This window comes from Orbicella franksi, chromosome 8 (genome assembly GCF_964199315.1).
Source record: "Orbicella franksi chromosome 8, jaOrbFran1.1, whole genome shotgun sequence".
In the NCBI taxonomy this organism is placed as follows: Eukaryota; Metazoa; Cnidaria; class Anthozoa; order Scleractinia; family Merulinidae; genus Orbicella; species Orbicella franksi.
The window spans coordinates 28,654,637-28,795,397 of record NC_138152.1 but is presented as its reverse complement, the minus strand read 5'-3'; the positions used below and the strand labels follow the sequence as shown (position 1 = coordinate 28,795,397).

The following is a 140,761-nucleotide window of genomic DNA, read 5'->3' as shown; positions in this document are numbered from 1 at the left end:
TGTTTTCTCGGCGGTTGTAGGAAGAAAAACTTCTTCACCAGAAAGTTTTGAGGACTTCTGAGGCCACCAAAGCAGTAATTTATCCGTGTTAGGAATGAAAACAAGACCTTGGAAGTGTTTTAGATTTGGACCGCAACGTGCCATGTTACCTGCTGCACTTTTCGAGTGCGCGATTTTAAGAAGAAAAACCGCCTTTCTAGGACCCCTAAAGTCCTCTGAAAATATGCTCAGAAAGTCCATTCTGATTGGTTTATTTGTCCTCAAGAACAATAGAACAATAGGGGAACCAAAGAATCTTCAGCGACGGTAGGAAAGGCAATTGTCCCCATGTGCTTTTTTTCGGGCGGTTACGGGCGGCACAGGCGTCAATGGGTTAAGCCAAAGTGAGTAGTATTAGGTTTGGGTACTGGAAGCTTGTTAGGCCTTCTCAGGTTTTTGATGTTTCTCTTAAAGGTATTGACCTTTGGCCGTGGTGATCCTGAGGACTTCAGTCTCAAGGGATACGACATTGCTGCTAAAGCAATAGCTGAACTCAAAAAGGGTTCTTACAGGCTTATTAACCGCGCGGCCATGGGCCGAGCGCGGTTCTAGGTTTACCCGTGGTTTATTTATTTTTTTTTTGTCGGTGACCAGACGCAGACCTCCGCTCGGCCAAACTTTGAGTCACGGAACGTGTGATGTTTTTCCGCCAGAAGCTGTTAAAACATAAATACACGGACAATTTTACGGATATTGTTTTCTTTTTTGTGGGTAAAATATATTTTCTTTTTTTTTTTATCAAAGCGTTGGATTTAAAGGGAATAATAAATACGCTGAAAAAAGGTATTACGTCAGCCATGGAATGCGCTGACGTTGCAGCTTTCACTTTCGCTACGTGACAAATAAGATCGTGTTTACTTTGCAAGTTTATTTCGGCGGAAGCGACGGTCATTAATTTATTTGTAATTTTGCCAGTATTTCTTGCGGTTTTAGGCAAATGAAGTAAATCCTTCGACTGTTTCATCGCAGCGAGTTCATAGATCGGAAGCAAAATTAAATATTTGCAAGCCAAGCAAAGAACGTGTCAGAACGTGCAAAGATTACGTCATTGATAGGGAAATAACCACCGTACTAAAGATAGCCGTAGATAACGCAATTCTTGAATTATGTAACTCGTGTGACTTCTTTGCTAACCCTTAACTCAAGGGAAAAAAACAGTTTAATTTAATCGTGACTTTAAAGAAAGAAAGCGGTTTGTAATAGTGTTCGTATCTTCATGCCCATACATATCCCGAAGAAAGTTCCAGATTAAGACTATTACGTCATCGGAGATGTCACAACGGCTACGACTGATGGTGCGATAATAGAGTTTGTGTTGATCAAGTGCTGTGATGTCTACAGTAATCAATGAATCATCAAAGATTGCTTTGGAATATGCACTGCGTTGCGACTGTAGTATTAAGAAAACAGTTAAATTTTAAAAGCGCGGTTATAAGATCTAACAGATCTTCTTGTTTTTTTTTAGTTTTTTTTTGTCGGAGACCAGACGCAGATCTCCACTCGGCCAACTTTGAATTACGCAATCGGTAATGTTTACTCGCCAAACCTTGTTTCTTCAGGGTCAACAGAAATCTCAGATTACAAAATCACGCCGAACCTACACGTTGCAAAAAAATCTCTTCAAAACCCTGACATCGAAGCGATATATCACTTTAGCGTTAATAGCTACCTCATATCGGCAGTATTAAAATCTATTCGTTAACAATCCAGCTTCATCATATTAAAATTTCAACGAAATCGAACAAAACCAGAACTAAATATTATTAGATTTTTTTTGTAACCTAGCTTCATTGCGTGAGTCGACAAAGGAAGCGACGGTCGCCCATAGCCACCGAAACACATTAACATAACCAGTGAACCTACGTTTCGGTCAAAAAAATCCAGGATTATTGCCTGAAAGCTGAAAATTCAAGAGGAACATCTTTTTCGAACTTTTCTCAAGTCATTTAGACGAAAAAATGACCTCGGCGGACTCCAAAAGAGAACGAAACAAAAAACAGAACGAGACAGTGAGAAGAGCCAATAATTTATTCACCGCGCGGCCTTCGTTACGTTCACGTTAAAAAAACCTTACTTCTGGATAATTTCAGCCTTACAAGTCAGCAACTGGTCCCAAATTACTTTCTGTATCCTTACAAATGTCCTGACTTCCATCTCCGAAAGATTTGGCCGCAATTTTTTAGCAAATAAACATTTCGCCGACAGCAATCACCATTACGGTGGCTTGCAACTAATTCGCTAACTTTACAAAACCCTCCCGAGGGGGGGATATGACGAAAAGAGCTGAAAAATGATGACCGGAAATAGAGTAATTTTCTCAGCTTCCAGTGTGCCAAATTTGCTGGAAATAGGTTCAAAACCGATATTTTTTTTTTCGTTTTTTTTTCTTCGGGTCACTCATGCTACCAAAACAGTTAACTTTTAAAAGCGCGGTTGTAAGATCTTAAAGATCTTCTTGTTTTTGTTGGTGCACCTGATGGAAAGCAGGAAGAAGTTGCAGAGAACCTCCTGAAGAGCGGTATTTCTAAATGTCAGCTGACCGTAAGAAAGTTTTTACAAAGCAAGGAAAGTTTGAAAGAGTTGTTTTGTGAAGTTGACCTTGCCATCATGCCGTCCAGGACTGAGGGATTCGGATTAACTGCACTGGAAGCATTGTCTGCTGGTCTTCCCATTCTTGTAAGTAGAAACTCAGGATTGGGAGATACACTGCACACTTTACCATCTGGCAAATCATTTGTGGTAGACTCTGAGGATCCTAAAGATTGGGCAAAGGCAATTGCTCGTGTCCGTCGTAAAGACAGAGCAAAGCGACTTCAAAAGGTTCAAAGACTGCGGACATCCTATGAAGAGACGTTCAGCTGGGAGAAACAGTCTGAAGCCCTTATTGAGAAGATGTGGAGTTTGGTTCATGGTGAGGCTTTTGCTCAATTAATTGTTTTGGTCAATACATTTTTAGAGTTTTAAGTGTTGTGCATCTTCACATTATCTGTTTTGCGGCATATCCACAGAATGGACCATCCCTAGTTTTGTGTAAGCTGTTATAAAACAAATTGTTCTTTCTTATCCTGTTGATCCAAACATGTTCAAAAGAGTTGGGGGTGATGGGGGTTGTAGCAAAGATATAATGTCTTTTCACTCTACAAAAAAGGGCCCTTCTAAAAAGCTGAGAGGCTGATTTAAAGTGTCTTTTTTTTACTCTCCCTTTAGTTTTTAGCTCTTTATGAAGTGTTTTGATGAAAGAAATTGTACTTTCCAGTCTGGTGGATCCAGATGTACTCAAAAATTGGGGTGGGGCTATTGGGGGGGGGGGGGGGGTCAAAGTGAAGTTGCCTTGTCTTGCTATTAAAGGGGAGCATGCAGAAAAGCTAGTGGGATGTTGGGACAGATGGATTAATCTGATTAATTCTTTTTCATAACTTCAGAAAAACCTGTAAGACATACATGTAAAGCATATTCCACAAGTCAGAGTAGTGATTCAGCAGAGTCTGCAGGGGGACAAATCTCGAGTGAATCTCCACTTCCCCCAGGTAAGCATCTAGCAACAACACTAGGATGTAGCAATATTTTCTGCAGTAACATTGTCAACATTGAAGGGAACAGGGGAAGGTGTTACTCTGAGAAATGAGCGATATGGGTGTGTGGGGGCCAAAGGGTTTGATTTTTGCGCAGTTTTGGTTTGAAAGTTGGTCAGATTTTGCCATGTTGCTCTATAGTAAATATTTTATCAGTAATTGACTTCAGGTTGAAATTAGGTGTAGTTCTTTTATATGTAAATCTTAAAAGCTTATTTACAACAATTTAATGTAGTTGAGTGAAATTTAACATAGGTAATGACTAGGAGCTAGTCTGGTCAGTAGCGTTTTTAGTGCAGAGTGCACTATTGGGATGGTTTAGGGGGCTGCTGTTCGTTAAGACACTAAGCACTAATGCCATAAGGTGTAAACTTTAATGTTTGTTTAATTAATTAATTAATTTCAATTAATCAATTAGCCTTGCGGGAAGGGGCAATCTCGTTCCCAAAGCCCATGTGTCTTTTGATCAGCGCTGACCAAAAGACACGTGGGCTCTGGGAACAAGATTGCCATGTTGTAAAACACGGCACACATGTGCTGTGAAACCGGAACTCCTAAAATCTTGGAGTCTGGAAATTGATTATTCCAGAGCTCCATGTCATGGCGCGGACCAAAAGACACATGGGCTCTGGGAAGGAGATTGCATCAAAGTTGTCTATATGTTGGGTGAAAGATAAATTTCATAACATATAAGAGGCATGCGTTCTAGCATTGCTAGTGTGATAAACTCCGTTCTCGAGTTCAGATGCACGTTTTTTTATTTTTTGTAATGAGTGATATCGCACTCTCCTTTTGGCTGGGGATAGCAGTTATATTTCAGGTAATGTCAGTTCTCCTTTTTAGTGCAGAGTGCACTAATGGGATGGTTTAGGGGACTGATGCACTAATCCAATAACGCCATATGGTGTAAACTTTAATGTTTGTTCAACTAATTAATTTCAATTAATCAATTAGCCTTGCGGAAAGGGGAGTTAGGTAGGTACCCAGGTGCATTACGCAAAACCTGTCATATTTACGTTGCTTTCTTTAGCAACATGACAAAAATATAGATGTGGTTTTGCAAATCTCATGCTATCCTTGTGGTGCCATTCTCTTAAGAACAAAAGCAATTTGCTGCAAACGCATGCGCAGATTTGTTAGTGTGAAAGTCGTCTATATGCTAGGTGAAAGATACATTTAATACGGGACTACCCACGAACGTTGAGTGCTTTCCCTTGTGGTAGAACATAACATGTAAGATGCATGCGTTCTAGCATTGCTATTGTGATAAACTCCGTTCTCGAGTTCAGATGCACGCTTTTTAAAATTTTTTGTAAATGAGTGATATCACACTCGTTTTGGCTGGGGATAGCAGTTATATTTCAGGTAACGTCAGTCCTCCCTTTTTAGTGCAAAGAACGCTACTGTGATTGTGTATCTTCTGTATCTTAGCTGGATTCAAGAAATGTCATCTGCTGTTTCATAAGTATTGTGTGTTTGCCAGGGTTTAAATAGAGAATGGGAACATATTGCTTCTCCTTAGCAGCTTGTTTGTTTCCCCTCCTATGAAAGAGAGCCAAAAGTTCATATTCAACCAAAACTTTTGTAAAATTTGTGACAAAAGAAACTTCATTGTTATTGTCGCAGGGCTTAGGGTTCTTTGCGAAACGAAACGAAACGAAACGGTACTTTGCGAAATGGTACTTCGCGAAACAGTACTTTGCGAAATGGTACTTTGGGAAACGAAAATATTGTAAAAATATTGAATGGGGCAAATAAACATTGATTGCAAAACAGGTATAAGTCGACCCAGGTTTGCGTGTGCCTGACAGGAAATGAAGAGTCTTTTCTAATTTGACCATGAAGTTATCCATAGAATAGAACAGTCGGTGCGGCATTTTAGTTGCGTAAATGGTAAGCAGCTCTTTTAATTAGCAAAACACAGATCTCTCAAACAGACACCTGGAAAATGAAACGCAGACCACTCGAAAATGTGTATAATCTTTGCAAAGAATTTCAAATTTCTTATAAACACTACCAGAAATACGCTTTAGTGACGTGATAGCAAAAATTTATATTAGCGTCACAATATAGAATGCAAGTAAGCAACATGTTCACAGTAAATTTCATATTTTGTCTCTCAAAAGCAAATTCATGGAGACTTAAAAGCATATCTTGCTATAGAAATGAGGCTAAACAATGCATAAACACATGGCAAATTACAGAGGTGTCAAACTCAACGAGTCGACATGCAGATAACAACGGAAACCACGCAGACCTATGACCTATAAAAAAATTTGCAATAGCACGATCTAACGGCCCAACTCCACTTAAAATTCCTCCTTATTACACAACATGAAGTGCCCTTGGAGCCCTAGGAGCCCTGGGGTTGACATTGTCCAGTGGTATTCTTGGTTAGTATGTGTGTTGTCGTCCCATGTGCTTGCAGTGTGTTTGTTGCTCTGTTAGTGTGGCGTTGTGGGTCGAATTATAGTAGTTTAGTTGTTCTCGGCGTTCCCTCCCTATTCCCCCCTTTTTTCAGCAGTTTTTTTTCTTTCCACTGAGCTATCTGGCTTGAGTGTGACAGGTGCCTGAGGGGGTCCTGGCGCGGGGTGCTCGTGGCTTGGTTGCGGGTTGGGCAGGCCTTGGGAATGTGACTGCGGTTGCAGACCCCGGGCTTTGTAGGCACCTTCCCTCCACTAGCGACTTGGGCCTTAATTAATCTTTTTCCATGGGGCTGTGCTTGTAATACTACACACTGTCATTTTCCAACTCAATTAATGGCAACTAAGAGTTTTAAAAATGAAATATTTTGGTCTCAAATAGGATTTGAAGAAACAGATGTCACTCTCCCTTCCCTCCAAAGGTTCCAGTGAGTAACCCCTGTACAATAACCTTAATTTCTATGTTTCTTTTTAGATCTGCCTGGGCAAATGATCGTGAATCTTGTGCAAATGCAACACCATGTAAGCAAGGTCAACAGTAATACTGACCTATCAACAGAGTTGGAGAGGATTGCATCAGACAAAGGCTTTGTAATTTCTGACAATGAAGGGTCAGGGAACTGCATGTTTCATGCGCTGTCTGAACAACTTAACCTTGTTAAAGGAATCAAGATCTCGCATAGAGAATTAAGACAATCCATAGTTCAGTACCTCAGGAAGAACCCAAAACTGGTAAGTATAGTCACGCATGTTCTCGTTAGAATAATCTTCACATGTGGCTCAGGAAAATGTGTTCCACGTGATCAGACTCCTGCAATTAGACTTGGAATCCAATAAGATGGCAGAAAATTTCACATTGCCATATACTGGGATTGTGTGGTACCAGAAAATATCCATTTCTCCTTCAAGGATGGTTATTTGGTTTGTACCCCCCCACCCCTTCCCCCCTGGAATTTCCGGTTTAGCTTCATACTTTACCTTTAAATGTTTGGCTATTGAGACCCCCCACCTCGGAATTTCTGATGACCTTTGTTGGTGTGGGTATCCTGGACCCGCATATTAGCAGGGATCAAAAAAAGTGCTGTCTGGTCGTCTGGGACAACCTTGATAAAAGTTAGTTTTTTTATTCACCCTTCTTACAGCCAGATGGAACAGATCTGTTTAACTTCATTGATGGATATCAATCATGGGCTGATTATCTTACAAACATGGAGCAAGATGGCACATGGGGTGATCACGTGATCCTCTATGCCACTGCAAATTGCTATAAAACGTACATTGACGTGATTAGTAGTCAGTCAAATCACCGTGACCTTATTATCAGGCCTGATGGTCACGTGATCAACACCAACCCACTTGTGCTGGGCCATGTTCACGAAGTCCACTACGTCAGCCTGCAACCCATACAAGGTAAAGCTTACTACATCACACTGCGTTGTAAGACAGTTTGTTGGTGATGTATCTCCTTTCAACTCATACAACTCATACTTAAAACGTGAACGAGTTATTCACAAAAACAGAAATTTTTTAAATGAGTCAATGAACCGCAAACTGTGATAAGCCAATTAAAATGTGTCAACCCTTGAGTTGGGCAGTAACAATTTTCACGGCAACTGATCTCATCCCCAGAGACATACTTCACTTTTGTTTATCCCTTGCATCTTGCAATTTCTCCCATGGAAATCTTTGCTTTTGTTGATTGTTTTCGTCTCTTTAGTGATAGAGTAATCAATCTGCACAGTCTTCGCATTCCAAGATTTGAGAGCAAGCACATATCGCAAGCAAATGTTTCATTGATGCCTTGCTCCAGCTTCTTCTTGCACAGAAGTTGATTGCTGCAGAATTACGGGCGAATTTAATCGCTGAAATCTGACAAGGCAGCTTATCTGATCGCTTCTTTCCTCTCCTTGGAAGAGTGTTTTGCCATTTTCTAGTTAGACAAACAGGCCAATGAATTACGCGTTGAGCTTTTTTAAAAAAGTTGTGTAAATATCCGCAGTCGGCTTGGCTCTTGCTATTATTCCTCATCTTTCCCTTTTCCTTCTTTACCATTTGTCTGCTGATTCGGTTTATAAATATTGCACATTCATTCCTGGAAAGTGTTACTGTAGCCTGCTGAGGAGTTCAAAGCTGCGTTTCATTGGTTGGCAGCATGGCCACGTTGACAACTGCTTCAGTGAGGTGCAAAACTTGTGAATTTCTTTTGAGGCGGAAAACTTAAGGTTTATTTTTGCGTGGATTACCTCTATTCAAATGAATTACTAGGGCATGTAGGTTTATTGAATTTTAACAAAGCTTGGCCAAAATCTCCATCAGATATTAGCACACCAAAGTGTGTGAGGCTTTTGAGAAAATCGAAATATTTTTCTTGTGGCGTTCCATTGAGTAACAACAGTCAGAAAATTTTATTTTACCCAACTTTAAAAGGGATTTCCTAAGAAACCAATAGAAATAGCGAAAAAGCCTCACACACTTTGTTAGCCCATCATCTCCTGATTGATAATGTCTGGTCAGTTTGGATGTGCGCGGTAACACAAAGGCTGGTAATTGAAGGGGTGAGTGCAAAACCATGCTAAGTGACGATTTGGGTGAAAAAAAAATTTTCGCGAAAGGGCTTGAATTTTTGCATGTGGTCTTCAATGTAATAGAAAAACGTGGTCCTATATTTTTCCTGCTGGTTTTTGCTTCGTTTATGAAGACGCTGCTAGGAAAACCGAGTGGTTTTTTTGCATGCACAATATCTCGAAAATGAAGCGAAGCTTAGCGGAAAAACTATGGGACATTGCTAAACATACCTAAACAAAACTGCATGCGAAATTTGGAGCGTTCTCGACAAAGTTCACTTTTGATTAAAATACCTAACGTCCTTTTCCCGCCGAGGCCTTCAAATAAACGAAGCCGGGCCTTTGTTATGATAAACAGAACCGATCCTTTGTTATAATAGCCAAGCCAAGCCTTTGTTATAAGTCAAAGTCTCGCCTCGGTTTATCATAACAAAGGATCGGCCCACTGCGACCGCAAGGACTTTGATTTCACTTAGAAAGCAGTAAAATGTCAATTTCACGCAACGTATAAGCTCAAAAATGTTGATTTTAGGTCAAAAAAGGTTTAAATGTTGATTTCACGTTAACGCGTGATGGCAAGGATGTTGGTTCTCACGTAGAAACCAGCAAAATGTCAATTTCACGAAGCGCATAAGCTCAATGATGTTGATTTCAGGTCTAAATAGATTAAAATGTTGATTTCACGTTAATGTGTGACGGCAAGGATGTTGGTTTCACCTAGAAACCAACAAAATGTTGATTTCACGAAGCACATAAGCTCAATGATGTTGATTTCAGGTCTAAATAGGTTAAAATGTTGATTTCACGTTAACTTGTGACGGCAAGGATGTTGGTTTCACTTAGAAACCAGCAAAATGTCAATTTCATGCAGCATGTAAGCTCAATGATGTTGATTTCAGGTCTAAATAGGTTAAAATGTTGATTTCACGTTAACATGTGACGGCAAGGATGTTGGTTTCACCTAGAAACCAACAAAATGTCGATTTCACGCAACGTATAAGCACAATGATGTTGATTTCACGTGAAAACGCTCTATAGATAGGGCTGACAGATTAACAGATTAACCCTTCTGCGCAACATACGGGTCTCCATACATCTGCATGTCCGCTGATCCCAGAAGCTCAAAACACTACAAATCATGCCGATTTGGAATAAAATCGACGCAACCTGGATCACAGATCTATGTTACAATCGATCGCTACTTGTTGGCCATTATTATGTTTAAACAGTTTAGTTACCAGTTCAAGAAACGTCCACAGAACGTGATCGCAATGCATGCCGGGAAGGGTCTTTACACCTCGTGCGCGGGGAAACATGGCGGTCGATAGAAGACAAATTTTATAAGTCTAAAACCAGTTCTCGCTTCCAAACTTTGATGCGAGCAACGCTTGGCAATTGGGCCACGACTCACCAGAGGGTATTTTTCTTGGGCAATAACTGCTCTTGGACTTTGCTGCCTGGTTCGATCTGACTTCGAACGCCGATAGCACGATTACGGTATATCAGCTGCCTTCGAAGTTTCAGAACACATTTTGATTCTTTAAAACGTGCTGATGACTTACGGGTTTATCGAGGCTTTATGATGCCTCTCAACCACCAGGCAGGCATACAAGGTACTTTAAAACAATGCTTAAGATATTAGTTGACAGAGGTCTAATGTGGTACATCTCTTTTTTGTTTGATGTATTTCGTTTGACGTTCGATCGATTCACGTGTTGTGTCCACGTCACAATAACCGATGTAAACAATCTTTTCCCAGATTTCTGCTCTATATATGCTGTGAGATTTGATTTTGACCTCATACACTATAAACAGTCTGCCTGTTTGCTATTCAACAAATAAACTCCTACAGACATGGCTAGGAAAAGCCAAGTATTTTTGCATATGTTGTAACTCGAAAACGAAGCAAAAACCAGCCACAAAAATACAGGGCCGCTTTTTTCTATTACATTGAAGACCACATGCAAGAATTCAAGCCCTTTTGCGAAAAATTTTTTTTTCACCCAAATCGTCACTTAGCATGGTTTTGCACTCACCCCTTCAATTAATTCAGGTTAACAAGTACGGTCATTTTTTGCGTTTAAAGGCTTGCCGTGACTATCAAAACAAAAATAGCAAAATATATCGTTATTTTCGGATTCTACAGTTTATTAGCTTTACAATGATATATAGTTACCATGGTTTTCTTTTGAGCAGCACACAAAGAAAGCATTTTCTGGAAGGCACCCCTGAAGGTCTACAGTAACCTTAAGGTGGCTCAAAACAGTTTCCAACACTTAGATTTTGATGGGTCGTTATAACCACTCTTTATCACTTGATGCTACATATCATGGTATTAAAAAAACTGCCCAATCATTGGTGAATATGTTGTTATCATTTTCGTGACACAATAGGTTACCATAGTAACAGTATGACCTAAAAACACCATTAATTACAGCTTTAGGGGCTTATAATTCAAAAATGGCACAGTCAAATGTTTTTATATCAACTTTTGATAAGCATGATAAGACGCAACTTTTGGCAGAGTTAAAAAAAACTCTGTAGGTAGGATTCAGAGCCACCTTAAATTTGCGAAAATTTAAGGTTTCATGCTGTTGCTAACTGTGTTGGAAACTGTTTTGAGCCACCTGAAAGTGCAACTAACCCCAATTTTTTTCCTTTAATGAAATTTTCTAGTTTTCACAATTACTTCAGCAAAAAAATTATCTCAATAAATCCCCACGTTTCTACAAGGGTTTAAAGTTGAAATTTCTGCAGTCATGACTGAGCATAGTGGGATCTGAGTTGGGCTTCTAGTGACGTCATGAATTGCGAGCGTAGTGAAAACATATTTGGGGGATTTGTGTTTCATATTTTATCAAAAATGGACGACTTTTTAATGAAGGAACTGCATCATCTAGCAGTACAATTCGGAGCCTAGCTTACGATTAGGATGGCTACCATGTATATGCTTTTTTTCGATTTCTAAGTGTGGGTTGCCAGTCAAGCCCGCCACACTGCAAGTCGCAATTGACAATTCACCATTTCATTTGGCTAATCTACTAATCTACATACAACACTTCTTTTTAGTACTCTGACTGATATCAGTAATTCATAACAAAAAGAGCATATTTTTCTGCTAATCATTCAAAATCGTGGAAACATTTGTCTTTTCATTTTGTTATTGCCGACTGACCATATGTATACAAAGTCAGTTAGTGTGTACGAACATGAACATTGCAAGTTACACAAATTTGCATTTTTCGTTCTAGTAATTAAAAATCCTTTGACATGATCTTGGCAAAAGGTTCAGTATGGTATCACTTAAATGAATATGTTTCTCCTTCACTGTTCTTTTGTTTTAATAGTCTTTTTTTATATATGCTAAAAACCTGAGTGTTGTGTTTCGGTTGAAAACAAGCTCATTCTCCTTTCAGCGTCACAATCTCCGTTAGTAAAGAAGAATCAAAATGGTTTGTTTTACTTTCCTCATGTACTTATCAATGTTTGATTCATTTGAAGTTTGTAACTGAGATATATTTTGTTGGTCAATGGACAAAGCAATAGTTGTTTTTGTTCAGGCAGAAAGGCCTTTAAGAAACTCAGCTGCCTTTTGTCGACCTCGTTTGTGTGGTTGTATATAAAATCCACAAATATGTAGCTAGTTCTGCAGTTTGAAGCCTCACTAATCTTAATCGCCTCATTTTAGGATGTACAGTGTACCGTAAATCCTTGAATTGGTGTTCGGGGCACTTATTTCAAATTTAGGAGAAGACGGGAGACGCTCTTTCAAGGCGCTTAATTGATGGGGGGAGGATGCTTATTTAAATTTTTTCCAAATCATGGCCTGATAAGATCATTTTTTAAATACATTATCTGCGTGTAAACAACAGCATATGCTGTTTATTTTTGTGTTTATCAACATAAAAAGCCGAACCTTAAGTTTAAATCGCGACACCGTTAGTTCTTGTAATTTTTTTCCAAACTTAACTTGTTCACAAACTGAAACAGTGCACAAATCTAAAACTACACGACAAAATGGGGGGAGGGGAGGGGGGCGCTTATTTTAAATTTTGACCGAAAGGAGGGGCACTTATTCGAGGGGGGACACTTTATGTAATTCAAGGGTTTACGGTACATGTCATTGACTATTCGTTTAGAAAACTCTCAATGTTGAGGGCAAAAAACTCAATGCATATATTTTGCTGTATAATTATCTCACCTACAATCTTGGACAAAATAAATGGAACATCTGGACCACCCCTCCCCCCATTTCAATGATGCCAAAATGGCACGTTTTTACTCCTTCGTGCCTTCATCATTGCTTTGGGGGGATGGGGGATAATTGTTCCATTTTATTCTGTCCAAGATTGTCTGAGCACCACACTGGCATTACAAGAAGCTGTACTGTATTTGCTATGCAGATCACATCTGATCTGTTGTCGCACATTCGATAACCAAGGGAAAAGAACGTTAGCCGAAATAAAATCTCATCATTTCTGTGAGCGATTCAAGCAGAATTGAAATAAAATCACCACATGGTTTATTTTTGGTGTGTCATGTACTTTATTAATATGAAAATTGAATATGCATAAGTGCGTGTTGAAGTGTTGGCCAAAAGCAAAGTTGTTTCTTTAACCAAGCCGAATATATTTTTTATTGTTGGTGTTGCGTGCAGGGGAAATAAAAATATTAAACGCTGCACATCTCTGATTAAGCTTGCTTTCTTAGTTTTTCAGAATTTAATTTTGAAGTGCGTCTTTTTAAAAGTACCTTATTGATACCTTCACAAGTTGATTTTTTTTTTTTTGCACCTCTGACGTGGTGGCAATATGTGGTGTACGTGGAGGGAGGGTTCATTGATGTGAGGGAGACAGAGTGAACGGATAGCATTGCACTGGCATTGTTTGCCAGCAAATTTTACGACATAAAAAAGAACATTTCAACTTACCCACAGGAAAAACAAAATAGCAGAAGAAGAGAATGGTCTTGAACCCGGGAGAGTTCTCACACTTCACCTTGACCTGCAACTTATGCGCTACTCCAATGCACCACTTAAGCCCTCATGCTTTCATTCGATTATTTTTAAAGCCTTAACTTTTCAGGCAGTTATTGGATATTTGTCCATTGAAGTATTTTCTTTCTGTAGAATAGTCTTCTCGTAAGAAAAGAGTCTTGCACAATTTTTATCTACGTTGAAATCAAATTCAACGATTTACAAGTTTTTATGGACGATTTTGTACGGTTTAGCATGGTTTTGTAGCAGGGCAGTGAAATAATATTCTTAGTTCAGTTTTTATTTTGTTGATGGCCAAAATCGTCAAAAACTGTTTTAAACTGTCCAAAAACCAACCTAAATCGTTGGAAATATGTCGTAAACTGTCACTTAAACATGTAAGCATCATTTTAACATAGTGCAAGTACCTATAGAGAACGGTTGTTTTATTGACTTCAGTCTTTCATCATTACTTCTTATTATGGCAGTGATGTGACTATTCATAGACTCCATAGTTTTATTGATCAGCTCTTGAGAAATACGATAGATTGTTCGGTATTAAACATCTCGCTTAATGTGAAATTTGAAGTTGTCTTCAGGAATTTGTACTGAAGCTCAGTGCTTCATTTGGTATTCTATTTTTTCAATGGCATGTTTGTACTGAGCTTTTCGAGCACTAATATGATTCGTTATTAATCCCAATACTACTCTGGAAAGTTGGGGTTAGAATAACGTTCTTATTTATTCATTGTTATCAAAATACACTCTACTCGTAGTACCTAAACTTAGGTTGTCAGCGTTACCATTGAGCTCTGACGCACGTGACTGCGACAGACACCACTTCCTTGTACTGCCGATAAATGTGTTGACATATTAGTTCCTAATTACTGGCTCCCTTTGTCTTGTCATGTTGAAACCTTAAATACAATCTTGGACAAAATAAATGGAACATCTGGACCACCCCTCCCCCCTTTCAATGATGCCAAAATGGCACGTATTTGCTCCTTCGCGCCTTCATCATTGCTTTGGGGGGGGGGGGATGGGGGATAATTGTTCCATTTTATTCTGTTCAAGACTGTAGTTTCCATTATTTTGGTCTGGGACTCCAGGGCTCATTTGAATTGAACAGTCAGATGGCTCCCAGCTTATCGTGTCTTATCTACCTTGACAATGTCAAGCTTTGCACTAGAAGCTAGAGAAGAATATACAAGCCAAGAAATTCCTAGGTTTTTACAGTAGTGGCGAAAACCCGAGATTGAAGAACTCCTCGATGGCTCACTCTTTCGGTCCAACTTTGTGTGAGTCAGCACGCTTCTATTGTCTTTTTCTCACTACTGGAAGTTACCTGCTCTCTCTTCATTATTGAGTGATAAAATACCTCCCATGAAGTGGACTTAATAGTTGATACAAATATGAGGTTATTATTATTTTTATTATTATTATTAATTTTTTGCAGGTTGCAACTTGCCAGGACAAGTCTGATTAGAATGAAAAGAAACTTGTGACTGAGCCTCAAACTTCAATTTAGAAAGCATCAAAGAATTGCAAGACAGTAGAACTACAAAGATTGGTAGTAAATAGATTTCATAGTAATAAGCCAAAGGAAAGATTGTTCAATGAATTGCTGGTGAACACGAGTGTCCTGTTTAGTGGCAACATCACAAGGTAACACAAGAACTTCATACTTGCAAGCATTGGTGCTAACAAAATGTAAGTTGTTTTATGATTAGGTTTATTTTATGACATGCAAGACCTAAATGAACATTGAAGAAAAAAAAAAATCAGTATTTTGAGCGAGTTATAGAAACACAAGTGTTAGATTGGGAGAATGCTTTTTGGAGTTCTTTCAATCTTTCACAAGTTTTTTATAGCTTGATAGAAATACAGATAATTTTTTTTCGATTTCCTGTTGAAAACACAGCCATAAAAAAGAAAGGATAGTCCCTGGTTTATTTTGTTAATCTAAATGTGAATTCTCTTTTCTTGTGCCACTGTTTTCGTGTGAGGTCTGGGGAGGAGTGAGACTCCCATATAAAAAAGACAGGGATGCTCGTCAGAAATTTTGAAAAGAATCCCTAAGAGGTACAGGTCTACATACATACTGTTTTGTGCCAGGCCTGGCTTCAAATCTTCTTCTGTATTTTCACAACCCTTTTTCATTTTTTCCAGTGCTACAGGATTTCCAGTTACAAGCAGCATTTCCAGCTCCTTCAGTTCACCAATATTGTCAGGCAATGTAGTCAACTGGTTATAACTCAACAACAGTACCCAGAGTTTATTGAGATGTTTTATGTGTGATGATAAAACTGTCAGCATGATTTTACCCACATCCAATACTATGGGCTCATTCAATTTGCCAGTCTCAACTGGTTATTACTTAAGTCCAGTCTCGAGTAGTCCATTCTCACATTCAGCCTTTCCAGCTCCTTCAGTTCACCAATCTCATCAGGCAATTAATTTTAGTCAACTGGTTATTACTCAAGTCCAGTCTCCAGTCTCCATTCTCAAATCCAGCCATTCCAGCTCCTTCAGTTCACCAATCTCATCAGGCAGTGTAGTCAACTGGTTACTACTCAAGTCCGATATTCAGGACTATTTGAGATTTACTGAGATGTTTTATGTGTGGTGATAAAACTGTCAGCTTCTTTTTACTCACATTATGTAACACTACATACCAGCTCCTTCAGTTCACTAACATCATCAGGCAACATAGTCAACTGGTTACTACTCAAGTACAGTCCCCTCAGTTCCTTGAAGGTAGAACAGACAACTGGTTGTTACTCACACTAAGCATGGTCAGGTTACTCAACTCAGCAATGGCTTGAGGAAGTTCTCTCAACTGGTTCACCTCTGATGTCAGCATTTTCAGATTTTTCAGCTTGTTAATACTTGTTGGTAATTCTTCCAGATAATGAATTATCTGGCAAGTCAAGTTCCTCCAATTCAGTCAGGTCAGACACAGCTTCAGGAACTTTTGACAACCCTTGGGTACTAAGATCTAAAACGCCATCTCCAATAATAATTGTAACTTCAGTTCGTTAATCTCATCAGGCAATGTAGTCAACTGGTTATCACCCCACAACAGTACCTGGAGTTTATTGAGATGTTTTATGTGTGATGATAAAACTGTCAGCTCATTGTTACTCACATTCAGCCATACCAGCTCCTTCAGTTCACCAATCTCATCAGGCGATGTAGTCATTTGGTTATTACTCAAGTCCAGTCTCCAGTCTCCATTCTCACATCCAGCCACACCAGCTCCTTCAGTTCACCAATCTCATCAGGCAATGTAGTCAACTGGTTACTACTCAAGCACATCCCCCTCAGTTCCTTGAAGGTAGAACAGACAACCGCGTGTTACTGACACTAGGCACGGTCAGGTTACTCAGCTCAGCAATGGCTTGAAGTTCTCTCAACTGGTTCTCGTCTGATCTCAACGTTTTGAGATTCTTCAGCTCGTTAATACTTGTTGGTAATTCGTCCAGATAATTATCTGGCAAGTCAAGTTCCTCCAATTCAGTCAGGTCAGAAACAGCTTCAGGAACATTTGACAACCCTCTGTTACTAAGATGTAAAACCCTGTCTCGGATAACATTTTTCACTTCACTTCAGCAGTCTCATCAGGCAATGTAGTCAAGTGGTTATCACCCAACAACAGTACCCGGAGGTCATTGAGATGTTTATGTGTGATGATGAAACTGACAGCTCATAATTTGTTACTCACATTTAGCCATACCAGCTCCTTCAGTTCACCAATCTCTTCAGGCAGTGTGAAAGTCAAGTGGTTATTACTCAAGTCCAGTCTCCAGTCTCCAGTCTCCATTCTCACATCCAGCCATTCCAGCTCCTTCAGTTCACCAACAGCGTCAGGCAACATAGTCAACTTGTTACTACTCAAGTACAGTCCCCTCAGTTCCTTGAAGGTAGAACAGACAACTGGTTGTTACTCACACTAAGCACGGTCAGGTTACTCAACTCAGCGATGGCTTGAGGAAGTTCTCTCAACTGGTTCTTGTCTATAAATCCCAGTGTTTTCAGATTTTTCAGCTTGTTAATACTTGTTGGTAATTCGTCCAGATAATCATCTGGCTAGTCAATTTCCTCCAATTCAGTCAGGTCAGTAATAACTTCAGGAACTTTTGACAACCCTCTGCTACTAAAATCTTGAATTTTTTTTAAAATAAATTTGTAGAAATGCACTTTCTGAGCTCCTCTGCTGAAATGTTCTCTGTCCTCTACTATATTGCAACTGTTTGAATGCGACATGGAAATCTAAAATCTTAAGCACTTCCCGAAGTTAATAGTGATTTTACACATCAGAGGAATCTGGTAGAAATCACATGACATTAGGCTGACCAATTTTTTGCCATTGACCAAAACTATATAGAATTGGAAGGAATTCCCAGATATTAATATTCTGAATTCATATAGCCTACAACAAGCTTTAATTAAACACAGTAATTAGATCAAGAAGACATTTTTAATACAAACGCCTGAGGTTATTGTCAGTTTCCATGGAACTATTGATCTGAGTTCATTTAAACCCGTTCAAAATCTTGATTGCTTCAACTCAAACAAACGACGTCAACTTAAATTATCTAAATTTCACTTGACTGTGCTTTATACTGTAAGTATCACTCACTGTTTGACAGTTTCACTCTTTATGCTATAAATAAGATGACAAACTTAATTCTGGTGGAAGAAATTCTGCATGGTTTGTGTTGCTATCGAGTTATAGAATTGCAACTTGTAGCAGGCACTCTCTTACCTGACTCATCCCCAGTCATCTTCAGACAACTTCATACAGTGCGTGGTACAGGGCGAGGTGGGAGCGCAAGGTGAGATGGGTACACACGTGCCACGTTGTATGAAGAAGACTGAAGATGAGTCAGCTTTCTTACAGGGTCCTTTCCCTGGTGCAGCATTTACATAGAAATCTTTTGAGTTTTTGTCATCTTACCTGGCGATTCTGGATTTACTCTTCTAATGGAGACCAATTAATTGAAGACTTACACAGCAAAATTGTATTTTCATTTCAGCAAATAAATGTTGGAAGTCCAGCGGCCTGGGTAATTACACCTTCTTCAATTCAAGAGCTCCAGCTAGCCTCCAGTCTCTCTCATAAGTCTCTGCATTGGTTTTCATGCTCAGGAAAGAGAGACCCGCTGAGCAGGTTCACCTTTGAGTCCCACGTGTGAGCGACAAAGTGTGAGTTAAGAGTCTTGTGTAGAAAGGAAGTCAGCCTACCGTGATCTCTGATCTCTGTTGTTCCCAGGGTCTCTCTGTCCTCTTCCCAAGAGTGAGAGAGGGGGGCGGTGGGAACGAGGTTAAACTTTGCTGCTTGCACGTGTGTTCCTCAAACGTGAGCCTGTTCGCAGGCGAGGAAAGAGAATTCCTTGTTTTATTCAAATTTCTTTTTGAGGGATCATTTCACCTACCCTCACGACTTTGCTAATGAGTTTTGCTTTCAATTATATATATTATGAAGGAATACTCAATATTAGATTTAGAAGAGCAAATAATAAACGGATAGTTAATGTTAGATTTGGATTAGAAGATTGTACATAAAGACATTTATTTTAACCAAACTTGCTGAATGTCCGGTTCCATCTACAGGTATTTATTATTTGTTATTATGCAAACTAGGTATAATTAATTTTACCAATACGGTACCATATATTTACTGAGATGTCACATTGCTGAGATACCTTTTGTAGATAGTTAATAGGCGTATCCTTGGAGCAAAACAGATCTGTGTAAAAGGCAATAGATCGTTATTTCTCAACCAGTTTTTGTTTTTTTTGAGTGTAGAAAAAAGTCTCTGTGACTAAGAGGACTATACTTTTCATTGTTATATTGTAATTAATGAATTTTTGAAGATACACCTCTTATCTATTCGTTTAAACTGATGGTTATTTTTTCACGTATATGTTTTCCAAGTGTTAATGAGATTACCAATAATCAGAGTTAACTAGGAGATTTACTGTTGGCCAGCGGATGATCGCTGTGGGCATGCGTAGTTGTGCCATTGCTGTGCAGTTTTGCCCTCAGTATTGCTTATCGACAAGTTAAATAGGAAACTAAGATCCAACTTAGTTACTTTATTTGTCGCAAAGGAGCCCCGGGGGGGAGGGGGGACTCCCGTATGAAAAGGTCGGGGATTCTCGACTTCTTGCTCAGGGTTGTAAATAAAGGATGTTGGTCTCACTCAGGACGACAAAATGCCACAATTTTTAGCTGTCAAAGTATCTTTAACAGAGCATTCAAAGAGATACATTGAAAAACGCTCTCGTTTTCCGTTTTTGGGCTTAATTCCTGCCTCCCTCTTGAGTCTGGTCTACTAACCCAGGCTCCTATCCTGGGGCTGGTAATCAAGCCTATTCAGTTATAAGTGGTCTCTTTTAGGGTCATGCCAGGACAGATTGATCTCGGCTTTAGGGGTTTAATTCAAATTTTCCGACCTTGACATATGGATGTCCCCCCCCCCCCTCCCCGGGCAGTTTCTCATTTTCCCTAGTAATAGATTGGTGGTCAATTTTATGTCAAAAGCCAAAGCTGGCCTTCAGACAAGGCAGATTAGCGCTTCAGCCCCGCCAATCTGTTCGGAAGGCTAAGCCAAAGAACCACTTAAGGGATCACAAAGGACAGACCAACCAGTGAACCAATCAAAACTCAATGTAATTACGTGTAGCAGACGTAATTTTTAATTCAACCATGTAGCGTAGAAGTGTAAAGCCAAGTACTTTTCGACACTCGAATGAAAACCACTATGAATGTAAAATAAATACAGGTTATTAGAGTTCACCAAATTGACACTAAGAAATTGTCTGGAGATTTAAAGGAATTCTCCTAACTAGCACAATAGACAATATAAGACTAGTAAAGAGAATTTGTTATTTGATGATAATGTATGTTAACCTCTGTTGGAGTTGGTCGATTGTACCGTAACAGTTCTCAGGGGCTGGTCTAATGCTCGACTCTTCCGGGATGCTCGTCATACCTTTTAGGGGTTAAAAAAGCGGTGTTGGTAAATCTTAATGTGTTCGGCCTTAAAGGGTTGGCAGCGAGAGCCTTTTAGGGTATTGAGCAGTATTGAGCCGAAAATGAAATATGACAGGAGATAACGTGTTTTGTTAGAATTGGTACCTCTTAGGGAAGAACAGCAAGTCAAGCCACGCCCACAAGACAGGATCTTGGTACCTCTTGGGGAGGGTTTCTTTTCAAAATTTACGATGAGCATCCCGTCGGTGCTTTTCATATCGGAGCCCCCATCCCCGGTGACTCAACCGCCGCACAAACTAACAACCTTAACGACTAGGTAGCTTTTCTCATCATATTGGATCGCCTTTTTCTGCCCTATTTTCAGGGTCCCTCTTGTGTTCTTGCTTCAGAGAGAGACCCTGGGTGAGTCGTAACCGACGGTGCTACTTGCGTAGTGCCTAGGCCTCGATATTTCACCTCTGTCAACCATATCAGATCTTAAAAAAGTGATTTGTGACTCCAGGTGGGTCGCCTTCGTCCGGCAACTCGGTCTCGCCAGGTAGCACAATAGTTGCGTTATTCTGAAAACAATATTTTCCTCATGAAATTTAACCTTGGCCAAAGCAACTGTAGCATTCATTGTCTTCACTTTTGTTAGCAACGAAGAAAACGACTATTTCGACTGCTGTTCGTACCCGAAAGGGCTACCTTAAGCTTCAGGTATTTCACAAGTTGAGGTATATGGGAGGGTTTGAAAATCTCATTTAGTCATTTAAAGGGCCTTTACTTAAAATATTTGGAACGGTCGCACTGTATGGCTGTATCATTTAACATATTTAGATAAGCACGACATGAAAATGACAAGAAGATTTCTTGTTTTGGCGAGTTATTCATAATACGGGCCGGTTATGAAAGCCTGTGAGAGGGGTACCGGTACCTTTTTCAGTTAGAGGTTTAGGGGGGGTACCGTATACGGAAGGGGTACCCTTTTTGTCACTGCCCTGTAAATGGTATACAAAAAGGGTAAGCGGTTGGACCAAGGGAGGGAGCCTGTTAAACTTTTTTTTTTATTAAACATTTGCGTGGTTTGAGAGCCATTGAGTCTAAACATTATGCATACGGCTTTGAGTAGGGGCGAAACGGAGCTCAAGGGTCCGTTTCTCGAAAGCCCCAGAAACTTTTCGGACCCGCAAAGCCATTTTTAGTTTATTTGTATCTAAAAATAGAGAGGTGTATGCGCCTGAAACTTCTTGTATGAAGAAAACCTCTGTTCATATTAAGGTATCATGGTAGGTGGATTGACAGTATTTGGAAATCGCGCTCTCACGCTGGCGCTTTGAAAAAAAACCCATCAACCTATACATTTTCTGAAAGCTTAATAGTTATAGAATACAATCATATCTTTGAAATTTTCTAAAAAGTTATTGTAGCAGTGATATTAAAAGAAATACCCAGAAACACTGCTTCGCTTAAACTGGTTCGCTTCCGCGCGTGAATTATCGGAGCGGCGCGATTTACATCGGAAATGTTTTCTCACATATCACCCTCAACAATCGTGTCTGCGATTTTCCAGATGTGGTTTGTTTTTTTTTCTACACCCTCCTAAACTTTGATATTTTTAATGCGGACGTTTCCTTCTACAAAAGAGGCCATAACTTTGAAACGGAAGCGAAATTAAACAAAGCCCGACACGGTTTTTCGAAGGAGGTATCCTGGAACATACCATCGGAAGACGCGTTTCTTGTGACAACTGGCGGTGAATTTAAATTGGAGGTGTCAACGCGCTGTAAGGGGTTAATAATATTCAAAAATAGTTTTTTTGCTTTAACTTAAAAAGTAAAAAAGCCCTTTCCCCCATTCTTTTTGCAAAATATTTATCTCAGTCTTCTCAATTTGAATAGCCAAAAAAAGGTTTTTCGCATTTTTCGTGAAAATCCACCTACCATGATACCTTAAGAATATGTGAATAAAACAGCTCTGTAAACATAAGGTTTGAGAGTTTGCTACGGCTCTCCGAGTGCGAAAACTTTCCGGGCGTAGCGACCTGTTACGTTGTAGAGTACCCTACCTCCCCCTGGCTCATTTTCTGCGCCCACTCATGAGAGACATCAACAGCACTCAAAGGTAACATTCATATCCCAGTGTGTTCGTGTAATATCGGAGGGAGCAGATGTACAGCCTAATGATACATTCTTCCTTTGTCCTGATATTCCGTAGAGAGCTGGCATTATTATATGTGAGTTCTTCTTGGAGCTGTTATGTCCTGGTCTGTTTGTGATATTCCTTGGACACTTAGAATGAAAAGATGCCCTTCAAACCTGGTTCAAAATAGAGTGTGCCAGTCTCTTTACTCAGGGCAAGGCCGAGGGGAGAGGGGATGGGGACGGGGTGCTTTGATAGCTGTAGTGAGCAAGGTGCTTGATGGGAAATTTGTTGCGTTGCTTGTGAAACAAAACATGGTTCAGTTTATTTTTGTGCTGTTGCTCGTTGGTGTAATGGTGGTGTCTTATGCGGGAGGCGTTTATTTCGTGAAGATACTTAGAACAAATACTTTGTGATGCTCAAAGATGTACGCACGGACCTCCTTGATAAACATGGTTAGCTAGAAGCATGCACACAAATAGTTCATTGTCACCTCGAGGATGTAAGCTTACTCGTCAAAGAAAATCTGAATTGACTTTAGTAGAGGCTTGCCAACTAGGAGACTGTATGAAAGTCCATAAACTTCTCGAACAAGGCGTATCGCCAAATAGCGTCGGAGCTTTCGGCTGGACAGCCTTACAGGAAGCTGCGAGCGAGGAACGCACTGCTGTTGTCTGCCTTCTTTGCGGTTTTAACTGCGAACTTGACTTTTTAGGTACCGCTGGCGAAACTGCGCTTCACAAATGTGCAGCTAATAATGATGTGAAAACCATGGACGCTTTGCTATCTTCAGGGTGTGGAGTGGACGTAAGGAATTCTGGCGGACATTCCCCGCTGCATGTCACTGCCTATCACGACCATCTTGAAGCTGCACAGTTGTTGCTGTGTTATAATGCTGATGTGCGGGCGCGTGATCGCTGGAATCAAACACCATTACATAGAGCAGCTGGTAAGAGGAGCGTCTGTATTATGGATCTTTTAATTAATTGATGAAATTTAAGTTAAACAACTTTATTCATGCGTCAAACTACTTGCTGGCCGTCCCTACATAGAGCCTACTACATTTGGTACACCTTAGCCACAATTTACCCTTCTGGCTACACCCAGAACATTTAGTGTACCCTCACCCCCATCTGTGGGAGATCTAGCGTGGTTCCGTCGAACTTCCTGAACTAAAAGAAAATTGAGACACTTACTGTAACACACTGACTTGGCCTCAGAATGCTGGGAACCCATTTTCCAAGAACTTGAGTTTTCAAAAAATTTCCAGGGTAGCTTCCCTATAGGGGAGCTCCTTTGGTGATCTATATCTTGAACCCACTACTCTAAAGTCCTGTATGCACCCCAACGTGTACAAAGTTTAACGCCTTGTGCTTTTGTGTTTAGATCGCAAATGCAACTGATGATGGTGTCAAAACTTGAACATAGTTTTAAGGCAGCCATGCTGCTAATATGACAAATTTAATGGCCTTTTGGTGATCATATTTTGGAGGACCACAGTGTATTTAGTTGGTTTGTTATAAAAAGCATCTACCTGAAATGCAACAGATTCAGGCTGGAAGTAAGGGCTGAAAATGACCTGGCCACAGCTAGAAGGGCTGAGAAGGAACTGGCTGTTAAAGAAGTGGGGGGGGGGGGGTGGTAAGGGGGGTGTTTTATGCAGTCTTGCTGGTAGCTTTCATCTGTTGCTTGGTGCATATGATTCAATAACTTTATTTGTACACAGTATTTCCATCAGTCTATTTTATACTGAGAGAATTCCTTTTGGATATGGAAAACATTCTTAGTGCAATTTACCATACACTGAAAGCATGCAAAAAATCCATCTCCTTCTTTTTCCAGGAGTAATTTAAAAATCACTCCTGGTTACTCAAGGTGTTGAGAAATATCTCGTTTTGGTTCAAAATTTTAGCAACAATTATAACAATTATAGCAAATGTTCAACAATAGTTAACTTTTTAACATTTTCCTTCAGCCAGGGGCTGTACCAACATGGTAAAGCTTCTCCTTAATAACAGCAGCGATGTACTGCTCCAGGATGACCAGGGTTACACTCCACTGCACCTTGCTGCGGCATGGGGATGCCCACTGATGGTCCAAGTATTGTTAGATGCTGCATCAGATATTTATGCTAAGAACAGAAACAACAAGACTGCAACCGATGTCAGTCAGTCATCTGCAGGTTCATCATTGCTGCATGCCGCTGCATGTCAGACACCCAAATTACAGTACCTTTGCATTTTGGTGATCAGAAAAGTCCTTTGTAACAATCCAATGCAAAAAATCAATAGGCTTCCTGTGTCCCAGCTTTTAAAAGATCGAATTGCAAATGTTTCTTTGGTAGAAAGGGTCCAAGCTATGAATACACGCTAACAAACCCTGTAAAGTATGATGGCACCCCACCTTGCGTTCACCCTGTTAATATGGCCAACTTAACTTTAAGGTGCACAAAATTAGTTTATCTAGACATGCCCCTCTCCTCCCCTTCCAATACATCACGTAAATTAATTTTAGTGTTGTAAATTTGTATTGTATGTTTCTTGCAACCTATATCTACTTAATCATGTATTAGGGATTGGAGGAGCAAATAAAATTTTAAAAAAATACATGGTCACCTTGTTATAATGGCCATTTTTTTGGTCCTGGCGAAACATCCATACATTTTGTTATAAGAAAACCCCATTAATTGTGGCCACCCAGTTAGTATGGCCAACAGCTGCATTCTGAAATCTTAACCCATATAATCCTTTATAATTTTTCCCCATTTATAGAGCCACTCAAAGTAGTTATGGACATATTTCCTGTGGTAAAATCATGACATACTTCCTGATTGAACTTTCATTGTTTTGGAAATTATATCTGTATTATGGATGCTTATTAAAGAACAGGTGTTTAAAGTACAGTTTTGAGATATCTATTAAGAAGTCACTCACTTTAGATGAATCATAAACTTTGCCCGTACACTGTTAATATGCCACCCGTTAATACAGTCAAATTTTCATGGTGCGTTGGTGACCGTATTAGTGGGGTTACACTGTATTTTGCTAAATTTAATTCTGATACTGAGAACCTGATTATGCAGTTCAGGAAACTTGCCTTGACTTGAACTTAATTCTGTCAGTGGATAATATTAAAGGAGAATGTATAGCAGTGAGATCAAGGAGATTATTGTAGAAAAATGCAGCCAGCCTTGAGCACCCAGACATGATCAATTTCAGTTTTTTTCTTACCCTGTTATTGTCATCAGTCGGCAGTGATTTATTCTGTGTAGGTAGGCTTATTATAGCTTATCCAAGCTTGCCATGCCTCAGGTAGAAAGGCAAGAGTTTCCTATGGGTTGTTCAAACAAAAGCCTGGCTACACAGGAATGTCATTGTCATCATTGTTTTGCACAGTTTCAAAGGAGGCCTTAGTTAACATAGTGAGCAGATGATGTCGATCATTGATCACATTATTATTAAAGTTAATAAAAGTGTGTTTCAAATGGGATGTTTTGTGATTGTGTTTCGCCATAGCTTTTTTGTTTGATTGCTTCTGCAGTATGCAGTAATAACTATTACAGGTTAATGCACTCAGTGAGTGACTTACTGGGATTTACCTGCACAAGTTCACTAACAATGAACAAGAAACTTCAATACTGCACAAGGCTTTGCTGAGTGTGGTATTGAAAATTTTGAGTTCATTGTTAATGAACGAATACAGGTAAATCCTGATAATTCACGAGCAATGAGTGCATTAACATTTTTATTATTCAAATACACTGCACAAAGAAACACTGCATGGAAACCACTATATTTGAGTCAGCCGAAGCCATGGTGTAATGACAGTGGTGTGTTGAAGTTAGACCATGGCTTTACACCACGATAATGTCGTCAAGGTGGTTGTCTCATCACAAGCCAGTATCACATGGTACAAATCAGCCAATCAGAAATTGGAATTCATACAGTACATGAAAGTTGGATAATAAAACACGCTCATTTCCAGTATAAACAACATGATTGTGCAATTTGACGATTTGAATGGCAAGGCTTTCCATCCAGCACAACCCTTCCATGCAGAAAAATTTCAAATTATCTGCCATGATGATACATATTTAAGACATCAATGGCTTTGTAAAACATTGGCAGTCTTAGTAATTTATTTTATCACACTCTGCACAACTGTCTTTATGACTGATAGTTGTCTGCACACAGAGGGCTTGATAACACTGACAACACTTGTCCACTTTCAGAAAGTGGAGTCAAGTGTTACCAGACCATAATATAACAGATGCAAAACTTGGTCGGTGGGGACGATAGAAAAACAGGTGGGTGAAAGAAATTTGAGTGGGGAGAGATCAAGTCCCTTCTCTTTTTTCCCCCCAGACCCTGCCCAGTTTTTTTTTTTTTTTTTTTTTCACTCAAAAGATTTTTGAGGAACATATTTATCAGTAATTATTTGCTTTTGTGGAGGGTAGGAGAAGAATTTTGTCTTTTAACTAGGATTTTTGCACCTGATAACACTAAAATGCAAAAGAAGTGGGTCATATATTGGGGGATTAAAAATCCAGGGGTGGGGTACTCCCTATGATGCAAATGTTAAAGATATTGTTAAAAAGACGCTTAATGGCGATATAAATCAACTAAATCTCCCTATAATGGCCTATGTGGGGAGGCAGCACCTGAAAGGGGTTAAGGGGTACCTTTGTGGCTTTTAGGTATGTTGAAGGGTAGGGATTTCATGAAAGGGTAGGGAAATCAAAGTATCTTGACTCCTGCCATGCACTTAACAAATAATACTTGTGGTTTGGTTCACATCTCTTCCGGTATTAAATGCTTGGTATTCTCCCATAATATAATATTCCTATCATTCCAAGGGTTTAGAAAAGGGATGCGGTGTTCTAAAGTAGGTATGTGAAAGAGGTACCTTTTTCAATAAAGCGTATACGAAAGGGGCAGCTTTTCTGTCAAAATGGTATCCAGAGGGGTAAGGGGTTGAACTTCGGGGCGGAGGCTCCCCGTATAAAACTTCCTAGAGTAAGCCCCCACCTCAGCCCCCATCCCCTCCACCCCCAAAACCCGAGTTAAAAAACAGTCATCGCTGTTATAATTTGTCTGGGAACTTTTGGGGGAAGACAAGGTCAAAAGTTTATGGTCCCTCCATTCAAACCAAAGTTATTAGTTCCTGAAAAAAATAGTTTTGCTGTGTCGGCAGACACCTGGAAAACTTGATTGTCTTTAAAAGTTGAGAGGTAAATAAAGCTGTCAGTCCCTTGAAGAAAAAGGGCCTGGGGCGAGAAGATATACAACAGCCATAGCAACAAGCATCAACGAGACGAAGTCCGCCATTTTGATTAAAATTACGGGAAACTCACGATTGCGTTTAAAATATCCATGAAGTCGATGCCCTTGTAACATTCAATAGCTGCCTAAAGAAAACTAGAAACCTCGTGGGGAACTTTCTTCTCTTTTTTCGATGGCTGTGTGGATTTAACGCGAATATAACATCGTAGTCTCTTGCCATCATGTCCAACAAAAGTCGACAAGATAAGACGAAAACTCCTGCTCAAACATCGGCGCCACCGCCTACCAGCAATGACATTATACCTGGGAGATTTACAGAAGCTGACTGGTATGTATTGCTATGAAGTAACAATGGTTTTCTCGCTAATTTGTTTGGTTAATCATGGATACATGTTCCCTTTTGGCCTATGAAATGAGTCTTCAATTAATTAAGTCTTAAGTTTAATCTTAGCTTCCTTCTTGTATCAACGTAAGACTTGCCTGTTCCTGTGATCTGAGGCAAAGTAAAGGGTGAAAAAACTTTATTGACTTTCTATGAAGTATAAAATTCGTCATTTCGATCATGCAAAAGTACATGTGTATACATCAATAAAATGTGTTCAAAGTTCTTACTGACCACTGTTTAGACAAACTGATTTTAAGGGCCTTCACAGACTAGACATTTAGTGTCAACAGCTATTTGTTGTCGACAACTAATTGTGTCCGATGAGAGCATTCCACACATTGGAGTGTTAGTTGTCGATAGCGAAGGGCCTCTCCAGTCAACCGGGCTGGCTGGGTTTCGGAGATCTCGCCTTGCCACTCTTTCCTTCGTAAAAGTTTTGACGTGTTCATATGAGAAGCCGGGCTGGTGCGGTTACCCAGATATCGGTAACCGGGATGAAAGTTTTCCCATATGAACACATCAGCCCTGGTGACTGGGACGAAACTTTTTAGGCAATATAGCTTCGCTTTTGCAACATAGTGGCCAAAATGGCATAATTTTTCTTGTATGTATTTCCACTTTAGGATTATGCGAATTAGACTTATTGGTAAAGTTACAAGAGTCCATGAAGCTAAAACAGTCGTGAACGATACAAATTTATGTTCCACCATTTTGGTTTTGTTTCTTGAATTTCATCCTGGTTAACCAAGTTGAAATTTCCCTTGTGAACAGACAACAAAATTTGTCCTGGTAACTGAGCCAGCCTTGTTACCTGGCTCATGTGAAGGGGCCCTAAGTCAGGCAAGCGAGAGCTTAGGAAATAAGGGTCCCTGCACATGTTCAAAACACAATACGCATGCTCAAGTGTGTTTCATATTTTGATAGTTGTCAACAGCTAAACCAATGATCCCCACATGGGAAAAATGGTCAAACGTTGGTTGTTGACAACTAAAGCAGTTTCTCTTTTGAAAAAGGGAAACTGCTTAGTTGTTGACAACTAAAAATTTAGTGTTTAGTTGTCGACAACTAATCTCTAAATGTGCTATACACACTGTATATGCTACACATATAACTTAAATGTATGACACCTGCATTCTGCAGAGTGAAAAAGTTCACAATCATGTGCCAATACTGTATTTTTATGAATCTTCAGGCATCACATGGTGGACCAGGAAGATGGCGAAGAGTTTATACTGGATATCGTCAATGAAATAGTGGAGTCTACCATGAAAGTCCTCCATGAGCGGTACATTATCAGTCAAACACTGCCATACACTATACAAGAGACCAAAAATCTGCTTCTACAGATTATTGAGGTATACACACCTTGTAGACTGTTTGTGTCAATGGCTTGATTATTGTTATCATCATTATCATCTCACTCTGTACTAACAGACAGGCAAGGTTGTAATGTTCTGTTCCCAAGTCAACCTGTCCCTTGTTATTGCTCTTGCAATACTCCAGTCACACTGTTCTTCCTTCTTTCTTTTTCTCTGCTTCCACGTTCCACCATCACATTTTGTAAGTAAAGATGAGCTCAAAATAGCATCATGGATTGAAAAATGCTTGGATGAAGTGTCACTAGTTTGATCAAAATTATAGGTTGGAATAATGGAATACGTTTATCACCAAGGCCTTGATACATAGTATTTTTAAAAATTGACTGTTAAAGAAAGCCCTGCCAGAAAGTGCATGTTTAAAGCCATGCTTCGAGAACTCGATAGAATTAGCACAAGCTGTTGATGTAATCATGGCACAAGCAAAGAGAATTAACATTAATTTTAGCAACCAAATTACAGTAGAACCCGTTTAATCCAGTCACCAATTCTTTGGACCACAAAAACAAGGTAACCCTATCTTGCTATATTAACAGGGTGGCTATATTAAGGGGTTCTTTAAGGTGGCCGAACACAGTTTTCAAGTGCCTATGCCTATTTCACCATTACTTTTAAAATATTTACGCTTTGGTGTCCACTTTTTGCAAGAGTCAAGGTTAATCACAGAAGGGTTTATTCTCACATTTTGGCTAAGGTGAGTGCTGTTGCCATGGCAATGCGGTTGGTTTAGAAACAGGGCTTAAAAAATGTTTTTTGTTTATTTAAAAAAAATCCAGTCGTTACATTTTTTTCATCATTTGCCCACTACAAATTGACATTAAATCCCTGATGTCATCACTGTTCTAATAAAATTTTGACATAGACGATTTTCATAATTCCCCGTAAATCGTTTTCTCTGCATGTTCTGTATGATTGAAAATTCCCTATGTCAAAATTCAGATTTTTTGTGATAGATCATTCAGGTGGTTTCTGAACTATTATTTTGCCAAATTTCTTGAAATTCTAACCACTGGATCGCTAGAAATCAGCAAGTTTCTCCAAAAGCAATCGGTCTCAATTTTTCGAGCAGCTGCACATGCGCTGCATTTAACTGGGTTCTTTTGGTAACAAAGAAAAAGCTGAGAATTGCTGGGTTCTTTACATCGTTAGCTTTTCTAACATATCTTTGCAATAAAAGACTAAAGCCATCAATACACTGCGTTCAATAAAAGAGGAAAATAGCACAGATATTGCAGGTGTTGAGTAAATAAAATGATCGCTCTATTGATGGCATGTTTGTTTTTGCAATCCTTGTGTGCGAGCTGAGTTGCATCAGCAAAAGCGCATGCAAAAACTGTGTTCAGCCGCCTTAAATAAGAAATTGACTGACTGAGCTTTTGTTCAGGCCAGAATAAAGTGGCCATAATAACAAGGTGGCCATATTAACAGGGTGGCAGTAAGGCAAGGTACCGCTGTACATGTAAATGAGTGATTTTCTTTTATATTTCAGTGGCAGTTTTTAGCCTGTGATGCAGGCGAGGACAATCCCGCATGTGATTCAACATGGTTGGAGGAAGATGGTATAAAAACAATTACAATTTTTTTTCTTATTATTTCGTTCACATATTCACAGGTTTTTTCTAAATTATGACAACAAAATTTTATATATATTTCTGCATGGAAAATGGAGATACCAGGATATGGTGGAAATTATTTTAATCAGTATTACTACTGCCATTTCTACCAGTTATTTTCCTTGTGGGTTTATAAGATTCTCAATATAATAATGTGCATTTATTTGTGTTTGCACAATGTCCAAGTTCTAATAACACATGTCTTGAATCTCATTCAGAACCCGTCACACCCATCACTGACTCTTGGGCTCAGGGATCAGTTCCCATCTTGTTGCGACCATCCTCAGCATCATCAACATCTTCTGTCCAATCAGATCAAGAGTCTGAGCTGTCATCTATTGCTGAAGAAAGGCCAGCGTAAGTTAATTTTGTTGAAAAAAAAAACTTCAAATTCAAATCTCGGAGAAGAATTCTGTGCCCTTTTTGTCTGCTTTTAACTAACTGTCACAGACAAGTGGTAACGCCTTAAGACATTGCATAACTAAGAAAATTTGAGAACTTATCTCCACAAATTATGTTGCTTAACTTGTATAAGCAACTAGTGTGTGGGCCAGCTGATCTCAAGGTTGTTTCATGAAAAGTGGAGCCCTGCAGAACCTGGAGTCAAGTTTTTTTAAGCCATCTGGTTTTTCTTATCCCTAGGGCTGGAAAAGAAGACTTAACATGGCTCGAAACAGTTTCCAGCACTTTCCAAGACGTAGACTTTAATGGGTCACTATAACCACTCCATATCGGTTGATGCCAAAATCATTTTGTTCAAAAAACTGCCCAATCATTGGTGAACAGGATGCTGTCAATATTGTGACACAAAAGGTTACCATAGCAGCAATATGACCTGCTAAAAACACCTTTAATTTTAGTTTTAATTGCTTATAATTCAAAAACGAGCTTGGTGACAGCTATTTTTATTATCAAACTGCGATAAGCGTGATAAGATGCAACTTTTGGCAAAGTTTAAAAAAATTCTGTGAGGTGGGTTCAGAGCCACCTGAAATTTTTGAAAATTCAAAGTGGCTCTGAACGCACTCCACAAAATTTTTCTTAACTTTGCAAAATGCTGCATCTTATCATGCTTATCACTATTCAATAAAAGAAATAGGGGTCACTGAGCTCCTTTTTCAGTTATAGGTGCTTAAAGCTAAACTTAAGGGTGTTTTTAGCAGGCCATATTATTGCTATGGTATCCTGTTATGTAAAATAGATGATTGCAACTTGTTTACCAATGATTGGACATTTGTATGTCACCATTATTGTCGCATCACTTGTTAAACTGAGTATGAAAAAGAACTATCTCTATTAATTATCTTGTGACTGAAAATGAAGTATAAATTCTTTCCTAATACTGAGTACATGAGTTCTGTACTATTATGCCACCTTTAGGCATAAATAGCCAACTGGTCTGCCTCCCGCCAGTTGAGATTCTTAACCTAGTTATGTGTATTTGAATATTTATTTATCATTGTTTGTTTACATTGGTCCTGAAAAGTGCCAATTGGGAGTGGCCAATTAAGTAATTAATTAATTAGTTAAACAGTGGCAGTATTCATCCTTCGAAGTATAGCTGTTAGAAATGCGCTGGCAACTGTTGCCAGCCTCCTTAAACCAGATTGATTAATAATTTGATGTAGATGCCAGTTTTTTTAATTCTGGCAGCATTAATATTGTGTGTGTTAGTATGTTGTTTGCAATGTCTTTTTGTTGTTGTTGGTCTTAGGGCCCCTGAACCACCATTTGAGGCCCTTGAAGTGTCCACCACTCCTATGTCAATTAGCAGTCCTGCTCAACCTCCACCTACTGCTGCCGAGGAGAATAACAGGGACAAACCTAAGGAGACTTCAGTTGCACAGGTGAAATCATCTCACTTTCACTCATATGTTCTACTCAAAGTTTGAAACTCCATGAAATGGATTTGACTGACTCTGTTATCATTTCAGCTCTTTGTTGGTAATCACAGATAATGCATGTTTTGGTGATAATCAAAATGTAAAAAAGAACTATCTCTATTAATAAACTTGTGGCTGAAAATGAAGTATAAATTCTTTCCTAATATCATGTGTTCTGTATGATTATGCCACTTTTAGGCCTACATGTGGTGAAAATTATTGTAATTACGTTGGACTTGCATTATGTTATATATTTGACTAGCTGTTTAAAGTTTTTTGAGTGATGTTCCATTCAGCCACCCAAATTTTAACTGCCAAACTTTAGCCACTAGTGTTAATAATAAAGCTTGTTTACCTTTCAAAAGGTTAAAGGTAAAAAACGAACTGGTGTCCCATTTAAACCACACAAAGGCAAACTACCATCATTCTCTGGAGTGGATCTAACACCTCTGACAGATGACTATGTGTTAAACAAAGCTGACAGGCAACAAGAGGAGAGTTCAAGGGAATACACAGACACTAATGGCCTGGCCATGTTGTCATCCTCTACATCAATTGTTAAGGTAAAGTATTAACCCTGATGCACTTTGTAAATGCATAAAAGCTAGACTCCCAGACTTGTGGAGGATTCAAAGATAGAAGAAATTTGTAAGAAAATGCAAATCAGTGGCCCTCATTAAGTTGTCTAAGTCCTGTAAATGATGAACATTTAATATTGTTGTGTTTAAAAATTACGATACTATTAAGCTAAAAAATTTCAGTAATAAAGCTCTTGCAATTCAGAGGACTCTGTAAGGAGAAAAGAGATTTTAAACTTGCTAAAGCAGATTCAAAACTTGTAGCCAATCCCCTAAGCCTTCAGGAACAAACTTTACTTTGTCTTTCATAAAGTAAAGCTCCTCTCAAATAAGCGCCCGCCCTTGGGGCAATACAAGAAAAAATGCCACTTGAAAGAAAAAAGTTAGTATTAATAATTCTGATTCCATTATTAAATGCAAAAAAAGAATATTTTGAAACGTCTTTTGATGGACTTCCTGTTTCTATCATAATGCTGATAATTGAAATAAAATTAGAGCAGTTCTATCCTAATATCAGCCTCAATATTCTCCTTACAATTTGTTAAAATATTGTGAAAATAATTTGTGAGGATTAAGAAATTAATCACCAAAGTTACATAACCTTCAGCTGATATTTTCAACAAGTTCTTCTAACTATTACATAGTGAAATATATGGAGATCAGTAGGGAGAATTTGAATGTTGACTCCATTTTGATTTTGAACTAAACAGCTTCCTTCTGAGAGCAGTAGGTGGGAGCAATACTCCTGGGCATCAACAACTAACTTGACTTCTCAATCTTGGAGTGTTAGTCACTTCTCTAAATCACAGGTAAACCTTAAAATAATGATGCTTTGGAATTAAATATAAACACCCTCTGATACAGATGGATTAAAAAGTAAAATATTTATAAATAGCGGGAACTGATCAAACATTGTATTAGTAGTCTGTAGTGCTTCAAACTGACAAGTAAATTTAACTATAGCCAACCTACCGTAAACACAGGAGGATAAATCAAACTCTTTTTACTCACAATTTTCCATAAAAATTGGGGATGCAGCTTATCTGTGAGGACATTTGGACAACATGCCATAAATTTGCATAAATTAACACTTTTTCTCAAACATTTACAAGTTTGTATTAAAAGCAAACTAATAAGAACTTCAGAAGACTAATAATATCCAAATACGCATTGATCATTGCTTTTACAGGGTTTGGTGGCTCCTAAATTAGCCGTTCTTGTTCATAAGCATAAGTCTACATTTCTTGCTGTTAAACACCATTAAACATTCGTTAAAGATCTTTTGGCCAGTTTAAGGTCACCATTTTAGAGCAGCTAAACGTCGTGCAGCAGAAAATCTCCATTCTGGCTCGAAAGCTGTTCTATACACTGTCGTAATGAGCTTTGATCACTGAACTCATGAAAGCTTCAAAAGCTACTTGTGTCCAGGTTTATTTTGATTATTTTGATTTCTTTCCAAAACCTTTTTTGCGAAATTTGAGTTGCCAAACTCAGGGTGTGGCTTATCTGCGAGTAGGGCTTATCCGCCAGTGTTTATGGTATAACTGTAAAATTTAAAACTGTAAGCTTAGTGTGGAATCATTCAGAATCATGCATAATTATGCCCAAACAACAAGTGTTTGACATATCTTCTCAATCAAAACAAATTCTAAGGAGTGACTGGAGAAGTAAATTTGTCAAAATCTATGCTAATTAAGACTGGGTATCCAAACCTCCTCCACGCTTGTGATTTTCTTTGTTTTAACTTGAATTATTGATGAGTTTGAGAATGTAATATATATTTTAATATATAAAACTGCAGGCTCAATGTGAAATCTTCACAGATGTGTAAACAACAAGTTTCCTTCGATGAACACTACGTACAAGGAATTTGTCTCTGCATTCTGTCGTTGTTGCAGGTCTCTTCATGTCAACACAACACATAATTCATCATGACCACTGTTATGATAAAGATCCTTTGATGGTCCTATTTCACAGTGGAGGTGTAGAAGTTAGGTCAGACTTATATGTATTATCAATGTCTTTGCCAACAGGCCCAGTATGGCCGACCACCAGGCATAAAGGACGTGCTGTATGATGAGCGCGGAAATGTAGTAGCTGTCATGAAGATTTCTCCTGATAAACTTCCATCACACAGGTAGCTTTCTGGGTTTAATATGGTGTGACTAACTGAAAGATAAAGTGACCGAATGACCAACCAACTGACCAACTGACTGACTGACTGACTGACTAACCAACTGACTGATTAGGTGACTACCTGACTGATGGACAGACAGATAGAGGATGGTCTTGACTGACAGGCTGCTTGTCTGCCTCAATGAATGACTGTTATATCGATGGACTGACAGACAGACCCACTGCCTGACTGACTGCATTACTGACTGACTGCTTGACTGCCTGACTGCCTGACTGATTGACTGACTGACTGATGAAATAGTGAACAGACAGTTGAGTCATCGGGAGGATGTCACAGTAAATTTAACCCCCAAATATGCCTCATAAACTTTAGTCACCCCTCCCCTGCCTCTCATGCTCCCCCCCCCAAAAAAAAAACAAAAAAATCAGAAAACATAAAGATCCTGCTGCAAGTTACAAAAATCACCAGTTTCATAGTGCATAAAAATTCTTTCATGCCTTTCTCCTGTTTGTATCTTTGAATATCCTTGTGGGATATACACTTATTTCCCTTATTTGGTTGCAGAGTTCGAACAAAGTTTTCTGTTGTCGATGATGACGGCGAAGGACAGTTGATGCGCACCCGTTCGAGACCCAGAAAACTGGGAGCTAGCTCAAAAAAAGCAGAATCTGGGAAGGAGTGGAAAGCCTCCAAAAGTACAAGTCACAGGCAGAATATTGATACCAGCCTCTTACATAACAACGCATATCAGATTGAAAATACTGGTCACATAACACCCTTACCACCTCCCTTGGTAAGCTTTAGTTTCTAACTTGTTTGTGTTGAAACGACTGGCTGCATAAACTTCCTCTTTTCTTCTTTTATGTGTTGATTATCTCCACCTAGCAACTGGCAGGAGAAAATAAGCTCAAGTCGGCATTGGGCCGAGTTTTCCCTATTGCCAGATCCTATTAAATTCATCACACACGAGGGGAACAGTCCATGCAACTAGTCCCTGCAGCAAGTGGCAGGGACAAGTCCCATCGTGTGAACTGGCCATTTTTGCTTCAAAATCCCACAAATTCAACCAGTTTGAATTTTTGGGACAAGTGTCTGCAACTTGCTCCACTAAACGCTTCATGTGAACTGCTTGTGGAACAAGTCCCTGTGACCAGTTCAGGGACTAGTGGCAGGGACTAGTGGCAGGAACTTGTCCCTTCGTGTGTGCCCACCTTTATGATTCCTGCAGCATTTAGGCTCCTACAAATAGGAGTATTTCTTCCCTCTCCCTGGATAGAATGCTGGTCTGCTGCAGGGTTAACTCCAACATTTAATTTTCCATTGCTCAGATAAATAAACCTGGGTGGAGAGAGATACTATCAGAGTAGAGAGAATGCAATGGAAGCTGACCAGGGCTCAAACCCAGACTCATCAATCCAGACTACCAGTGCACTGAAAATCACACCAGTTCATTCTCTAAGTGAAAGTACACTGTCTTGCCAAGAGTACAACCCTATGCAGGGCTTGATCTTGATGCACCACAAAATCCTGAGAAGTAACATTAAAAGAGATGTATGGAAATAATTAAGGAGAGTTTGTATTTCAATTTTGGGACTAAACTATGTAAACTGTGGGTTTCACACAGTGTCGTGAAGAGTTCACTCTGATTGCAACATGTTTATTTACATTTTATTAATCATTATTATGTCTATTTAATAACTCAAGGTTGATACTATGGACATATCTGCTGGTGTGCTTGTGCGAGAAGGAAATATAATCAGGCGTGGACCAAGACAGGTTAATAAAAGCGTTATATCATCCATTTGACATGAAAATAATTTACATGGATATTTTTCAGAATACATATTGAACGACGAAAAGCTATGCATATTTAACCGTAACAAGAAGGCAAAAAATGCCTAATTATAAGTTATGTATACAAATGGAGGTTATGGGTAAAGTCAAGAACTGACTATCAGACTACTATCAAAAGTTGTAGAAACCAACAGCGAGCAGCGAGGTGTCTAATCAGTTTTAGCATAGGCTACCGACCGTTCTATCAAACAGAAAAAATATGCAATAAATAGAAATGCAAGCCAGAAATGTTTGATGGATATTTACCTGAGTTATGCCATAATTCTTTTTTTAATTGAATCATGTTCTCTTGTTATCTTCAGATCCCTCGTCGTGCAGAGAAGACACCCTCCACAGCATGTCTACAGCCGCTCGATAACAACCGTCCCGCGGGACGGGTCATTAGCGATCTCCTAACCCGTTCGTCGCCCGTTATCAGACTGCTTCGAGCTACTGAACCCATTCCCCCGATAGCTCCTCAGCCACCCACATACTCGTAACACTCAGGGACTTTGTTCGCCACTCGTTGTCGTCATAGTCAATGTAAATATTTGCCGGCTCATGGAGGATGACATTTTATAGTCTTGTCAATTATGTTATATTGTACTCGTTTGTGACGCTGTCTAGACTAGCCGAACAGTGTTTGGTAGTGTGACTGTCAGAATTTGTAGCAGAGACAGCACAACAGGAAAGTAGTTTGTAAATATCCTACATTAAGTGCTTGTAAATACACTATAAAGAACAAATGTACTATACGATGTGTGTGGTTCAGAGTTTTTTGACTGTTCCGTTAAATAAAGCCTTGCGAGATTTTGGGTTGATTTTCAATTGTTTCACTTACTCGTTCGCTGGAAGGTATGCCTTGAAAATAATTTGTGAAAATTATTTAAACAACAGACAGAAGAAGCTTTATTTTTTTGTTTTTTTTTATATATTTTCCGTTTGAAGGTTAAAGCTCTGTGCGCGATAATGTCAGAAAAGTCGCCCCCTGGACAATTAGCCCCAGACAACTCGCCCCCGATCTTCAGACAACTGGCCCCCAATATGAAAACACCTATGTTACGTTGCCTGTTTTGCAGCCAATCAGCTCGCGCCCACGATCACCCACCGAGTTCGCCTCGCTGAACGGTATCCATTCGTTTCGCTTAACGAGTTGTTTCGCCAACGTCTCGTTCGCCAACGTCTTCGGTCGATTCGCTAACGTACTAAGTCGTTTCGCCAACGTCCTACTGGTCAATTCGCCAACATCTAAATAAAAGTTTACCTTCGTTTCCTGTGCTTGTAAATATTTGATACTATATATTGTAATAAAATTGCTGTTGTTATTTACTTGACGTTCCATTTTATTTCTAACTCGATTATAAGGCTGGAAAATGAAAACAAACTCTGTTTGCTTCTGAAAAAAAGGAAAAGATATAACGTTAATTTACATTGTAATGCATTATCAGCGAATTGGTGTGGTAGTTGCAAAACTTTTGGAAGCCATCGGACTTTGGTATTCAAAAGTCAATTTTCACCGATTTAATTATAACGATGTAGTGCCCAAGAGCCGGCTGGTGAAACTATCAAAAACATGCAAATTGATCTAAAGTCGAGAACGCTTGCCAAGCAGGCTAGTCTTTTTAACTCTCTTTATATGTATAGTTTTTGATTTTTATATAGCTTTTTAAATTTTTGCATGTTTTATTTTATTTTATTATTTAGTTATTTATTTATTTTACACAGGACCCATGTTGATAGCGGTTTTTATAACTGAAATGGTCATCCTGCATAAAAAATATGTATTTCGAGTTCGCCTTCAGCTTCAATGAATTAAAGAAAGAAACGAGAAATAAACATGTTTCGTGTAACATTGTTTCATTATGCCCACAATGTTGTCTTTTTTGCTGGATAAGAGAAAGATAGATTTTAACCACTTGACACTTGTACAGTTGATGTGGGTCAGTCGGTTCGAACTCGCTTTGGTGAAGCCTGCGAGCAGGGTCATGTGTGAGTCACGTGCGCGCGAGCGACGAAGAGGTAAGCGATCGGGCGGGAACTGATCAAGACGTTTCCACCTTGACGGAACATTAACGTCATTGTCATGTCAAGTTTAAGGTCAAAATAAAATGTGTAAGTACTGAAAATCAACAATAGATCTTTGATTAAGTTTATGTTTAGCAACGACACACACTTGATTCGAACTGAGCTTGCTTTGGCAGTTAGTCTTGTATGATGCTGGTAAACGGGCAAACGCCTTCGTGTTGTTTCGTTGCCCGCTTGCAATCACATACGTTTGTAATACTTAACTCTTCCCATATGCAGTCGGCAACATGACAAGCGCGTCTTGCATACTTTAACATAAAATATCACTAAGACGATAGCTTGTGCCACTGGTGCAATTAAACGAATTCGGCATCTCACTCCATTTAACATTTTAATTAAAGTTTATAATAGCATTCAAATTTGAATACGCAGACGGACTCCATACGTGCGAAACTCTTTGTTTAACGTCACATATTTTAAGTCGCGCGCTTCTGCTCGCTTTGGTGGGAAACCTCCAGCTATCCTTCCAGGCATTCAATGTGTTGAGAGGGGGAGGGGGAACAAAACAAGAAGAGAGATTTTCCCCTATTTTTTTGCCCGCCATTTTTCACACTGTGCCCAAACCAACTGAATGCCTGGAAGAGGCTATGCTCCATTGAAATCAAAAGATATGTTTGTCGATGTTCTGTTCTCCTTCAGAGCAAAAATCCCTTCCTGTTTGTCGGACCAAAACATCGCAAACATACACCCTTTGAGTAGGTGGAAATCCTCATTGCTAAAATAATTTGTTAACAATGACGTTCAAGAAAAACAAGCGATTTTAAATTCAATCTTGTCTCAGTCGATTCTGAATTTCTGTTCTTAAGGTGATTCTGATTTTAAAAAGGTTAATAATTAGAAGTCCTTGGAAGGGAGTTTGCGCGACATTTCCGTCGTTTCTCGAGGGGCCTTTTCAACAAGATGGTGCCTAGCTGCCAGACAGCCAGGCTTGCTCTTAGCCTGAATTTCAGCCGCCTCCTCCGCTCGCTGAGTCACTCGGGGAGAGAGACATCGTCTCTCTCCCCGAGTGACTCAGCGAGCGGAGGAGGCGGCTGAAATTTAGGCTAGGCTTGCTCTGTGCACTCCAGTGGACAATGTTAAGTCTTTTCCTCTTCCTTTCAACGATACGAAAATTCCTTGGAAATGAATAGAACTGGATTGAAATGCGAACGCCATACTTGACCGTACTTGTACTCGAACCAACGTCACCTTAAATTGATCACGTGGTTTGCTCCAGGATCCGTCAAACCATCGTCGGAGTCCTGTCCCATATTTTCCCTTCCAAACTTCCATCCCGCCCTTCCCTTCCTGGAGGACATGGTTTGAAACAGAGGACTCTGGGCACTCTGAAAATCTCAGAAGACGAAGAAAATATTTAGCTGTTTGTTTGGATTCGTTGCTGGTGAGCGATGAAATATTGAGTGGACGTAACCATAGCGAAACGATAAACTCCGGGGAGAGCTGGGGACGAGAAAGGTCAAGATGGCGGACGAATGTAATAATGCTCGATCTATTTCTGTAGTGGATGCCTTCACAGATAAGGCTTTTGGAGGAAACCCAGCGGCCGTATGCCTTGTAGGAGCAAACGTTAGTTAACTGTTAAGATAACGAACTAGTTTGCATATCCTCAGATTTTTGCAACATGTGCCACATTGATTTGACTCACAAGCAATCCAAATTGCATTTTTAAATTAGTCTTAGATAAGCTTAATGGAAAGCGGAGTCTGCGTCTCATTCTGAAAGTTACTTTGGAAAATGAAAGGGCTAATCTCCAGAACACCCGGCCACTTATTAGCATCTCACTGAATAAGAATAGCAACTATTGTTATCTACCTCGTTCTTCAAAGCACACCAACACATGTAAATAAAGTGGCCGGGTATTCTGAAGTTGCTCCCACTCAGGTTAGCCTGAATAGCTCTCAGGTTAGCTTGTTTACAGTTAGCTCTCAGTAATGGAAATGATAATACGGTATTAGCAAAAAAATCCTCAGTCCATGGTCTGCAGTCCGCAAATGTCATACACTGGGCCCAGGGTGTTGGGTCCCATGGATGATTTTCAAAACCTAGCCATGCTCTGCTAGCACCATTTAGTGCATTCTTAGCTTGCAAACACAGACAAAGCATGCAATAAAAATAGCAAAAAATCCATCTGTGTTTTCAAGCTTACTACATTAAGTTTTGAAATACGTAGACACATGTACAGTAAAACGATGCCAGTTTAATGATGTTTTTCATGTTGTATATAGGTGATATAAGAATTTACATGCATACCAGCCATACTGCTATGGTGTCATCTAACACCCATCCTTACGTAAAAAATGTACCTGTTTTGACCCTGAAATAAAATGGTTTAGAAAATACAGAGATCTTTTTTTTATAAAAAGATGGATAAATAGGTTTCTTAAGAGTAAGATGTTATCATTAATCATCATTAACTTATTTTGCTTTTAATTCAGGAATTAGGTGATGACATCTTGCAGAAAATTGCAAAAGAAATGAACCTGTCTGATACTGCCTTTATCTTTGAGAATGAGCACAACACCTACAGTAAAGGTTCTGATAATAGAATTATTTGGTTAATTAGTAAATAAGGGTAGGTTGATATATATTTCAGTGTAAAGTACACATACCTGTTGATTCAGATGCCAAAATTAATCTGTTGGACTCTAAATACACTGAAAAACAAAAAAAATGTGAAAACTGACACAAACATTTATTTATGCATTACGTTTGGCACACAAAATACCCAGTGTCTGAATCAAAGCTGCATGTCTGTTCAGGGATTCTATTTAGGGCTGCAGGCACCGGACAAATTGACCAGCTGTGAGGACGATTTTGCCACACTGATTTGACTTTCTAGAAGAAAACTATACTCATAAAGAAGTTCAGTTAAAAAAGGTTTGCCTTCCTGTGTTAACTAGTTTCCCTCCTGCTGAAAACGTTAATGAAACTCCTGCTGTTCCAAAGTCAAGATTCACGTTTGAACCTAAAAATAGGTGTTCTTTATTTCAGACACTGAAGTTTGCTTGTTCTTTGTTCAAAGTATTAGGCTTCGTGCACAAACAGTTAGCACTTGAACAGGACCCTCCCCATTCCAGCCATCTTCTAGAATTTATAATAGTATTTATTTTGGCTTATCAGGATCCTGCTTTGGTCTTCGTTGGTTCACGCCAAAATGTGAAGTACCTTTATGTGGACATGCAACCTTAGCCTCAGCAGCTGTTTTGTTCAACTCATTGGGTAAGACGAGAAAATTGTTTTTGCACTTAAATTATTGCTAATTTATAATAGGATGCATAACACATTACCGGTATATCAAGTTAATTTTGATAATTCTTTGCAAATGCTACCTTCAAACTGATTTTTGTATACATTTAATACCAATTTTGTCCTATAACATCATATTAATGGCAAGATTTCTGTTAAAAAAGGTCAAATCTGCATGTGAGCCAAGTGACCCATCATGCCACAGCTTATCCTGGTTTTTGTAGCATGAAGCGACTAGGAGTATTTCTACTCCCCCCTGGATGGGGTGCTAGTCCATCACAGGATTACCCACGGCATTAAAATTGCTGGTCCCCATTTATACACCTGGGTGGAGAGAGACACTGTGAGAGTAAAGTGTCACCCTAGCCTGCATGCAGGCTCTCATGTGTTGCAACAGGACCAAAGTCTGGTCGATGAGCAAAGTCGCAAGAGGTGCATCAGCAAGTAAAGTAAATGATAGCCTGCACGCAAGGCATTGTTTTCCAAATACAGTGTGTTGGCCCATGAACGCAGCATTCTGATTGGTGAAAAATGACAGGTCCTATTAAAATGACCAAAACCAGCAGAGATTATCGAACACAAACATGGCATGGCATCCGAGAATCCAAGTGTGGCATTTATCCTGGAAGCTTTTCGAAAACTATCCATCTATCTTTCCAACTGGTCAATCTAAAACACGAACAGGAAAAAGGTGTGAATTGTCTTTCAGAAGGAAGGGATGTTTTTGTGGTCATGCCAACTGGATATGGTAGACGTCTTATATTTCAACTGTTCGCAACTGCTGTGATGATCAAGAAAGTTCGCTGAAGGGCAACATTGCGATACTGTAGCGTTAGTGCTTACCCGCTAACCAGCATAATTCAGGATTAGGTAAAGGAGGGAAAATCACTTGGCTCAGATTGTGCTGTGATTTTGTCCAAGGTTTGTCCAATGTTGCGTGCAGCAAAACACAAGTGCTATTTGCACAATTAAAACTAATGCCTCCACATGCAATTTGCTATCATGTTTGTTAATGTTTTTCTCAATCCCTATTGGCTAATAATTTGACACATTAAGCTAGCAAGTTGTCAAAATCTTGACACCTTTGGAGGGGCTGTATTCAGAGAACAATAGCGTCCATGCAAGCTCTCATTCTCACAGGCTCGCTTCGCTTGCCAACTCTTGCTTTGTTCGCTGATGGCTTTGCTCATGCCACCAATCATGAGAGCCTGTTTGCAGCCTAGTCTTGTTTAAGGGCCCATTAACCGATCTTTTTGAGCCGTTGCAAAGGAAAATTTATTCTCATATAACCTCATCATTTTTAGTTACTTCAGAGTTATTTCATGTGTTTTAACTTTTTCATGATTAGTAACACTAGTGATGACGTCATCAGGCCACGCCCATGGTCATGTGACTAATACTGAAAAAATGCAAAGGCTCCCTGGCAAATTAATTTATTGGGATTTTTTTGATTGATTTAATATTTTAATTTAAATCCTCATTACGCTATGCAGAGATTTTGTTTCATTTCTAAAAGGTCAGATTTTGAGAGAATTTCAAAATATTAAAAAATTTGTAATTTTCTGAAAAAAGCATGATTTTGAAAAAGGAATGCATAGCTATCTTTCTAATGTTGGCTTTGGTCGCAATCTGTTGAAAAAGGCTGGATTTAATGAAAAACCGCGTTTCCTTTAGCATTTAAAGAAACCCGAAGTGCGCCAGATATACATTGCAAGTTACCCTATCAGCGCATGCACAATTTACACTAGCAGCGCACTTCGGTAAGATCAAACAAAGCCACACGGAGTTAGTTTTTCTCTTTCTTTTGCTCTTGTTTTTCTGTCTTTTTCTTATTTTGTCTTTGCTTGTACTTTTTTTTACTTTGCATTTTGTGAAACACAAAGAAAAACATCTAAAATGTAAGCGAATTTGGAAGTTATTGAGTTGCTTTTATTTTCCGCGCTCAGGCTGACGTAAGTAACCAGAAGTGAAATTTCACCTCCTTAGCAATGTGTGTGAGCGCACAAATAAATCGGTTAATGGGCCCTTAAGATCTCAGCACAATGTCCACAGCCAGAGGTTGAATGTGAACCACTTGATTTGGAGTCCAGTGCACTTACCATGAGGCCACCACATTTCCCACAGGATTTCTGTTGATTGACATTAAATATGACTGCCGTTAGTAACCATCTGACAATGATTTGTTTGTGTAATTTAGGGAACCCAAACACAGAAGTGACATTTGAAACTTTAAGTGGAAATTTAATAGCCAGAAGACAAGGTAAGCCATGAAATTTAAACAACAATATTTGTATTTTCATTACTATTAGACAAAATTAAGGTCTAAATATCAAGTACAGTTCAGCAGGAACATAGGGAACAGTGGAAGAGTATACTAATAACAATATTCTTTGTGTGCATTGATTTTTAGGTTCATCACTATCCTTAGATCTTCCATTAATTGACAGCGAACCTTTGCTCGAAGTATGTTGTCTCCATGTATTTTTGTCAGGCCTTTTTAGCCAGATGGGTGTCCAGGCATTCACTGTTGAAAGCAAATTGTTTTTTTTTCCATGTGTTGCTTTATAAATTTTTGGTTTGAACAGACCCTTAGCACATTTTGGACACCTACTGTTCTGAACTTTTATTTAAGGTGGCTTACTTCAGTTTTTCTGAGACTCGGTAGCACACGCTATGATTGCCTGCCAGACATCAGTACTAGTCGTGCTTGCAAAAATGACGCACCAAACCCTAAGAAAAAGAAAAATCATTTTCGCAATTGAAAGGCATTAAATCACCTTGGTATATGTAGTGATAGTTTCAAACTCCGTTCAAACATGTTTTAAAGGCTACGGCTAGGACAACGAATGCTGATAAACAACCGGTTAAAGAGCTTTATGTTACTCTTGCGTTCTTGCATGCGATACATGGTGTCACATGAGTGCGTGCCTAAATAAAGGTCATGCACAATTCATTTCCCGTCCAAGGTTGTAAAAGCAAGTCTTTGATTGAGGACTGCTTGAAAACCTACCATACAACCCATGATGAAATTTTCACAGTTGATTTGTAGGGGTGAATCATGTTTAGAGCCAAAAGTTTAAAAAAAATCTGTAAGACAGATTTTGAGCTAGTTTCGATTTCACATTTTCTTATTTGCAAAAAATCCGTCTTACAGATTTTTATTTTACTTGGCATGAATATTAAATCAGAGCCAATTTGTTGTTTCTAAAATTTTGAGGTGGGGTCATACAGGTAGATTTTGAGAGAAATGTCATTTAACCTACTAGTGCCTAGTCTCTCCTTAGGTACTTGGTCATTAATTTTATTTTGGCCATTTGTTGACATTTAATTGTTCAAGTTTCACATAGAATGGTAAAAGACTTCAGCAAACAGTAAATAGAGAAAGGAAAAACATTTTGGAACATTTTTCAAAAGAGTTAGAAGTTGGGCTGTGACTGCATTTGGTCTGTACTCATGACCTTGGTCGAGATTCTCCCATACAGACCTCCTGCTCAGTTAATAAGAGCTAATTCTAATGATGATCTTTACGATGTTTATGAAACAAGTTTTATGGAGTTCTTTTTCTTCTTTTAGGATGACCAAACAATTGCAAGGTTAATAAAAGCAGGTACTAAGTCATGTCAAATCATGCTTACAGTACGGTGTATGTTAATTTCAACAACCACATCATTACATACATTTGGAAAATTAATCAAAAATACTATTTGGAAAGAGTATATATTAATTTTGTGTGACTTAATTTCACTGCAAAGACATTAGCTTGTTTTTGGATGATAAAAATGCTGTTTTGGGTGCAGAAAAAAGGCCAGCTTTCATTTCTCAGAATGGCCAGGTTTTTGTGAAATAGACAAAAAAAGCACGAATAAATCTGGGAAAACCCAAGAATGATCACTTCCTTTGCAGGCGCTTTTTGGGCTTGTCACACAATGTTCCTCCCCCATGATTGTTCCTGATAAACATTTTATAGCACAGCTTAAAATTAACCTACAGATCTTTTAAAACACTCTAGGTAGCCTAAAACAGGGTTTGCATTTGTGAGAAAACCCTCATTAGCTGCCCCTGAATTTGAAGTCCATGTATGAGTCCTTATAACCACCAGAACGAGGCATCAGGTGATCATTTATGTTCCTACACTGTAAAAAAAAAATTCCTGATCACAGGTCATAGAACATTATAACCATAAAAGACCTCTGTTTCTTCCATTGATGGTAAGTTTTATTCAGTTGTAGGTGAACTTGAGGTGAAAGAAGTCCAATACTCCAAAACTATGAAGACACTACTTTTGTGTCTTGGGCCATTGTTGACAAGGTCAGTATGAAAATTCTAACTGCACAGTTAAATTTTATCTTATTGTACGGCTAGGTCCGTGAGCGGACAAGGTGAACCAAATCCCGCGCTGTTATTGGTTACTCGAGCAGGCAAGATGGCATTATCTTCCTTTCCTCTGGACTACTCGCTGTGTCCTGCAAGAAAAACCATGGAATAAATCCTTTATTGACCATCCTTGCTCAGTCAAAATGGCTGGATGTTGTCCTCATTCTTTTTTGTTGTTTGTTTATGGACATCAACTCCATCTCAATCCATCAATGCACAAAAATAGAATTTGGCTATAATATCCAGCCATCTTGACCTCACGCTTGGTCAATAACCAATACATGTATAATAATACAACTAACATTGTGTAGTTCCACAACATATCCATACATCCCCTAAGGAAGGGATTTTTTTTCTAAGACCTACCCACCCCTCTGGAAATTCTAGTTAAGCTTGATAAGTTTCTTTAAATGTTTTGTTCTTCCAGACCCCCCCCCCCCCCACCCCCCGCAGGAAATTCAAGTCCCTTCTGTAGGGGGAGTATGGATATTTTCTGGAACAGCACATTGAGGAGGATCCACCTTAACTACCACTACGTGGTTGCTAAGGAAAGCTTCCTTTTATTTCTAAATATAAGATGTTTAACCATGTTCATTGCAGCGAAGGCCCCTTCAATATCTTTGAGTGACAACCATCAATACCTTGAAGTCTAACATATTACAATGTTTGACCTAACATATCAAACACGAGTGACAGTGTTTCAGTTGGATATCCAAACACGGAGTAGAGAGTTGAAAATATGATGCACAGCAGAGTATTTTTGACGAGATTTGGATATCTCGATGAAACACTGTCTCGAGTGTTTGATATATCCTCTCAATTATCAAAACAAAAACTAAGGAGTAAACGGTGGAGTTAAGTCGTCAAAATCTATGCTTATTGAGACTGGGTATTCAAACCTCCTTCACAGTTGTGATTTTCTTTGTTTTAACTTGATGAATTATTAACGAGTTTGAGAAGTAAGAGGAAATGTCACTGACTGAAGAATATATCAATCTCACAGTTGAAATTCACATTAATGTGTAAGTTTTGTCACCTCAAAGATACAAAATTCCTGTTCACTGAGACGCAACAACCAAACTGTAACGACTCAGTATCTAAAATTCACTCAAACATGATCAGAAAATATCATGAATCATTTTTTTAACAGAGAGGATTTGGAAAACCTCTCCCCAGACTTCCAAGCCATGATGTGCGCTCACTCGTCGGGAGATGTCCGTGGTGTGATTGTAACTCTACAAGGGACTGAGTCAAATGGGTGTGTAAACAGCTGTGGTACAGCGTATGACTTTGTTTCCCGATATTTTGCTCCCTGGGTTGGTGTTTCAGAGGATCCTGTGACAGGTGAGTATATGGCCTCGTCTACACAATCCGAGGGTAAATAAAGTATACTACTACTACTACTACTACCACTACCACTATCACTACCACTACCACTACCACTACCACTACCACTGGCACTGCCACCGCCACCGCCACCGCCACCGCCACCGCCACCGCCACCGCCACCGCCACCGCCACCGCCACCGCCACCGCCACCGCCACTACCACTACCACTACACTACACCGGAGAAATTTGAAAACGGCGTTTTCACTCAGAAAACGCATCAAATGTTTTCCGTCCACACCGCACCCCGGGAAATTAGAAAGCGGCATTTTCACTCCATCAAATGTTTTCTGTCCACACTACACCGGAGAAATTTGAAAACAGCGTTTTCACTCTGAAAATGCATCAGATGTTTTCCGTCCACACTGCACCCCGGGAAATTGGAAAACGGCGTTTTTACTCTGAAAATGCATCAAATGTTTTCCGTCCACACCGCACCCCGGGAAATTAGAAAACGGCATTTTCACTCCATCAAATGTTTTCTGTCCACACTACACCGGAGAAATTTGAAAACAGCGTTTTTACTCTGAAAACGCATCAAATGTTTTCCGTCCACACTGCACCCCGGGAAATTGGAAAACGGCGTTTTCACTCTGAAAACTCATAAGATCTTTTCCGTCCACACTAATCAAGAGAAATTTGAAAACGCAACAATCATCGGTCATTTTGCATGTTTTGGATGTGTGTTTGAGTGAAACTCGGGCTGGAAAATCACATAATTATCGTGTTCTCGTTTTCGAAAAGCTCCATTTTCAGAATGTTTTCCGTCCAAACGAAAAACGCAAAGCCGGCGTTTTCAAATTCTTCCTGTTCGAAGAGCGTTTTCAAAAAGCTCCGTTTTGGTGACGGATTAGTGTGGACGGTAGGCCTAACCGTAGAAATAAAGCTGCGTTTTGAAATTCTTCCGGCGTAGTGGAGACAGGGTCTAAGGAATAATATCAAAGGTTCCTTGAGCTCTGTCGTGTAACATAATTGTAATTGTATCAGCAGTTCTTCTCGGGTGGTCGTCCTGAAATTTGCTTCAGTTTACGTCCTAGAATTCATTGGTTTAATTTCTGTGCCACTCTAATTTTTTTGCTGCTTTTCAGCAAGGGAGACAGAATGCTTGAATGAACTTTAAATTTATGAAATGACTTGCCGAAAGCTGACATCTTGACTTAAGTTGCTTTGATAATTTTTTTCATCACTTTAATATAGGTAGCACCACGTAGCCACAGATTAATCAAAATTCGCTTCTTTTGTATCACCATTTTGCATTTAGGTTCGGCACACACGGTTCTCGCAAGCTTCTGGTCAGCAAGATTACAGAAGAACGACTTCTATGGTGAGTTTCTTAAAATACTCGCTTTGTATCAAGCGCTCTGTGAATTGAGATGTAATACATCAAATACGAGAGACCGTGCTTACCGCAATTTCGGACACTAACAGAGTTGAAACATGGCGTGCTGCTAAGGGTGTTTCACAAACCTCGTGCTGTTTAGAAAATGGAGAAAATCTATGCGAATTAAGATCAGATATTCAAACACTATCAGCTTCATGATTTTCTTTTTCTTTTTTCAAAATTGATGAGTTTGAGAAATGCCAAACTCATTAATAATTCATCAGGTTAAAACAAAGAAAATCACAACCGTGAAGGAGGTTTAGATACCCGGTCTTAATTAGCATAGACGTTGACGATTTTACTTCTCCGTTTACTCCTTAGTTTTTGTTTCGATTGAGAAGATATATCACTCGAGACAATGTTTCATTGGCTATCCAAACACCGCGAATTTCGTCAAAAATATTCCGCTGTGCGTCGTATTTTCAACTCTCTTCTCGGCGTTTGAATATCCTGATGAAACACTGTGAAGTATATATGAAATAATTCATATTTGAACTGCAGTAGATGAAAGTGAAGTATGATCATCGCAGTAAATTTTCCAATTTAAGCAACTGGAAAGAAGAAGCCTGAAAAAAAATCAGGGCTTCAACGGGATTCGAACCCGTGACCTCCGCGATACCGGTGCGATGCTCTACCAACTGAGCTATGAAGCCACACATTGGGAGCGAGGTCAATTAGTTGAGTTCATATCTTCCCGTGAGGAGTGAAATGATGTGAAGTTTATATGAAATAATTCATATATGAACTGCGGTTGTAGATGAAAGTGAAGAATGATCATCGCAGTTAATTTTCCAATTTAAGCAACTGGAAAGAAGAAGCCTGAAAAAAAATCAGGGCTTCAACGGGATTCGAACCCGTGACCTCCGCGATACCGGTGCGATGCTCTACCAACTGAGCTATGAAGCCACACATTGGGAGCGAGGTCAATTAATTGAGTTCATATCTTCCCGTGAGTGAAATGATGTGAAGTATATATGAAATAATTCATATTTGAACTGCGGTAGTAGATGAAAGTGAAGTATGATCATCGCAGTAAATTTTCCAATTTAAGCAACTGGAAAGAAGAAGCCTGAAAAAAAATCAGGGCTTCAACGGGATTCGAACCCGTGACCTCCGCGATACCGGTGCGATGCTCTACCAACTGAGCTATGAAGCCACACATTGGGAGCGAGGTCAATTAGTTGAGTTCATATCTTCCCGTGAGTGAAATGATGTGAAGTATATATGAAATAATTCATATTTGAACTACGGTAGTAGATGAAAGTGAAGTATGATCATCGCAGTAAATTTTCCAATTTAAGCAACTGGAAAGAAGAAGCCTGAAAAAAAATCAGGGCTTCAACGGGATTCGAACCCGTGACCTCCGCGATACCGGTGCGATGCTCTACCAACTGAGCTATGAAGCCACACATTGGGAGCGAGGTCAATTAGTTGAGTTCATATCTTCCCGTGAGTGAAATGATGTGAAGTATATATGAAATAATTCATATTTGAACTACGGTAGTAGATGAAAGTGAAGTATGATCATCGCAGTAAATTTTCCAATTTAAGCAACTGGAAAGAAGAAGCCTGAAAAAAATCAGGGCTTCAACGGGATTCGAACCCGTGACCTCCGCGATACCGGTGCGATGCTCTACCAACTGAGCTATGAAGCCACACATTGGGAGCGAGGTCAATTAATTGAGTTCATATCTTCCCGTGAGTGAAATGATGTGAAGTATATATGAAATAATTCATATTTGAACTGCGGTAGTAGATGAAAGTGAAGTATGATCATCGCAGTAAATTTTCCAATTTAAGCAACTGGAAAGAAGAAGCCTGAAAAAAAATCAGGGCTTCAACGGGATTCGAACCCGTGACCTCCGCGATACCGGTGCGATGCTCTACCAACTGAGCTATGAAGCCACACATTGGGAGCGAGGTCAATTAGTTGAGTTCATATCTTCCCGTGAGTGAAATGATGTGAAGTATATATGAAATAATTCATATTTGAACTACGGTAGTAGATGAAAGTGAAGTATGATCATCGCAGTAAATTTTCCAATTTAAGCAACTGGAAAGAAGAAGCCTGAAAAAAATCAGGGCTTCAACGGGATTCGAACCCGTGACCTCCGCGATACCGGTGCGATGCTCTACCAACTGAGCTATGAAGCCACACATTGGGAGCGAGGTCAATTAATTGAGTTCATATCTTCCCGTGAGTGAAATGATGTGAAGTATATATGAAATAATTCATATTTGAACTGCGGTAGTAGATGAAAGTGAAGTATGATCATCGCAGTAAATTTTCCAATTTAAGCAACTGGAAAGAAGAAGCCTGAAAAAAAATCAGGGCCTCAACGGGATTCGAACCCGTGACCTCCGCGATACCGGTGCGATGCTCTACCAACTGAGCTATGAAGCCACACATTGGGAGCGAGGTCAATTAGTTGAGTTCATATCTTCCCGTGAGTGAAATGATGTGAAGTATATATGAAATAATTCATATTTGAACTACGGTAGTAGATGAAAGTGAAGTATGATCATCGCAGTAAATTTTCCAATTTAAGCAACTGGAAAGAAGAAGCCTGAAAAAAATCAGGGCTTCAACGGGATTCGAACCCGTGACCTCCGCGATACCGGTGCGATGCTCTACCAACTGAGCTATGAAGCCACACATTGGGAGCGAGGTCAATTAATTGAGTTCATATCTTCCCGTGAGTGAAATGATGTGAAGTATATATGAAATAATTCATATTTGAACTGCGGTAGTAGATGAAAGTGAAGTATGATCATCGCAGTAAATTTTCCAATTTAAGCAACTGGAAAGAAGAAGCCTGAAAAAAAATCAGGGCTTCAACGGGATTCGAACCCGTGACCTCCGCGATACCGGTGCGATGCTCTACCAACTGAGCTATGAAGCCACACATTGGGAGCGAGGTCAATTAGTTGAGTTCATATCTTCCCGTGAGTGAAATGATGTGAAGTATATATGAAATAATTCATATTTGAACTGCGGTAGTAGATGAAAGTGAAGTATGATCATCGCAGTAAATTTTCCAATTTAAGCAACTGGAAAGAAGAAGCCTGAAAAAAAATCAGGGCTTCAACGGGATTCGAACCCGTGACCTCCGCGATACCGGTGCGATGCTCTACCAACTGAGCTATGAAGCCACACATTGGGAGCGAGGTCAATTAGTTGAGTTCATATCTTCCCGTGAGTGAAATGATGTGAAGTATATATGAAATAATTCATATTTGAACTACGGTAGTAGATGAAAGTGAAGTATGATCATCGCAGTAAATTTTCCAATTTAAGCAACTGGAAAGAAGAAGCCTGAAAAAAATCAGGGCTTCAACGGGATTCGAACCCGTGACCTCCGCGATACCGGTGCGATGCTCTACCAACTGAGCTATGAAGCCACACATTGGGAGCGAGGTCAATTAATTGAGTTCATATCTTCCCGTGAGTGAAATGATGTGAAGTATATATGAAATAATTCATATTTGAACTGCGGTAGTAGATGAAAGTGAAGTATGATCATCGCAGTAAATTTTCCAATTTAAGCAACTGGAAAGAAGAAGCCTGAAAAAAAATCAGGGCTTCAACGGGATTCGAACCCGTGACCTCCGCGATACCGGTGCGATGCTCTACCAACTGAGCTATGAAGCCACACATTGGGAGCGAGGTCAATTAGTTGAGTTCATATCTTCCCGTGAGTGAAATGATGTGAAGTATATATGAAATAATTCATATTTGAACTACGGTAGTAGATGAAAGTGAAGTATGATCATCGCAGTAAATTTTCCAATTTAAGCAACTGGAAAGAAGAAGCCTGAAAAAAATCAGGGCTTCAACGGGATTCGAACCCGTGACCTCCGCGATACCGGTGCGATGCTCTACCAACTGAGCTATGAAGCCACACATTGGGAGCGAGGTCAATTAATTGAGTTCATATCTTCCCGTGAGTGAAATGATGTGAAGTATATATGAAATAATTCATATTTGAACTGCGGTAGTAGATGAAAGTGAAGTATGATCATCGCAGTAAATTTTCCAATTTAAGCAACTGGAAAGAAGAAGCCTGAAAAAAAATCAGGGCTTCAACGGGATTCGAACCCGTGACCTCCGCGATACCGGTGCGATGCTCTACCAACTGAGCTATGAAGCCACACATTGGGAGCGAGGTCAATTAGTTGAGTTCATATCTTCCCGTGAGTGAAATGATGTGAAGTATATATGAAATAATTCATATTTGAACTACGGTAGTAGATGAAAGTGAAGTATGATCATCGCAGTAAATTTTCCAATTTAAGCAACTGGAAAGAAGAAGCCTGAAAAAAATCAGGGCTTCAACGGGATTCGAACCCGTGACCTCCGCGATACCGGTGCGATGCTCTACCAACTGAGCTATGAAGCCACACATTGGGAGCGAGGTCAATTAGTTGAGTTCATATCTTCCCGTGAGTGAAATGATGTGAAGTATATATGAAATAATTCATATTTGAACTGCGGTAGTAGATGAAAGTGAAGTATGATCATCGCAGTAAATTTTCCAATTTAAGCAACTGGAAAGAAGAAGCCTGAAAAAAATCAGGGCCTCAACGGGATTCGAACCCGTGACCTCCGCGATACCGGTGCGATGCTCTACCAACTGAGCTATGAAGCCACACATTGGGAGCGAGGTCAATTAGTTGAGTTCATATCTTCCCGTGAGTGAAATGATGTGAAGTATATATGAAATAATTCATATTTGAACTGCGGTACTGGATGAAAGTGAAGTATGATCATCGCAGTAAATTTTCCAATTTAAGCAACTGGAAAGAAGAAGCCTGAAACTCAATTAATTGACCTCGCTCCCAATGTGTGGCTTCATAGCTCAGTTGGTAGAGCATCGCGCCGGTATCGCGGAGGTCACGGGTTCGAATCCCGTTGAAGCCCTGATTTTTTTTTTTTCAGGCTTCTTCTTTCCAGTTGCTTAAATTGGAAAATTTACTGCGATGATCATACTTCACTTTCTGATGAAACACTGTCTCTCGTGTTTGATATATTACTTGAAGAAGTTTTATTTTTGTCATAAACGACCTTCGTAGAAACAACACAAGTCAAACCTGGGCATTTTTAAAAACGTTCCTTGCTATCATGACAGCATTTGTAACATTTTTACATTCTTACATCACGAGATGATGAAAGATACGAGAGTAAATTACCCTTATATGGGCTTCAGAGCGGAAAAACGTAATAAGCATGCGCGAGTTTTGACTGTGCGCCAGGCCCGAAACTTGAAAAAATGGCTGGAATTTCGTGGATCGTGTAAACAAAAAAGGTTACGAACTTTGTATGTTTTCCCAATATTCCTGGTAAGCAGCAATATTTTAACGTCACTAATGGAAAGTTGGTGTATTGTTTTCGTAGAGAATCAATTTTTTGGGGACAAAATTAACCTAAAGACGGTTTCTGAAGCCTTTATTTTCCCTCGGTATGCGAGAAATTTCGATGCGAAGACACATTTTATTCACAAACGCTCTTTACATATTGCACTCATATAAGCAACCCACTGAATATATAGGTAAGAGAGTCTCTTAACAGGCGGGGGGAGACTTGTTTTCTTAGCAGTGAAATGCCGAAAAAATTCATGCTTGCCCAAGTGTAAATAAATCAACCGAGCGACAGTCCGCCGCTCTTTCCAACCTTTGTAAACCGTTGCAGTTTACATCAGTACTAAGCCCGCAGAAAGCTACGCAGTACGTTTTTCCGCTCTTAACATATGGACCATTATTTTCAAGTAATTTTTTGATCACTTGTCGGTAGTGAGGGTCTGGAAATAGCCAATCATGTGACGCAAATTTTGCTCGCGTCAGCAGCCCAAGCGGTCGGCCAAACTTACAGTAAAAATGTATGGAAAAGAAATCTTGTAAAACGAAATTTCCGTTAAAGAGAACACAGTTCAGAAGCCGAAAACGTACCACATAATGACGAAGAGATGTCATTACACGAGTGATATTGTATGCGGAACAATCAACACAGTGGTATGGGCTAATGGTTGTTTTGGCTTAACTTATACATTTTCGTTGAATAAATTTTATCAAACCTTTTTCCGCAGCTCGACAGTGCTCGTCTCGCGGCGGAGAACTCCAAATTCACGTGAGACAAGACAACAGAGTTGAAGTCGCTGGAAAAGCTGTTTTAGTTCTACAAGGGAGTTTATACTTGTAACAACTGGCGGTGTACTCACGTCACGCAACACACTTCTAGTTAATGGCGTTCCGTGACGGCTGGCAAGAAGGCTATCTATGCGTGACGTGCCTAAAGAAAGTCTGCGAAGGAGACTGGAGTCCAGCAGAGCATAGCAATATTTTAATTGTTATTGTTATTGTTTTGGTTTACAATGCAAGATTGGACGGTCACAGAAACATCTGTTATCTTGGCGAGTTTGGTTTGTTGTGGAAACTAATCCAATTCTGATTGTTAAACTTAAGTTGTACTGTAGTTTACAAGATTAAATACAATATATAAATTATAAAAAATACACACTGTAGCTGGCCACTCAAAATAACTATAAAACTAAACCAGTTATGTGACAACCATTTATTACTTGAAAATATAAACACGAGTTAGAAGATAGGCTTAACTAAATATCTAAATGTAATGTAGGTTAAGTCTGCATACGAGCCAAGTGGCCCATCAGGCTGGCGCTTATCCTGGTTTCAGTAGCATGAAGCGACTAGGAGTATTTCTACTCCCCACTGGATGGGATGCTACTGAGTCCATCGCAGGGTTACCCCTAGCAATAAGTGCGCCGATACCCATTTGTACACCTGGGTGGACCTGAGAGAGGCACCGTGAGAGTAAAGGGTACTCACTAAAATAAGTTAGTAGAGTTCTACTAGTATACTAATGCAAATGCTGTAATCTGATTGTTAATTAGAAGATAATAAATAGATAACAGTAGCTCTTGTGCTTCATAGTCCAAAACGTATAAAAACGCCTTCTGCTGAATTTCATGTAATTATTCGTGACAACCTTTCAGACTTTCAAATCCAAGATGGAGGACGCCTGGTTCATTCCTCAAGACGTTCAATTTCGATACTGTAAACGAAATATTTGATAAGCAGTGCAATAACTTAGCATGTGCGTTGAATATCTTGCAGTTGGTACATTCCCCGGGGGGGACTTCCATATCAAAAGGACGGGGGTACTCGTCGTACCTGTTAGGGTTTAAAACGCGGTTTGGTAGCTCTTAGGGTTTGCAGACTCAAAAGGTCCACATCCGGAGCTTTTACGGCACCATTTACGGTATTGAGCCGAAAATATATGACAAAAGATAATGTGTTGTTTAGGATTGGTACTTCTTAAGGGTGAAAAAAATATCAAGCCGACCACAAAACAGGCTTCTTTTCACAATTTGCGACGGGCACCCCCGTCCTTTTCACATGGGAGTCCCTCCCCCCCTCCCCCCGGTACATTCGTAAGTCATCCTCTGTAAAATTGTGCGGAACAGAATCTACGTTTGTATGTTAATGTAACAAACGTGTTTAGCAGCTCGAAAAAAAGGAGAGGAAATGTTAGTTCATAATTTGTCAGTGTTGCTGTGGTGTTCTAGACCGTCCTGAGCTTTCGGAAAATCCGAAAATTATCGAATTTCCAAAATGTGAACCATTCAAACGAAAATTCTGGGAATTCCTTGAAGAAAATGAATCAATGGAACAAAAATTCCTTGTAAGAAACTTTCGAAAATTTTGGTTTACCTTGTGAGGTTGTCCTCTTTTCCTCTAATCCGGGTTGTCGGAGTAGGAAATTTCCTAAAATTCAAACCGGAACTTTTGGTGTCATGGAAAGCGTCCTTATTTTACTGTTTTCCATTCTTTATGTCATGTCTATTAGTTCCAAAATAATTCGGACGATTTTAATTTCGAAAATAACATCGTCCGAAATTTTTCTTAACGTCCGAACTATTTACTGTACAGTACATTATAAAACTTTTAAATAGCGCTAAAGCCGCTAGTTTCCTATATGGAGCGAACCCTAGTTGAGACACTGCTTGACAAAGAAACGGCTTGAGAGAATTTTTCTTATTTTCCCGTCGGTGATTCTGTAAAACCTTGAGGATGCGGTAAAACCATAATTTTCACAGATGTTGTTTCAATCTAAAACGTGTTTTGTAGGCGTAAACGAACTTTAGTTATGTTTCAGCAAAGTGTTCGGAGTTTTTGTCCGAAATTCGTCCTCAGAACCCGTACTTCTTTTAGTTTGCGTCCAGGACGTGGACCCTGGCTAACTCCGTTTTCATTGTGAGCTAATCACTTTTGAGGTGAAACGACCGTAAGTGCAGGAATCGCGGACTTCGGGTCAAATCAGACGTGAAAAGTGCCCCTGTTTTTGTTGCTTAGAAAAAGAAAGGCGGGTTTTAGACTTCCAAACGCGCATAAAGGGTGCTGTGACGGGCCATTCCTTGTGCCCCTTGTGATGTTACTACTTTTCACAATAGGGCATGTTTTGTAGTGTCTAAAGATCTTTGAAAACGTGTTCTTGTTCTTAATTTATTTTTGCCATTTATAAATATATTTACAACAGATCAGTGTATATAAGGCAATGAAGCCCAGAACAGCCAGTAAGGCTTATGTGAAGTCTACCGTAATCGGCACACAGCGCGGAAACTTTTCTACCGAGCACAAACGCGAATAAAAGGTAAACAAAGCTAATAATGAGCGAAAAAAGCGGGACTTTTTAGCTTTCGCGTAAGTTTCTTTAATACTCGAAATTTGCAAAATATATATACCCCAAAGGTTACGGAAATTTGCTCACGTCACTGGTTGAAAGAGTGATTGTCTTTATTGAAAAGTTGTGTCAACTTGTCACAAAGTTCTTTGTTTTGTTTGCGGAGATTAAAATTTCATTATAGCTGACATTTGTCACGCATCATGATACATAAGAGCGTCGGGTTTGTCCTGAAAGTTCCATACTTTGTTTTGTCATCTTTCGTTTTGGTAATAAGAAATGTTCAGTTAACAATCGAAAAACTCAACGGTTTTTCTGTGGAGAAAGTTGTCAAGTACTTGCTCTTTGAAGAGAATTTCATGAAGTTGTATTCCAACCCCGATGGCAAAACAACGTACGAAGGTGAAATTTGCCGACGAGACACCAAATGCCGAAGATTTAGTTTGCCCCGGCTGTCAAAAACGCTTTGTTTCACCTTTACTTTTACCATGTCTTCACACCTTGTGTAAAAAGTGTATTGACGCCGAAAGGACTTCACAGAAAAATGGAAAGCTTTCACGTTGTCCAGTGTGCTCAAGAGTTTTAGATATGCGTTGTGAATTCCCTCTGAACTTTGTGGCAAATAATATGGTGAACAAGGCCGCTGTACAGGATAATACGCCTGTAGATTTCGTTTGCGATACTTGTGAAGCATTAGAGGAGAAAGTTACGATGCGATGTAGCAATTGCCACCTGTTTTTGTGTGAATTTTGTTCCACAGCGCATCGTAGAATGAGCGCCACCAAAACACATACCTTACAGACGGTCGATCAGTTCAGGGGACAGCTTTTCAAGGGGAATAATTTTCAGAGATCGTCGTTTTGTTCCATTCACTTATCCGAACGGTTGTGTTATCTTTGTCAGACTTGCGAGCAAATGATTTGTCGCCATTGCTCGCTCTCTTCTCACGAGGAACACGAATGTCGTACTATTGCGGAGGTCACTAAAACATTGAAGGTTAACATGGTGAATCTTGCAGAGCAGATTAAGGGAAAACAAAAACACGTCAGCGAGCAGGCAACCGTCATTAAAGAAGACATTTTAAAGGTAGAAAATCAACAGAAGGCGGTTCGTCGCAGTATTGAAGAATATTTTCAGAAGTTGATTGAGGCACTCAAGAATCGCATGAGTGAACTTGTAAATGAGATTGAGTCACATTGTACCGCAAAGCTTGAAGCTTTGTTTTCAAAACAAAACGTATTACAACAGACTGTTCAACACGCAAGCGACTGTTGTCTGCTGGCAGAACGCACTGTGAAGCAAGGAAGTGACGTGGAAATACTCAGCGTTGGAAAAACCGTTATTCAGCGTCTCACCTCGCTTGTGGAAGAAATAGAGCAAAATTCGGCAAGTCTTCGGCTGGAGAAAGAGGTACACAGCTCTGTTGAATTCCTTGCAGAGAGCGATAAAATTCTGAACGATATAAGTCATTTAGGTCATGTTAAAGTACAGTCTTCAAGCACGCCATGCGAGCCTACATTATGCATTTTGTCTCCAGCGAAAGAGCCTCAGCACGTGGTCACGGGAGAAGTTAATCGAATGTCTTTGACAGCTGTCAATCAACAAGGAAAAAGACAGCAACGAGGGGGAGAGAAAGTGAAGCTCTCTTTCTCATTGGTCAGCTCACGAGTGACGCCCGAAAACGCCGGGTTTAAGTATGGTTGTCAAGACAACCAGGATGGAACGTACTCCTTGGCTTACGTCATCAGTAAGCCGGACACCTACTGGCTGCATGTGAGTATAAATGGCAGTCCTGTGGCGGACAGTCCTGTCACAGTCACAGTACGACCAAGAGATTGGATTGGCAGTCAGCTAATTCTACGAAGCGAAGATTGTGGCGGTTTTTCGCATCCGTACAGTGTTATAGCGGACTCACACGATCATTTGTTGGTGGCTGATTCCCATAATCACAGAATTAAAATACTTTCTTTAAAAGGAGAAGTGCTCAAGTCGTTTGGTTCTCAGGGAATAGTGGAAGGACAGTTCAACTTTCCTTACTGCTTAGCGCTTAACCGACGGGGAAATCTAATCATCGTTTCTGACAGTCAAAACCATCGTGTGCAGATCATCACACCTTCGGGGAGACTCATGAAGAGCTTCGGAGGCTTCGGAGATGAGGTCGGCAGGTTAAAACACCCACTCGGTGTCGCTGTCGACTCGGATGACGTCATCTACGTTGCTGATTCTGGGAACAGCAGGATTCAGATCTTCTCACGCGAGGGGATCCCCAGGGGGATGATTGTGTCCAAGGAAATGGCATGTCCCTGGGGGATAACCATAAGCAAGGTTGGTCATATTGTGGTGACTGACTATAATAACCACAGGGTGTGTGTTTTTAACAAGGACGGTTCTTCGGTCCTTCAGTTTGGATCCCGGGGGGATGCCGATGGATTACTGAACAATCCCGCGGGGATCACCGTGGACGACCAGGGGCAATACGTGGTCGCCGACCGGAGTAACCACAGGGTTCAGATTTTCCAGGCGAACGGAATTTTTGCCACCAAGTTTGGTGGAAAAGGACAGGGGGACGGATTAATGCTTTTCCCCGCGGGGGTAGCGGTGGACAAGAAAGGTCATCTGTATGTTGCAGACACGTTCAACGATCGCATTCAGGTTTTTTCATTAGCGTCAGTTTAGAGGGAAATCTCTAGACTACTAGTAGTTAATCTTCCTCTTAGTCCGTCGTACGTGACGCGAAAGAAAACTGCGAGGAAGAAAACGGCAGTTCGAAATCCTGGGCGGTGGGGAAGGGGCGAGTAGGGCGCGAATGGAGGGACTACGAACTTTCGCGCCTTTCTCATACGGTTTCGCTCGACCGACTAAGCAAAAGAGGGACTATTCGTAGTCCAGGAAATCTCTTGTGAAAGCATTTTCCTACAAACATGCGATTGCCTAGACAACAGAACTATTATATATGACTTATTCCGCGAGGTAGAGAGTAGTTATAAACACACTGAAAATCCAGTAATCCAGCTTGTGTAGTCTGTCTTTCCCGCGCCCTTTTGGTACGTACGAACAATATTACTGCAAGAACGAGGTTTGGGTGGCGATTTCATTCATTTCTTGTATCATCTTGGCCATCCTGGCCCCGAATGGCCTGGGCGCCACTGTTCAGTAAACAGGCTTCTAATACATTGGTAGTTCCCAGTTCTCTGTCATGCGTTACCTTCAGCTTGTTTCAATAAGTTATTATGACGTATGACTATGGAGTTTTCGAGTTCTGTAATGATGGTCGAATTCCGGCGTAGTTTTGCATTAAAAGAGCTAGCACGTTGATACCCTCAAAAAGGCAACTTTGTTCCTAGGGCTTTGTCCCTCCCAATTTCAAATTATACTGGGAGTGCTGCGCTAGTGCGAGTAAAACCGCAAAGTCATATGCTAGTTTTTGCTGCATTTTGCCCGGTCCTTATGCCCCCTTCAGTCTCGAAATCTCATCTCCCTGACAGAACGCATCTTGCATGTCAGAACACAGCCATCAGTGACCAACAGTGATTTTTTATTTTGAACTACTTCAAAGAGAAACAAGTGCTTCTTCCCGAAACTGTTAGAAAGAATTGATATTCCACAAGATGCCTCGTGCCCGGGCGTCTCTCCTCAAGCTTCGGTCAAACTATTCCAGCATCTCAACGCAACATATCGCAACATGGTTGGCCAAGTATTTGCAAGCCGCGGCCAAACGATAGCTACATTTCGACGCAGCATATCGCAACATTGTTGGGCGCAACATGTTGCTTGCGTTTGACCACATGTTGTGTGTTGCAAATCGAACTACTGCGCATGCTCTGGAGCAACATTGTTGCAGGGCCTGTTGCACGAACCTGGCCAAACGAGTAGAACATAATGCAACATCCACAAATGTTGCAAGAAAAATTTGACCATTTTCAAACATATTGCAACATTGTTGGGCGCAACATGTTGCGCCCAACAATGTTGCAATATGCTGTGTTGGAATGTTGCGATTGCTTGGCCGCAAATAGTGCAATAGGCCATTTCCGAGTTTTTCTTTGCCTCCGTGTCAAAGCGTGTCTTCGTGCGAAACAATTTTTATGAAAATGCGTTTAATCTGTAAGTTCATTTTCATACAAATCAAACTCATTTTCATATGAAAAGTTTTCCACGAAGACTCGTTTTGAAACCAACAGGCCAACAGGCGACTCGGAATTGGCCTGTTTTCGAATTTTTCCCATTTCATCAGTTGCTTTTACAAGCTTGCGCAAGGCTCAGTGTAGTCATAGGAGATAAGTAAAACGAGAAAGCGAATTCATAACAAAATGCGCGTGGTTTGAGCAATGAGAGAGAAAGAGAGAGAGAAAGAAACGATTTTTTTTCCAGTTCTCACGTATGTTTAAGCTGGCACGGGACGCAAATTACAAATTTGCACTTTAATTGTAGTCAATCTAGTCATGGCTCGTGGCGGAATCAAACATGCGGCAGACATGAACATAGTGGTTCAAAATCGCACAAAACCAAAACGTATATCGCTGCTTTTTCAGAGTATTGTCAGAAAATCTGAAATACATTTTACCAGTAACTGTTGTGGAAAATGCGTAAGTCGAGGCTGGGCCCCGCGGCCCGGAACTGTGTGTTTATAAGTGGCTTTGAACGCATTTGTTGGTCTTATTCTGATAAAACTTTATGTCTTTTGTAGCTAAAGTGCATTGAAGAGAAAGTTTGTATGAAGCGCAATCCAGTGAAGTGAAATTCATAGGTGAAGGCGACCTTGATCATCCCGGAGAAAGTGAACGATTTTGTATGTATAAAAACGTTGGGTGAGGCTCCCGCATGGAAGCGAGGCTAGGATGCGCAGCCGCGACGGACGCAGCTTGCTGCATTTGTTGTTTATGTGTCGGTTCAGTGAAGGTCGTAGCTGAGAGAAGCGAAGGAGACAGTAGAAATCTGGTTCCATCTTGGTGTGAAAGCTAACAGCTACTGGCCATTACTCGCCATCATACATTTTAGGGTATAAGGAAGATGGCGAGCCAAGATGGGAAGCTACCAACCTCGGATAGAATGCTCAAAAGTTAGCTTCTAAAAAATCGCTAATCTTGCCAACCGTTGCCTTGAAAGCCGCCATTTTGCATAGTATAGCCTTGTAACTGTTTTTAATTTCTTCTGCTTCTCCAATCTAGCTGTACCTATGCCACCTATTGAACGACTTACGCTTAAAGATGTGTTCGATTCGAATGGAAAACCTAAAGCAGAAGTATTAAAGAATCATTTCTTAAAAGAGGGTAGAGTGGAGGAAGATGTAGCTCTTCAAATTATAAACTCGGGAACGGAGCTTTTAAGACAGGAACCCACAATGCTGGAGGTGGAAGCACCCATAACAGGTACATGAACTGGTTATTTGAACTGATCAGGTGTTAGTCTGAAAATCTATGGCAGGTCGCTAAAGTTCGAGAATATATCAACGCTATGTTCTGTATTTTTCCCATCTGCAGTGTGTGGTGACATTCACGGCCAGTTTTACGATTTAATCAAATTATTCGAAGTTGGAGGGCCTCCAAGCTCTACAAGATATCTATTTCTTGGAGATTACGTAGACAGAGGGTATTTTTCAATCGAGGTAAGCGTATTAGATGCATAAATCTGTTTAAAAATTGCACTCGCTTGTTGCACCTTGCGTGTGTGTACGAAAGCTTGTTATTCGTTGTAAACATGTTCCGATCCAAGATACCTTCAAAAATGTTCACTTCTAGCGTCCCTCTGAGGAAGCTGTATCTGTTCAATGGCCACACATTATAAATCAGCATTTAATGTCAATTTTGCCATGTTTCTCTTGCAGTGTGTTTTATATTTATGGGCGTTGAAACTCCTTCATCCCAGCACACTTTTCATGTTGAGGGGAAATCACGAGTGTCGACACTTAACGGAGTATTTTACCTTCAAGACAGAATGTAAGTGCCTTTGTTCCACATTTAAACGAACTCATTTTTCCTTAATATTATGAGCTTGATTCTACGCCGGCCTACTGGCTTCCAAGCTTCCGATCGATCAGAAAGGACGACGCCTCGAAAACCCGCGTAAAAACAAATTGTTGTGTCGAACAGTCGATCATCGCGCATCGTCATCCTACGCGTAAAGCTTCTTTTGTGGAAATTTCTAGTAGTATTTGTTTGATAGTGGACTGCCTTTCCCTAGTTCGTTTTTTGATATTTGTTCTTAAATAGTCAGCTTGCTAAAGAACTTTGAACCTTATTTTCACTTTAAATAGACCCGTTGCGTTTTCATGAATAAATTATATTGTTGCGCTTTTAAAATTTACATCTTCATTGTCGAATACCATGAAAAAGTGCGAAGTTAAATTTAAACGATCTTACTTCCGCCTAAACTTGCCACAAGTTTAGAAAAATGCGTTTTTCTTTTGACCTCAAAGTTTCGTTGTAGTAATTTGTTGTCACGAAATACTCCATGTTGTTGAGTGTAGTAAAATTTTAAACAAAACGTTGATTGATTTTGAGAATTATTGTTCATCTTTTACTTGTCGGCAGATAAAGGACTTTCCTAAAGATATCTCTGACTTTCTCGGAATTTTCAGGCTAGAAGTTTTCTTTTCTTTTAGGGATTATTCTTCAGCATTCCTAGTCTTAAATTTTGGTCAACAGGTGTTTATTGAAATGTGATCTGTTTTCTGCACAAGTAGTAGTTTGCGACAGGTTGAAATTATGCATTTGACAGCAATTTATTAGCGTTTGGCGGGTGAAATGATCCAGAATTCCCTTACTCGATTTTCTGTTACTTATGGGAAAAATTTGTGATGGACTGGCATCCCATCCATTGGGGAGTAGAAATACTCCTAGTCGCTTCATGCTATTGAAACTGGGATAAGTTCACCCTGATGGGCCACTTGGCTTGTATGCAGACTTTATGGGAACAATTTGCCCTTGTGGGTGCAAAAGGAATTAAGAACTTCCAAATATAAGAGGTTTTAAATCTAAGGTTGAATTAAAGTATGAGACCAAGAAATACATCTGTACCAAAAATAATAATTAGATATATTAAGAAGAATTGGGCCACATAAATAATAGAAGTAGTTGAATGACTTAGAATATTTCAGGCTCAAAAACTTGTGACTTCGCTTTACGAGTGTGTATGTGAGTGAGTGCATTAGCTGTGTTAGTTTGTAAACTGAAGTAATGAAGGTACTGTTAATTATGTAAGGTAAAGTGTTGTATAGTAAAGTATTGGTAAGTAATCTGCACTGAAAGTAATGTAAGTAGCTGTGTGTATTGCAAATAAAAGAGGAGGTTGAATATTCAAGCCAGTTGTAGTAATTAGAGTAAAACCGATGAAGCTACTTAGTAGGGTCCATTGTACATTGAGTTTGTAGCTGACAAGTTTATATCCTGTTTCAGGTAAAATCAAATACACAGAAAACGTGTATGATGCTTGCATGAAGTCATTCGATGCTCTTCCTCTCGCCGCGCTGATGAACAGACAATTCCTGTGTGTACATGGTGGATTATCCCCAGAGATTTACACTCTAGATGATATTAGAAAGGTAACAGCAGTTTGTTCTGAAAACAATGATAGTTTTTGTCAGTAATGGTTCTGTTTGGCTAGAAGGTGTTCATAACGAGTAAACAACTTTTAGTTTTATTCCAGATATCAACTAACTTACACAACATTTATTTTGTAGTATTTCTGTTAGCTGAATGTGGTAGCTATTGTGTAAAAATTAATCACCAAAATATCAATCATGGACAAATTGCAATGTTCTAATTAAGAATATAACTCACTTTACAAGGTACATTGTGTAGTCTTGGTAATCTCATTTCTGATCTGCACTCTCTACACTGAACCATGTTCCAGAATTCCACACCCAAAACTGAACCAAGGTTAAATACGAACTGTCTATATTGTAGCTGTTTTGTTGAACGATCTGACTATACTGTGTAACAAAATGACAAGGAATTATCTGACTATCAAAAGGTATGACTGGATTTCAAATATTATGTAGACTGAAATCAGTTGTTAACTACATAAAGATGTAACAGTTTCAGGGCTCAAAAAAAAAAGTGCCGTCCAGTTATTCTGGAGAAGTAGATTTTCCTTTGCCAAGGGCAAGCTGGAATTCCTCTCTTTGCTGCAGTACTTAATTCACCAAGTTATTTCAGCTGACTTGGAATGATCTGACCAGGGAACAATCTGACTGCATTTCTAATATTTAATAGCATTTCAGTCGCCAGCTAATGGTAATAACTATCTATGTGCATTTTAGATTGATCGATTCACAGAACCGCCTGCATTTGGTCCCATGTGTGACTTGCTTTGGTCTGATCCACTGGAAGATTATGGCAATGAGAAAAATGCTGAGCACTTCAGTCACAACACCGTCAGAGGCTGTTCTTATTTCTACAGGTGACATGTGCTAAGCATTTCAGTTTTTTATTGTGTTGCAACTGGTAATGCAGGAGCATGTTATCCCATAGCGCCTAGTAGTTCATGTCGTGGAACACCAGAAAGAAAGCTAACTTAAACTCTAATCATGATTCTTATGCTAAGGTTAAGGTTAATCTGCATACAAGCCAAGTGGCCCATCAGGCTGGAGCTTATCCCGGTTTCTGTGGCATGAAGCGACTAGGAGTATTTCTACTCCCCCCTAGATGGGATGCTAGTCCAGCGCAGAGTTACCCCACAGCATTAAATTCGCGGTACCCATTTATACACCTGGGTGGAGAGAGGCACATGGAGAGTGAGGTGTCTTGCCCAAGGATACAACACAATGTCCCTGGCCAAGACTCGAACCTGGACCGCTTGATCCGCAGTCAAGCACACTAACCATGAGGTCACCATGCCTTCACGCTTATGCAAAGCTAAACTTGTTTTTGTTGTTCAGGAGCGTCCTGTCATGTTCCCTTTTCCATGTTTTCTCCAGGTTTTTTTTAAATATGATTCCACTTGGTGTTGAAAGGTATTTAAGATATGCCTGTTTATGCTCTATCTACAGTTATCAAGCAACATGTGACTTCCTACAAAAGAACGCCCTGCTTTCAATAATCAGGGCACACGAGGCACAAGATGCTGGGTGAGCAGTGAAGATGATTGTATTATTGTGCCATTTTTAGTGCAGAGTGCACTATTGGGATGGTTATGGGGGTTGCCTGCCGCTAAGGAACTAAGGCGTTATGGCGCTATGGCACTATGGCCCTATGGCGCTAAGGTGTAAACTTTAATGTTTGTTTAATTAATTAATTTCAATTAATTAATTAGTCTAGAGGCAAGGAAGTAGTGGGAGTAGGGTGGGAAAGGTACATGTGTACTCTACGTAAAACACATTCCATCGCCGTCGCTTAACTTTGAACATCGCAAAGCTATATATTTGTTTCAGGTAACCCCTTGCTCTCCTTGTTAGGAATAGCACAACCCAGAGGCTAAGAGCACATAACAACAGGGCAACTTTGCTACTGGCCTCTTGTGATTCTGTATTCCTTTACATGGCACCATCAGTACATTTTATACCAGAAAGAGTCATACTGGCACAAGTTCACCCTGTGCTGGAATTCTGATACAAAATCCTATGAAAATGAAGGACTACCACTTTTTTCATTATGACATCAGTCTTGTTGGAGACTTGAACCGTTCATATTAACCTCTTTGGACAAGCGATGAAGAGGAGGTGTCCCTTCATGTAAACATGATACAAAATCAAGTCGTCATTCTGAATGGAACTTGCAAAGTTTTTCCTATGTAAACACCCCCTAACCAGTTCTAAGATGGATTCCCTGATGCGCAGATCAATGGAATCCATTGTTGGAATGTTTGTCAAGGCAACATGTTGTATGTGCACACAATTTTGTGTTTTTCTTATCTGATCTAGGTCCTATTCAGCATATTTTAAAAATTCTGTCTTTTAGATACCGAATGTACCGAAAAAGTCAAGAAACTGGATTCCCCTCTCTCATCACAATCTTTTCAGCACCTAACTATTTGGATGTCTACAATAACAAAGGTTTGGAAAAACATTGATCTGTTAGAAATTTGAAGGACTTATGCAAGGACATGCTTTCTAATGACCTTGTATGTTTTCTTAATCTTGACATTTTTAGCTGCTGTGCTGAAGTATGAAAACAACGTGATGAATATTCGCCAGTTCAACTATTCTCCTCATCCTTACTGGCTTCCGAACTTCATGGACGTTTTTACATGGTCGTTACCCTTTGTTGGAGAGAAAGGTAAGCCTTGCTTGTTTAAAGGTGAATTAACAATTGCACTACGACCACTTGAACCAGGCCACTTGGTAGAAATCTGACCAGCTTGAAGGAGTTTCATTAACGTTTTGAGCAGGAGGGCAGGTAAAATTAAAAACTCAACTTCTTTATCAGAAAAACGTTTCTCTAGGTGGTCAAACCAGGCACAAAAAATCATTCTTGCAGCCAGTCAATAAGCCTGTTGCCCAGCCCTTAATTTAATGAAACCCCTGGTTGAAGAACGCATATAAAATCTACAGCTGAATCTGAAACCAAGTAAAGGCAAATAAATGTTTTATTTGATTTTGTATTCTAAGGACAACTCTTCTATCCTGTCCATATTCTATAGACATTGTCCTTTGTACTTTATTGTTTCAATAAAGTAGTAACGTAAGGTGAAAATGTAACGTAAGAAGCTTTTTCTTGTGACATCCACATGAAACCATTTAAAATGCTCAAACTTTTGGATCAAAAATAACGAATCAGAAAGTTGTAGTTTTCTGAAAGGTGTGAAAATTTGATTTAGATATAATCATTGTCCATGTGATGCTTGAACATCACTGTCCTGCTTGTATAAAAAGAGGTTGTCAGCCTTTGTTCTCAACATTAGTAGATATTCTTCTAAGTGGCCCAATTCAAGAAATCGACAGTACAGAGACATCACCTGTTTGTTTCTCCCGTTCATGACTTATTCTTTACTTTCTTGCTGTTAGTCACTGAAATGCTGGTGAATATTCTCAATATTTGCACGGACGAGGAACTTGAAGGGGACGAAGATGAAGAACAAAGTGAAGCGATTAAGAGGAAAGAGGTTATTCGCAGCAAAATACGAGCCATTGGCAAAATGGCACGAGTGTTCACTGTGCTGAGGTGAGACATCTGGTTGTAACTGTAACATCTATTACGGCTAAATTGCTTGATGGTGTCTTGATGTTACTGGTGAACTTGCCTGTTGTTGGTGATAGTTCACCCACAAACCAACAAGTTCATTTTGGGTGGGATGATCAAAGCAGGAGGTGACTCAAAACTTATGAAAGCCCTTGGATTCAACAAAATTTTATGTACGCTATGGAAGCAAACTAAAGTAAAAAGTTAAAATGTGTGCCGATAAGTGTCAAATTTCAGACAAGGGGAGAAATTTAGGGCAAGAAAACAACAGGGCTTTTCCTTAGAATTTAATTTAGTCTTTGCTGAATGCCAACATTCCTACATGTCTGAGTAACAGTTGTGCATGACGGTTTTCTGTATTACCATTTTGACTTGTGTTAAACTTGAGTGGCCACCCCAAGAAACAAAAACAGTATCATCAGTACTGTGGATTGAAACCAAAGGTTTATTTTAACCCTTGTCAATGCACATCTTAGATTGAAAGTATTGTCAGCTTAGGTGTATTTGTGCTGAACTGTTGCACTGATCAAACAACTTGCTATTTTTAGAGAGGAGAGTGAGAGTGTGGTGCAACTCAAAGGTCTTACCCCGTCAGGACATTTGCCAGTGGGTCTCCTCTCTGGCGGCAAACAAGGGATTGAAAGTGGTAAGAATTTTATTTATTTTATCTGGAGGAAATCCTAGCAAAGCAAAGCTAATTTACATTTTGATATAAAAAGAAACAATTGATTTTCCTTTTCTTTATACATGTAACTAAGGCCCCGTCCACACTATGGTGGAGGAATGTGAAAACGGAGGTTTCATTCTACAAATGCATCAAATGGTTTCCACACTATGCTGAAGGAATTTAAAAACTCAATAGTCACCAGTCATTTTTGGATTTGTGTTTTTAAACAAAAGTTGGTCAGGGAAATTGGTCACTTTCGATATATTAAAATTCAGTTTGATAGTGAGGCCTGGAGGACACAAACAAAAGAAATGAATAAACATGGTCATTCAATTTCCTTTGTTTGTGTCCTCTAAGCCTCGCTGCTAAGCTGAATTTTAATATATTGAAAACAGTCCATTGCACGATTATCATGAGGTCATCATTTTCAAAAAGTTCAGTTTTAAAATTTTTTTTGAATTTTTTAGCCAGATTTGAAGAGCATTTTTGAAATGCTTTTTTTTCATGATGGATTAGTATGGACAGTAGGCCTGACCGTAGAAATAAAGCTGCGTTTTCCAATTCCTCCAATGTAGTGTGGCCGGGGCTTAAATATGAATATTAGTCATGTTTCTGCTCTGTTGAATTGAAGAGACTTGCCTCATTTTGTAATCTGTGGTAAAGGGACTTAGTTCTTTCCCAACAAGGTCATTGATATAGCCATGGAAACAGGCTTTACAGTATTGCCTCAGTCTTTTCTGATGTTTCTTTTACTAGCCCTGCAGGGTCAGGTTTTCAGCCCAAACTTCAAGATCAGTGGTTTTGCCGAGGCCAAAGGACTCGACCAGGTCAATGAAAGAATGCCACCCAGAAAGGATTTACCGGTGCAACCCGGGACCAAGTGAGAGCACGGACAAACAGGAAGCTATTCATTGACTATTAGTATTGTAGTATAGTGTTATAAACCTTGTGAATACCTGTAAAAAAATAGCATCATCTGCCTCTAAAAGTCTCTCATTATCTTTCTCTTGGATGTAATATTTAAGATTTTGTGTTGCGTTGACAACCAGGTTGGCATGATTTCTTCTTCTCCACACTGTGCTGTCAAGTGAATATGCTTTGAGGCATGTGGCGTTGATAAGGATGATGTTCTTTCAAGTGGATATCCTGTGACTTGGGATGTTTCAGTGGGTATCCTGTGATGCAGGATGTGCTGCCAGTTATTCAGGAGGTAGTCGATTGGTTCTTGTGAAACAGGGTGTGTCAGTGGTTTTCCTGTGGCCCACAGGTAGCCGAAGGTTTTGCACCCAAGCGAGTTCACATCCACTGAGTTTGCACCCACAGATTAGCACTCATGTTTATTCAACTAGCAATCAAGTGCTAAAATTTTATCTTTCTCTTACCAAGCAAAAAAGACAACTTTGTTAGCATAATGAAACAAGATCACAAAAACATGTTTATTTCTTGTTCTTTAATACATTAAAGGTGAAGGCAAACTGGAAATAGAAAGTTTATGATAAGTTCAGGGATGCAAACTTAGTGGCTGTGAACCTGATTGGGTGCAAAACAGGTAACATATTCTACCAAAAATGTGAAATTTTGAGGTTTTACTGATCCAGAATTTATCACCCCTTGCTCACAACAATAATTTACCAGTATATAATATACAGTGTAGATACATATCTATTGTAGTTAGGATGTGGAGGTGATTTTTGTCAGAATTTTTTTTTTTTTTTTTTTGCAAAAGCAAAGGTTTCATTAAGGGCCTGGCACCAGGCAAATTGACCAGCTGTAAGAATGATTTTACCTGCTTGGTTTGATGGTCTAGAGGAAAATTTTTCTTATTATGAATTTCTGTTCAAAATGTTTTGCCTGCCTATGAAAACCAGTTGCCTTCTTGTTGAAACTGTTAGTGAAACCCCTGGCAAAAGGCCTGTCACTGCTGGCTCTTAACCTTATGAGCCCTGAGCTCTAAATATAGATTGTTCTGATGATTTCCATGTGTTCCTTTTAATGTTAACTCTGAGAATTTGGTTGCACATCAAGATAAAGTCACCTAGTTGAATATTTGCATTATTTTCATCAGCTACCACTTCAACAATGTTTTCACATAGCATTACAATTTATTGTCAGTTTGGTAAGGTGCGACAAAGCTTTGGTGAGGAAGTTTTGGACTTAAAATTACGGTGTTGCTATGGGCAACTTTTGTTTCCAATGGTAACAACATCGTTGCCTGCAATTTTGTGCGCTTTGCTGCCAATGACGTCAAAGGCCAACAAGTTGCCAGAGGAAGTGGAGCCAGTTGCCCACGACAACAACACAAGCTGAATGTTAAAACCTGGTCACTAATTTTGTTGTGACTTACTCCACTGCTTATCACAATAAGACAAAATTGCCCACGTGATCAATTGGCTTTTTATGGTACAAACCTATCAATAGCTTTGTTTTGCTTGGTGTCGCTTTTTTTGAGAAACTCGTGTAGTAGAATCATTCTCCTGGTTTACTTTGATATTGCAAAACAGCTTACTACTCGTCAAACTGTTCACTCACTTTTAGTGTGGCTAAACAGTCTGACAGGGTGTTGACTGTGGCTAGACATTTGCAGACACTGCCACATTACAACAATCTGTAATTTTGTGGTCAACTGTGAAAGTTCTCATATACTTAATGACTGGTTCTCAGGGAAATAATGACTTTTGTTTTCCAAAATATTAATTTGTACCAGGAAAATATTGAGATTCCAAGGAAACACATTAAATGATTTCCGAAGGAATCAGTCTTGATGTAATTAGTTATAAATCATAGAAGGACAAAGACAATAAGTAGATACATTGTGAAAATGGCAGTCTTGGATCTATATTCTTGGAAATCAGTGCACTGCACCTTCTGACAATGATATTGCAATGTTACTTGCTCGGAGACTTTTGGTGGGAAATAAGAGAACACACTGGTGGAGAAAAATTCCAGCTATATAACAATGTTGATTAATATGTCAGGGTAGTCTTGAGGTAAATTCAAGTGTTCCGATTGGTTCTTTCTTGGTTAAATTTTACTCTATGAATGTGTATTTTTTTGTTCTTGAAAGCCAGCAAATTCAGTGACTACTTACTAACCTAGGTTGCTCAAGCTGCACTGGGAAATCTTTAAACTTGTAAAGCTTTACTTCACAAAGTCTTTTATTGCTGTACATCTTAGAGTTGTCATACACTGGTAACTTCAACTATAGAGCTGTGAAAAAGTGTGCGATAATATTACTGTTAGGAAATAAATAATTGTGACAGCCAGATTTTTCTGACCAAATCTTGGTCTAGTGTGGAAATTTGGGTTATACTGGTAGACTACCAACTTTTAATAATTGCTTGTAATATTCCTTGAGTGGTCTCCACTGTATCATGCTCTTGGTCTTGTGAATGTAAATCTGAGAGGAGACTTTCTATGCTTGCTACATAAAGCGCTCTTGCAGTTAAAAAATAGTTGGATTGTATGAAATTATGTAATGTAGCCCAGGGGGGTGGGTCTACAATATGAAAAGGACGGGGGTGCAGCACTCGTCATACCTGTTAGGGGTTTAAAAAGCAGTTTTGGTATCTTTTAGGCTGTTCAACCTCAAAAGGTCCACAGTAGGAGCTTTAGCAGGATCTTTTAGGTTATGCCGCACCCACAAAACAGGATCTTGATATCTCTTAGGGGCTCTTTTCAAAATTTATGACTAGCACCCTGTCCTTTTTATATGAGACTTCCCCCGCGGGAATGTAGGTGTAGGCATTTTATTTATGATTTTAAAGCAAAGAAAAAGTATAAGTTACTGGTTTTAATTAAAGATAACTTCCGTCGAAGAAAATATTGTAATTACAGCAATTGTTGTACATATATACTGTATCCTTGTATCGATTGTCTTGTGTTGGAAACTGTTGGGAGAGTGAATGGTTTGAGTGTGTATGTTATGTCACACTTTCACTCTACACGCTGTAGGTGCCTAAGATTCTTGTCTTGTCTTCTGTGCATGAAATAAATCACTCGAATGGGATGCAGGAGAGCTAAATGATACCAGGTGAAGTTTAAAATATTATTTCAGCTTTTAAATTCAATTTGGCAGTTCTCAGTGTTCTCGATAGAATTTCAAAAAATCCAAATAAATCCCAGCTCCGTATAAACTCATTAAAGTACACTTTGGTCAGCTGCCATCCTTATCGTTTACCCCTTGTGCCTTCCCAGAATGCCTCTTGTGCTGCGTAATGATCTGTTATTCTCTCTGTAGACTGCCCTGAAGACTAGATTTTATCTATATTTTTCAAACCCATGGAGAAGTAATTCATCAAGTTATTAACCATGATGGTGTTTGGATATCTGATCTTTACATAGTTAAACAATTTTATTTCTTCGTTTCCTCTTTACTTTTAATTTTGATTTAGAAGACATATCAAACACTCATGAAAGTGTTTGACCACAATTCCAAACACTGAAGTTCGCCTAAAGAACTCCCCTACATGTCTTATTTTCAACTCTCTTCTTGGTGTTAGGAAATGTGATCAAACACTGTCTTTGTGTTTGATATATTCCAAAAATTGTCGGTCTGATTAAAAGGAATTGGCAACAGTTGACCCCCACCCAGTATTAACCCCCCTAATTCCAAGAAGCAAAAAATTTTCCAGTAAATTGTAAGCCCTTCCAATTTCATTAGACTGCTCAAAACCCAAAGTAAACATGTGTCTCTCGACAAGTTAATCAAAGCAAAGTGCGAGGCAACATACTTGACTGGGAAGAAAAATTCCTCATGCTGATTGGTAAGAGTGGGTGCGGACAACAGGGGACAAAACCGTTTGGTGAAACATGGTAGGTAGCACAACTTTCAACTTTATTTCTGAATTCACTACACAACCCCGAGTTTACTTTTAAGACAATACAGTGTTGCTTGTCACACAAGCATACTGAATTCAGTCGGGGGAGATATTGGTTGATGAGCCCGCCAGTTCTCTTCAGAGTGCATGCCAAGCATGCTGACAAGATGTCAAATTTTGCAACATTTACCGATTGATGACAAAAATTATAATAACAATAATATATTATTTAAATATATGCCCTAATGGAAATGGTACTTTTTAATGTTCAAGTTAATGAATGCAGACTAACCCTGAACGTGGCAAAGGTGGATTTAAAGCATAAAGTAGTAAAATTGCTGCAATACGAAAATTACCCAAACTAAATTTTATATGCATCCGTTTTTTTTCCCCTGTTGTCATGAACTTCGCCCCTAAGCAACCATTCAGCATTAGCGACCATTAGCAGCCTTTTGAATTCTTAATGCATCCAGTTCAGAAACCTTCTACAGGTGGTTTGGGACTATTAAAAGTCATAAGTGAACAAAAAACAGAAAACCTCAGAAAAATGAAATCAAAATTCATGCTGATCACACATTGGCAAAATATTGTGCTTTGAAGTGTAACTGTACCCGAAGGGGTGTGATGAGTATCAGCACCTCGCAGAGTCATGCGTGCTTTCTGTCGCATTTTGTGTGCAACTTGCTAGTTTCCCGCACAATTTTTGCGCCAACCCCTTTCTCTGTGCCACATTTTTCGCGCCATCTGCTTGTTGCCTGTTAAATTTTTCCCACTGCCTCGATGCTTTCCCACTTGTAGTTTATTTATAGATAACAAGACTTACATCTATTTTTGCAATGAATACTCTGACTTAAAGAGAAGCCACTTTAAATCAAAAACCTTTCATCGACAAGTGTCTTTCTTGTGAGATTACTCCTTCCCAACTTATTTCGCAATAACATCACAATCTTACTGAGTACATAGGACATGATGCCCGCAAGAACATAATCAGGGTATATCAAATCCATAGCAGCAAATGTCAACAGGTCAAAAAGCATCAGAGTCCACTCATTGCCATAAAACAGAATCGAGTTAAACGAGCGGCCATCATCGTTGTAAAATATTGCCTTTTCAGGAGGTGGGAGGTCTTTTAGCTCCATGTTTAAGATCCTCTCAAAAAGGAGCTTGTCCCTTACCAGGTAATCAAGGTCCCTCAGTGAGTGATCGATGAAGGCTGACAGAAAGCGATTCAAGGTGTTGTAAGCCTGAAGACGTTTTTCCACAGCTGGGGCGAGGCGACTTCCATGGCCATCTTGCCCTGGTTAAAAAGAAAAAAAAGATAGATAACACCAATGCCAGTGTCGTATGGTCTCGTACTGTGAGTTTTTGAAAGGGGATTCTTAATTCTTGCAGCCCTGCCAAACTTCCGCCTGGTGTGCGCATACTTTTGATTTTTCCTATTTTCTAATTCCCTATCCCTGGGGTATCCTAACCCATATCCCTGGGGTATCCTAATCCCTATTCCAGGGGTAACTAACTAACTTACCCATGGGATTGTTAGGCATGTTCCTCCTCTGCTGCTGCATGTCGCTCTGATGAAGTGGTCGGACAACATCTTCATACTGTTCACGAAACTTGGCTGGTACTTCAACCTCGAATGTCTGCCGCTCTGAATTGGGTTCAAGGCCCCTCTTACCACACAAGTCTTCTTCTTCCCGCTTGAGCTGTTCATTCATCTGCCACATGTTTGTGTCTGCACGGCCATGAACTGAGCGACCATGTATGTAGTAACCATAACGAGTATTCTAGAAGAAAAGAACAACATAATAAGAGAGCAACAACTGCTCATATGTGTCCAAATCAGGGCTCGACTTTCAGGAAAAAACCTTGGGACCAGCTGGCCCCTAAGTTTTCAAACTTAATTGACAAGCAATTTAAAGTGTTTCAATCAGTGAAAAACATGGAAAGTTGCCAGTGAAAAAAAATTCAGTTTTATTGGCGGCCCCAGCAGTTGCAATGTCAAGCTTTGCGAATGGTCTATGGACTAAATGGGGCAGCAATAAGCATAAAAAAAATCACCTAGTAACAAAACAAAACACAACGACAACACCAACAGTGACCAAGCCAAGTGTTCTAGAAAAGAACAATTCATTTCATAAAGGAGGCAAAAATTCTAAATGTGTGTCTGTATGGCCACGAATGAGTGTGCTGAGATAATGAGTAATTCTAAAAGAATGTTTCTGCATGGCAATGTACTGATTGTCTGTGAATGTTAGTCGTACAAAGCAGCAAACAAGAAATGATCAACCTCATTACAATTAGAACTACATGTGTGTGTCTGCATGGCCAAGAACTGTTTGGCAGTGAATGGTGGCAATGATAATATATTGAATGACCATTCTCAGTATTCTTGAGAAAAGAGAAACTACATAAGGGAGCAGAAATTCTACAGAATTGTTCCTTGTCAATAGGATAACTAGAAATTCAATAACTGATGGTCTGAGTATAATATACTTCGTTATATTTCCACTTACCTCTAAGATAAAGATGCTGACATTACTCATGGAACACAAGTCAATAAAATCACCAAGTGCATCTCCAACAAATCGCTCGTAAATAAATGCAAAAAAGAACCACTGTACAGCTTCCACAGACAGGAATACGATTGACAGAATAGCAAATCGCAAAACTTTGCTGTACTCGCCAACATAATCAGTTGTTGGGTTAACTGTGGTGGTACTCTGTGGGTCTGTTGTTGCCAGATACTCAAGTCCAACTACTTTCAAGAACAACAACACAAGAAAAATCTGTAGCTCTGGATTGATTTTCCGAATCGTTTGGATTTCGTTCCACTCGTTTGCAATAAACAGGGTCCTCCAAATGCTGACTGGGGCATCCATAGCCCCTGCCTCTCCACCCTGGGTAGGTTGGTTTACTCTCCCCTGGGGGCGCTCCCAGTCAACAAAAAATATCTCAAATGAGATTTGAGACCAGAGCATGTGAAGAAGATCGATGATCTTGAATGCAATGGTTACACCCACCAGGTCGAGAAACAATCGTTCTTGGCTTGGTGTTGGAAGAAGCTGGTAAACTGTCTTTTGTCTTTTAAAAAAAATGAGCCACTGAACTGACAATCCAAAAATGACCCAGAAAAACATGGTAGAGATTGTGCCAAAACAAAACAGAATGAACTTCAGCAAGGAAGCACCATCAATTTCAATATGGCCCTGTCGACGTCTCCATGCCATCACCTTGACCAAAGCCAATAGGGCAGCCAGAGCAGAGAGGCAACCAATGGCTATCTGTCAGTAAAGAAGAAAAAAAGGATGACGGTAAGTTGTTGAATGTTTTAAGAGGTTGATACACTTAGCTGCACCTAGCTAGTTCTCAGGGATGCCACTTAAACTGAAAGAAACAAATATTTCAAATCAACATCAGGGTTGTTCTCTAGAAGTGTCCAGGTGCCACCAGCGATTAACTTTTGCCTTTGAGTGAGTGGAAAAACTTTCTTTTTTCATATAAGCTTAAGTGCTGGGTGCCCAGGATTTCATGTTTAGGAACCTGTGGGCTACTAATAATTTTTCTTAGACCACAACCTTGAACATAATAGCCTAAAAAAATCCCAACTGGTGGGAGACAGACCAGTTGACTATTAAATAGCCAACTGGTCTTACAAACATGACTGAAGAGATAAACTAAGGTCTACCAAGACACAACTCTTCCTTCCTCTCGTGATTTCTTGTGACCTTCTTTGGGGATGGGAATAGGTACTTCCTGAAACTCTAAAACTGTACAAAGAGCTTGAGAAAATTTTTTGGGAATTAATGACTGCTGGTAAAAATACCTCCGTATCCTTCTTTATTTTGGATGCATCCATTTCGTAAGTGACAGCAAAAGATACTTCCTTGTTGCTGTTCAGTGTATCTTCATCATTCACGTCAAGTGCATCATACTTGATACGCAACATCGGAGGATATATTTCACCGTCGGATGAGCGCAACCTTATGTTCAGCTCAATCTTTGAAGAATAACGGATATACTGCAGTTCCTGATTACCACCGGCTGATATTCCAATAAGATTATCAGTGATATAGAATCTTCTTGTGAGCACCCACTTTTCTCTGTCACTGCCCTCGTTCACATTTTCGTCACCCTCCACATAATTTTCCATCAGTACCGGTACAGGGTAGAGGTCGTCACCCAGGGAAAGAAACATGTCATACAGGAACATGGGCATTTTTGTCATCTCTTTCACTGCGATTGAACAAGATGAGCGATACGTTGTTGCAAACCTTAAAGCAGCAGCCATTTTTGAAGGCCGGTCTTTGCACATCTGGAGAGTATCAAGGCCGTTTTCATAACCAACAAATGAGCCATTCAGCGTGTACACTGCAAGAACAAAGCCTATGTCTTCGTTTCGCTGAAACTTTTTTGTGATCTCCTTTTTGTCTAGGACCTCTGGTGCATCGCTGGCTGATGATTGATAAAACAGCCAAGGCATTACTACAGGCCAGTCTCTGTTGTCATCATTTACGATTCCGAGGGGAATTTTGCTGTTTACAAGGTCAGTGTATTCTTTACAAGCGGATCCACCCTGAATATAGTCCAGCAAAACACAGAGATTTCCTAACAGCTGACAGGCTGTGAAGTTTGAATCCGTCTTACACAACGCTTGAGATGCTATAAAATTTGACCGGAAAAACGCCGAATCGAACGACTTCTCGCCATATTCAACTTTGTACATACTACTCGTTTCCTTCAGCAGAACAGTTTCGTCAAAGCATACTCCTCCTGAAATAACAAAACCATTTTCAGTGCAGGAAGAACAGACTGAGACATTACCGGGGAGAAAAAAGCTTGAATGACAGCGTCTACAGGCTTGCAGCTCTTCACCGCCTGGCGTTGTGTCTTCGACACAACGTTCACATTTCCTAGTCGACAATCTTGTTCCGTTACGACTGCGATCTGTGGCAACAGAATCTGAGGGGCAGCTGTTACATGTGCCCGTCTTTACATTAAAACCAACATCGGTGGGACATTCGATGCAGAAACTACCATCAAGGGAGCTTGTAAGATTCCCTGAACCAGCAGCACTGTTGCATGCTTCGCAAACAATCGAAGGACCACCTTTGTTTTCAACCATCTTGAAGCTCGTTTGACAGGTGCAAGACAAACCGTCATTACTTCGCTCCTGACCTGGAGAACCACAGTCTACACAACGTAACGACGAGAACTGAAAATACTGATTGGTTTTACAACTTTCTGGAGTAGTAAAGGGGATCATAAAGTCTATAGATAACGACGGCAAACACCATAACGACCAGATGGACAATATCAACAACTTGCGCGCCATTTTAGACTAATTCATTCGCAGCTTGACTACTAATGGTAAGACCGCTGGAATAGCCTGGGCGCGAAAAATTATAACCAACATGGCGGACAGGTGAGAGCGTGACAGAGGTATCCAAAAAACAGCTGGATTTCACGACTCCACTATGGTTAAGGAACAGTTCAAGGAATCTGGAGTTACGAAAAAGATGTAAGGCTCTTCTTGTTAGTTTTATTTGTGCCATTTTGGCTTAATATATAGGAGTGTTTATGGAGCCCGCCACATGGGTGGAATTTACTCTTCGTTTAATCTAGGGTACGTCCGGAAAGATACTCAATTTTTTTCTATTTGATCGACACATTATTAATTTAAAAACATTCATGACTCTCACCCTACCTGGATTTTTGGCGCAGCTCTAGATCTGCTGGAGCTCTGCACCCACCGCCCCCCTCCAACTCTCCAACCCTCTTCTCTCTTGGTGCATTAAGGTAACAAGGGTTACCATTTGTTTTAAAAAAAGTTATTATTTACTTTGAATAATGGTAAGAAGCTTTAAAATTTAAGTTATCCTACTGAAAGAGGATCATGTGTACAAAATAAGGCATCTGCTGCAGTTGAGTGTCAATTGATGCCCTTGGTCCACATCTCAGTCAACACTCAATCGACATCTCGATTGATACTCGATCAACACTAGATTGACATTCCACCAACATCTTGATTGACACTGGGTCAACACTTGATCAACAGCTGGTAGAGTGTCGACCGACTCATATGTATCAATCAACACTTGATGGCATGTCTGTGAAAATTAGTCAACCCTCGACTGATGGTTTGCTGAAATGTCGTTTGAGTGTTGACCGAGATGTCGATGAAGGGTCAAATGAGGATGCCTTTAGGACACATGATCCAACTAAGCAAGGCGAAAGTATAGAATGAAGGATCACATATTAAAAAAGATTTGAATGGTAGGAGTCTGCATGATTTGAATTATGCAAAAACAATAAATTTAAGCATAATACATTTTGAAGGATGATGACGTATAGAACTCATGTTAGTATGTACAATATATAATTTTAACTTGCTTACAGTATACAAATTTTGTTCCTTTTGCAGAAGCCATGTCAATTTTGGATTGTTCTCCCCAGAGCAAATACATCAATATGCACACATTCACTGTGTCAGCAAGAACCTGTATAATCAGGACCACGCCCATACCCCTGTCCCATATGGGGTGTTGGATTCACATATGGTATGGTGGATTTCCTATGGGTTTCAAAATTAAATGCGATTGCTTTTTGTTTCGATTTTTTTTTTGGTGACTTAATTTTATCAGCGCTGAGAACAATGGAACTTAACTTTGTTGATGTGACAGGGAACAAGTAGTAAAGACCGAAACTGTGAAACCTGCGGCAAAGCTCTGGCTGATTGTGTTGGTCACTATGGATACCTGGATCTTGAACTTCCGATCTTCCATGTTGGTTTCTTCAGATCAACCATAGTCATTCTTCAAACGATATGTAAAGTGAGTATGAAACAGTACTGTTGGTTGCATCTAAAATGAGTCGCTTATTACCATTCACGCGTTGGTTGCATCCAAGCTGGTGGGGAGGGGGGGGGGGGAGTTGCTGCCTTATATGGGCACTATGGGTATGTGCAGTCCCAAAGGGTAGGGTTTTCAGCTGTTTTGGTCATAAATAGGGTATTGATTTTGGCCATTTTAGTCATGAATAGGCTATGGTTTTTGCACTCTAGTCTTGAATTGGGTATGTATTAAATAAATTTTTAGAAGAAGTTACTTTTTCAGGTCATAAATAGGGTAGGGAAAATCATAGAGTTTGGTCATGGGGTCTTAATGGTAAGTGGGCTGCACACCCCCACCCAATTTTTCTGGAAGTACCAGAAGAAGAAAACTTGATTTACTGGTAACTGGGTATCACGACAGTGTTAAATGAGATGTCTTCAAATGTTTGAAGTTTACTGACCGTAATGAGAACTTCCGTACCATGGTCCAAACTTTCACACCCAAAGTATATAGAAAGAATGCAATGTTGAATACCCAGTTAGATCTTGTTTTTTTTCATGTTGTGCTTATGCTTAGATGAAACTGGCAGTCATAAGCAATTCATTTTAAAGGTAATTTTTGAGCTTTGAATAAATTGCAAACTTGAGACTTCTATGATGATCAACTGTTGGTTAGTGATGAACAACATGTTTGTGAAAATGATAAATAGTCATTCTTTTTTAAATGTATCCAATTATTTCTTCCCTACAGACATGTTCCAGAGTATTGTTACCTCCACAAGAAAAGAAGCATTTTCTGGACCAATTAAGTCGACCAGCAGTGTCTTCCTTGATGAAGAAGGGCCTGAAGAAAAAGATTGTTGAAAAGTGTAAAAAGATTTCTCACTGTCCGTACTGTGAAGCATTGAATGGTAAGTTCAGCTGGACCCCATTAATTCAAACTTCATTATTTGAAACTCCCTGTTATATTGAACACAAACCCATTTCCCTCATGTTTTCATATGTGTTTTCAGTCGTTTACTATCGGCTATGTCATGTTTCCTATTTTGCTATTTTCAAACTCACTTTTGTTTCCCCTGGCCTAAAATCAACCATTTATTTTGAACTCCATTCGTAGAGCTTAAAGATAAATGCCATAATGACATCAGACCATGTCAGGACACAGCTAGAATGTTGAAATTTTACTATAATTCATTAATAATTGATATCACTAAAAAAAATTAATTCTTGACAGATTAATGGTCCAAAATCTCCTGGAAACTGTTAGTGGTTTTGGTTTGTCCTTTTGTTAGGTTTTGTAAGAAAGAGCGGAATGATGAAGATTGTTCATGAAAAGTACAAATCAGCCAGGAAGTATGTTGATCCTGTCATCTCTGAATTCCAAGCATCATTTGGCTCAGCAATCGAATACAATAAAGAACTGGATACCTTACTCAACAGGGCTCAGGTTTGTGCAAATTATTTGTGTTTTTAGCAGGTGATGTGGGGGCCTATTGGTTAAAGAGCAGCTTTAGGCACTAATCAAGTTTTTGATTGTTTGAGTGCTGGTTAGGATCAATATAATTGTGTTGTGTTTCCAGGCTAAACACTAATTTATTTACTTTCTGAGTTCATCTTCTCCACACCAGGACTATTAATTATTGCAACAACAACAAAAACATCAATGATGAACTCATTTCTTTTAAAAACTCAGACAATAGTCCTTGGCAACCCACAATAAATTAGCAAAGCTCTTCTATACATTGTATGAGCTACTTAACTGTAACAGGGGATCAATGTTATTAAACTCAAAGATCGACCAACTGATCGATCGATCAATCAATCAATCAATCAATCAATCAATCAATCAATCAATCAATCAATCAATCAGTCAGTCAGTCAGTTAATCAATCAATTGTTTTGGCAACCTTTATAAAATTCAGGGGTTTCAATCAAGACAATCAAGTTATAAATGTACATTATACAACTGATTTTGCTTCTTCCTTCAACAGGAAGTGTTAAATCCTCTAAGAGTCATAACATTGTTTGAACAAATTCCAGATCAGGTAAGAGTTGTTAGAAAAGTGCATATTAGATCTTACTAACCACCTGTGAGGGCTACACTGGGAAAGTATTGCCCCTAGGTCTTCAGAATATGGATCAAGCAAATCCAGGTCAGCACAGAGATAGAGTTTCGGTTTTTTTTTCCAGTGGGGTACAATCAGTTCTCTTACATTGTGTGCATTTTTATGTTGCAGTTAAGATTTACTTTTACTAAACAAAGTTTTTGAATTCTGTTTGATTGTTATTTTCTTTGTCTTACTAAAAAAAGATGAAATTGGTAGACCTGAAAAATGTGAAACAAAAACACAAATTTTAATGCCAACAGATATATTCCCATGTGTACCTTTACAGCTTTGGTGAAGTTTAATCGTAAAAATTTGTTTTGTGGTGTTGAACACAATGTCACAGATACTTGCACTTTTCCTTTTTCATTTATTATAAGTACCTTTTATTTCACAGGACTGTCCTTTATTAATGATGAAACCTGAGCTAGGCAGACCAGAGAATCTTATTGTGACACGCCTACTTGTTCCGCCAGTTTGCATCAGGCCATCAGTCATTAGTGATCTCCAGAGTGGAAGGTTTGTTTATTATCTGTTGTTAGAGAACAGTTGTAATAACTTATTAGGGAGTAAAGAAAACCTTGATGGCAACAGCAATGGGAACATCACTAAACAAAATATTAGATGAGCAGAACAATGGCTGTGCACATGCATCCTAATTCATGGTACATTTCTTTGCCTTCCCCTGCAAAACAATGTTCAAATTTGAAATGACCAAATTTTGTGTTGTATGGTGAACGTGAGCAACGACGGCTATTTTTTTTAAATTTCTATTTTGAATTTAACACTGTGTTCCATATTCAGTTTCAAGATAGTTTTGACAGTGAGGAACAAACTAAATGACTTGAGAGTATCTCGAGATTCGTAGGTAACATAAAAGTTCATTTTTTATTTGACATTACCCTGGGCATCGCTGTCGTGGTTTCTCAAACTCCCTATTGATATAGCAAATACATTATATACCCTATATCAAGAAAGACAATATCCCCAGTCAGTGTAACATGCAGACTGCAGACTGCAGACTGTGGACCGGAGATAAAATAGAGACTGAAGGTAAAATGCAGACTGCAGACCAGGGGTAAAATGCAGACTGTAGACTTTTTAACTGACTTTTGCTTCTTGTAGCTTAAAATAATCTTGTGATTCATGTATCATTGACTAGAAAATGTTTCTTGAAAAAAGCAAAAAATAATCTATTTAAGCCAGATAAATCCAGCTTTGATTGATTTTGAGCTTTGCCTGAACAGGAAGTTGCAGGGCAGACTAAATCTGAGTAACCTTTAATTTTTTTTCTGGCAGTAACGAAGATGACCTGACCATGAAGCTGACAGAAATCATTTTCCTCAATGATGTTATTAGCAAACACAGAGCGACTGGAGCTAAAATACAAATGATCATGGTTTGTGCCATTGTAGATAGTTGTTATTGACTGAGCATCAGTAATCATGAATCACTGATCCTTGTGCTGATCATCCCAAAGAAACATACCTTTGATTGGATTTTTGTCCAACTTGCTACTTGTAATTTGTGTCCTCTAATTGTATCTATTAAGTAGGTGCTTCAAGTGAGAAGTACTATTAGACAATACTTAGTAACAACATTAAAAAAGTCGCATTGTGTTTTTTTGTCTCTTATTCATAGGAAGACTGGGATTTCCTTCAGCTTCAATGTGCATTGTATATTAACAGTGAAATGTCAGGAATTCCCCTAAGTATGCAGGTATGTTAGCAATCAATCAGTCAGTCAGTCAGTCAATCAGTCAGTCAGTCAGTCAGTCAGTCAGTCAGTCAGTCAATCAGTCGGTCAGTCAGTCAGTCAGTCAATTAATCAATCAGTCAGTATTAAAATAGATTGATCAACCAGTCAGACAGACAGACAGTCAGTCAGTCAGTCAGTCAATTAATTAATCAATCAGTCAGTAGTAAAATAGATTGATCATCCAGTCAGCCAGACAGACAGTTGGCCAGTCAGTGAGTCATTCAATTAATTAATCAATCAGTCAGTATCGAAATAGATTGATCAACCAATCAGACAGAAGACAGACAGTGAGTCAGTCAGTCAACCAGTCAACCAGTCAGTCAGTCAGTCAGTCAGTCAGACAGTGAGTCAGTCAGTCAGACAGTCAGTCAGTCAGTCAGTAGTCAGTCAGTCAATTAATTAATTAATCAATCAGTCAATATTAAAATAGATTAATGAACCAGTCAGACAGTCAGTCAGTCAGTCAATTAATTAATCAATCAGTCAGTATTAAAATAGATTGATCAACCACTCAGACAGACAGACAGACAGTCAGTCAGTCAGTCAGTCAACTCATCAGACAATCAATTTCAAACAACCAATTCATTGTTCCATTGGTCAGGTGGTATAATTGAAGCTTTTCATTCTTGTCTATTTTTACTAGCCCAAAAAAGGATCCCGAGGATTTGTACAAAGACTGAAAGGAAAGCAGGGTCGCTTTAGAGGGAACCTGTCTGGTAAAAGAGTTGACTATTCTGGACGCACGGTCATTTCTCCTGACCCTAACCTCCATATTGATCAGGTCAGTATATAGTGTAAACCAAGAAAGTGGCTGTCTTTGTTTGAGAGCTCAGTTCTTCCCCTGGTGGAGAGATTTACCTCTGCAAAGCAGAAAGTCTGTATAGTGAATCTTAATGGTTGCTTGTGAGGTTTTAATTGTCCTAGTCAAGTACAGATAACCTGCAATCTTGGAGACGACTTGGGTCTCTGTAGAGCGAAGCCATTGTTAAGATCCCATACATGTCTTTAGCAGTAGAGCAAAGGCATTGTTAAGATCCCATAAACATCTTTAGCAGGAGAATGACTTTGATACGTGCATGAGCATAGTCTCCTTCGGAGCTGTTATTAGGTTCGTCACGCAATGCTTCTCTTGGGAGAAGAGTTGCGTGACTACTGTAGCTTTCAGTTAGCATAATGATTTGCCAACTCTACATTGTAAGTCACTGGTAAGTTGAAAAAAAGTGCTTAGAAGTTCACTAACTATATTTTATCACATGGGAATAGGTTACCAACCTAGAAAGTTGTGCTAAACATACACACATATATATTATACAATATTAATCAACTCATGTTAATATTTTTAGGTGGCAGTTCCTGTGCATGTAGCTAAGGTTCTAACCTATCCTGAAAGGGTTAGTATAATAGATAACCTTTTTTCAATTAATTATGATGCTAATAATTATTATTGCAGTCCTTACCAATTGGCAAATTGACCATTTGCAAGGATAATATTGTCTGCCTGTTCTGACCACCTTGGGGAAATCAAGGGTTTATCAAGGATTGATCAAGGGTATTGATAAACAATGTTGATTGATACTGACTGCAGATGCCCAGTACACATGATCCAGCTATGTTGTAAATTGTGTTGATGCAGGTCACAGAAGCTAACATGAAGTTAATGAAACAGTTGATACTGAATGGAGCTGACAAACATCCAGGAGCTAACTTTATTCAACAGAGACAAACCAGCATCAGAAAGTAAGCTGACGTTAATCTCATATATACGATGAAAGCTCTCTTAAGCAGACACCTTTGGGACCCAAAAAGGTGGCTGTAACTGGAGCTAGCTGCTTACGAGAATGGTTCTCGTAAGCACCTGTGGCAACACTGTTGCATTGACAGTGTTGTAATTCCAGTCACTAGTTTCAGGATGTCACTGGATGTGTAACAGTGACAAAACAAGCAATGAAATATGGCAGTGTAATTCATGCACTGTACATACTGTGAAGAACAGAGATGTGAAGTTGATTGAGTAAAATAGGATTCCGAGGCTAATGGGGTTTCCTTTTGGGTGTCCGCTTCTGGGAACTTAAAAACAAATGAAAAGTCTAAATCCTAAGCCCTCAAAGTGTCCACGGCCACTCACGGGAATGTCTGCTTACGTGAATGAATAGAGTTTGTATGGGTGTTCAAACAGGATTTTGTGAAGGCAGTTGAACCTATACATTGTAGTAGCTGTCTACTTACGAGAGAGTCTGTTAAGAGAGCATCCACTGAAATTATTATTTGGTGACATTGGGCCATCTCTTTTGTCCTACTTGCCATCTGTAATGTTTTCTGATACATCTTAGGGTCAGTCTGCCAGAGTGTATATTTTTTGCAGGATGCAGTTACTCTCATTGGTTTCTTATTGTGATATTCAACTTGCGTTCTAGGGGTGGCAAATGGTAAATACAAGACTTTGTGAGAAGGCAAGACTAGCGTTTCTTCTTTGTGAGCCCGGGACATTTTAATAACTTTTTGAATTGTGAGACTGAGGCTTCAAAGGGTTTTAAATGCAAGCACAAGACATTTGGACTATAAGATGTTCAGATGTCATTTATAAAAACAAACAAACTTCGAGAATTTCTCAGCTTTGCAAAAAAAATAAAAAAGACTCCAAGAGAGCTTTCAAAAATTCAAGGCTGTGAAACACTCATAATTGTTAAAATACATGACTGTGAGACCTGAGAAATTAAAAATTGTTGAAAATTTTATGAGACCTGGGCTAGGTTTTTTGAAGGACCATTTGCCACCCCTCATTCTGTTTCATGCAAATCTGTAGGATTTAGCTTGTATGTATGCCTGTTATGGGCCTGAATACCCTGTGTTGACAACTGTTAATGTTGAGTGCAAGACCAAGATTAATGAATCTTGTGATCAGAGCTCTTGTTGCAAAAGAAGTACTTTTACATGTCTTGAGGGAAACATTCATTTTGTATGCTTTTATTCACACATAGGTTCCTAAAGTATGGTAATAGAAAACAGATCAGCAAAGAATTGAAGGTAGGTATTAAGTGAGAAATGATAATCTAATCTAATCTAAATTTTCCAAGTGATAAGTGATAATCTTTTTGTTGTGATGATGTGGTACATGTCCATAGATAAGTTGAGCATATTTTTCCGTGGCCAAATACACTCAGATTATAGATCATAAAAATGTTTTTATAAAATGTTGGAAACCCTTCTGGTGAAACCATAAAATTCACTCGTAGTTCCACTCGCATTTTAAACGTGGAAAAAAAAAATGCATGATTTCTATGGTATAATCAGATTTAGACAATGGAAAATGTGGTGATATGCTGACTGAGTGTGTTTTGTTTTGTGATTTTCATGGCTACTCTAGTATGGTGATATTGTGGAAAGGCACCTGATGGATGGAGATGTTGTACTGTTCAACCGACAACCTTCATTGCACAAACTAAGCATCATGGCTCACCAGGTTGGCCCAGTGATTGATTCACAACTTCTCTGTAGCTTTCCACTATAAATTCATGTTTGTTGGTCACAAGAATCTATGAGTCGATGTGATCATCTTAGAAGGAATGTGTTGATTGAAAATTAAAGTCTCCTTAGATACACAATTAATAACTGTGGAAAGTGTAATGAGAATGTTGATTGCTGATCATACTACTTCCTGAAGTCAATCGATCATTGCTTCCTGAAAGTACTGTTGAGTAACATTCAGGCCTTTTGCTAAGCATAGCAAGGCATTCAGTTGGAAGGGAGCCTGTTCAATTATTCACAGCAAATACACTAACCCTGCCTTGTACATTAGAAGCAATTTTATATGATTGGAATTTTAATCATTTTTGTTAGCATAGGGTAAGTCATGAGGAAAAATTGTAAATATTTTTTTTTATGTTGTAATTAACTACGTCCGGTATACTTAGAATTAATCTTTTTATGATTGGAATGTTATTCTTATTAGTTTACCTAGGTGTCCCCAATTAGCCTACTGTTTTACAGTGAAATAGAATTTGGAGACATTAATTACGTTATGTATTTATTTTATTTATTTATTTATTTATCTATTCATTAATTCATTTATTCAATTATTTATTTATTTATTTATTTATTTATTTATTTATTTTATGAGAACTGACAGGCCACTTCCAAGTTGCATATTTCTTCTGTTTAAAAATGAGTCCTGGTATTGTGATACAGAACCTTTCATATGGAATTAGTTTTATCTGCAAAATAATTATTGTCTTGCATATCTTGCAAGCTTGGTTCATCTGCTACACAAATGAAAAAATAAACAGTTTTATAGAAAAGTGCCAGAGCAATACACCTTTTTTTACTTCTAGGCTGTTGTGAGGCCTCATCGGACATTCCGCTTCAATGAGTGTGTTTGCACCCCTTACAATGCAGACTTTGACGGCGATGAAATGAACCTCCACCTTCCACAAACAGAGGAAGCCAAGGCCGAAGCTCTTACACTCATGGGTGTAAGTACAGTGTAAAACTAATATAATTTCATTGTTTTTGAGACACGGGATTTCAAGATTTAATAACTCCACTGTTGTTTAGTTTGTGTTCTGTTGTGAATTGACCATATTCGTATTCTTGGTACTGGACTGGAACTAGCTTGGAATGGAGGCTCATGTGGGGAAATATCATTAAAAAGAGATGAATACGTCATTTGTATTTGAAAAGACTCCCCGCTTTAGCGTCACTCTCAAGCTAGTTCCAGTTCAATACCAAGAATACAAATATGGTCTTTTGTTTGAGCTTGCTATCTTGCTAAGCAAAGTAAAGTTTCCTTTGGATTCATGATGGTTTGATGCAACTACCTCTGGCATAAAGAACTGGCATTTTTGTTCTTTAAAGTAATAAGAAGGCGAGGCTGCATGGGAAAATTTGTGGCCATAACGAACAGTCGACTCTAAGTTTTGGTAAATGTTAGGGTATGAACTCACACATGTGACAAGCTCGCAACACGTGTACAGAATTGCTTCATGCTGAACTGAAATCTACAGCTTCGCAAGCAAGTATATGCTTGAATTGCAGGAAGCAGTTCATACCCTACTCTTGTTGCAAGCTCATCGCATGCGATAAACTTGGACTGTCTAGATTGGCCCTTATAATCTTGATGTTTAGACGTTGGTTCACAGTTATTGTTATGTTCTTTTCTCTGTAGGTAAAATCTAATTTGGTGACACCAAGAAATGGCGAACCTCTTATTGCTGCTATTCAAGACTTCATCACAGGTGTGATAAAACATGAACTAAAATTTCTCACACACTGAATGCCATTTGTCTGCCACACAAGGCAACAGGACTTTAGGAACAAACAACAAACCTGAAAACAGCATCCACAAGGACTAATTGGTGCGACATATGCAATATCAAAGTGTAAGCCTGTTGGCAAAAAAACAGATTGTCGACAATAACTAGAATGTATCAGAAGAGTACAGACTGGCAAAGGGCAGGGTGGGCGGGAAAAGCTGTTGCTCGTATGGCAAGAAACAGAAAATTGAGTCACGAGACCTAGTGTGACACGTGATATCCTAACTTGGGCTCAGCCCCCTACTTCAGTGTGTGAGAACCTCATTTCTTGCCACTTTTGCAAGCTCAGGCGGCGAGAAATCGATACCTTGAATTTAACAAATAGATTCCACATTACCGTGCGTCTGCTGACAAATTGATAACAGATGATGTCAAAATGTGACAAGAACAAAAAAGTGGCACACGACGATGGCGTAGTGTCACTGAGTGCAGATGTTTTTACTGCGATTTGATCTCAGGTGCCGGCTGTTGCTGAAAGCACTGGACTAACTTTAATGCATACTGACTTGCAATTTGATAATTTGATTCAGGATACCCTGACGTTTCTGCTTCTTTCTGTTTGGTGTACACTTCACTTTTTTGGGGCTACAGTCAAATGGTTATATCATCTACTTGCTTGCTGATCTTTATTACTAATTATGTTTTTTACTATAATATTGCAGGGGCTTATCTTCTCACGCAGAAAGATGTTTTCTTCGATCGCAGTCATATCACCCAGCTGTTAGCTTATATCCTGGCTGGGAAGGATGTAAATATCAGAATTGATCTGCCACCTCCTGTCATTGTAAAGGTCAGTTTGTCGGTCAACTGGTCGGTCACTGATATCAATGATGATGATAATAATGATGATGATGACGATGATGAAATGGGTCATGTTGTTTTCAATAATCGTTTTATCTCACCGCAGCCAGTGAAATTATGGACTGGAAAGCAAGTCTTCAATGTCGTGCTACGACCAAACAAGGACATGCCAATCAAGATGAATTTACGAACAAAAGGCAAACAGTACACAAGTGGAGAAGATCTTTGTGTGAAAGACTCTTGTAAGTGAAATTCTAGGACATGCTTTTTTATTAGTAGAAGCACTCTCGTCGCCTTTCCTCTTTCTCTTCCTCACCCTCTTCTGCTTCCACTTTTGCCCCGTCTTCCATTTCCACTTCCTCTTCGTTTTCCGTTTTCTTTTCCACTTGCACCTCCTCACCCGTCTTCCACTTCCGCTTCCTCTTTTTTTTCCGTTTCCATTTTCACTTCCGCCTCTTCTCCCCTCTTCCACTTCAGCTTGCTCTTCCACTTCGGCTTCCTTTTCCACTTCCACTTTTGCTTCCTCTTCATCTTCCGTTTGCTCTTCCACTTCCGTCTCCTTTACCTTTTTTCTCCACTTCCATTTCCGCCACTCTCTTCCTCTTCCTCATTTTCATCCATTTTCTTCTGTGATCAGATGTGGTGATTCATAACAGTGAACTGATGTGTGGAGCATTGGACAAGGCAGTGCTGGGATCTGGCTCCAAGAACAGTATCTTCTATGTTCTTCTCAGAGACTTTGGTGGTCAGGTATGCCATTAACCAGTCAAACAAGCCAAACCTCTGGTCGACTTGCATGGAAAATCGAAAGCATGTCAAATTTGATTAGAGTGTATAAGAGTCAACTAAGATCTTGAATTGCGCAGCTTGTCCGAGTTTCAAAGGACGTACGCATGCTTAATTATGATGATTTGAACTTGAAACTCAATCCTAGTCTTTCTTGCAAAAGGAAATTTTTAAGCAAGAAAATTAACATAAGTAAAGTAACATGACGTTTCGACGACTTCATGTCATCATTGTCGAATGAATAAATTAAAAATAACGGCAAGGCATATTTATAGTACTTTTAAGTACTTTTAAGTACTATAAAAGACGTGAGAAACTAAATTAGCAAACGTTACATGAAAACATTCAGATAGAAAGTTTCGCGCGAATGGAATCCGCTTGCGTGTTCAGTTTCGGTCTTTTGTTCTTAATCAACAGCATTTCGAAGATTAAACATTCGAGTTTGCCACGGCATTTCTTGAGGACTTTAAAGTTCTTAAGGAAATTTTAATTTTCTTATGAATGTTCACTGCTTTAGACAAACGATCCTCAGTTTTGTTTAGGGAGCTCCATTTTACAGTACATCTGTGTTAGTTGAATGAGCATCTATGACAGCCGTTGAAAAAACTACTTTGACTGATTTAAAAGCTCGATTGCATCCTAGAGTCGTTATTCATTTGATTGTCGAAAGTATTTCGTATTTGATTTGGTTTTGCATTAGCACGTGGCTACACGATTGACTCATAAAACTCGCGCCACTTTTTCATCCAATCAGGAGTAAAACCAAAAACCAATCGCGACTCGTCTCGTTCGCACAGTTTTCCCGCGCTTTGCGTCAGCTACACGCATTTGCTTTGAATTTTGATTGGTTGACTGGATTGTCTGCGTCCTTTGTGATTGGCTAGAGTGAAAACTTGAGTTTCGACACTTCTCGACAACTGTTCTATTCAATGTTATTTTAAATCTACTAGTGTTCTATCACGAATGCCGTTCTCTGATTGACTACGCTACTCACTATCTATTCTGTGTTAGATAGTGAGTAGCATAGCAGCATGCCCCTGTTAACAAAATGAAGGCCGCTTCTTGGCGTTTTCGAAGTGTCTGTGAAGAGGATTTAGATTAAGTTTTGAGCGACTAGTAGATTTATAATAAAACAATTAGATTATTCGCTCTCGATTTCTATCGCGCGATAGAAATCTCGAGCTCATAATCTAATTGTTTATTATGTTAAATTCTGTGTTTGAACGAAACGTTTTTTTCTTTGTCCAGGCTGCTGCAGATGCCATGTGGAGAGTAGCAAGAGTGTGTCCATTTTTTCTGAGTAAGCGAGACCATGTATATTAAATGAACCCACTGAAGTAACCCTCATTGTCAAAAAACTCTTTTGTCCTTTGTTGAAAGTTGCAGTCCTGTTGTACGAAAACTTAAACAATAAATTCTCACTTCAGGTCTATTACCGCGAAAGAATCGTTTATTTACAATTTATCGCGACAAATTTCTCCTTCAACTTCTGATAACCTATTTCCCTGATTTTGCGTCGGTACGCTTAAGTTTCTGCTACTCAAAGCGACAATTCTCCTTACCGAACCATATAAAGTTCTTTTGACATAAGCATTGAGAATTTGGTGTTAAATCGAGACAATATGCTTACGTTGATGTCTTTCTATATTCTCATCACTTGCCTGGTTGATAACGTATCGCTAAGGTAAGGAGAATTTACATGTCGACCGCTTTTATTTGCCAGGTAATAGAGGATTCTCCATCGGCATCGGTGACGTCACGCCGGGGCAAGGTCTTCTGAAAGCAAAGGACGATCTTCTCAGTAACGGGTGCGTGTTTTTTTTTAAAAAAACGGAGGTTTCTCTCTGAAAATGCATCAGATGTTTCCCGTCCACGCTACGCCGGAGGAAAAACGCAACAATTACCGGTCACTTAAGATTTGCATTTGAAGAAACCTAGGGCAAGGAAATCACTTGATTATCGTAACGTCCTCGTTTTCGAAAAGCTCCGTTTTTGTGACGGATTAGTGTGGACAGTAGACCTAACCGTAGAAATAAAGCTGCGTTTTCAAATTTATCCGGCGTAGTATGGTGGGGCCTTAAACAAAGCTAAAACTAACCTTTACTGCTTACTACCTATAACCTCGGGTGGTGTTTATTTAACAGTAGGGAGTTTAAGAAAACCACGACGGCAACGACAACAGCTACGTCGGTAAACAAAAGTTTTAATGAGCAGAACAATGGCTGTGCACGTGCGTTATAATTCTTGGTACATTTCTTTGCCGTCCTCTGCAAAACAACAATGTGAAATGACCGAACTCTGCGTTGTCTGGAGGACGTGAACCACAACAGCTAATTTTTTAAATTTCTATTTCAAACTTATCGCTGTTTCAGATTTAGTTTCGTGTTAGTTTTGACAGTTATAAACAAAGTAAATGAGTACCCCTTGTAATTTCCCGAAGATTTCTTTAGCCGAGTTGACTGAACGTCAGACTATTTTACGTAAGGTACGTTCTTGATTATTCAACTAATTGTCAACGAAGCATGATTTTTCAGCTAGGTATACTGTGATTAAAGTAGTGCCGTGCAAAAAGTCGGACGAATCTTGCGAAGCTACGTGGACTTAAAAGGTTAACTGAGGCTCGTACTGTTAACTGAGGCTCGCCTCCGGATCGAGCGGTCCGGGTTCGAGCCCTGGCCGGGGACATTGTGTTGTGTTCAGTGGCGAGACACTTTACTCTGACAGTGCCTCTCTCCACCCAGGTGTATAAACGGGTATCGGCGACTTTAATGTCGGTGGGTAACTTTGCAATGGACTAGCATCCCACCCAGGAAGGGGGGGGGGGTAGAAATACTGCTAGTCGCTTCATGCTACTGAAACCGGGATAAGCTCAGACCTGATGGGCCACTTGGCTCGTGTGAAGAATTTACCTTTTACCTTTCTGTATAGAAGTGCAGTTTTGAATTGATTTTAAAATGTAAGATTGAAAAGACAGGCTATGCGTTTTTATTTCAGTTATTCCAAGTGTGACAACTTCATCCAGGATTTCAAAGAAGGCAAGTTACAAACTCAGCCAGGTTGTAGCGCAGATGATACGCTTGAGGTGAGTGTTCAGCAAACTGAGAACATTTGTATTGTAGTTGATATAATTGCAAGGCTACAGGCATTAAGACTATGACACACTTGGCCGCTTTCATGAAACATAATTACCGATGCTCTATAGAGAGAAGTATTTCCGAAGTCTCTTTCGAAGTTGGCCGAAGTTTACTAGGAGATTTCCGAAACTTGTCGAAGATAATTAGAATACTTCTACGGATTTCCGAAGATTTCCGAAGATTCCAAAGACCATCTGAATTAATTTTAATAACTGCCCAACATAAAATGTTGAGGGCTAACCTGGAGTACGATTTACGCCCAGGTAACTTTGCACGTATTTCATTCTAAAATGTTTGTGTGTTTTTATTGTTTCAGGCTGTGATTCTAAAGGAACTTTCTGTCATCAGAGATCACGCAGGAAAGGCATGCCTGCGTGAACTACACAAGACAAACAGTCCCCTAACAATGGCGGTCTGTGGTTCAAAAGGTCAGTGGACAGTTCGCTGCTATGTGTTATTCTCAAGATGAGACATTAAACATTGCACAGAAGCTTTTATTTGAATGGTCACTAACTAGGATTTCATCCACAAACTTTAATGTTAGAACCACCTTGTACAGCATAATAAACAGTACCACATGAAAGTACTGTTCAACAGCTTTCATTTGAATGGTCACACACTAGGGTTTTATCCACAGACTTGAAAGTTAGAACCACCTTGTACAGCATAATAAACAGTACCACATGAAAGTACTGCTCAATAGCTTTCATTTGAATGGTTACACACTAAGGTTTTACCCGCAGACTTAGCAGTTAAAACCACCTTGTACAGCATAATAAACAGTACCACATGAAAGTACTGCTCAATAGCTTTCATTCAAATGGTCTCACACTAGGCTTTCACCCGCAGAATTGCGGAAAGTTAAAACCACATTGTAAAGCGGAATAAGCAGTACCACATGGAAGTACTGCTCAATAGCTTTCTGTTGAATGGTCACACACTAGGGTTTCATCCACAGACTTAAAAAGTCATAATAAGCAGTACTTCATGGAAAGATTGCTCAAAAACTTCCTTTTGAATGGTGTTATTGTAGGGTTTGTTCGCCTGCGAAAGCGGTAGCCTTCTATTGTTCTGTTTTTAATGATATTGAACGTGGCCACTTAAATTAACTTTCTCCTTATTACGACAGCCTCATGCGCCTGGTTAACTGTTTTTTTTGTCCGTTTGTGTTAACCTTTACAGGTTCGTTCATCAACATCTCACAGATGATCGCTTGTGTTGGACAGCAGGCAATCTCTGGCAAGAGAATTCCAAATGGATTTGAAGACAGAGCGCTGCCTCACTTCAAACGACACTGTAAGACCTGTTTCCCCTTCCACCTCCTCCCCTAAAATAATGCTGTTTTAACCTTGAAGACTCCTTCATGCCATCCGTTTATTGATTGGGGTTTCTCTTTTCTTGGAAAAGTGACTACTCTAGAAAAAATTCATATGAAACATTCGTTTGAATTTTAGCTTTATTTTGCGAGAAAGATGCGAAGCATTTTGTCGCTTCGATTTTTTAATCAATCTACCATTAACCTTGCCTCATTAATAACTGATTTGATTTCTTGTTTTAAATGTATTGTTCATTGTTCTCAATGTATTTCTGTACAGCAAAATTTCCCGCCGCGAAAGGATTTGTAAAGAACAGCTTCTATTCCGGGCTAACTCCAACGGAGTTCTTCTTTCACACCATGGCTGGAAGAGAAGGTATTATCAACATATAAATTCTCCTTAATAGCGTTCACCTATTTTCTGTAATTCATCTTGGGAGAAATTGATTTTTGATCAAGAATTTTTCCTGAGATGATTAGATCCTTAATTCCCTTAACCTGTTTGCTTGAATGGTAGGGAGAAACTAGAAGTTGATAATCAAGTCAGTTTTTCACTTGTGTTCCATCAATGTAGTCTTATTTGTGACAGAAAACAGAAACGGCTGACTGATTTTAAGATGAAGGGTGGGTTTGCATTTCAAATTTTATTTTTTCTGAGAGGGTTGTTATATTTGAAGAGAGACACTAAATGCAGGAAACAGAGTATGTAACAAATATTTTATCTGTCATTTAGGACTTGTGGATACTGCTGTCAAGACTGCAGAAACTGGATACATGCAAAGGAGATTGGTTAAGGTATTTGGGCCTTTATTAGCTTGTGCTTATTACAAAAATAACTCAGTTTCAAGACAGGTTTGCTTGTCAAGGGGCGGTGGCCTCATGGTTAGTGCTGTGGATCGAGCGGTCCTGGGTCGAGCCCTGGCCGGGGAAATTGTATTGTGTCCTTGGGCAAGACATGTGACTCTCACAGTGCCTCTCTCCACCCGACTGGCGAACTGTTATGGTAACTTGACAAAATTTCCTGGGGAGGGGGTTGGCGGCAAACCTGCTTTGAATCTTCCATCCAGGATGGAGCGGTGCTACAGAACTGCAGAACTGCTACCTGCTACAGAAACCGGAGTTCAGCGCCACACAGTCTTAACACGTGAACAAATTGTACCTTTATATGTTTCCGATACGCTGGTTCGCGTTCTTTCTCTGGTTCTCGCGTTCTCTACAAAATCAAATTTGCTCAAGATGATGTGAAGAAAATTTGTGAAATGACTAAAGAGAATTCTAATTTTGGGTTATATGATATTCAGTCGTTAGAGGATCTGGCGACCCAATACGATCTGACAGTGAGGAATTCAGTCGGTGACGTTGTACAGTTCATGTACGGAGGAGACGGACTGGATCCCACTGACATGGAGGGAAAGGACAAACCGCTGGACTACAATCGCGTGTTCAGCCACGTTCAGGTGAAAACTTTGCTCTCAGCTCCTTGTGTGATATAAAGCTCAAGCATTTTGTTGTTATCCAACTCCACTCCTGAAGTAGAGTGCAAATAATGCGCCACATTTAAATCTGTATATATTCCTTCAGATATTCACTTGAATCTTCATCATCTACGAGTATATTACGAACTCACAACGTGACCAGCTCCCAGGTGGCTTGATAGCTCAGTTGGTAGAGCACTGCACCGGTGTCGCAGAGGTCATGGGTTCGAATCCCGTTCAGGCCTGAATTTTTTTCAGGCTTTAATTTCACAGCTGCTTAAGTTGTGTATATAAACTGCAATGATCAATCATATCTGCACACTTACACTCTGTTAAACATTCAAAATCAAGTTGAGATCATTATAATCGGTTACAGTCTTGTTCAACTTTGACTACCCGTTCTCCATTTTATGTAATGTCTGGAATTGTTCTCATAAAATTATTTTTCATTTTGATTGTGTTTACAGTGCTCAGTGCCGATGAAAGAGGAAGACCCACTTACTCCGGAGGAGATACTCAAGGACGCCTTACCAGCTATTGACGGACCTGAATTTGAAGACTGTGGAACTGAGTTTAAGAAGGATTTAAGGTGAGCTTTTGTTTTAAAGCTTGCCGCACACGTATTTGCGAGCTTCGTTGATGCAAATTTGGTCGGGAATGTGTGGACAAAAATCACACGATCCCGTGGTTTTCGTCAGCGTTGTTCCTAAGCAACGTGTCGCATGCCTATGACCTCACGGGTGCCTGAGTTATGGTTTGATTGGTTAATAGGAACCGCGAACGAAAAATTATCAAGTGTGGGCTCATAACAAATATTCATCACTGCTGTTCCTTTTCTCGCTTGTCCATCACAAAAACGATATTTCCCCATAATTTAAATCTCCTAATTTCTAATTTGGCTTTGAGGCTTGGGCGAACAAAACAAAAGAAATCACATCGAATTTGACGGATGAATAATTTTTTTTTCCCTAAACCTCGGAGCTAAGTTAGAATTTTGGTGCATCGAATTGGCTTATTTGTGGGGTATCAAAGCCACTCCTTGTGGGGTGACAAAGCCACTCTTGTTACTTGGCAACTGTCGCTGACGAGGAAGTGAAATTTGCTAGCTCATTCTGTCTTTGACTCTATGATGCCTAGACCGATCAACACACGCTAAATCTTTGTTACCCTTAACACGACTGGAAGAAAGCATGTATTCTTTTGTTTGTATTTAGAGCATTCGTGGAAGACATTGCCAAAAAGGTAGAGACAAAGCATCGACAGCTTGGTCTGGGAGCTCACTCCTCTCTCAGGTATTTCTTTAATCTTCGGCAAAGGTGAATTATCCCTACAAACGCATTTGACTTTTCCAACATCTTTCATCATTTTATACCTTGAATTTTGTGTAGTAATCAATCTTTGGGATGTTAGGCACTTATATTAGTATAGTTCAGAGTTCTTTTGAGCGGTTTTCAATAGGTCTTTTCTGAATTACCTTGAACCTCTTTCTCAAAGCGAGTCTTAATGCCCACTCTTTCATATGAAAATGAGATTTCATTCACATGCAAATTAAACTCATTTTCATATGAATGGCTGTGCACCGGGCCTTTTTTTTAGGTCAACTCTGAAATGGCTATTGAGTGTGACTGTCGTAAAACCAAACCCAAGGTAATCACTTTGGCCAATCACAAAGGACAGCGAAAATCCAGTGAACCAATAACCAATCAAAACTCGATAGATACATGTAGCTGACGCAAAGCGCGGGAAAACGTGTGCGAGCGAGGGACGATTGGTTTTGGTTTTACTTCTGATTGGATGAAAAAGTGGCGCGAGTTTTATAAGCCAATCGTGTGCAGCAAAGTGGTGCAAATAACTTTTTGACATTCGAATGAAGCTACTTTAATCGATTTGCAAATTTATTAATAGCATGTAGTTACTCATTTCAGAGCATGAACAGGTTAGCAGCAGTCATTTAAAACCGCTTAGAGGAGCTCAGTCACGGTATTTTGAGTTAGTTTGGCCACATAAAAATTACCTTTAAATGGTAGGAAACCTGAAAATAACAGTTTAATAATGTGGAAAAACACCAAAGAGATAATGATAAACCATAAAGGAACAAGGATGACTAAGGATGGAGAAGATTAACACGGATTACAAACGACGAATTTGAAAAATTGAGGCTAAACTTTTCAATATGCGCAAACCGTGACTTAGCCCCTTTAAAGTTAAGGTTATACTTTATGAATTATCTGTATTATGACCAATAATTCCTTTCTGTTCCAGTGCGTCTGAAACGAATAACCTTCCTAAGGGTAGGTAACTGTGCTTCTTGTTCATTCGATAAATACGACTGCTTCCCTGTATATGAATGACTTTTAATCCCTTTTCTAAAGAAAATTTAGCTACCTTTCAACGCAGACCGGAAGTGAAAAACATCGAAGTCACTCTACTTCCGTTTTTCTGCTAGTGTTGTCATGGGTAGACCGTTGTACCAAGTCCCAACTGAAGCAGTTCCTGAGCCTTTGTAAGGAGAAGTACTCAAGAGCAAAGATTGAGCCCAGTACAGCAGTGGGTGCCCTGTGTGCTCAGAGTATTGGGGAGCCTGGAACACAGATGACTCTGAAGACGTTTCACTTCGCTGGAGTCGCTTCAATGAGTATCCTTGATAAAGGTCACAGTTTACGAAATAGTCTTCAAATTAAGAAAACCCCTAAATATTGGACAAGATGGAGACGGACTAGGAACGAAAAAACCGTCTGCAAAAGCGTCCAAGAAAATTTAAAATTTGCTCTTCGCGCTTACGCGAAGAAGGCGGGAATTTCTTCGCAAACGTCATCGAAATCCTAAGTTCCAATTGGCTCACAACAAACTCTTCCCAGTGTTCACTTGGCGTTTCAGACTAGTTTATCAGAGTTACTTTGCTGCGTTTTTTTTTTCGTGTGTCTTTGTTGGGGAACCTTTCCTTCAGTCTCCGATCGAGTTAAAACAAACGCTTCAGTCTCTAAATGTTAAATGAACGTTGTACGATTGATTGTGCCAAAGCTTGCCGAGAAATTGGAGACCTAAACAGTTTAGTGTTTCGGCAAAATTTGTGGCTGGCGAAAGCCAGAAAAGTTTATTTTATTGGGGAAAAGTCAGGGAATTTTGAAACGTCCTGCCTGTGGAAACCATGCATACAGGCTTAGTTTGTTTTCTTAATAAAGCCAGATATCACCCTTGGCGTTCCTCGTATAAAGGAAATCATCAACGCATCTCGGTCCATTAGCACTCCAATCATCTCCGCGCAGCTTATGAATGACAAAAACGCTGACGAGGCACGAGGGGTCAAAGGCCGGGTTGAGAAAACCCTACTAGGAGAGGTATGGCGAAAACTAGTAAACTGTGGGTGGGGAGGGGGGGGGGGGGTTGAGTAACCTCTAGCCCCTGAATTTAACAAACAATAAATTCATTTGTTTGTATAATGTGATCGTTTTGGCGAGGGTAGTTGTAAAAAGAGCTGTTGTTGGTGACCGTTTCGACAACCTGAGGGAAAGTCCTCTTTGAATTGTGGAAGCATCAGTCACCAACCACAGTTCTTTTCAGAACTACCTTCACCCGGACGATCACACTATTCGAACCAATGATACTCCTGGGTTCAAACCATGTACTGATTAACAAATTCATTTTTTACGTAGCTAATCTTGCACTGAGCAGTCTGAGGACAGCATAGACCTTATCATGACGTGTTTGACCAGTTAAACTTGTTTGACAGGTTTCAGAGTATATCGAAGAAGTTTTCCTGCCTGACAGCTGTTTTATTCTTGTCAAACTGGCGATGGACAGGATCAAATTGCTTAAGGTAAGCCTTTTAATAGGAGTATGAACTGCAGAGCTATTATTCAATGGATGTTGCACAAGTAAACCAAAGTTATCGCACTGAAAATCATTATAGCAACAAATGGTCCATTACACCAATTGAAAGTTGATGTAGAACGCTTTGGTAACACTGCGAAAAACGGGTGGTAAGCGCGTGAAAACGTGTAACCGGTGGCAAGCGCGGGAAAGCATGTAACGGATTTCAAGCGCGGGAAAGCTTGTAACGGGTGTCAATCGTGGGAATAACACCTAACGGGTGGCAAGCGCGGGAAAACGTGGAACGGGTGGCAAGTGCGGGAAAACATGGAACGGGTGGCAAGTGCGGGAAAACATGGAACGGGTGGCAAGTGCGGGACAACATGGAAAGGGTGGCAAGCGCGGGAAAACTGGTTACGGATTTCAAGCGCGGGAAAACATGTAACGGGTGTCGTGCGCGGTAATAAAAGGTAACGGGTGGGAAGTAACAAATGCCAAATTATTTTCAACTCTTCCTGTTTGGTCCGGGCTTTTAATGCACGGCAAGGGCAGAGAAACATTTTAAGGGTGGAAAGCGCGGGGAAAAAAGTAACGGGTGGCAAAATTTTGTCCCCTCTTTTTCTTGTTTGGTCAGGGCTTTAACGGGCGGCAAAGGCGGAGAAACATGTAACGGGTGGAAAGCGCGGGAAGAAAAGTAACGTGTGGCAAACTTTTGTCCCCTCCTTTTTTTGTTTGGTCAGGGCTTTAACGGGCGGCAAGGGCGGAAAAACATGTGACAGGTGGCAAGTGCAAGATCACATGTAGCGGGTGGCAAAGGGTAAGACGGCGTGTAGCAGGTTGCAAGCGCAGGATAACATGAAATGTGTGGCAAGCGCGGGAAAATATGTTACAGGTAGTTTATAGGCGTGGGAAACCTTGAACGGGTGAAAAGCGCGCGAAAACCTTGAACGGGTGGTAAGCGGGGAAAAAGATGTAACGCGTGGCAAGCGGGAAAAACGTGAAACGGGCAGAGATTGCGGGAAAACGTTAAGCGGGTGGCAAGCGCGGGGAAACATTGAACAGTCGGCAAGCGCGGGAAAATATTAACGGTTGCCAAGTGCGGGAATGTTTTATCAAGTGTGAATCATAGAGGAATTTTTGACGATGATAAGCGCGGGAAAACGTTACTTCGCGGTGAGAGCGGGAAACATCGAACGGGTCCCGAGGCTCGATAAGACGGTCACTTGAATTATGTCACTGTAATATTAAATATATGTATTTTGTTGACCTTGTAAAGAAGATGAATACAATATAAAAGACAAAACCGTAAACGTGATCCGTCAGCGACATAGGATAAACAATGTGCCGTTAGTCAAGGAGTTTTACTTAGTTCAACTCTAAGTGTTCACTTGGTTTAATTGAAAAATGCTCAGGGCTGGTTATCTTGCCACACAAGGTTTGACTTAGCAGATGACCTGTTGACTTGCGATCATACGTGTAAGGGGTTTCAGGTGACAAATTGTATGAACACAAGATAATGTATGTACACGAGAAAGGTGATTACTTCAACTTAACTGATGTGTGCAGTTGTTTAATTAGGCAATAGGGAGTTTAAGAAAACCAGGACGGCAACGGAAACGGGAAAGTCGCTAAACACAAGATTTAAGGACAAAATATGTACAAGACTAAAAAATGTTTAAAAATGGTTAAAAAAGTAAAACACCAAACGTGTTCGACATAATGTCAATATTTAATCAGCAGAACATTGGCTGTGCACGTATTCTTGGTACATTTCTTTTCCGTCTTCTACAAAACAACAACGTCAGATGACTAAATTCTGTGTTATCTGGAAAATGTGAACCGCCGTGACAACGGCTAACTTTTTTTTTTCTATTTCAAATTTATCGCTGTATTCCAGGTGTAGTTTCGTGTTTGTTTTGACAGTGATAAACGAACAGGAAAATTACTGTTTTTTCTGTTTTTTCGGTTCACAACTGTCTTGCCGCCGTATCATCTTGGGAAGAGCAACAACAGAGAAGGGGCTAGTGAGCTTTTCCTAAATTAGGGTTAGTTTTCCACGCTGCTCATCACTTCTACTGTCTCTTATTGTTCTCCTTGTAACAGCTCGAAGTTGACGTGGACTCCATACGATTTGCTATCTGCAGTACAAGAAAACTTAAACTGAAACCCTCGGTATGGATGGCTTGTGAACATGTTTGTAGATGTACTAAGTAGTAGTAGGCCTCCGTCGGTCAGGGTTGACCATGGGTAGCATCCTAGTCGACTAAGTAGACCACTAAGAAATAAGTAGCGAACCAGTTGAACCAGTTGAACCAGTTGAACCAGTTGAACCAGTTACCGTGAACCAGCTAAAATAGTAAGTAAACGTTGGTGGACCATTTAGTGAACTACTTGAATCAGTAAGTGAACCGGCTGAACCAGTTAGCGAACCAGTTCAACCGGTTAGTGGATGAGCTAAACGGGTAATTGAACGTTAGTGAACCATTTAGTGAACCACTTGAATCAGCAAGTGAACCGGGTGAACCAGTTAGTGAACCACGTACACAAGTCAGTAGGCGAGGACTTTTCAATTCGTTGAAAACACAGAATGTTTGTTCTTAACAGAACCATGATCAGGACGGGTCTTAAAGAGTTTAGACCTACATTTCGTAGAGAGTTAGAGTGCAATTTTGTGCGGAGTGGAGAAGGGGTGTACCGTACTTGTCGACCGGTTAATAACGGGTGTTTTTCTTTCAGCAAGTGACAGCCCTCAGCAAGTCCGAGCTCTGTATTTATCCAAGTGAGAGCAGTAAGTCCTCTCTACATTACACAATGCAGCAGCTCAAGACAGACTTGCCTGATGTGCTCATCAAGGTATCTTAGCTGAGCGGCAAACCTTTAACTTTTGTCTGAAAGTAGCTACTTCGCGATTTGTGCATCTTGAAAAGTTTAGCGTATGCTTTTCAAGTTCGTCGTCTATAATCCGCTTTAATCTTCTCCATCCTTAACCATTTTGTTCCTTTATGGTTTATTATTATCTCTTCAGTGTTTTCTATCTTAGCAAACTACTATTTTCAGTTTTCCTTCAATTTAAAGGTAATTTTGTACATGGCCAAAATTACTCAGAATACCGTGACTGAGCTTCTTTAAGCACGGCCAAACGAGGATGAGGGAAGCCGAGAGCTCAAACTCATGCCCTCGAATAGAGCGTCTTCACTCACGTGGCCAGCAACCATGCTAATTTATTAGAACAAAAGAAAGTGTTTACATAAGAAAAGAGTTCAACTCCCACAGGATTGATAAGAAATCCCAACATGGCCGCTGTTTCATTGTTTTGGAACACCAAAATGACCCTCTCGCGCGCTCTCATCTCGCATCCAACCTTTTAGAACCTGTTCAAAGTTTCACGAATCCATGATAATTTTATTCCGTCGCGCGTTGCGTGATTTTAATCATCTCTTGTATACTGTTATTCGCGTTTGGCTTCGCTTGAATGAAAGTCTTTGAGGAACACCGCTGTTGTTGTTGAATGTTTATAGTGGTCGATGGACTTAGCTACAACTAGCTAGTTGTCAAGCGTGCCAAAGAAATATTTCAAATAAACATAATAGACCTAAAAATCCCAACTGGCGGGAGGCAGACCAGTTGGCTATTTACAAGCATGACCGAGGAGTTGAACTAGGGTCTAGCGAGGAACAACTCCAGCTTAGTGGTCAGAGCGGGACTCATTGTATTTTAGCCCAGTCTTTGGATGATAACCGCTATCATGGCTGTCATACTGATATTATTTTATTTTATTTTTTTCCTTTTTTTTCTCATGTTTTTAGGGTCATAAAAATGTAAACCGCGCCATAATTCATGTAGACGAGGCTCAAGGAGATACCTACAAGCTGCTGGTGGAAGGCGATGATTTGCTGTCTGTAATGTCCACTGTTGGTCAGTTTTGAAAAACAATTGTTCTTAACTTGTTGATTTGAAGAGAACTTCTGTGTTCTGTGAATATTTATTTTCTGTTATATCAAGGCAATATCCCCAGTTGATAATATTCTTTCTTCTCATCACCTGCCTGCCACACAGTGTCTCCTTCTCCTGATTGGATGATAATTATAGTTTTTATTTGTAGGCGTCAAAGGCACAGCAACCACGTCCAACAACACGGCTGAAGTGGAGAAAGTTCTTGGAATCGAAGCTGCCAGGTTGGGAGATGTTTAAAACTCAGTTTTAACAATAGGTTTATTTTACCTCAGTTTCAAGACGAGTCTTGGTGTAAAACCTTTCATATGGAAACCACTTTTACTCACTACGTCACTATCATGCAAATCAAACACATGTTCAATTGAGTGTTTTCGCACAGGACGCATTACCAAACAGAGGCAAAAAGCGGCAATAAAATGCATTATTCAGATTACCTGACTAGTAAAGCTGTGGTCTAAGAAAAATTACAAGGAGCCCAAAGGTTCCTAACCAAGAACATTAAGTTTTTTCGGTCGCCTGTGGCACCTGGGTGCGTCTAGAGCACAACATTCAGATAATCCGACATTTCAGTTACGCCCTGCCATATTTGGTCATCCTAGTGGCAAAATATGTAAAGTTCGAATTATTCTAACTCTCATTGAAACTATCCCCAGTAGCATGTAGTTTGTTTTCATCATTTGGGAAACAGCGGGTGGAAAATGCTGAATTTCGTTTTGAAGACTTTAAGTCAAAGAGGGCATAACTTTGTTTTCTCTGTGCCTCATAAAAGAGGGCCTCTCAGTGGTTTTGGGTAACAAGGGTACATGATCACTTATTTCAAGGGAACAAGGGATATTTTTGGGATTAATATGAGAGAACAAGAGATATCTCTATTATTAAAAGGAACTTTGACAAAAAAATTCTTAATGAACAATGGAATTTATTAATAAGTAACAAGGGACCCCCCTCTTCCCCCTGGGAGGCCCTCATAACAGATGTTTATTACCCAAAGAACCCATTGCGATCCCCAGATTGAAGGTAGGACAGATTCGTTTTACCTAACATGCACTATAGAATTTATTTACTAAATAGATATCCTTTGTGTCTGCTTCTCTGTTACCAGGGCAACGATAATGAATGAAATCAACATGACCATGAAGAGTCACGGGATGAGTATCGATGCACGTCACGTGATGTTACTGGCAGACCTCATGACGTTTAAGGTAACGTGTTGGACGGAGTAGCAGTCGGTTTGTTCCGAGGTCTCTCTGATACCAAAAGATACAAAACAAACTTCAATTCTGAAAGAAACGAAGAAAATGTAACCAAAACTAAAGGTTTGCACACACTAGGGGACGGTATTCTTCGTGTGATCCCCGGTTTTGCGAAAACATTACATTTTCCCCGCAAATGAAATTTAGCTGGTTCGAAAGCTTGCGTCATGAAACAGGGACAAAATTACCTCAGTTTTCAATTTCACACCATGTGCACTGCTCTTGCAAACTGTTCCTGCTACAACGTAGAAATGAACCAATGTCCGCTTTGTGTTCACCACCTTGCGTACTCTCCCTGCAACATCAGATCTATGCATACACACAAAGGGGACTGTTTCCGCTACACGTTTCCGCTACACGTTCCCGCTACAGGTTCCCGCTACAGGTTCCCGCTACACGTCCCCCGCAACATTTCCCCAACTGTGTGCCGACCGTATTGTCGAAACGCGATTTCTGAGTTTTCGCGGACAAAAACGAGTGCTATTTGCAATGAAAAAGGCATCGCTAGTTGGACTTCTCTTGTATGTTATTTTTGTTTTATAGTGTTTTGTTTGATCTATGCTGCTCCACAAGCTTCTAGCTGTTAGTGGCCGACACAGCTCGTCCTTTTTTTCTGGCTTTCGTAGCTTTAAATACATTTTCATCGCTTTCTTGGTTCTGTTAAAAAAGCTCCTTGGTTGAAGGTTTGCACAAAGGTTTGAACCTACACTTCAGTCACAAAGAGTTTTCCAGCGACCGGCGCGGGATTTTTATTGATTTTCACCACCGCAATATTATGTCAGTTTTCCGGCCGGAATCTCAGTGTTTCTATTCATGGATGGCAAGACGGGACAGTGACTGTAAAGTGTTTTGATTAACATCACTATGAAGTATGCTTTATTTTGGGCGATTCTGTCAGAAATCAGGGTCACCGAGAAAACGCTAGAAGACACAGACAATTAAAACTTTTAAACCGTGAATGGTTCATGGCTTCTTCAACAACAGGACTTACGATCTATCTTTGAACTTTAGCGTTTGGGAACATTAAAACACACGAGAGGCACTCGGGAGGAATTCTCGCGCGTGCTGTTGATAATAATGATTTTCTTTCCCTAGGGAGAGGTACTGGGTATAACAAGGTTCGGCATAGCAAAGATGAAGGAGAGCGTACTTATGCTTGCTTCTGTAAGTTTACCCTTGTAAAATAATCTAAATCTAATCTAGCCATTGATAATACTCTTTCTAGCAGGAGCTTTGGTTGAGTATTCGTATAGCGCGCGATAAACGCGAAACGCGAGACTTGCCCGGCGAGAGGCGCGGTCGCGCGTGTTTCACGTTCGTCACGCACTTTTCAAAGAGCCTCACAAAGCTGCCTGTTCTGCTGCTTATGCAACTTTTTTCAGTTCAATCAGTTTATTTATCAGATTTTTAAAACTCGTTTTTCCTTTATAGTTCGAGAAGACTTCAGATCATTTGTTTGATGCCGCACTACACGGTCAGACCGACTCTATTGATGGTACGAAAAAACTTTTATACCTGCTGCGAGTTACAACAAGATTTGTGTGATTTACTTCATCCCGTAAAACGCATCGCAAACCACGTTGAGGAATGCAGCTGTGCTAGAAAGCATCCAGTCGCGTTTATAATTTTCCATACTTTTGCCTTTAAATTTTCACGCGGCTTTACAATTTAGCGTAAAAAAAAAACTCATAGACAAATGTATGGAAAATGAAATAGCGACTGGAGGCAGCTACATTCTTCAAATTTGCATGATTAATGCAGTCGTTTGCCTTGGATCTTAACTTTGCTATTCATGAATTGTCTATAATTCAATCGTTATGAAATTATTTACCATCGGATTCCCATGCAAACACTGAATTTTGTACGCGTGTTGCCCAAGATCTCTTCCAAAACAGTGATGAGGTCTACTCGTCACTGTAGGAACGAGAAGAAAGCTGGGGCAAGTCTCATCTCGCAGTGGCTTGTGGGACTGTTATTGTCAACAATCCCACAAGCCACTGCAAGATGAAACCCGCCCAGATTTCTTCCCGTTTCTAAACTGGCGAGTGGTAAAACCGAAGTCTGGTGTCTGTGTAGTTAATAACACATGGGTAATACTGAGTGACCATTGCAGCAATACAGGTCCATTCATCTTTAGATCCTCACCTGATAAGAAATTGAAAATACCACATTATTATTTACGTTCGTATGGTTATAGATCATTGTCGGTATCCGCGCCATCTCTTTGGAACTCTTTAGATTGTTTTAAAGAACAGTTGAAAACGTATCTTTTTCGACAGGCGTATGCCAATCTTTTGTAGTTATTAATAGTACTTCAATACGTAGAATAAGTTTTATACCAGTGATGAACCTGTAAATTTTGTCTCAGGTTTTAAAATTTTATTTTAGTACGCACACTGTAAAGCGCTTTTGGACATTTATGGAAAAAGCGCTATATAAATGACTATTATTATTGTTATTGTTATTATTATTATTATTATTATTATTATTACTATTACTATTACTAATATTATTATTGTTATTATCATTATCAGTATTATTATTATTATTATCATTATTATTATTATTATTATTATTATTATTATTTAAAGGAGCTACGTTGCGGCTTGGGCAATGGCGTCTTCAAAAATTTAGCCTCAATTTTTCAAGTTCGTCGTTTGTAATCCGTGTCAATCTTCTCCATCCTTAACCATCCTTGTTCCTTTATAGGTTAATATTATCTCTGGAGTTTTCCTATCTTAGTAAACTACTATTTTCAGGTTTCCTTAAAATTAAAAGTAATTTTGTACGTGGCCAAAAATTACTCAAAAAACCGTGAGTGAGCTCCTTTGCTGAGGATCATAATACCTTTGTGTTACAGGTGTCAGTGAGTGTATTATTATGGGAATTCCCATGAGTATTGGAACTGGAATGTTCAAGCTTCTTCACAAATATCCTTTTTGTGTAAAAAAAAACAAAACAGTGTTTTGAGTTTTGTGACTGACCACTTTCAAACAGCTTCACACTAAGTTTGTTGCACATCTGCGCGCACACGGCGTGGAACTGTACGGCGCATTGAAGTTGAAGTTTCCACCCCAACCGCGACTACGGTCCCTTTACCCTGACCTTAAACCCTGTGATACACTAGCCTCACGTCCAGGAGGGGTGTAGGCCGGGGGGACTTCCACTGATGTGAAAAGGTCGGCGATGCTTGTCGGAAAATGCGATTTAAGCCTTTAGAGGAGACCTATCTGGGCTGCCTAGAGCTTTATTTGACCCCTAAAAGATATTAAAACGGAAATGACAACGGGTTTTTTTGTTATGATTTCTTCGAGTGCACCCTACCAATAATGGCCTTTCGCCCTGAACTCCTCTAAGTGAGACGAAAATCCGCGAGTTACACCCCAACAGGAGAAGACTAGCATCCCCGACCTTTTCATATGAGAGGCCCCCAAGGGAAGGGGGGGGGGGAGGGGGTTAGAAATACTCCTAGTCGCTTCATGCTGCAGCCGGCGCCGGCCTGATGGTACCCTACTTGCAGATGTCCTCTATTTCCTTTCCGGGTGGAAGGAAATGGCAGGCGTTTTACCGCAGGCTAACCTGATGGGCCACTAGGCTTGAACGCAGACATTGCCTGTACTTAATTTGTGCTGCATTGCTGTAGCTTATCCTTAACATTTTCCACGCCAGACAGGACCGGGCCTCCAAGCCGCAGGAATTTGATTTTCGACAACCCTGAATTCCACTTACCGGAACCAACCGCGTCAGTTAAACGGTAGCCGTTTTGAAATGTACGTGCTGTTTGAAATGTTGAAAAGATAGTTGCAATGTTATGAAAACGAACTCTCAAAGTACATAAGGGTGTTTCATATTAAAACTGTCTTTACAATCATGACATTAACCGAAGAAATAAGCCCGCAATTAATGCGGCGAATTGCCTTGGGCTCTGAGAGCCTGAACACGAGTTCAGCTGTACTTCAACCTTATGAGGGTCCGCTTGAAGAAGGACAAAGCGCTGGTTATTAAAGGTGTTGTGCTGTGATCGATATGAGTTCAGTATATGAAAGTTGTAATCCCCGAAGTCGAAGCAAACAGATCTTTCTTATCGCGAGTTTATCCCATTCACCAACAGCCTGTGAACAGGCTCCGCTGGAAGGGTCTGTCCCAGCTGAAAGGACCGAGAAGGAACTGGCGAGGGGGAGTGGGGTGGGGGTCGGAGCCTTGTTGACGTAATCTCGGATTGAACAGTTACAGTGGTATCAACCAATCAGAGCCCTTTACGAATCTCACGTGAAGTTCTCGGCTTGAATCTTACTAGCGACGTTTGTTTTGGTCTCGTATTAAACTCCATGTAGTCATGATAATGCATGGGTTATTGACCAAGCGTGAGGTCAAGATGGCTGGATATCGGCCAAGTTACTTTCAGCCATCTTGGCCGAACAAGCTTGGTCAATAAAGGATCTATTACATGGCTTTCAGCGAAATGTTTCTTGCGGGACAGCGGGTAGTCCCGAGCGGGCAAGGTAGTGCCAACTTGCCAATCACAGCGTACGATTATGTTCATCTTGCCCGCTCACGGAGCTACCATATAATAAATTACAAAATGAGGTTATTACTGTTTGGTGCACGGCACGGGAAAGTATTTCGCTTGAGGTTATAGTGTACGGACCAAGCGCAGCGAGCCCCTTGCAAAATGACCAAGAATCAAATATTTTTCCACCCGACCCCTCCTAATTTACATCAATTGGTATTAAATCACACCACCTTTTCTGAGCTTGACTTTGTTGCCAAGACGTGAAACTTTGTCAATGATCAGTCTTACGGGCGCTATTGAATTGTTGATGTGTGCGGGGCAAGATGGCTTTTTCCGGACCCGCTGACGTTATTCCGCACAGCCCCGCCCACGTCATCCCGTACAGCCCCGCCCACGTCAAACACGGTATTTTGTTTTATAGGAGCGCGTCCGCGGGCCCCCCAAGGGGTTATTTAATTTAATTTAGTTTGATGGCACTAGACAAGTTGTTTTTCCGGCTCTGTCAGGTAGATAAGATCTGGTGCGTACATTGTTCTATTAAGGCCATAATCGGGCCCGTTGGCAACCAATCAGATTCGTGAATTTTTTTTATAGTTTTGATTAATATGAATATTAAATGATGTTATGACTGGATTATAGCTGGGAAAAAGCAAGATCGCATCCCCTACTAAGCTAAAATTCCTAAAGAAATTAGAAATGCACAAGTAGGTTCTACAATAAATTCTACAACTGGGCAGATACAACTCCTCTACTTTTCTTTCTATACAGTTCGTACAAATTCATAAACCTTATGTACAGTTTCATACTTGTGTGTAACGAACCGTACATCGTTATTTCACTAAATCAACCATGACGTTTTGAAATCTTTGTAATGCAGAGTCGTTGATTGAAAATTGATCTTGGTCGAGTTGAATAAGTGCGATTATATGGTACAGTTCATTTTAGTGTAGTGTGTGTAGAATTATTGGACGAGGTTGCAATATTTCCCTCATTTACAAATGATAATTTACTCACTCTAATTAGTGTCAGGAATCACCGGACGTCTGAAATGTACTGAAGAACTTGAAGAGTTTCAGTTGCGATGTTTCATTTCCAATTTTTAATTGTTCTTTCTCAAACGTAATTTCGAGAATAGGTTTTGACTGAGTTCAAATTCGACAATCGTAGATGCTTTTGCCCGATCACAAAACCAAGCGACCAGTGTCTGGCGAATTATGTTTTCCATCGGCGTTCAAATGATCTGTGAAAGCGATAATTATGATTTCCAATTGAAACTTATATCGTTTTTAGTTTAGCGCGATGTTAACTCATCTTGAATGGGTATTTTGTTGGTTTAGCTTGCAGAGGTTGGTTTGATATGAAATCGAGAAACATCTAGCTTCCAGCTTGATTTCTGATGAGAAAACTAATGCATTCAGTTATAATTCACTACGATAATGTACAGCCGTGAGTTTTCTGGTCTCGAGAGACTGAAAAAATGAAATCTCAACCACCAGATGGATACGCCCGAAATCTACATCCTCAGTCAATATAAATTATTATCGATGTTGAACTAACAAGAAGCCAGTAAGAAGTCTTGTCACGGTTTTTTTCACGGGGTTTCTGAAGTGAAATCGATGCTATTGTGTACATTTTAATGCTGAACTACACGTGTATATTGTAACAAGTTCATTAAGAGCCGTGCCACGTGGAAATATCAATGACCGTTGCTTAATTATTGCATTTACAGACACGAAAGACACTTCTATGTGCCTTTCTGTTTTAACATAGCGACTCGGTTAGCCACACGCACGCGCTTAATATTGTATGCCCGAACAAAAACTAATAATGTATCATAGAGTACCACTCTTTCGGCAACTTTGATACAGCTTTTATTTTCGTTTGATAAAATACAGGTACTTTGTTTTGTTCGACAAATTGAGTTGGTTTGAATTGACTTATATTCGCTCTGCAGTTTGCATTTCCTCTTTTAAGGCCTTAACTCCATCTTCAAAGATGGTGCAATATCTAGAGCGAGGTTAAGAAGAGGTAATATATCGACTTTTCATCCTGAAGTCAAATGCATACTTTTCTGCAAAGATATTCAAACCTAAAGAAGGTTAGGTTTGGCCTATTCAGATCACTGAAGTAAAATTATCCAGTGAATATTTCTCAGTCAGTTCAAAAGTTTTTCTTGACGCAATGAAACGCCATTTTCGCCAAGTTCCTAATTTGTTGAATCCGTTTCGAAATACTGTTACAGTAGTTGACGAATTCACAATGGAAAGTTCAAAATCTAATAAAGCGATTTCAGTTTTTTGATAGCTAACTTCCATTAGTTATATAAACTTTTTTGTTACACGACTTTCTAAACACGATAAACTTTGAAACTGTTTTCCGTCTACTAGAATAGTTTTCAAAGCTCTTCACCGCGCGGTTGAATTTTGACTGAAGAAAGTTTTTTTTCAACCCGATCCTTTCCGTTGCGTTGTTTAGCGTTGAATTTTCCTTACGATCAAGTGAGACATCCTTTTGTCCTGCCTAAAACGTCTCTGACTGTTTAATTCTCAGTTGAGCACGATTCACTTCAGGTTGCTAAGAGACGGAGCAAAGAATGAAATTTCGTTAAATAAGTCTCCATTGTTCTGTTGTGCTCGATTACACGACCACGTGTAGTTGGACTCCCTAGCAAACGAAATGTAAACTGTTTTTCCGGCAACAGAAATTTAACTTTGATTTCATTTATCAATCGAAAGCTAATCTTTTGAGATTAAACCCTCAATGACGACGGGATTTTTCATTCATTCAGTGAGTGTTTTTCTCCAAAAAACAACTCTTCTGAAATCTCAATCGTTCTTTCTGGTTGCGCATTGTTTAGAATGCGGGTGATGTATTCAGATCGTGAAGACCAAAACATCTCGCATGAAACTTAACTTTTGCCTGGGAAACTTGCACTTGATTTTAAAACTCGGCTCAGAATATAGTTACGATTGTTAGCTTTAAAAACTGCGTGGTCGGATGTGAGCAAGATTCCGTGTTCCCAATGCGACTTCAATCATAATCCTACACGTGTTTAGCAGACAAAAGACTCCACTTAGGCGCCTAATTTAAGCGATTTCAAAATCGAGGCACATTTTTTATTAGTCTCTCCATTGTCGCCTTTAACGGACTTCAAAAAGTGTCTTTGTGGATCTCCGATTTCGCCGTGGGTTTTAGTGAACAAGTCGTTTTATGAGGCCGCCAAGTTCATGCGGTCATTTGGAGTATTGTACGCGGGTAAACCGACAACCTTCAGCTTATCAACTTACAAAGCAAAGTTCCTGTTTGTTTTGATCAATGGGGTTGAAGGTGCCAAATGTTGGCGCGAATTGTAGCGTTCAAAAGGAAAATTAAATTAACGTCATTTTTTTCTTTTTGCGTGGCTGTGTACAGCGGCCATTTGGCCCGTGCTCACAGGCGTGCATGGCATTGAAGACAAACCAACTTGTTTAAAAACAACTTTTATAATTGAATTTATTTCAATAACATATTGACACGAACACAGCTGTACAAGATAATAAAGATACTTTAGTCAATAAAAGCTGTTGCGTTTTACTTGAAGTCTAACTACAGCGATATAAAATAATTTAAAAAATTACATTCAACTTTTTGCAAAAAAGGGAAAGACGGTATATGGGATATCTACAAGATTTTCTTATATGTACAGATAGTTAAAATTAGATCGGTTAGGACTGAAACTCTTGGAACCCTTTCAAATACACGTCCAACTCCGAGCTTTTTATACCGTAGTGATCTCCCACCTGTTGGCAAGAAAGAAGAAATCAGTGTTTTCATTCCGTTTCGATGAAAAAAATAGCTAATAAAGTAACAAAATTCAAAAGTTCGCAGATGTTGGGGCGGGGGTGGAAAAAAATATTGTAAGCTAGTTAACTCAAATTTTACAATACTTTAAAGAAACGCTTTTGTGGTTATTAGCTGTACCTGAAATTGGTCCATTGTTTTTGGCACGACTATAGTGACGGAAGGGTCATGCATTAGAAGGTTGGGTGCTCCTGTTCTTGTGGGCGAGATGGTTGTTACTTCAACAGGCGGTAGCTGCGCGGCAAGCACGGCCGCGGACTGCGAACCTTTCAGATAACAGCTTAACATGGCGATGTAATCAATTGCCATTCTCAACACCTCAATTTTGGAAAGTTTTTGAGGGTTTTGATCGACGCATGGAACTTTCTTCCGCAATAGTTCTAAAGCGTTGTTCAGTACGTGCCTTCGTTTCCGCTCTCTAGCGCTCGCCTTCAACCGTCGGCTTCTGTCCAGTTGAGCCCACTTTCGGTATCTCGAGTTGTCGGCTGTGTTCACTTCCTTACTCGCCGAAACAAGTGGATCGTTCGCAAGCTTGTCTTCGACTCCCTTTGTCATTTTTTTCTCTTGTACAAATGCTCTGCTTCACAGATGCTTTCTTTTCTTTCCCGCTTATGGTCGGTTCTGGGGCTATCAGCGGCTCGCTAGCTATTGTGTGTCGTAACTTATCTCTCAGTGAAGCACGCGCTGTAGCCGGGCCGTTTTAACATAACAATATGCACACACGCTTACCAAGTTGCGCGTGCTCGGAAGACAACGCTTTTGTTGTGGTGTCAATCAGCCGTCATTGAAGTGGCTTTCCGCAAAGATTATCTTGTTTTAGATTTCAGTGCGGGCGGAGAACAAAACGATACATCACAAACAGCGATTTAAAACATCGTTGTCTTGCAAACTCTTCCTTTTACCCTCCAATGTGAAGTGGGTGGGCGCACTGGAGTAGCTTTTCGCGCTGCTTGGGAACAGAGATACAAAGTCAAAATTTCATTTCTCCAAACTGATGCTATAATTTCTTTTGTACCACATCAAGACAACATCTTATCTTGTAGTTGACGACTTTTATGTTACCCCTTTTCCTAATGTTACATTAATGCTGTATTGAGAATTTAAAAATGTAATTGCTATAGACATGTGCTATTCGAGCGGTTAAAATGTGCCCTTATTATTACTATTAAACAGTGTTTACGAAGTAGCCTCACACTCAAGTAACCGAAATGTTGCTTTCATAACTGTTTTAAGTATTTTCATGTAGATATATTAAATAAGGCTCTTACATAAGTCAAGGTGAGGGTAAAGTTGAATGGAATCGATATAAACTTGTTCTAAATTCAGTTCAATTAAATCAAGATTAATTAATACATTCAGTTCACAATCCGACATATCTCCTGGGAACCTGTAAAATTGTGACAGAATGACAGCAAAGTGGGATTTGAGGAAAGTCTCAGACGTTAAAAACGTTAGTTCGGAATGTACTAGCCGTGAACGAAATTCGATATATCGGAAAGCTTGGTTAACAATATTTAGTTCTTTTGCTGTCCTTATGTCTTTGTTTGGCTCTCTTTGTTTAACTGGGCTTGCAAAATTAACCGTCGCAAAATTCCACGTGTTTTCAGAGACACGCGAGCGAGCGAGTCACATTGTATCGCTGATAGCATTGTTTACTAACAACACTCACACCAATGTCGTTATATCAACGTGTAGTTTCTCCTTACAAAATCTCTACATTGTCCGAAGGCAGGTAATGAGATTGAAGGAAATCATCAATTTTCGTCTTTAATTGCCAAATTCTTAGAACTAAAGTTCCGTCCACGTACACACTACGCTGAAGGAATTTGAAAACGGAGGTTTCACTGTGAAAACGCATCAAATGTTTTTCGTCCACACTACGCCGGAGTAATTTAAAAACGCAACAATCACGGGTCATTTTGGATTTGTGTTTGAGGAAAATTCAGTCATGGAAATCCCATGATTATCGTTTTGTCATCGTTTTCGAAAAGCTCCGTTTTCAAATGTTTTCCGTCCAGACTAAAACGGAAAGCCGGCGTTTTCAAATTCCTCCGGTTTGAAGAGCGTTTTCGAAAAGCTCCGTTTTCGTGACGGATTAATGTGGACGGTAGACCTAACCGTAGAAATTATGCTGCATCTTCAAATTTCTGCGGCGTATTGTGGGTGCCTCCTAATATTTGAAAGTTTGCAATGGAGAGCTTCGGATGGGTTTAACTTGAGAAGTGTTTCTACAATTTCGTGCTAAGGTCATTTTATTCAACGAAAAACTGAGGTGATTATGAGCGCTTTTCGTTGCCTTACTGGCAACGTACTAAAAACCGTTGCGTAATTTTACCACTTTCATCTTTCATAATCCATTTCAGTCTTGTTCAATCTTAACTTTTCTGATTTGCTTTTATTTAATCTAAGCTCCTTGTTGATTTTCTACCGTGCCGTACCTGAATTCGCAATTAGCCAATCAGAAGCATTGTCTACTATCTGATACTTACATGATGTAAGAAATAGAAAACATGTACCGTGTTTCCATCGATTTTTAGTATAAATCTACTAGCGTTCTACCGTGAAACCTGTATTAAGCGGACCCCGGCCCATATGAAGCGGACACCCTCTATTAAGTGGAGACCAGCTTGAGTTCCTAAACTTTCTTCCCACATTAACTGTAAAATAAACCTGCATTTAGCGGTTGCTTCTGTAAAGCGGACGCGGACACCAATATTAAGCCATTTTGTTACACAAAAACCTGCAATAAGCGGACGCTTCAAGGGTTTTTTACTTCTAAAAGCTCAGCTCAGACTCCTCAGTTTAACATTGTTCAGCGATGTCGTTTTGAAGCTAAGTAGATTATTCCAGATTGATGCATTGACTGACTGGGCATTGTGCTATGAGCAGTATTTAATTACACTATGTGAGACTGTGTTACAAAAGGTTTAATAAGTAATTATTATTGCACAATATATTAGAAGCTGTTTAGAGCGGACACCTGTATTAGCGGACACTAGTGAGTGCCCCAAGGGTGTCCGCTTAATACAGACTTCACTGTATCACGAATGCCGTTCTCTGATTGGCTACGCTACTCACTGTCTATTCTGTTGTGGATAGTGAGTAGCCTAGCAGTGTGCCCTTGTTAACAAACTGGCGGCCGCTTCTTTGCGTATTCGAAATGTCTGTGAAGAGAATTTAGTTTTGAACGTCTAGTAAATTTAATACTAACACAATTAGATTATTCGTGTGTTTTTTGACTCGGGCTGCGCCATCGTCAACTATCACGCGATAGAAATCTCGAGCTCATAATCTCTTTGTTAAATGGAAACACGAGTTAAAACCAATCAGCACGCGGATTTTATTTGGGCTATTTTCTAACAGCGCATTTGACACACATGCAGAAATACGCCCGAAGAGTTAAAAATGTCACCAGTGACTAAGTTTCACAACTTCTTTAAACGTTGTTTGGAATCAATTCGCTTCTAGCATGATACTTCTTCACCCAAAGTTGTCTGAAAAATGTAAAGGATGACGTCAGCGACGATTCCAGTATTAGTATGTTGTCATGGAAACTGGCCAAGTGTGATCAGCTGTTAGAGCCATTCGTTTTTTGAGAATTGATAAAAGAAAGTCAACTGGCAATTAAAATATTCTGCTATTTCAGGGTTTAATTGGCGGAATTTGAACCATATTTTATTCCTGCACATCTCCCAGCACCGGAATAGGCCATGTTGGTATTCACGGTATTGGTCTGGGACTAGCTTGCAATGGAGGCTCATACGGACGAATATCATTAAAAAGAGATTAATGTCATTTGCATTTGAAAAGACTTCCCACATTAGCCTCAGTTACAAGCTAGTTCCAGTCCAATACCGGGAATACGAATATGGCCTATTCTTGATTTCACGTCACGTCATCTCCGCCATATTGTTTTGTTGCGTCATCCAACATGGCCGCCACGCCTTAGTAGCTCTTAGTCATTTGCAACCTCGTTCTCAGGGTCTTTTCCTTGGCTTGGGGGTGGGGCCCAAGCCAGGGAAAAGACCCTGGGAACGAGGTTAAGTCACTTCCATATCTCGGGATTGGTTGCAAGCCATCAACAGAAAACATCTTTATTATATATGAAAGAAAACACAAGAGTTTTTAGAGGGGTCCATCCCTAGTTAAGTTTATTCAAATTAAGTCACAAAATAGACACTATTGACAATTTTGCCTGTCAAGTCAGAGTGAAAAACAAGACCATTAAAATTACATCAATTTACACGACGAAAACTTCGATTGAAATAGACTTCGTTGAGCTGTGTGTCATTTACCAGGAGCTTTTTTAAAGGGTCTTATTGCCCCATTGAGAATCATAATACAAGCATACTCATCACATAAAGAAAATTTTGATAACATGCTTTGTAGCACGTTATACCAAGCTACAAAACTACACACTGACGGATCTAGAGGAGAGGGGTCGGGGACCCTTGGGGACCCCGTTTGAAAGTATTCAAAGTAGTCAGCTTCAATCTGTTAGTTCGCGAGCTTCTTTTAAAGCAGAAATCGTTGGTTTTTTGACGGTCTGTTTAAATGTGCTAGTTCGATAGCTTTTGGGTCCAAATTGCTTCTGTCGAGGCAGAAATCTTTGGTTTTTCGTCAGCTTCAATCTGTTGGTTCATGAGCTTTTGGGTCGTCATTTCTTCTATCAGAGCAGGGGTCGTTGGTTATTTTTCTCTGTTTCAATCTCTTAGTTCGTGAGCTTTTGGGTCGCTATTTCTTCTGTCGAAGCAGAGTTCGTTGGTTTTTTGGTCTGTTTCATTCTATTACTTCCTGAGCTTTTGGGTCGCCATTTCTTCTGTCGAAGCAGAGTTCGTTGCGTTTTTTTTGTCTGTTTCAATCTGTTAGTTCGTGAGCTTTTGGGTTGGCATTTTCAACGTTTCATTTCTTCTGTCAAGGCAGATATCGTTGGGTTCTTTTTGCCAGTGTCTTTAGAATTCAACCTCAGGTGATAACCGTCGTAGCTCTTTCCCCATCTCTTTCATGATTGCCATACGACATCTTTGTGGAATTCTTGCTGGTAAGCTGTTTTCTTTCAATTTCTCAGCGTAAAGTGTACTCTTGCGCAGACGTTTAACTGATTGTTCTTTCGAGAACTTTTGTTTAACACGCGAAGCTACGCACCCCATTTTTGTTCAGCTTTGGACCTCAAACTTTCTGATTAAAAGCAAACGTTAGACTTGTAGAGCGAAGTATGAATCTCTTTCAGAGTTTAGTGGTTCTTATATTCATCAACTGAGCCCGTTTTGACGAGGCCATTACGGCAAAGAAAAAGTCATGACGTTGTGTTACCTTGACGACTGGTAAACATGTTATGTTGTCTTTCTGCTACAGACGTTTGAAGGACTTTTGATTAACACGCAAAGCAACACACCACATGTTTGTCCAGCTTTGGACATCGTTTTGATACAGTGCAAGCTGCAGATTTGTAGAGCAAAGTACGATGCTCCTCTCGGAGTTTAGAGGACCTGATATTCATGAACAAACTCGTTTTGACGTGGTCACTACGGGAAAATTGAAAAGGTCTTGACGTTTATTGTTATGTGGGAGATTAAGTATGTTTTTGAAAACATTGTGTTACCTGGACGACTTGTAAACATATGCTGCTTTTGTGTTATAGAAAGACGTGGCAGAGAATTGGGTGGGGTAATTCCTTATAAGGGTAAGAGTTTCAGCCTTATAAGGACTTTCTCGACCCATTCCCCCACTACATCTTTCTGTAGCGAAGTAACAGCATAACATGTTTATCATTCACTTAGGTAACACAACGTGCATTCATAACATAACATCCTTAATCTTTTCTTTGTAACAGATTGCTATCCCATCGGTCATTTCGTTTCACACCTAATTAGGGTTTTTTAATTACGTACTTAGAAATCGTCATGTCTCGTCGTGCTTTTAATTTGTAAGTGTTGTCTTAATACGCTCAAATGAACAGCAATTATGCTATTGACACCTTACGCTGTATTACCGAAATCATAGTGTTCAGGGCGGAAGCGATCCGCGAAAATACCCTTTCACCTTTCCATTGTAACAGGCTGTTTTCCAAATGGCCATTTCATTTTAAAGCCATGTTTCAAAATGTTTCATTTCAAAACCATTTTTTTTTATTAAGAACCTTGCTAATATAGCGTTGCTACTCAATGCTGTGTTTATTTATGTTGTTAATTAGTTACTTAGGTAACGTCGTGTTTTGTAATGCCTTTAAATTGGAAGTGTTTTCTTTACACGGTCAAATCAATAACAATTTAACTAACTGACTCGAACGCTGCCAACGCTATGTTTGTTTATATTTGTTGGTAATTAGCTACCAAGGAAACACCAGGTTTTGTTGTGCTTTTTAATTAAGAGTCTTTTCGTTGCCAGGTGAAATCAATAAGCACAACAACGTTGTCAACGATGGCAAACTAAGGGCCTGTTTACATGGAGGGAGGGTACCCCGGCTAACCGGGCTGCCCGGCTAGAAGGGTTGACACATAGCCCGCCTTTACATGCAACTCACCTCACCGGGACAGTGAGTGGGCTGCGTGGGCTATCTTTTGAGCGGCCGCTAAGCACAACAAACAAAATGGCCGACCAAAGAAACTTTTTGGCGGCAAGTTTAATTGTTATGTTAATGGTTACTACGAAAAAATGCACCTCACGCCGCCATGTTTTCGCGGTTTATCTCACCTCGGCTAGCTGGGATAGCCCGGCACGAACCGTTAACATGGTAAAAAGCTATCCCGCCTAGCCGGGTGCCCCGGGCAAGTACACAGGGTGCCCCGGGCAAGTACACAGGGTGCACCGGGTAGGCGGGCTACCCTGTCTAGCATGTAAACGCTTCAATGCGTTTTCTAAAGAAACGTATGAAAAGTTAGCCCTTCCGGGGTAGCTCGGTTAGTCGGTTAGCCCGGTTAGCCGGGGCGCCCTCCCTTCATGTAAACAGGCCCTCAGTGTTTGTTAGTTGCCACGGTTGCACAATGTTTACGGTTTTTTACGAAAGCACCCTTTGATCTTTCCGTTCGAGTAAGCGGCTTTCAGATTGGTCTCTGTTTCAAAGCTATGATACTTTGATATTACGCAATGCTAGGTAATTCTTCGCGAGGCGAGGAAGGGGAAAAGTGCGTCAGGTTTGTGATATTTAGAATGATTTATAATCCGAGAATATTCGTTGCCGGTGTCGAAATTCAGACAACAATTGGCAAAACTAGAAGTTATACTTTAGTAAGAACTATGCCATCATCAGACAAAAAAATAGCTATTAAGGTAGCTATTAAATACGGTGTTAATAACAATGAAACAAAATGCAACAGTCGCGAGAAAAGATAGAGTTCTCTGTTGGATTTGAGTCCTTTGGCAAGGGAAGGTGTCCGGCGTTTGATGTAATATGCCTGTATGTCTTTTCTTTTGAACATTCTCAGATTATCAATCATACTCTATGTACTAAAACTATCAGCTGGTACTGGGTTTTGTAAAATTTGTCAGCCCAAAACTCAAGATAGGTAAGTTTTGTGTAGAATTTACGTTGAAATATATCCTTAGGCGGGTTTTTGCCGTAGTGTTTGGTCACAGGCTAAGATATTTAGAAAATTTAGGGATATCTAGATATATTGATAACTTTTTTTGCTTAGCCCTTTGTTTTCCTCGCTATCTCTTAACACAATTCTTATTTCTATGCAAGAAACAATCCAGCTCAACAATTTCTCACTTGAAAAATATACTTAATATCACTAAAAACGCTAAAGCACCAATTCCCCAAAATGGCGGATGGTGGTAACATCGAGGCGCCTGAATCTTCTTCCGTAACTCTAACTGCTGCAAGAAAATTTTTAAAATGTTGGCCTAAGTGATACAAAATCGGTGTATTCCCCCGTATGAGCCTCCATTGCAAGCTAGTTCCAGTCCAATACCGAGAATACGAATATGACGTATTCGTTCGCACACGTTTTCTCGCGTTTTGCGTCAGCTTATATTTGCTTCGAGTTTTGATTGGCTCGCTGGATTGTTTGTGTCCTATGTGATTGGCCAGAGTAATTACTTTGGTTTTGGTTTTGCGAAGCTCAATTGAAAACCGCTCTATCGTGTTTTAGTAGGTATGGCTCGGAGCTTGCCATAAACCGTAACGAAAAGTAATTGTAAAGAAATGTCATTTATGAGAAAACACGACTCAGAGATTCACAATTTTCCCTGAATCTTGAGATTCTATCACAAAATCAAATTTGATTGATTGTAATCAAAAGGAAATCAGAAGGAGACGAAAGAAAACAAAATGAAAATTTGAATTTTTTCCCCATGATTTTGCTTGAGAGAGCAGAAGCATTAACCCCACAATTTTCTTCCACGCCGCCACGTTCGTGAAACTCGGCCTTCCGCTTTCAAATGAATATATACTGAAAGTGTGACCTGCTATTATGCTATTTCTTTTTGTTCTTTTTCGCAAAACATACCGAGTTCTGTATAAAATTTAAGATTATTTTTCATAAACCGCCGTTAAAATGGGTGCGGTGAGAGGTTGAAAACTTTTGAAATTCAGCGGAGCCCGATCACATGATCATTCTGTGTTTTTGTTGATCACGTGGATACCTCGTAACACGTGATGGCCACGTGTGTTTAAATAGTCTAGAGTATAAGTAGTGTAGATGGTGTTTTTTCTCAAACTTGAGCCGCGAGAGAACTGGGGTGAGACGGTTTCTTTACATTCTCAGTTTCCAGTCTCTTCGCGGCTCGTGTTAGCTTGATTAAACAACCAATCAACCTCGTTCCTAGGGTCTTGACGGAGAAATGAGACCCTGAGAACGAGGTTGAAGCATAATGAGCTTTGCCACACCGAGACTAGAATCTAATGTCAAGAATGACATTTATAATACATTTAACAAGTCGGTGTGCAAATTCCCGCGAATATTTGAGCGCACAGGTGGTTTTATGTCACCCAAACACTCGTCTTCTGGGGCTGGGGCAAGGCGGACATTTGACTCTTCTTGACGGAAAATGGAATTTCTGGTCTGAGCTGCGTAGCAGACGTACGGTTGATAAACTGCATTTGAACGAGTCGGAGGGTGCGCGAGCCACGAGAGAGCAAGGACAACGAGAGCGAGAACACGCGCGTGGACGCAGACACGCAAGCCACTCGCCACGCGTGTCGCACTGCTCCGACTCGCGCGCCGTTTCTGTTATTCAGAGTATGGCATTGCTTTTAATAAATTAGTTAATTAAAAATATAGACAACGATCCCAGACCAACAAATGCGATACAAGAACCATTCGGTTGTACGCTGTTACGTTAAGGTCCTAAGGAGATCAGCAACTTAAATCTCCTTACAATATGTCAATGCAGAGTCAGGTAGAATGGTGTGGAGAATGAGGTAAACAATCAACTACTGAGAAGATACTGTCTTGGTGCGCCTCCAGAAAAACTAGCATTTAAAAAGAGGCATGGACTAAGTCAGACGAATTAATCGAGTAATTTTTTTATTATTTTTTAGCCTCTCCAGCTTGTAACATTTTTCTTTTTTGCAGCTTTAATATGTACAAATAAAATAAATAAATTTTTTTCGAAATTGAGCTATTCTCATAAAGTAAGATAATTTATTCGTTTTGATGGCATAATGTATATTTTGTAAGTTGATTCCATATTTCTCTGTTTTTACTCTTTCTGTCGCGACAGGAGACATCTGCCTTTCCGGTCCAAACAAATTATGAATAAATTATTCCAACACTTCTGTAATTATTCCTTCATTGACTGTCTTTTTCGCCCTGTGGGAGAAAAAAATATAACGCAATTAAATCATGTCAACCTTTTCTTGTTTTCAAATGCGTTTAACGCGGATAAGTCCTTTGTCTTTAAGGCCGTATTATTCCTCACTCGTTGTCCAATTTAACAAAAACTCTGTCACGCACGATTTTCAGAATCCCTGATCACGTTGAAGCAAGAGATCTTTTGAGATTTCCTGTAGCTTTGAATAATGAATAATTTTCGCGAACCGATCTGATGCCTGTCAATATTCATAAACATCCCCCGACTGCGGATTTCTGGCACAATCCCATTTTCATTCGCTAAGATTTATTACTTCTTCAATTTTCTACAATGTGTTTGCAAAGCAGGTGGACTCGTCCAAATTAGTGCTCCTTTGTTTCAATACCCCCAGCCATTTCATTGGTTGATGCCGGAGTTTTAATATACAACAAAAAAGAAGTTTACTTCAACAGGAGTCCAGGTGTTACTAAGTGAATTCGATTCTGGTTTCTCGGCGTTTTGAGATCAATAGATGAAAGCGCATTAAAGAGCCTAGATGAGAGCTCGCATTTTCTTCCAACCGTGATTAGTGTTTTTCGCTCAAACCTTGTTTGTAGATTTCCCGTTTATTAAACACAATACATTTCCTGATACAAAATTGCTGCACAAGCTTTCAAGATCAGGCTAATAAACAGCACAAAATTGGACCTATAAATGTACATATAGATATATATTTTCTGCGTGGCGAAAATATATAAAAGATGGGAATTATTCAAAGTAAAATGAGATCATTTTCGGTATATTTCTCGACGAATTACGACCTATTTAACAAATCGTGTCTTTCGCCTAAATTGTTTGTAGCGATTTTGTACTCGCATATCCTAACACATTTTCCTAGCGATGTTTTAAAATGTAACTTATAACCTAAAATTGTATTCGTTCGGTGTTTTTTTAAGGCAGAAAAAATTATTCCATACTCACTCTTTCCGCCTCGCTCTGCCTTCAGTTTGAAGTGCCTGCGTACATTGGTCCACGCACTCAGCGAAATGTTTAAGTGATTTTGTTGATGTATCGTTCTCAGCCAAATACGACAGCGCCGAGATGTAACTCGTAGCCAATCTCAGAATCGCTAGCTTGGAAAGCTTCTGATCGCTGGAGTAACACGGAACAGCTCTTCGCAAACCTTCGAAAGCCTCGCTCATGATGTGAATTCTCGAGCGCTCTCGAGCGTTGGCAATCAGTCGTCGAGACCTGTTAGACTGCCTCCACGACAGTGCCTTCTTGAGTTTTGAGCGGGCCTTTTTACCACCCTGACATCTCTTCTTTTTTCCGCTAGACATGTTTTCTTCATTTTCCTCTTCCAAAGGCGCTTCTTCTGTTTCCGCGATCAGGTCTTTCGTCGGTTCTTGTCGTGGAGCAGCGCTGTAGTTTAATGATCCCATGGACTGCCCATATACCGACGTTTTTATCACAGTAATATCACACATGGAGCTCAAAAAAACACGTTTAAATGAAGGATTTTTCGCGCCTGGTGCCCTTAATTTGCGGCTTTCTCGTTGTGATTGATAACGTTTTATGTCTTGGCCAGAAAGCAGGACGATTTTTACGGCTTCACAATGTTATGCCTGCCTCGTAGCTTGCGCTGTCACCAATGAGTGTGATGTGTCTAAACACCTGGTTTCGTTTTGCTCGCTTCACAGAGCGATGTTTTCTTGTTCTTCTAACATCCAAGATCTGTCATTTTCTATTAGCATTTTTGATCACCACCTGCCTCTAAAACACAAAGAGTTCCGAGATTGTTTATCATTTAGTTTGGCAAACACTTATTCGCAATCACCCCTAAACGATTGTTGACCGATGGCGAACGTGACACATCAAATGTCAATTTCCCGCCGTATACAAATGGTTTTCTTTGGTCGTTGTAACAGGTGCGGCGACAGAAAGATGTTGTTTGATAATTGCGTTATTACTCACGGCTAATGGCGTCTTTTCAAAGAAAAACATCCTAAAATGGGCTGAATTTAATACAAAGCAACGCCTCGTTTTTAAAGCAGATATCCCTTGTCAGTTCTAAGACAGCTGTTTAAAAATCTCCTTGCTCTGATCGAGTTTAGAGTGAAGTTCCTTTGTTTGTCGTTCTCTTTGTCTTTAAACCTCGCAGGTGCTGTGTTTTGTGTTACTGGTTACTCGGCCTCAATTTGTCCCAATGCAGCTACCAATTGTTTTCCAAACGATTCATTTGCATAAAGAAAAGATCAAAGGGACAGAAAGCTTTTTATTTGTAACATCCGTAGTGCGCTGACATAACCTGGCACTCGTTCTTGTAACAATTTGTTCGCGATGGATGAATGAATGTAAAACTTCAAACCACGCGCTGAATTTGTATTAACTAAGCAAAACCAACAAAAAGCACTTCATCGAGAATTTTGCTACATTCCGGATAGCAAAAACTAAACTGGATTTCACCGAGTGAAAAACACGCGATGAAACTAAAATGATTCACTTTGAATCAGTATTCAGTTTTTTTGTGAAACCAAAAAGCTCATGAAAGCTGAATTAACATTTAAGGACAAACAAAGTCATTCATAGATCATATGAGCTTACCATAATCCGGACATGATAGAAGACATGCTTACAGAATGAATCGAAAAATCGCAATGCTTATTGCCTTGAAACAAGTGGTTAGTTTTGATTGTATGCTTTTTTAAAAAAGATATTTAATGATCAACTCCATTTCTGTTAACAAAAAAAAAAAACAAAAAACAAAAAAGCAAATGTCCCTTTGGGTAAACATGCGAACGAAACAGTGACATATTCGAAATGTTTTATTCAAGGCGCTTTGTTTAAGTCAGCTAAACGGAAAAAAAGCAACAGTTTTTCATTTTGTATTTTATTTGTGTTTCTCTGTCGTCAAAGAAGCCTTGATAGGCCGGAGGGTTGAAGCGGGCGGGAACACTTCGAAATTTACCTCAAATTCCCAGATTCTGTGATTTCTCATGTTCAGCATTTTATAATCTTTGAGAGATTTTCGCATTACAGTCTATAAGAAGCTTAACAAAAAGGGAGATCAGTTAAAAACCGTTCTCGTGCCGAGTTTATTATAATTTGTGTCTCTGAATTGCCTCGGCTCAGCACTTGAGTAAGATCGCTCCCAAATTAATGAGCCATTAATTTCCCATATTCGATGTATCATTAGATTTAGTTGCATGCAGAGTTACCCTTTTACTTGCGAATTAGACGTTGATTGATTATGTTAGAAAATTTGCCATCTGTCACGCAAACTGGATTTAATCAATTCACGGCTTTGCGAATTTATAAAGCGGTACAAAAATCGTTTGAAGCATAAAATGCTGGCGTATTTGGCCTTTCTGTGTGTTCGTAATAAGCACAAAAAGTCGGTGACCCTGCGTTAGCGGGTTGGGAAGGCAGGATATTTAGTTCAGATCTCAGCAAAATTAACTTTCCTTAGTTTGAGACCTTTATGATCAAGGAAAGAAATAGCTATTTGCGAATGTTTAATACCATGGAATAGACGTATTCGGCTAGCGTTTTAGATTCTTGTTACCACCCAATTCAGACCACGTGATGTTACAGTTGTGCAATTTGCCACACGCAACTGGTGATTGCATGTCGAGTGTGTGCAAACACAACAGTTGTAACCTCCCAAATGAATCATCACATGACCTGAATTGGATGGCAACCAGATGGATGTTAGCCGAATCCGTATATTGCTCAATATTTTGAGTGTAAAGTAGCAAGTCCTAAAGCGTGTGAGAGATGCTGTAATTTTATTTGTTATACTTCCCAACTCAAATACGTTTTCCGATTGGAGGAGAACGTGTCACGTGTCGTGGGTCAAAACTCACTAACTCCGCAGGGAAACAACAACTTGAACTTTCGACTCGCACGTGATCAGGTCGTGTTCCTTAAAACCGCGGCAAATTTGTGAGCCAGCCGGAGTCAAGCAAGCGATTATTTCGCATTTTTTTCTATTTTTGAGTTGGGAAGTATATCAAAACACTTAATGACTGGTCCCGCGGGAAACGGTGAGTTTTGTTTCCCCTCGACCTCAATGCTCCCGAGGCGAAGCCGAGGGGAACATTGCGGGTCTCGGGAAAGCAAAACTCACTGTTTCCCTTGGGGTCAGTCATTAAGTGCGTAATACTTTCCTTCAGAAATGAACGCTCCTTCGAACGATTCCTTTAACACGTTATCGAAGGAAGACCATAAATATTTTCAGTTCTTCGCCTCTTCAGACTCAAACAAATTCGAGACTGGTGGCCAGTCCACCATTGAAAATTTTATACACCTCTTGCGCAGTCACCGCACATACAACTTCGTACCCAGATCCCGGCCTGCACGCCTGGTCGTCGAGGATCTGAGACGAAGTTAGATCACTTGAAGTTCGCTCAGTAATTGACCTGCAATTATTTTAATGCTTTAATCTATGGCAATGGAAAAAAGGAATAGGATTAAACCTGTTCAAAAATCCAACCCCTACTCGCCGCAAATTTTGTATTGCTTATTCGCGTATTACCCAGGCCTACTCTGCTGCATCGGGCAATTAAGCGTTCGGCGGCGAGCAGCTAAGAACATCAACATAGGCCTCAGTTGATGAAGCGGCAAAAACACGATTCACTAAAACGATAACAAGAACTCCAACTGATATCGCTTTTGTAAACAATGTGTTTTATTTCAGATAGCTTAACGAGATTCACCTCTGAACATGCATGTTTTTAAGAAATAGAAAACATGTTCCGTTTTCTATCGAGTTTCAGTATAAATCTACTAGCGTTCTATCACGCATGCCGTTCTCTGATTGGCTACGCTGCTCACTATCTATTCTGTTGTAGATAGTGAGTAGTCTAGCAATGAGCGCTTGTCAACAAAATGGCGGCCGCTTCTTTGCGTTTTTGAACTGTCTGTGTAGAGGATTTAGATAACATTTTGAACGACTAGTAGACTTATACTAAAACAACCTCTCTGTTTCTATGCCTGACAGTCGAACTCGGGCTGTGCCCTCGTCAACTATCACGCGATAGAAATCTCGAGCTCAAAATCTAATTGTTAAATAGGGAGATCGAGAGAAAGAGAGAACGGGGGAACGAGAGAACGATAAATGTTGTGGAGACACAAGTTGACAGGCGAGTGTTTCCAAAGCTTTTACGAGTTGTCCCAAACTATCACCAGTGTTTCTATTAAACAATTAGATTATGATCTCGCGGTTTCTATTTAAACAATAGAGTGTTTCTGTCGAGGAACTATCGGCTGATAGTTGCCCCGCGGAAATTTGATCTTCCTAAAACAAATATTTGCCCGAGAAGCGTAGCTTCGAGAGCAAATATGCTAGTTTTAAGAACATCAAATTTCCAAGGGGACTATCAGGCCGATAGTCCCTCGACAGAAACACTCTGTTGTCTTCATTGTTCACCACTAAATTTTCTTCCGCGCGCCACGAGTGACTCGTATTGAATTATTTTCAAATGTGTTGGATGAAAGCCGTGAAAGCCAAACGTAAAATTTGAAAAGGAAAACAGAACAAAACCCACTAATACAATTTCAGTTGTTTGTTTTCAAGAAGCCCGCATGTTTACAGAAACATTTTCACGGAATACTATCCATCCGGGTATTTTTTTCGGACGGGCACTATGGGCTGACAGTGTCTCTCCGCGGATGAACACTATCGCGTCACATGATCAGTTTAAACCAATAAGAATCGGAGAAAATTTAGTAGCGAACTATAACGCGTGATAGTTGATGAGCGAGGGCGAAACCAAGTCAACTATAGAAATCGAGAGCGAATAATCTTATTATTTTAGTATAAATCTACTAGTCGTTCAACACTTAATCCAAATTCTCTTCACGGACACCTGGAAAACGCAAAGAAGCGGTCGCCAAGCGCATACTGTTGCGCTACTCACTATCTACAATTTATAGTAAAACTCGATAGAAACGCGGAGAGCATGTTTTCTATTTCCTTCAGAAAATTCCGGGACGAAGAAAAAGAAAAATAACTTGTTTACTTTGATAAGCAAAAGGTAAATTCTCTCAGCTCGCGCCACGCCACCATTACGTCAACAGCTCGTGCTAGTTCTATGTTTTTATCGAGTTATAAAAGCACGATTTTAAACCAATCAGCGCACATATTTTCCTCGGGCTATTTTCTAAAGCTCTTAATGTCATCCCACAATCTCCTTCCTTTTTCTTCATTCAGTCGTTACTAGTTGGGCGAGTTGGAGAGTTTTTACATTGAGACAATCTTAAGGAGAAATGTGGCTTTATTACTTTCACGCTCATTATGTCGCTATTTTGGAATTTTGAACGACGATTGGGGAGGGAAACTGGGAGAGTCTAAACTTCTAACTCCCCAGATTTTGTTCGTCTGCTCAGTATTTCTTTCCTCTTCAGAAATTTTCTTGGAAAAACACAATGACGCAATGTTATCAGAGTTTTTTTCATTATACCCTGATCTCACCTCCTCGGATGTCTCGATAAATTCCCCGCTCTCCCCCATTCTCTGTCCCTTCCCGTCACCGCCCAAACCACGAATACGCCGAAAAAATTTACCACTTGGTGCAGAACGGATTTCTACAGCACGTCTGTGACAAGATCACAACAAATTCGTATTCAGTGAAATCAGAAAATATGATTTCACAAGTAGAACATGAAATTCACTTTTATCATCTTGTCATGAGCTAACAATTCGTGTATTCCGCACATTTTAATTCCTAAAGGCTGGTTTTCACTAGAGCATAAGCACAAGCACAAGCATAAGCATAAGCACAAGTGAAAACAGGCGCGACGTAAACGTAAGCATAAGCTGAAACATAAGAACGAACCCACTTATTTGTCTTGTGCAGTTTTCACTAGTGACGCGCTCGACATAAGCATAAGCATAAGCACAAGAAAAACGAACAGTTCCGTTTTTCTTGTGCATATGCTTATGCTTATGTCGAGCACGTTACTAGTGAAAACTGCACAAGACAAATAAGTGGGTTCGTTCTTATGTTTCAGCTCATGCTTATGTTTATGTCGCGCCTGTTTTCACTTGTGCTTATGCTTATGCTTGTGCTTATGTTCTAGTGAAAACCAGCCTTAATAGGTTTTATAACATAACTAAAGCAAAGCGCGCGCTCTGATTGGTTAATTTAGCGTCTAATATTTGCCCATGGGTGTACGCTGCTGACGTGTGTTCTAATGTTTACAAAGCAAATCTTTTGACAGACATTGTTTCCAAAGTAATGGCCGACGTCCTTCTCCCAGAAATGCGAAACTGTCTTCACAGTTGTGTGAAGATGAAACTTTATCGAGTTACTGGTGTGCAGTCGGTTGTCATGAATGAATTTTCGCGCGCTTGTTTTCTCTTGTCATGTAAGACTACATGAACATTTTTTTGTGATGTAGCTCAATAAAAGGACTTCTGTTGTTCAATGTCTCAATGTTATGTTATAAAACAAATGGTAAACGCCATAGCGTGTACTATTGAGTTATGGATACACGCGGGAGGTTGCTAAGCACGAAAGAAGCGTAAGAGTCGCACGAGGCGATAGCCGAGTGCGACTCTAGCTTCTTGAGTGCTTAGCAAACCTCCCAAGCGTTTACCATTTGTTAATTGGTTATCTAAATATAGCGATATGACAGAATGATGTTTGCTTTTGAGGACTAGAAATTGTGGCAAGAAATCAAGCAGCAAACAATGGCAGCTGATTGCGTTTAATTCGTGACTTGCTTTGAGGATTTCAATAGTTGCTCTTTTTCTCCTGTCAAACAACAGAGATAAAACTCCGCATGAGTTGAAAAATTAAATTCTCCTCATTCAGAATTTTCACACATTTCTTTTGATTTTAGTTGTGATAATTTGGCGACGCATCAATACAATGATATTAATTCCCTAACTGTTTATTTATTTTATTCTCATCACATGTCTGCTTAAATCGTATTGGTTTTGTTAGGAGAAGTTATAGATTGACTGCCTTTCCATGGGAAGCTGTAGCAGTTTGGCTTTCCTCGCGTTCAAGTATTTTTAAGATCAAATTTCCTCTCAAATCCACAGAATTACAGTAATGTTTTCCGCTTTCCGATTTGTAACTATTTAGCGCTCACGAATACAAAAGTCGTTTATGGAAATGCGATTAACACCGTAGAGAAACTAGCATAAAATCAGAACATTAATTGGTTTTTTTCAAGAAGGAAATGTCGCAGTCAAAATTGACCTCTTCAAAGTTGTGTGGTGTTATAATTCCAAGGCGACAAACGAGGGCGAAGCGAAGGTTAATTTGGCTTTTGTGGCGTTTATGGTTAGCAACGTTTTCTGTTTCGAAATCATTCGAGAACAAAGGCTAATTCCTTCAAATGCACGTTAATTTGTCTCCGAGCCGTGGCGTGGCCGCTGCACATGCAAAAACTCGAGCCAGGCGGGCTGTCATGGGGTCGAAGGGGCATCATTGATTGAGTAAGCTTCAAGGGCGTCTGTTAGCGAGAGTTCGTCGCAGTGGGGTCCAACAAATTCTTCCAGTGTCCCACACCAGAAACCTGCAAACCAAATCAGTCATTCAATTGCTAAACTGTAACAAATTTAAAGTTATATTAATTTAGAATATATTAGTTTTCAAAAGTTGTATACTCCTCAATGACTGAATGGAACCTTTGTAACAGAAATGTATTAATGAAAAAGTGCAATCGACACGATCGAATAAACGATCATAGTTCTCTAGTTCTACTTAATTATGAATACTGTGTAGCTCTGACATGGTTAGGAAGTTTTTAAACCACCTCTAAGGAAGATCAACACATTACTTTGCTAACCTTAACTTTAAGGGCAAGAGGTAACGATTAACACTTCAAACAGCGCGTTAACTTAAATATGTTTACGTTTCGTAGCATGAGAGATAAACAGTGTGGTGCTTTGTCACAATACAGCTAAGTTAATTCTTTCTTTACCCAAGTCGCTTGCAAAAACGCGCAATTGAACGCCCATTCAAGCCTGGGGGCTTTCCTAACCCCCTTGAAGTTTACAAATTGTCGATTTACCCCTAAGATAGGTGTTAAATTTGCCACCTTTTCAAACGAGGAACAGAATCCTGTTGTGTAAAGTGAGCTTTAATGTGTACACGTTTAATTAAATAAAACTTAGACCCACTTACTTTCATTAAAGAAAACTCCCTCCGGTGAGCACTGTGATCCGAATTCTGTACTGCTCGTGTTTGAAGACGTTTCTTCGTCGCTTAAGCGTTGTCGTTTGTTCGTTGGTTCGGCTTCATCTTCGTCTTTTTCGCTGTCATCTTCTGAATCTTTCTCTAAAATGTTCCCTAGAACAGAGATATAATGAATGGCCAACCGAAGTGTCGCGATCTTCGAGAGTTTCTCGTCTCCGTCATAGCTCTCTTTTGGAATAACTTTCCTTAGTTCCTCAAACGCTCGGTTCAACTTATGCATGCGGTTTCTCTCCCTGACTGTTGCACAGTCCCGGTTTGACCTCAGATGAGGGTACCTTCGTAACCGATTCGAATCTCGAAAGCAGTCATTACATATGTCCTCTTGCTCGTCCTCAATGCTCGCCAACATTGCAAGCTTGCTTCGTGCCTCGCGAGATGCTGGCCGGAGATGATAGCGTTTTTTCGCGCTTTGATTTCTTACGGAGGTATCCATGTTTTTTCAGTTGTGTGGTTTCTTCTCCTCGCTGTGTATTACTTTTGTTGGCTTCCTACGTGCATTCTTGACGTTCCCACAAGCTCCGCCCAACCAATCAGACCTCATTAAAAAGTTCCGATAGATGTCCTTAATAGACGTCAAGTGTCGTCCAACCTGCAAATCAGCATTGAGTATTTTCGGTATAAAGCCGATCTCTTGACCTCTGATAATCCTTTTAACGGCGCAAAGCCCTTGAAAAGCGACAGCTAAAAAAAACTCGCCTTAATGTCACAGTAGCAAATTGCATCCGTTCCGATCGATTGCTTAACATGATCATGATTCTAATAAATTTTAAAATCATTTCGGTTATCTCTCTGCCCTGTTCCACGTTATATTTCGTGTGAGTCAATCAGGAAACGGAAAAAGCTGTCAAAAATGATTTAGTATTTTTTAATTACTGCCTGACAGAATAACACTGTCGCGACTTAGGCTATTGACACAGCTAAAGTATATGACAAACATTATCCTAAATATAAAACCATTGAAAACCTCCGAAGTTTTAAGACACCTTGTTCTGTGATAACCTGCCATGTATTTCGTTAGCAAAGGTAAAGAAAGTGAACGAGAAAAAATTTTCGCTATTGCCATCACAGGTAAATATTACAAGTCCCGGGTTCAATACTGGTAAATATCACTTGATCCAGTCAATAACTCCAGTAAATAGACCCCTCCAGCCTTTTGATCCGTATCAATAACACTTGTGCAAACTGGCGGATTTGAACCTCGGAGAATTCAGTCGTCAATGGTTTCTTAATTTCTTCCAGGTGCGTGAAAATAAACTGGCTTATATCCCGGAATACCCGGGATATCATCAATGAAAATAACGTTCAGTATTCCCTAACAGTCATCAGTGTATTGTTTCAATCCGGAAATCGAAAAAATCCACAGCAGACAGACTCGTTTGCTTACTAACGAGTCCACTTTGATAGGTCCCGTAACTTCGGGGATTTTATTATTTGTTTTGCCTCCTTGGGACTCTAGCTCCTTTTGTTCCAAAAGTAAAGTCTCTGGCACAATTAAGAGCCCCGTCAAGGTACTTTCATTTATTTTGGCCACGTACAAAATGACCTTTAAGTTGAAGGAAACCTAAAAATAGTAGTACACTAGGATAGAAAAAAAATCAGAGACAATAATAAGCCATAAAGGAACAAGGTTTGTAAAGGATGGAGAAGATTAACACGGATTACAAACGATGAACTTGAAAAATTAAGGCTTAATTTTCCAAGATGCGCAAGGCGTCACGTAGCTCCTTTAGATGTACCTGATTCGAACAATACCAAAATCTGACGATAAATCGACTGTTTCCACGTTACTTTTGGGAACACTGAAGTTCAAGAATATCAGAACTGACTCGCGCGCCCGACTCTTGACGAGAAGCAGTCTCTAAATATGGCCTGTCTCTCTTTTTATCTGCCAGTAAAGCGAGATTTTCGTTGTCGCGTTATTTTACGTGCGTTACTAGGCGTCATCTTAACTGACCTAGTTACGTACGTAAAATAAAATGTGGGTTGCGTCTGCCAAAAAGGTTGATTCTCATTCAACTTTTTCAGGGACCGTAAGCCAAACTGAAACACGACCACTGAGGATCGCAGCGGTGACACGTTTTTTTTTTTTAATATATAAGAATATATATCTTTGTAGACATGATTGATCATCAGTTGTGAAATGAAAGCCTGAAAAAATCTCAGGCCTGAACGGGATTCGAACCCATGACCTCTGCGATACCGCATTCTTCACCATCTACGGGTATATTACGAACTCACAACTTGACAAGCTCCCAGTTGGCTTGGTGCAGTGTTCTACAAACTGAACCATGTTGATCTTTCTCCGCAGTTCAAACATATGAGCTGTCATATATTCACTTGCAATATATAGTTTTCATGCCAATATGGATTTTCTTATTTTTCTGTCGACTTTAGGCAGAAAATATTCTTGTTTACATTCTTAGATTCCTAGAGTACAAGTTTCAGTTAAATAAAACGGATGAGACTAGGAATTGAACACTCGCAGTTCTTTTTTTTATTGGAATATTGTTTTTCCCGGCTTTGCTGAATATTATTACTTTTCTGCCGATTTTAGGCTGAAAATATTCTTGCTGATATTCTTAGATCATAGCATATGACATTTCTGTTTTCGAATGTATTTGGTGCTTGGATGGTGGAGACTCGTTTTGACACAGAGGCAAAAGGCAAGTGAATCGGAAATGGCTTATTGTAGAGCCAGCCTGCAGGCATTAATATGACTGATACTACAATTATCAGTTGAGTAAGGTACGAGGGAAGTTTGGTTACAAAGTTTTGGCCTTAAACTTACCTCGACTCCATTGGTAACAATATCAGCAGCCGTGCGTCGCCTGTCGCGTCACCTGCAATTTCGCGCGCTTTGCTGCCAATGATGTCAAAGGCCGACAAGTTGCCAATGGATACGGAGCCAGTTGCGCGTGACAACAACACGATTTTTACGTTAAAACAAGGGACCCTTTTCTCGAAGGTCCCGAAAAGTTTTCGCACCCGAAAAGCCATAGCAAAATCTCAAACCTTATGATTACAGAACTGTTTTATTTGTGTATCCTTAATATGAAGAGGTTCTCTTCATATAAGAAGTTTCAGGCGCATACACTTCTCTGTTTTTAGATACAGATTAACTTAAGATGGCTTTCCGGGCCCGAAATGGTTTCCGGGGCTTTTGAGAAACAGGTCCCTGGTGACCAAACTTTCGTCCCGCCTTACTCAACTCATAATCGCAGTACAATGAATATAACTTCTTGCAGAAATGTTCTTTACCATCGAACACACGGCTAGTGCTGCTTTTGTTGCTTTTTGGCTAGTTTTGCTGTCTAAAGAAAGGAAGAATTTTATACAGCTCAGATAAAAGCGTTTAATTGTATTTTATTTACAAATTTTCAACTCACAACATTATATTCTTTTCAAAATCTCAGCCTCAACCTCAGGTTTAATCTTAAAATATTCTTAATATTTCGCAAATTTCAACCTCGATATCCTCATAAAATATATCCTTATAAAAAAAGAGTGTATCAAATAGAACTGTATGGTTTCTGTGCCGTGTTACATTACGCACCATACTTTTCAGTTGTAAAATATAGTTCATTTAATTATAACATTAGGTGATTTTTTTCTAAGTCACTTCTTTTCCGTATAGGTGATTTTACTGTATTTTATTTCCCATCCACACCACACAAAAAAATGTTCTTAACAAAATGTCCGCCCTAATTATGTTCTTAATTAAAGCATGTGCGTAAAAGTTCTAAAATTTCAGCCTCATTGTTGTTATAACGAGTAATGAGTATAACGGAACGGTAAAATGACGCCTTAATTCACATTATGTATCTGGGAGATTATTTCATACATCTTGAAATAAAGGTCTGCAGGAAATCGATTGAAAACGATTATCTTTTGAGCCGAATTTCATTGCAAAATAAATTGAATAAAATAAAATAAAAACAAAATGCAATCACAAGGTAATAATGAAAATATCGCTGAAAAGGAACGACGGATTATCACGGCCAGCTTGACCTTTTTGAAAACTGAAGCATTTGAGAAAGCTTGCATCAGCTTCACGGAAACTCTCGTGACAAAATAACACGCTCAAATGAATTGATTTTCATTTATTCACGTAACTGAAAGATTTCTAATACTGTGAAACTGCTTTTACAGTTTATGTTCAAGGCTGTTTGAATGTGAGGTCTGTGGCTCTTTACACTCGCTATTGAGTTTGCTGTTTAAGTTACAGGGACACCAGCAATGACATGGTCCACACTGCATGCTGGTCGACTGACTCCGGCACGCTTTCTGCAATCTTTGTGAGGGGCAACCATAAGGAAAATGGGATTCGCAGGTCTCTGCACTTTCAACATCTCATGGTGCAAAAACGGATTAAGAACATACGTAAATTTGGCAATTGTTACTGTTAATACACGCGCTGCATTTATTTCAGTGCCATAAAATCCACCAAATCGAACCAGCAAGTTGCAAGCCAAAAAGGGTAAAAAACAGATAATATACACAGCGCATGATCTGAAAGTAAGTTTGGCTAGTTTGCGCTCCCTGCAGTTCCGAAAAGATTCTGAATGCAGAACTGAAGAAGATCGCATCTTTGTTACGATGCGACTAAAGGTTACCACAATGATGAAAAACGTAATCACGTTTAGAAACATGGCAACCATAACAAAGTAGATTACAAAACTATTCCTGGTGGATAATTTTCCAAGAAGAGTATACGGATCAAAATTTCGACACACGGAATCGGTCGTAAATGCTTCAGAAAAAGCAAAAACCGAAGTGAAAACTAAAGTTACAAGCCACGAGACAAGAAGAACCGTTTTGACATTGTGTGGAGTGATGCGCCGATGAAAGGGACGCAAAACGCAGTCTTGTCGATCAATTGCCATTAGCGAAAGTGTCATTGCATTGATTATGATACAGGCGGTGACAAACGGGACTATAATAAAACATAACACGCTTGGAACATTCAGATATAAGACTTGACTCATCGCGATCATAACTAACCAGCCAAAGATGGAAACTAGCGAGGATAAGAAACCAATCACCGCCAGATTAGCGAACAAGAAGTGTGGAGTTCTGCGCAAATCGCGACGTCTTCGAAGAAGGAGGCAGGCGCGTCCGTTACCAAAAGTTCCCGCCAAAAAACCAATAACCAAGAGTGAGATGTCAGCAATAAGAACACCGCGGGAAACTGGTACCGGAGCGGAATCAGGGCCGTTTTCCATCGACGAATGGTTCATTTTCATTCTGGATGTGTTTTTCGGCTTCTTATGTCTGTGTGCAACTTTTTAAGCTAATAGTTGTGTTTAGGCTGATGATATGATATTTCACCTGCTTTTGATTAATGCAATTTTTTGTCTCGTTATTTTATTTAAAG

The 140,761-nt window shown here is 39.7% G+C and overlaps 12 protein-coding genes and 1 non-coding gene across 16 annotated transcripts in view; 9 read left to right on the top strand and 4 right to left on the bottom strand.

Annotated features, from left to right (window-relative positions):
* Positions 1-9,440, top strand: part of LOC145496103 (uncharacterized) — a 24,767-nt gene extending 15,327 nt beyond the window's left edge. The window contains exons 9-13 of the mRNA XM_081475734.1: positions 454-558; positions 2,500-2,950; positions 3,462-3,566; positions 6,510-6,766; positions 7,177-9,440. Coding sequence (XP_081331860.1) covers positions 454-558; positions 2,500-2,950; positions 3,462-3,566; positions 6,510-6,766; positions 7,177-7,491 — 1,233 coding nt within the window. The 3' untranslated portion in view covers positions 7,492-9,440. The remainder of the gene's footprint in view (positions 1-453; positions 559-2,499; positions 2,951-3,461; positions 3,567-6,509; positions 6,767-7,176) is intronic.
* A 5,850-nt stretch (positions 9,441-15,290) lies between these two features.
* On the top strand, positions 15,291-21,835 carry LOC145496147 (uncharacterized). 3 transcript variants are annotated; one of them, XR_014050519.1, is made up of 2 exons: positions 15,291-16,330; positions 18,613-21,829. XR_014050519.1 is itself a non-coding variant. In XM_081475792.1 (2 exons), exons 1-2 carry the CDS (start codon positions 17,263-17,265, stop codon positions 18,769-18,771), a joined length of 393 nt encoding a protein of 130 aa, XP_081331918.1. In that variant the 5' UTR covers positions 16,338-17,262; the 3' UTR covers positions 18,772-21,835. The 3 variants fall into 3 exon arrangements, 1 of the variants encoding a protein (XP_081331918.1); XR_014050520.1 differs by lacking the exon at positions 15,291-16,330 and adding an exon at positions 16,338-17,689; XM_081475792.1 differs by lacking the exon at positions 15,291-16,330 and adding an exon at positions 16,338-17,496 and having other exon boundaries at positions 18,613-21,835.
* An 884-nt stretch (positions 21,836-22,719) lies between these two features.
* On the top strand, positions 22,720-26,180 carry LOC145496136 (uncharacterized). Its single transcript, XM_081475776.1, has 2 exons — positions 22,720-23,645; positions 24,672-26,180. The coding sequence occupies exons 1-2, from the start codon at positions 23,165-23,167 to the stop codon at positions 25,067-25,069; spliced, it is 879 nt and encodes a 292-aa protein (XP_081331902.1). The 5' UTR covers positions 22,720-23,164; the 3' UTR covers positions 25,070-26,180.
* Positions 26,181-27,898: 1,718 nt separating this feature from the next.
* On the top strand, positions 27,899-38,613 carry LOC145496124 (uncharacterized). Of its 2 annotated transcripts, XM_081475761.1 has the most exons (11): positions 27,899-28,306; positions 29,556-29,718; positions 31,229-31,298; positions 31,571-31,709; positions 33,067-33,199; positions 33,601-33,798; positions 34,524-34,622; positions 35,847-35,950; positions 36,515-36,743; positions 37,655-37,726; positions 38,107-38,613. In XM_081475761.1, exons 1-11 carry the CDS (start codon positions 28,200-28,202, stop codon positions 38,281-38,283), a joined length of 1,491 nt encoding a protein of 496 aa, XP_081331887.1. In that variant the 5' UTR covers positions 27,899-28,199; the 3' UTR covers positions 38,284-38,613. The 2 variants fall into 2 exon arrangements, with proteins under 2 accessions (XP_081331887.1, XP_081331888.1); XM_081475762.1 differs by lacking the exon at positions 34,524-34,622 and having other exon boundaries at positions 27,904-28,306.
* Positions 38,614-40,667: 2,054 nt separating this feature from the next.
* LOC145496154 (phenazine biosynthesis-like domain-containing protein) lies at positions 40,668-57,678 on the top strand. Its single transcript, XM_081475796.1, has 10 exons — positions 40,668-41,434; positions 42,304-42,400; positions 42,989-43,087; positions 45,312-45,374; positions 45,525-45,577; positions 46,688-46,721; positions 47,338-47,422; positions 48,639-48,832; positions 50,137-50,199; positions 56,340-57,678. The coding sequence occupies exons 1-10, from the start codon at positions 41,330-41,332 to the stop codon at positions 56,450-56,452; spliced, it is 906 nt and encodes a 301-aa protein (XP_081331922.1). The 5' UTR covers positions 40,668-41,329; the 3' UTR covers positions 56,453-57,678.
* Trnat-ggu (transfer RNA threonine (anticodon GGU)) lies at positions 55,105-55,177 on the top strand. Its single transcript has one exon. It is a non-coding gene; the product is annotated as a tRNA-Thr (tRNA).
* Positions 57,679-59,175: 1,497 nt separating the features above from the next.
* On the top strand, positions 59,176-63,060 carry LOC145496108 (E3 ubiquitin-protein ligase TRIM45-like). Its single transcript, XM_081475741.1, has one exon. The coding sequence runs from the start codon at positions 59,336-59,338 to the stop codon at positions 61,628-61,630; it is 2,295 nt and encodes a 764-aa protein (XP_081331867.1). The 5' UTR covers positions 59,176-59,335; the 3' UTR covers positions 61,631-63,060.
* Positions 63,061-63,663: 603 nt separating this feature from the next.
* LOC145496126 (protein phosphatase 3 catalytic subunit alpha-like) lies at positions 63,664-74,604 on the top strand. The gene is made up of 12 exons (XM_081475765.1): positions 63,664-64,013; positions 64,123-64,323; positions 64,435-64,559; positions 64,779-64,890; positions 66,349-66,494; positions 67,215-67,354; positions 67,944-68,021; positions 68,851-68,945; positions 69,043-69,168; positions 69,897-70,053; positions 70,620-70,717; positions 71,495-74,604. The coding sequence occupies exons 1-12, from the start codon at positions 63,965-63,967 to the stop codon at positions 71,620-71,622; spliced, it is 1,455 nt and encodes a 484-aa protein (XP_081331891.1). The 5' UTR covers positions 63,664-63,964; the 3' UTR covers positions 71,623-74,604.
* A 43-nt stretch (positions 74,605-74,647) lies between these two features.
* On the bottom strand, positions 74,648-80,900 carry LOC145496106 (meckelin-like). Its single transcript, XM_081475737.1, has 4 exons — positions 79,379-80,900; positions 78,069-78,836; positions 77,081-77,339; positions 74,648-76,852 (listed from the first exon to the last, which is right to left on the bottom strand). Exons 1-4 carry the CDS (start codon positions 80,885-80,887, stop codon positions 76,422-76,424), a joined length of 2,967 nt encoding a protein of 988 aa, XP_081331863.1. The 5' UTR covers positions 80,888-80,900; the 3' UTR covers positions 74,648-76,421.
* An 88-nt stretch (positions 80,901-80,988) lies between these two features.
* LOC145496104 (DNA-directed RNA polymerase III subunit RPC1-like) lies at positions 80,989-113,827 on the top strand. The gene is made up of 42 exons (XM_081475735.1): positions 80,989-81,073; positions 81,977-82,112; positions 82,236-82,385; positions 83,136-83,295; positions 83,677-83,831; positions 84,376-84,429; positions 84,887-85,008; positions 85,789-85,888; positions 86,131-86,208; positions 86,891-87,028; positions 87,591-87,638; positions 87,881-87,984; positions 89,226-89,271; positions 89,612-89,707; positions 90,576-90,716; positions 91,409-91,478; positions 92,219-92,346; positions 92,464-92,599; positions 92,995-93,107; positions 94,392-94,443; positions 94,867-94,951; positions 96,138-96,225; positions 96,594-96,705; positions 97,460-97,573; positions 97,873-97,968; positions 98,326-98,387; positions 98,894-99,049; positions 99,535-99,656; positions 100,282-100,359; positions 101,330-101,358; positions 101,514-101,702; positions 102,254-102,405; positions 102,798-102,884; positions 104,981-105,049; positions 105,614-105,730; positions 106,684-106,792; positions 106,980-107,052; positions 107,934-108,033; positions 109,180-109,248; positions 109,516-109,579; positions 110,945-111,014; positions 111,749-113,827. Exons 1-42 carry the CDS (start codon positions 81,030-81,032, stop codon positions 111,840-111,842), a joined length of 4,206 nt encoding a protein of 1,401 aa, XP_081331861.1. The 5' UTR covers positions 80,989-81,029; the 3' UTR covers positions 111,843-113,827.
* A 1,014-nt stretch (positions 113,828-114,841) lies between these two features.
* On the bottom strand, positions 114,842-123,219 carry LOC145496143 (uncharacterized). The gene is made up of 2 exons (XM_081475787.1): positions 116,558-123,219; positions 114,842-116,376 (listed from the first exon to the last, which is right to left on the bottom strand). The coding sequence occupies exons 1-2, from the start codon at positions 116,990-116,992 to the stop codon at positions 116,302-116,304; spliced, it is 510 nt and encodes a 169-aa protein (XP_081331913.1). The 5' UTR covers positions 116,993-123,219; the 3' UTR covers positions 114,842-116,301.
* A 2,702-nt stretch (positions 123,220-125,921) lies between these two features.
* LOC145496142 (uncharacterized) lies at positions 125,922-128,649 on the bottom strand. Its single transcript, XM_081475786.1, has 2 exons — positions 127,154-128,649; positions 125,922-126,192 (listed from the first exon to the last, which is right to left on the bottom strand). The coding sequence occupies exons 1-2, from the start codon at positions 127,657-127,659 to the stop codon at positions 126,144-126,146; spliced, it is 555 nt and encodes a 184-aa protein (XP_081331912.1). The 5' UTR covers positions 127,660-128,649; the 3' UTR covers positions 125,922-126,143.
* A 5,410-nt stretch (positions 128,650-134,059) lies between these two features.
* LOC145496155 (neurogenic differentiation factor 4-like) lies at positions 134,060-138,733 on the bottom strand. The gene is made up of 2 exons (XM_081475797.1): positions 135,316-138,733; positions 134,060-134,704 (listed from the first exon to the last, which is right to left on the bottom strand). Exons 1-2 carry the CDS (start codon positions 135,818-135,820, stop codon positions 134,595-134,597), a joined length of 615 nt encoding a protein of 204 aa, XP_081331923.1. The 5' UTR covers positions 135,821-138,733; the 3' UTR covers positions 134,060-134,594.
* Positions 138,734-140,761: the final 2,028 nt, after the last annotated feature.

Excerpts from the sequence above, each read along its gene's own strand:
- LOC145496147 (XM_081475792.1), top strand. The coding sequence starts at position 17,263 with ATGATGAAACTGACAGCTCATAATTTGTTACTCACATTTAGCCATACC. Across the intron at positions 17,497-18,612 it reads GTCCCCTCAGTTCCTTGAAG|CAAATAAATGTTGGAAGTCC; the intron begins GTAGAACAGACA and ends TTTTCATTTCAG.
- LOC145496136 (XM_081475776.1), top strand. The coding sequence starts at position 23,165 with ATGCACACAAATAGTTCATTGTCACCTCGAGGATGTAAGCTTACTCGT. Across the intron at positions 23,646-24,671 it reads ACCATTACATAGAGCAGCTG|CCAGGGGCTGTACCAACATG; the intron begins GTAAGAGGAGCG and ends ATTTTCCTTCAG.
- LOC145496124 (XM_081475761.1), top strand. The coding sequence starts at position 28,200 with ATGTCCAACAAAAGTCGACAAGATAAGACGAAAACTCCTGCTCAAACA. Across the intron at positions 29,719-31,228 it reads TGCTTCTACAGATTATTGAG|TGGCAGTTTTTAGCCTGTGA; the intron begins GTATACACACCT and ends TTTATATTTCAG. Across the intron at positions 31,299-31,570 it reads AACATGGTTGGAGGAAGATG|AACCCGTCACACCCATCACT; the intron begins GTATAAAAACAA and ends AATCTCATTCAG.
- LOC145496154 (XM_081475796.1), top strand. The coding sequence starts at position 41,330 with ATGGCGGACGAATGTAATAATGCTCGATCTATTTCTGTAGTGGATGCC. Across the intron at positions 45,578-46,687 it reads ACAGCGAACCTTTGCTCGAA|GATGACCAAACAATTGCAAG; the intron begins GTATGTTGTCTC and ends TTCTTCTTTTAG. Across the intron at positions 50,200-56,339 it reads ACAGAAGAACGACTTCTATG|CTCGACAGTGCTCGTCTCGC; the intron begins GTGAGTTTCTTA and ends CTTTTTCCGCAG.
- LOC145496108 (XM_081475741.1), top strand. The coding sequence starts at position 59,336 with ATGGCAAAACAACGTACGAAGGTGAAATTTGCCGACGAGACACCAAAT.
- LOC145496126 (XM_081475765.1), top strand. The coding sequence starts at position 63,965 with ATGGCGAGCCAAGATGGGAAGCTACCAACCTCGGATAGAATGCTCAAA. Across the intron at positions 64,324-64,434 it reads GGTGGAAGCACCCATAACAG|TGTGTGGTGACATTCACGGC; the intron begins GTACATGAACTG and ends TCCCATCTGCAG. Across the intron at positions 64,560-64,778 it reads GAGGGTATTTTTCAATCGAG|TGTGTTTTATATTTATGGGC; the intron begins GTAAGCGTATTA and ends TTTCTCTTGCAG.
- LOC145496106 (XM_081475737.1), bottom strand. The coding sequence starts at position 80,887 with ATGGCGCGCAAGTTGTTGATATTGTCCATCTGGTCGTTATGGTGTTTG. Across the intron at positions 78,837-79,378 it reads AAATAAAGAAGGATACGGAG|ATAGCCATTGGTTGCCTCTC; the intron begins GTATTTTTACCA and ends CTTTACTGACAG. Across the intron at positions 77,340-78,068 it reads TCAGCATCTTTATCTTAGAG|AATACTCGTTATGGTTACTA; the intron begins GTAAGTGGAAAT and ends CTTTTCTTCTAG.
- LOC145496104 (XM_081475735.1), top strand. The coding sequence starts at position 81,030 with ATGGTTAAGGAACAGTTCAAGGAATCTGGAGTTACGAAAAAGAT. Across the intron at positions 97,574-97,872 it reads GCCTCACTTCAAACGACACT|CAAAATTTCCCGCCGCGAAA; the intron begins GTAAGACCTGTT and ends ATTTCTGTACAG. Across the intron at positions 108,034-109,179 it reads CAGACCTCATGACGTTTAAG|GGAGAGGTACTGGGTATAAC; the intron begins GTAACGTGTTGG and ends TTCTTTCCCTAG.
- LOC145496143 (XM_081475787.1), bottom strand. The coding sequence starts at position 116,992 with ATGACAAAGGGAGTCGAAGACAAGCTTGCGAACGATCCACTTGTTTCG. Across the intron at positions 116,377-116,557 it reads AAACAATGGACCAATTTCAG|GTGGGAGATCACTACGGTAT; the intron begins GTACAGCTAATA and ends TCTTGCCAACAG.
- LOC145496142 (XM_081475786.1), bottom strand. The coding sequence starts at position 127,659 with ATGTGTGATATTACTGTGATAAAAACGTCGGTATATGGGCAGTCCATG. Across the intron at positions 126,193-127,153 it reads GGCAGAGCGAGGCGGAAAGA|GGCGAAAAAGACAGTCAATG; the intron begins GTGAGTATGGAA and ends TTTCTCCCACAG.
- LOC145496155 (XM_081475797.1), bottom strand. The coding sequence starts at position 135,820 with ATGGATACCTCCGTAAGAAATCAAAGCGCGAAAAAACGCTATCATCTC. Across the intron at positions 134,705-135,315 it reads GGGAGTTTTCTTTAATGAAA|GTTTCTGGTGTGGGACACTG; the intron begins GTAAGTGGGTCT and ends TTTGGTTTGCAG.